The sequence below is a fragment of the Ursus americanus genome, chromosome 14 (assembly GCF_024610735.1).
Source record: "Ursus americanus isolate L20-20 chromosome 14, mUrsAme1.1.p, whole genome shotgun sequence".
Classification (NCBI taxonomy): Eukaryota; Metazoa; Chordata; class Mammalia; order Carnivora; family Ursidae; genus Ursus; species Ursus americanus.
Window position 1 is genome coordinate 37,123,741 of NC_142140.1, and position 134,766 is coordinate 37,258,506.

General features: G+C 52.2%; 12 protein-coding genes, 2 long non-coding RNA genes, 1 other non-coding gene and 1 pseudogene across 24 annotated transcripts; 7 read left to right on the forward strand and 9 right to left on the reverse strand.

Annotated features, from left to right (window-relative positions):
* Positions 1–3,390: 3,390 nt before the first annotated feature.
* Positions 3,391–7,576, reverse strand: LOC148108938 (uncharacterized). Its single transcript, XR_015726676.1, has 3 exons — positions 6,950–7,576; positions 6,508–6,634; positions 3,391–4,051 (listed from the first exon to the last, which is right to left on the reverse strand). It is a non-coding gene; the product is annotated as an uncharacterized LOC148108938 (long non-coding RNA).
* On the forward strand, positions 6,652–17,505 carry LOC148108939 (uncharacterized). The gene is made up of 3 exons (XR_015726675.1): positions 6,652–7,056; positions 14,345–14,800; positions 15,151–17,505. It is a non-coding gene; the product is annotated as an uncharacterized LOC148108939 (long non-coding RNA).
* Positions 17,506–26,132: 8,627 nt separating this feature from the next.
* RPL29 (ribosomal protein L29) lies at positions 26,133–28,424 on the forward strand. Its single transcript, XM_045807267.2, has 4 exons — positions 26,133–26,228; positions 26,607–26,651; positions 26,964–27,028; positions 27,928–28,424. The coding sequence occupies exons 2-4, from the start codon at positions 26,615–26,617 to the stop codon at positions 28,303–28,305; spliced, it is 480 nt and encodes a 159-aa protein (XP_045663223.1). The 5' UTR covers positions 26,133–26,228; positions 26,607–26,614; the 3' UTR covers positions 28,306–28,424.
* A 2,307-nt stretch (positions 28,425–30,731) lies between these two features.
* On the reverse strand, positions 30,732–43,647 carry ACY1 (aminoacylase 1). Of its 2 annotated transcripts, none has more exons than XM_045807257.2 (15): positions 43,514–43,647; positions 35,024–35,135; positions 34,280–34,344; positions 34,105–34,209; positions 33,657–33,751; positions 33,286–33,362; positions 33,103–33,192; positions 32,950–33,006; positions 32,565–32,638; positions 32,430–32,479; positions 32,182–32,326; positions 32,012–32,080; positions 31,281–31,360; positions 31,080–31,140; positions 30,732–30,998 (listed from the first exon to the last, which is right to left on the reverse strand). In XM_045807257.2, exons 2-15 carry the CDS (start codon positions 35,115–35,117, stop codon positions 30,834–30,836), a joined length of 1,227 nt encoding a protein of 408 aa, XP_045663213.1. In that variant the 5' UTR covers positions 35,118–35,135; positions 43,514–43,647; the 3' UTR covers positions 30,732–30,833. The 2 variants fall into 2 exon arrangements, with proteins under 2 accessions (XP_045663213.1, XP_045663212.1); XM_045807256.2 differs by lacking the exon at positions 43,514–43,647 and adding an exon at positions 35,531–35,808.
* ABHD14A (abhydrolase domain containing 14A) lies at positions 37,297–43,647 on the reverse strand. 3 transcript variants are annotated; one of them, XM_087867008.1, is made up of 6 exons: positions 42,210–42,685; positions 41,869–41,916; positions 39,509–39,752; positions 39,216–39,331; positions 37,856–38,091; positions 37,297–37,650 (listed from the first exon to the last, which is right to left on the reverse strand). In XM_087867008.1, the coding sequence occupies exons 1-6, from the start codon at positions 42,532–42,534 to the stop codon at positions 37,468–37,470; spliced, it is 1,152 nt and encodes a 383-aa protein (XP_087723134.1). In that variant the 5' UTR covers positions 42,535–42,685; the 3' UTR covers positions 37,297–37,467. The 3 variants fall into 3 exon arrangements, with proteins under 3 accessions (XP_087723134.1, XP_087723133.1, XP_045663222.2); XM_087867007.1 differs by lacking the exons at positions 41,869–41,916; positions 42,210–42,685 and adding an exon at positions 43,514–43,647 and having other exon boundaries at positions 39,509–39,720; XM_045807266.2 differs by lacking the exon at positions 41,869–41,916 and having other exon boundaries at positions 39,509–39,720; positions 42,216–42,385.
* On the forward strand, positions 42,920–47,533 carry ABHD14B (abhydrolase domain containing 14B). 4 transcript variants are annotated; one of them, XR_015726677.1, is made up of 5 exons: positions 42,920–43,390; positions 44,413–44,557; positions 45,809–46,050; positions 46,419–47,079; positions 47,311–47,533. XR_015726677.1 is itself a non-coding variant. In XM_087867006.1 (4 exons), the coding sequence occupies exons 1-4, from the start codon at positions 43,082–43,084 to the stop codon at positions 46,596–46,598; spliced, it is 792 nt and encodes a 263-aa protein (XP_087723132.1). In that variant the 5' UTR covers positions 42,920–43,081; the 3' UTR covers positions 46,599–47,533. The 4 variants fall into 4 exon arrangements, 3 of the variants coding, with proteins under 3 accessions (XP_087723132.1, XP_045663219.1, XP_045663221.1); XM_087867006.1 differs by lacking the exon at positions 44,413–44,557 and adding an exon at positions 44,322–44,382 and having other exon boundaries at positions 46,419–47,533; XM_045807263.2 differs by having other exon boundaries at positions 46,419–47,533.
* A 1,080-nt stretch (positions 47,534–48,613) lies between these two features.
* PCBP4 (poly(rC) binding protein 4) lies at positions 48,614–58,693 on the forward strand. Its single transcript, XM_045807258.2, has 13 exons — positions 48,614–48,728; positions 54,796–54,936; positions 55,081–55,104; positions 55,213–55,245; positions 55,473–55,589; positions 55,828–55,959; positions 56,123–56,251; positions 56,500–56,574; positions 56,738–56,782; positions 56,859–56,922; positions 57,048–57,100; positions 57,189–57,358; positions 57,805–58,693. The coding sequence occupies exons 2-13, from the start codon at positions 54,856–54,858 to the stop codon at positions 58,091–58,093; spliced, it is 1,212 nt and encodes a 403-aa protein (XP_045663214.1). The 5' UTR covers positions 48,614–48,728; positions 54,796–54,855; the 3' UTR covers positions 58,094–58,693.
* Positions 58,694–59,274: 581 nt separating this feature from the next.
* On the reverse strand, positions 59,275–60,493 carry GPR62 (G protein-coupled receptor 62). The gene has a single exon (XM_045807262.2). It carries the CDS (start codon positions 60,482–60,484, stop codon positions 59,393–59,395), a length of 1,092 nt encoding a protein of 363 aa, XP_045663218.1. The 5' UTR covers positions 60,485–60,493; the 3' UTR covers positions 59,275–59,392.
* Positions 60,494–66,258: 5,765 nt separating this feature from the next.
* Positions 66,259–72,846, reverse strand: PARP3 (poly(ADP-ribose) polymerase family member 3). 4 transcript variants are annotated; one of them, XM_045807251.2, is made up of 11 exons: positions 72,686–72,846; positions 71,850–72,036; positions 71,076–71,201; positions 70,658–70,846; positions 70,316–70,448; positions 69,997–70,223; positions 69,593–69,739; positions 69,300–69,476; positions 68,875–69,052; positions 67,269–67,424; positions 66,259–66,824 (listed from the first exon to the last, which is right to left on the reverse strand). In XM_045807251.2, the coding sequence occupies exons 2-11, from the start codon at positions 72,030–72,032 to the stop codon at positions 66,655–66,657; spliced, it is 1,686 nt and encodes a 561-aa protein (XP_045663207.2). In that variant the 5' UTR covers positions 72,033–72,036; positions 72,686–72,846; the 3' UTR covers positions 66,259–66,654. The 4 variants fall into 4 exon arrangements, with proteins under 4 accessions (XP_045663207.2, XP_045663206.2, XP_045663209.2 ...); XM_045807250.2 differs by having other exon boundaries at positions 71,850–72,039; positions 72,686–72,845; XM_045807253.2 differs by having other exon boundaries at positions 69,300–69,386; positions 71,850–72,039; positions 72,686–72,843.
* A 631-nt stretch (positions 72,847–73,477) lies between these two features.
* Positions 73,478–80,914, forward strand: RRP9 (ribosomal RNA processing 9, U3 small nucleolar RNA binding protein). Its single transcript, XM_045807249.2, has 15 exons — positions 73,478–73,647; positions 73,936–74,018; positions 76,602–76,711; positions 77,102–77,169; positions 77,253–77,294; positions 77,580–77,706; positions 78,316–78,440; positions 78,532–78,624; positions 78,926–79,026; positions 79,111–79,245; positions 79,334–79,396; positions 79,538–79,683; positions 79,758–79,837; positions 80,566–80,639; positions 80,750–80,914. Exons 1-15 carry the CDS (start codon positions 73,561–73,563, stop codon positions 80,838–80,840), a joined length of 1,425 nt encoding a protein of 474 aa, XP_045663205.2. The 5' UTR covers positions 73,478–73,560; the 3' UTR covers positions 80,841–80,914.
* Positions 80,915–81,826: 912 nt separating this feature from the next.
* IQCF1 (IQ motif containing F1) lies at positions 81,827–85,827 on the forward strand. Its single transcript, XM_087867009.1, has 4 exons — positions 81,827–84,138; positions 84,324–84,434; positions 84,572–84,634; positions 85,381–85,827. The coding sequence occupies exons 1-4, from the start codon at positions 84,136–84,138 to the stop codon at positions 85,825–85,827; spliced, it is 624 nt and encodes a 207-aa protein (XP_087723135.1). The 5' UTR covers positions 81,827–84,135.
* Positions 82,131–82,237, reverse strand: LOC123798846 (U6 spliceosomal RNA). The gene has a single exon (XR_006781420.2). It is a non-coding gene; the product is annotated as a U6 spliceosomal RNA (small nuclear RNA).
* Positions 85,828–97,635: 11,808 nt separating the features above from the next.
* On the forward strand, positions 97,636–100,806 carry IQCF5 (IQ motif containing F5). Its single transcript, XM_045807139.1, has 2 exons — positions 97,636–97,681; positions 100,367–100,806. The coding sequence occupies exons 1-2, from the start codon at positions 97,636–97,638 to the stop codon at positions 100,804–100,806; spliced, it is 486 nt and encodes a 161-aa protein (XP_045663095.1).
* A 13,867-nt stretch (positions 100,807–114,673) lies between these two features.
* IQCF2 (IQ motif containing F2) lies at positions 114,674–116,129 on the reverse strand. Its single transcript, XM_045807132.2, has 3 exons — positions 116,112–116,129; positions 115,857–115,937; positions 114,674–115,057 (listed from the first exon to the last, which is right to left on the reverse strand). The coding sequence occupies exons 1-3, from the start codon at positions 116,127–116,129 to the stop codon at positions 114,674–114,676; spliced, it is 483 nt and encodes a 160-aa protein (XP_045663088.2).
* Positions 116,130–126,835: 10,706 nt separating this feature from the next.
* LOC123798655 (IQ domain-containing protein F5 pseudogene) lies at positions 126,836–128,645 on the reverse strand (annotated as a pseudogene).
* Positions 128,646–132,702: 4,057 nt separating this feature from the next.
* Positions 132,703–134,182, reverse strand: IQCF3 (IQ motif containing F3). The gene is made up of 3 exons (XM_045807129.2): positions 134,068–134,182; positions 133,857–133,901; positions 132,703–133,098 (listed from the first exon to the last, which is right to left on the reverse strand). The coding sequence occupies exons 1-3, from the start codon at positions 134,083–134,085 to the stop codon at positions 132,703–132,705; spliced, it is 459 nt and encodes a 152-aa protein (XP_045663085.1). The 5' UTR covers positions 134,086–134,182.
* Positions 134,183–134,766: the final 584 nt, after the last annotated feature.

Below are 134,766 nucleotides of genomic sequence, written 5' to 3' on the forward strand. Positions count from 1 at the left end.
AGGGCCTGCCAGATGAATTCCAAGGCTCCCTAGCACGCCCCCTTCAACCCTTCATGTAGAAAATACTTTCCAGAAAAGCCTCTGCAGCTCTGGATCAAATCACTGCCCAGAACACTGGGGCCGAGAGAGGAGAGCCAGGGTACGTTCCCAGACCAGCCCGGTCCCTCCAACATGCTGAAAACCCCAGCCCGTAGAGCCCCCGCTGGCGAGGGCTGCAGGGCTGCCGAGGTGCCCACACGGGGCGTAATGATGGTTGCAACCCCCAGCCCAGGAGAAGGGTCTGCTCCTCCTTCCTCCTCTTCCTCCTCCTCCCCATCTCTGCAATCCAAGGCCTGGGCTCGTCTTGGTTCCTAAGGGTGACCCCATCTTTTCTGATCCAGCAGGTGATGGGCAGGCATGTCCCAGGCGGGGACATATCAGGACCAGTGTGTACAGCCCCCGGTATGGGCCTGCCCAACCGCAGGAGTTCACGAAGGGGGGAAACGTCGCTATTGGTCCTCCTGCAGCAGCTAGTTTTTGACTTACTAGTTTCAGAAATATTTACTGAGCCCTACTGAGCGCCAAGGTAGGGAGTTGGGGTAAGAAGAGCAGCCTCGGAAAATTCTGACAGTTTCGGGGTGTCAGATTTTAGCTGGGCAGAGGGATCCCAGAGCTGATCTCTACGCAGAGGGTCGGTGCTGGCCTCTGCCCAGGCCCCCAAGGCCCCTCCGGGCAGCCGTGCTGTTCAAGGCCAGCTCAGGCTCTGGAAGCGGCTCTGAGAGCCCCAGGTTTGGCCCTAATTGAGTCATTTCCAGTGGTTCAGCCTTGGGTTGGTGACCTCACTCTCTGGTCATTGCTTCCATCTGGACAAGGCGGATGAGGCAATGCCTGGTCCCCAGGGGACAGGAGACAGGACAGAGGCCACGCACAAAGGCACCCGGGACATGGTAAGTGCTCGCTCACACAATGCCGTGTGAATTTCCCCTCCCACCCTGTGCAGGAGGGCCGAGGGCAGGGGCGGGACAGGAGCAGCCCAAAGCCCCAGCCCCGCCTCAGTTTCCCCGCCTGAAATCAGGTGAGGCAGAATCATAGGGGCCCTGCCGTGGTTCAGAATAGGAAGAGGAGACGTACTCCATGCCTGACTGAAGCACGAGCTCTTGTTCTTGGAGGACAGCGGGTTTTTCCATGAGGCAAGACAGTCAGATGTCCCAGGCCAGCAGGTTTAGGGTCAGGTGTCTGAGCAGGGTCTGGGGCAGGGCCTGGCTGGCCCGACGTTGGGGACAGAAGCCCTCCCGTGCCCTCTGAGTGACCGCAGGTTATCTCCCCCAGACAGCTCCTTCCGCCAACTCTGCCCTCTGGCTACTGCTTATCTCCCTGATAAATGGCCCCACTGTCCTGACGGAGGAAGAGCTGTCTGTGTCCTTCAGAGCCCTCCCTGCTTGGGCAGGGCACAGCTGGGTGAGGACTGGAGCCGCAGCACGTCAGCACGGCGGCGGAAGATTCCAGGCCACTGACCCCAGAGTCTTGGCAGGTAGGGAATGGGGGCTCTGGTCTCGTTTGGAGTCATCTTCCTGGTTAAGGCCCTTGGGACCTCTGGCCTGAAGCAGAAGACAAGGCCCTGTCTTGGGAGCGGGGAGGGGAAGGCAAGGCCTTATTCTTCCAGAGCCCTCTCTGTCCCCTGCGCGTCCCCTACCCGGATACACACATATACAGCAAGACCCACTGAGCCATGACCCGGCAGCAGGGAGGGGCTGCTTGGAGCCGTGACCTGTTCATGCCCCTTATGTGACCCTTGGCAGAAGCCGATGGGGGGCTGGATCCCGCGCACAGGCCGTGAAGTGGTGTCCTGGGGAAGGGGAAGGTGGTGAGCCTGCCTCTGTGGGGTCCACTGGCCCATTCCAGCTCTCGCTGCTGCTTGAACACTGGCCCGAGATTGTGAGGCCAACTGCCCCAGGCCTCCAGCGAAAGGACTGGAGTCTCCAGGGTTCCAGGCTGGCCTGGGCCTTTCAGGGCCCCGCAGGACAGGGTCAGTCTGTGCTGCTTTGCAGACAGCAGCTATGCTCAGAGATGGCACATCCCGTGGGAGGAACTGTCTTCCCTTCCCTTGGTCAGAGGGCCAGAGGTGAGGTCCGCCGATCCCGCTTTTGCTCCTGGCTTCAGGCTGAGGCAAAAGCAGGTCTGTCTGTCCACCGCCAAATCCTCAGTGCTCAGCCAACCCTTGGCACGTAGTGGGTGCTGAAGAAATATGTTGATGAATGAATCTTGGCTTCGCATGAGTCTTCGATACCCTAGGTTCTTGCATCCAAATATAATGTTTCATTGAAAAAACATTCTGTACTTACTTGGTGCTGAGGTCGCTCCCAGCACGCGGCCGGCGTCATAGCTGCTGCTGTTAACTTCAAGGCTGCTGGGAACCAGCCACAGGCAGGCGGCGGTCCCGGGCGGGCCAGGGGTTGGTTACATTTCAGAAGCCAGTGTAACCATCTTTGCAAAGTCCAGCATATGCATTTTCAATCTTACCAGCCCCTGTGTGCCTGAACTTAAATGGCTATTACTAGAAACACTGGTTTTGACATCCATTTATTCACCGCTCGGCATGTATGGATTAAGCATGGCGTCTGGGCTCATCTGGGGATGAGGCAATGGGATACAGCAGTGACCAAGAGAAACCAGCCCCTCTTGCTCTCCACGATGGGGGCAGATGCCAACCGAATAAGCACACGATTAAAGATCTGATGGAAGGTTCCATGAGTGCTCCAAGAGCAGTGCAGGGGGCTGCAGGGACAGGCACCGGAGGTCTGTCATGGTCTGGAAGCCGGGAAAGCTGCCCAGGGAAGAGGGCTGAGAAGCTGACTCTGGAGAGTGAGTAGGAGTTAGCAAGTGAATGGGAGAAGACAATTTCCGGGCAGACAGAACAACCTGGGCAAAGGTCAGAGGGTCAGGGAGACCCTTAAAACCTGAGAGTGTTCAGTGCTTTGGGTGGGGTTGAGCTCCAGGCGAGTCTGGAGGGTGGAGGGAGCAGAGAGCACACAGGGCCTCGGGGCCAGCGACTGGGAGCCATGGCAGCTCAAGCACAGGGAGCAGGAGGCCAGAGGTGACTTAGAGGTCCCTCTCTGGCCGCTGGGTGGAAGTTGGATTATGTAGGATTTTGCTCCCCAAAGTCTAGAGCTGATTTTGCTGGTAGGGCCGGCAATGCGGGCTTTTTATTGTGGTCTGTTTTCACCCCCTTGCCTGTCCAGACCGTGGGCTTCTGAGGGCAGGGCTCAGGTGTGTGACTAATTCCGTTCTGAGGGCCCAGCAGCCATCCCGGGACGAGACGCAGAAGTCTGCCGAGTGAGGGAGTGCACCGATCTGGCGCACGGCTCATCCGTCCCTCCGTGCCCCTGGAACGGTCTGTCGGGGCCTTCCTCTACCCACTGGCCCACATCCTCAGCCAGGCCAGGTTGGGCCATTCAGAATGTGCTGGATAACAGGCCAGGCATCCAGGAAGCCGACCGTGTGCCTCTCTCCATGTTCCCATGCCGGCTGGCAGCTAGGGAGGCTCTAGGCTGGAAACCCTCCTCGCCACCAGGCCCAGAATCGCAGGTGCCACCCGCTCAGGACAGACCAGATCCAGCGCCACGCAGCCTACAGAAGCCCGGGGCCCTGCCCATGGAGTCCCCCCTGGCCCCGGCCTCACCTCAGGCAGGGGTGAAGACGAGAGGGTGAGGGCCGGGCAGAGGTTAGGATGCAGAGAACTTTGAGTGGGAGCTGGAAGCTACTCGGGAGAACCGCCAAGGAGCTGCAGCTGGCCGAATTCACCAGAGGCAGCCGCGAAGCAGTGAGCTCTCTGTCCCAAGCGGTGTGCAAGCAAGTCCAGAAGCTGAGGGAACTCCCAGGTCGTCTCCTCCTCTCCTGCTGTGAGAAAACCCCTCCAAGGGGCACCTGGGTGGCACAGCGGTTAAACGTCTGCCTTCGGCTCAGGGCGTGATCCTGGCGTTGTGGGATCGAGCCCCACATCAGGCTCCTCTGCTATGAGCCTGCTTCTTCCTCTCCCTGCTTGTGTTCCCTCTCTCGCTGGCTGTCTCTATCTCTGTCGAATAAATAAATAAAATCTCAAAAAAAAAAAAGAAAAGAAAAGAAAAGAAAACCCCGCCAAGCGTCCTCTGCTCCACCGAACCCTCGAAGCTACCCCACCCCCTCCTTCTCCTGGGGAACAAGAGCTGAGGTGGGGCAGCTGTGTGGCCTGGTCCTGCCGTCCCTCCGTGTCCCTGGCTCACTTGCCTCTTCTGTGACCCAAAAGTGGGCGAGCTCAGGGCGGTGTTCTCACTCTGTTCGCTCAGCACCACACAATAATTGCATTTATTCTCAGCATCTACAATAATTTTCTTCTAAAGCAAAAACATGAAAAATCCCAAACCAATTAGGAAAAACATAGAAAGTCACCTAATTTTAGGACACAAAGAAATATGGTCATGCTCCTGTGTTTTCCTTGTAGCAAACTGGATTCTTTCTCCAAAGGCCTGAGGCCGTCTGGAAGGGGTCTGAGGGAGGCCAGTGTGGGAGGTCCCAGAGACCCCCCAGTCCCCTTTCTACCTACCAGGAGCGCTCAGGCTGGGACTAGGGGTCCAGCTCTGCTTCTGCACACACGCCCCCATCCTCCTCCTCACTCCTGCTCCCAGACTTCCTCTTCCCTTGCACAGCTGATGAAATCCACTCGCCCAACATGGCCGACAAGACCCTGGAGTCGGAAGAGCCCAGGGCCCCCACGCACTTCTCGAGGCCAACCCCTCGCTCTATTCCAGGCCTTTGCATTTACTTGATGTTCTTCCTTCTGGAACTGTCCCCCATCTTTTCCCCAGGCTAAGGAGAGATCCAGCTTACATACCCCTTTCCTCTAGGAAGCTCTCCCTGACCCCATCAGGGGTTCCCACAGCCACTGCGCACCCCCCCCCCCCCCACAAGCCTGTTCATTCTGTCCCACGACTACCTGGTCACATGTCTGTCAGCCCCATGCCACTCAGCGTCTTAGGGCCCAGCACTATGCCTGGCACAGGGAATGTTTCCAGAAAGTGTTGAATGAATGAATGAGTAACCCCCCAAATATCCTCAGAACTCTGACCTGGCCTTGACTAGATGTCCTGCTTCTAAGCTCATTGTCAACCCCCAGGAGAACACAGGCTTGTCCTGAGCCTGGATGTTGGTCCAGGGCCTGGAACCTAGGGATTCCTGCACCCTGGGGTGGGAGAGTGTGTGCGTCCAGAATTGTTTCCTAACGTGGTCCTGTTATTTGTGGATGGACCAACTGAGAGCCCTCGGTGAGCAGGAAGTGGGAAGGAGAGCTGGGCCTCTGTTCTCCCACCCAATCCTCAATTTGGAGGATATGCAGCCTGTAATTTGGAAGGCTAATTTGGTCTGGGGTTAGGAGGGAGCTCTCTGTGTGCTGGATGATGCCATACTCTCCCAGGGGAGGAAGTGTCCTCTCACTGGAGACTGGGGCCCCTGCTCTCAGGCGCAGGCCACGCTGCTCTAGTGTACCCCCTGAGGCCTGGTCCAGGGACCCTAGAGAACTGGGTAGCCAGCCCTCAGCCAGGGAGAGGGAGAGAGAGACCTGGGTGCCGTCTCCTTGGCCACTGACTGCTCAGACACGGTTAACCTTGGGTCAGTGGGTCCCAGATACCACAAAGAGTTAGCAGAGGGCCCCCAAGGACCAGGGCCACGTGGTACACAGTGCCACAGGGGCACCCCGCAGGTCATACCCCTTTTTTGGCTGCTCAGAAGAAACATGGGGGATGGGCACCAGAATGACCTGGCTCAGAGGCCTCACCCCCAGCACCCCCTCACCACCTGCTGCTCCGAGCCCAGCCACAGAGTCACTTATGGCTCCTCCAGCCATGATGGGCCGTAGTGCCGTTTCTAGCCTTTGAAGACTTTTCACCTCCTCCCCCGTGAAGCCCTCTGTGACCACCAGCCTGGATCAAGAGCCACCTCCGGGCTCCCGCAGCCCCGTGCCTCCACTTTATGGCACTGGGCGTTTGCCTTGCAGGTGCCTGGTTGCCTCCCGTACTGGACTACTGGCCCCAGGAGAGTAGGCGTGGGCATGGCCCTGCCCAGGGTCTGGCTTGGCACAGTTGATGTGGCAGGACAGGCGGAGAGGCTGCTCCACGCACAGCTGTCACAGCTGTGTAGCTTGGGCCTCAGTTTGCTTGTCCGTAGGCCAGGCACAAGCAGTATTTCAGCATTTGATGAATGAATGAGAAGCTGGACTAGATGGATTCCAAACCCCGGGCAGCTCAGACCCTCTACGGTGTCTCCCTCCTCACCCGAGCGGCAGGGTCTCTGCCCAGGTCCGTGTCAGCAGGGACTGGCAGTGGCCTTGGGATGAGGGGGGCAGAAGCCCCAGGAGCTGCAGGGGAGCTGAGAAGCTGGGACTGGCGTAAGGCGATAGGTGACAAGTCTGGGGGGTAGAGCAGAAAGACTTTGGAGTGACAGGTGGACGTGCCTCGTGCCTGAGGACCCCAGCCTGCCTGCACCCCGTCCCCAGCTCACCCACACGCAGCGGCTTCTCCCGAAACTTCTGCTCAGCTCTAGCAGTCTGTCACTGGGGCTGGTGACTCACACGCGCCGCTCTTCTTTCCTTTTTCCAACTAATTATAGCTCCTGCGTGTTTCTCCCCCTGGAAAATGTCTTCTTAAAAAAGTATATCCCCAAGCCGGCAGTAATTAATTTGGTGAACACCATGGTGTGCAATTCAGACCGACTCTGAGGACAGGAAGATCCCAGGTGTGTGTGGGGGGATTTTTCTGTCCCCCCGAGGAAGGGACGGGTGGGGGACTCAGGATGGACACGGGACATTTCAAGCAGCAGAGGTTCAGCCCATCCCCCACTCCACCCGTCATGGCTCTGGGGACCCAGGGGACCCATTACAGTCACAGTAACAGTAATGAGGACTCTATCAGTACTACTACGTGCCGGGCACAGTGCCAAGTACCTGCCAAGTGCGCCGACATGTCATCGCATGGCACCTGCCGCAGCAGGCCCCGTTGGCCCTGGGAAAGAGGAAACTGAAGCTCGGAGCGCGCCCGGGGTCACACAGCCGTAAGTAGTGCAGGAAGTCGGGATCCTGGGCACAGATCACGGCCAGTGGCCTGAACAGAGGGGGGTCCTCCGAGGGACAGGCAAGCACACGGCCCTCTGGTCTCTCTTTCCCTGCTGCCTTCTGGGAATCACAGCCACTCCCCTGGAGCTGGGCCAGAGCCGAGACCACAAGTGCCGTCTGAGCTCTTCCTGGGGCCCAGCAAGTGGATGTAGGAGCAGATGTCTCAGCAGGCATCCCGGCCAGGTGGGGAGACAAGATGTTACCAGGACAGGGTCCCAGAGCAATGGTGGCAGGAAGGCTGAGCTACCTGAGACCGGATGGGAGAGATCCAGACAGGGAGAGAGAGCCAGAAATGGACACTGAGACGAAGTCATGTCTGAGTCAGCAAAGGACAAAGAGAAATGCAGACAGAAGGGACAGAGACACAGGGAGGAGACTGACCAAAGAGGGGGCCGCCGGAGCCCAGGCAGAGCAGCAGGGACAGCTGAGATGGGAGCAGCCCCCAGAGCTGGTGTGGCGGAGGGGCTGGTTTGGTCAGCAAACCAGAGGCCTGGGGTCTAGGACAGAGCCAGGAGGGAAGGAGCATTGAGAGGGAAATGGGAGAGGAGAAACGGAGGCCCAAAGCCTTTAGAAGGTCAGGCTCTGCTAGCTGGGGCTCTAAGGAGACAGGGAGGGCAGGGCAGGGACACTCCAGGCCTGGTGTGGGAGTCATCTCTATTAATCCAGGAAGACTGCCTGGGGAGGCAGTTCCAGGCGAGTAAGCACGTGGGCATTAGGAGAGCTGAGGGTGCATGGCGATGAGCGAGCAGTGGGGCCCATCCTGGGAAAGGCTCCCCCCCCCCCCAACCAGTTCTCTAAGGGCAGAGGTGGAGACCCTCCCTCGGGGCAGGAAAATCCAGGCAGGGCTAGTCCATCTCCTTTCTTGCGTGGGTGGTGAAGGGAAGCCCTGGGGCTGTTGGTGTGGTCAGCCCGAGGCCAGAGGGCCCCTGCCTTGTCCTGCAGAGCCATGTCTTTTCATCGGCTTAGGAGAAACACTGGGGAAATGCAGAGCCACCTGCCTGCCGGCTGACTGGGGACAGGGGGAGGCAGGTCCAGAGCTCCCCCCGCCAGCCCAGATGGCAGGCAGCCTTCCCTCCTGTGAGACTGGGACAACCCCCCATACCCCAATCCCCACCAGCCGCTAGGAAATATATATCCCCTCTACTAGACCCCAAGACTAGAGGTCTCTCTCCCTCCTCAGATTTCTCAGGCAACGCCAGGTCTCTCTCAGCCTAGGATAGGACTGTGCTTCCTTTCCCAAACCCTCAGTATGGGACCTGACTCCTCCCTCAGACCCTCAGGAACAGGGCCCGCCTCCACCCTCAGACAGAGGCCATCTCTCCTCAAACCCTCCAGGCCAGGGCAGGACCCCTCCCCCCACCCCTGGCCCCTGTCTGCCTTGGCAGCCCAGGAGGTGTCAACAGCACCCATAACCACGGGCGGACTGCCCCTGGCTCTAGCCATCACCTCCCCCAACTCCTCTGGACACCTGACACGGCCACGGCCAGCCTGGGGTCAGGGCCCAGTGCCCAGGACCTGCGAGCCAGGCAGCTGTTGGGATTTCCGGTGGGGGGCCTCTGGGGCTGACACCTCTCAGCCACTTTCTCATGTGGACTCTCCCGGCCAAGTGTGTACTCCGCTGGGGTCTGCACCTGGATCCTGGAGCATCTGCCATGGGAAAGGAGGGGGGCACAGCAGAGAGCAGGTGGCCTTGGGTGGCCTTGAGCCCAGAAAACCAGCACAGGACCCAGGATGTGCCCTTGAGCCCCAGGAATGAAGGAGCAACTGTCGCTCCTGGAAGGGGTCTTACCAGTGCAGGAGAAAGGCACCCGCACAGACCCCTGGGCTTGGTCCAGCCACCCCAGTGGGCCTGGAACCCTGTGGCAACTGGAGCATTTTGAAGGAAACAGCTGTTTCATGGATCCCCAAAACAAACCAGAAACCTCCTTTTATAATGACGTAAGAGGAGGCAACAGAGGGTAGGGTTTGGAGTCTGACAAACCAGGTCTATCCAGCTCAGGCTCCAGGGAAATGACTGAGCCCCAGTTTCTTCATCTACAAAATGGGGCTGCCAGTAATTCCTTGCTCAGAGAACGCTCTGAATAACTGAGACTTCACACACGAAGTTGAAACATGAATGGCTATGCTTTAGGGGGCCCCGTTCCCCACCAGAGGCTCCAGACTTCCCCCCAGAGTCCCCTTTCCCCTCCAGGCCCCTCCTGGCAGGGGCAGACCAAGCTGAGGTTTGAGGGGAAGGAGGAGGCCTGGGTGGGGGTGAGGAGCCAGGAGATTTAGGTGGTGGTCGCCTCCCAGGTGGGACCACTGGCAAGCCCCTGCCCTAGGTCTCTGAGCAAGGTCTCCAGGGGACTGGCCCGGCCAAGCACTTTCCTGCTCCGAGCTGGAATCCTCAGGCCACCCCCAGGGCTCTGTCACCCTCTGCATCCCCACCCTGGCTCCACCCCCCCTTCCAGGCCAGCCTGGCCTTTGGCCCCATCTCCTCCAACAAGAAGAGAGGGAGAAGGCCTGGCTCACCCCCATCGCAGACCGTTTTTAGCCCCCGAGGAACTCGGCGTCCTCCCAACAAGGGTGCGTAGGTCGTAGTTGGGTATTAATAGCTCAGCTGGAGGAGGTGACCTGGGCTTTCACAGCCAAACCCTGAAGGCCTTGCATCCTGGGTGGGCAGGGCAGCCCTCTAGTTGTCCGTCTGGTCTTTGTGGGCTCTCCACCGCTCCTGTCTCCCAGGGTTTCTCTCACCTCCCTTCGGCCCCCGCCCCCCCTTGGTTGAATCTCCCTGTGGTGCCCTGGGGAGGGGGGGACCTCCGGGGTCAGGGCCCCAGTGCCGGGTGACCAGCCTGAGACGGGTCCGTGCCCAGGCCCCGTGGGAGATGAGAACAGAGAGGCCTGTGATAAGGCTTCCTCCTTGGCACCCTTGTCTGCCCGCTGGCCTCTCATTCCTGCCTGCCTGCTCCACCCCCAGATTCCCCACTGGCTGCTGTGTGGGCTTGTCCCCAGATCTCTGTCCATGCTGGGCCCAGAACAGGCAAGAGGCGGGAAAACCCAGCTGGCAGAATGGAGGCCTGGAGAAACTGCCTGGACATGGCTCGGGCGGGCAGCTGGGGAAGCCACTGGCCCCGGGCGGTGACCCGGGACCCAGAGCCCTGGCGCACTTCTGCCCGGGAGGGCCTCCCGTGCCATGGAGTCAGAAAGGGACATACATCCACAGCCGCATGTCACATGGCTGCCTCCACGAAGCATCCTCAAGGACAGCTCCCTACACGCCGCTGGGGCTGGAGTCGCGCGGGTAGAAACAGGCAGTAACAACCACTGGGCATGAGCACCATGATGGCGGGTGACTCAATTGTGCGAGTGTCAGAGATGGACAGCTGAGGCTCCCATCCCGGGAGCAGGGACGGCCCTGCTCTAGTGGCTTGGGACACCAGATCTGCTCCCAGTCCTGTTCACGGTCTCGTTCCATCCCTGGAGCACCCCCCACCCCACCCCCTCCTACGAGTCTTGCTCATTCTAGGCATCCCTCTGTCACCGATCCTGTCCAACTCATTTCCGGGAGATAGGAAGGCTTCTGGGTCTTTGGGGACCTCCTCCTCAGTCAGCTGTGGCCCTCGGCACCAGGCTGACCCTCCGACCTCTGAATTTCCATCAGCGCATAGTCCTGACCCTGACCTCAGACTGTGCTTGGCTCTCCAGCCTCATCAAGTTCTGAGTGATGGCTCCTGCCCTCTGACCCCCGACTCCAGGCTAAGTCTGGACCTTTGACTGCTGGGCAAGACTGAGGCCCAACCCTCTGATCTCTGACCTCAGCTCCAGTGTGTCCGAGCCCTTAGGCCCAGGTGGAATCTGGCCCACCAGCCCCTGACTCCCACCCCAGGCTGAGCCCCACGCCAGCACCAGGCCTGGCGAGGACTGGCCCCCCATGTCCCTTCCTGAGTCTCCGTCCTGGGCTCACCCCGGCTCCCAGCTTTGTCTCTCAGCATGCTCCTTACACTCGCTCAGCCACCCCCACCCTGAGTTTTGCAGCAAGCTGACACAAGGAGCACACCATACCAGGCGATTTATGACTTGGATGAGCAGAGGCTGGAAACATATGCTATTTCGGGGCTGGATCCTATTGGTTTGGGCTGTAGAGAAAGCAGAGCCCACAGCAGAGGGAAGGGAGGCATCCAGGCAGATGGACCCTCACGCACACAGATGCCACGTGGCAGGGGTGCAGGGGCCCTTGGAAACCTGGGGCTGGGACCATCCTGCCTGGGGGCAGAGAGCCAGGCGTGCCTGCACGCTCTGACCTGGAGGAAACCAATTATGCTAAATGTGAACCCCCGCCCCTCCAGCTCCTACACCTCGTTTTCTTTCCAGCTGTGGAACCCATATCGCTGGTGGCTTACATGAGAAACTGGGTCCGAGTCCTTCGCACAAGCTGTGAGACCTAGGGCATGCTGTTCAGCCTCCAACAGTCTCAGCGTCCTCGTCTGTAAAATGGGGATGTGATGCTACCTTCTTCACAGGCCTTCGTGGAGACGAAATGGCATCATGGAGGCAGAGTCCCCCATATGCCCGGCACGTGGCAGGAGCAGCTACTAATAGTCTATCAGAGCAAAGCCCAGCTGCTCCCGTTGGAGGCTGGGTAGCAGCTCCCTCTGCTCCCACCTAAGGGCCCCTGGGGGACACAGTTTGGAAACCCTTGACCTAGATTCTAGGCTGGCAGTAGGACCAAAAGTAGCATTAGCTGATGATTACAGGAACCGGAACAGCATGGAATTTGTCAGCATGGAATTAGGTCACAGAATTCTTAAAAACAGAGGAGCCACAGCAGCCAAAAACTCCACATCTGAGGGCACAGTGCTCTCCAAGTTCAAGAATGGGGAGCACCAACCAGGAAAGGATGGCTTCGCCTTGAATGGCAGGTTGGGGCACGGGCACGCGCCTGTCAGGTTTTCCCTGGGTGCCCTGCGGCATCCAGGGACTGGTGGGGGGGGGGGCTTCATCTCCTCCAGGATCTTCAAATCCCCCCATTTCCTTAGCATTTGGGGGAATTTCCTTCTTTCCCACTTCTACTCGGCTCAGGTGCCTGGGAAGGTCCAGCCCCTCCTAGGCCTCCCTTCTCCACCTGACCGCCTCTACCGACCCCTCCCAGGACTGCCTGCCTAGATGCTGAGTCCCTTGGGGTGAATCCCAGGGGGCCATCCCTGCCGCCTCCGGGAACCCTGTAGAGTGGGCTCTGGACACATCTGTGACCTCAGGCCCAACCCACTCTGGATTCCCTTTCCTCGAGAGTGAAGTAAGGGAGTTGACACCATTGGAAGCAGGTGGGCGCCCATGCACTGGGCGCCTGCTATGCATTCATCGTTGACTCGGGAAACAGAGTCAGATGGGGGGTGACACGCCTAAGGCCATATTGCTGGGAAGCAGCGGGCAGGAGGATTTGACCGGAAGCTGCTGTCCGGAGAGGAGGGGCACAAGTGAGGTCCCGGGTGTGGGACGGGCAGCAGCAGAGATCTACGGCCAGCGCGTCCTCAGCTCGATCTCCAGGGGTGGCCCAGCCTCCGCCACGGCTGGCTGAGCCCCCCCCCCCCAGTGCCATTCCACATGACCTTTCCAGGTGGCTAATGAGGGCCCGGGCGCCACTCAGTAATTGGCCTCATTAGGCGGCTGGGGCTGCCCAGGGGATGGGGTGGCGGATGCTGGGCCCTGTGGGGACAGGCCAGACAGCCTCCCGTTAATTACCTGAAAAATCAGACAATTAGGCCTCCTGCCACCCGCCTGCCCACGTCCTGCTGGCCCCTAATTACCGACGGCTGCTGAGCAGGCCGGGAGTGACCTGGATTCGGACCAAGGAGCAGTCATTGCCATGTCGCCCTTCCCCCACCCCACGTCCATCACAGGCCCTGGACATGGGAGGGGGGTGGGAGGCAGGGGAGTTGTCTGTCAGGGATCCTCCGGCAGCCCCCTTGCCCAGCCCTGGACTCTTCCCACCCACAATCTCTCCCGACAAGGGTGGTCCTAGAAGGAAAGGGATGGATGCCTATACAGCCCTGGGGGTCCTCAGGGAAGATGGGTGGGCCTCTGGGGCAGGGCAAAGATTCAGAAAGGGGGGTCCTAGAGGTGGGGGGAGGTGATGACGTGATTGACCTCCCCCTTCGGCCCGGCTCCTCGGGGGAAAATATACTGGACTGTGCTCAGAATTAGAATGGCCAAGTAGACAAAGCTGAGAGCCCTCCTGGGAGCCCTGGCCCAGGCCGGGGGAGGCTGGGGGCCCAAAACTGCCCTTGGGGAGTCCCCCTCCTCAGAGGGGGAGATAGCCCTGGACAAAGCACAAGCAGAGGAAAGCCTGTGATGTTGGGGGAGGGTGGAGAAAGGGGCCTGGCTTGGCTGGGGTAGTCCTGGAGAGCCTCCCGGAGGCAATGACCTTTAGGCTGAGCCAGGAGAGGGGTGCACTATTCCCAGCAGAGGGAATGAGTGTGGGAGCCTGGGGTGGATCTTCCCCCACCGAAAGCCCTGGCACGCACCGGGCAGCGACACTAGCCTGGCCCCGGGGGCCTGAGCCGGGGAGCCGGATGGACACAATGGGGTTGTCTAAGGCAACTGTGGTTGCACGGTCCCTCCACCCGAGCATGCTGGGAGCCACCACCTTTGCAGCCAGGGCCTGGGAGTGTGGGCCCTCGTGTTCTTTGGTAGCACTAAGGCCCTTGTAGGAAGGCTGCCCCCTGACGTATTTCCTTTCCTGGTTTCTGCGCTGGGATTGAAAGTCCCCTCCCTTGTTTCCCTAGGGGCCTTGGAGGCCCAAAGGTGCCCACTGCACAGAGAAACAGTTTCAGTCCAGAGAGGTCAAGAGACTAAGCTGAGGTCACCCAGTCAGCCGTCTGGAGTGGGCCTCAGAGGTGGCCACCCTGGTCTTCCAGGAGAGATCCGGGCCCAGCCGGGGAGGCTGGACCCTGCCTTTGGAAGCTCATTTCCCTGGCTGCCAAAAGTTATGCCAAACCCATCTCCCCGCCTAGCTCCACCTCCAGACTTTTCTTTCCCCAAAACCTTCCCTGAGAAGAAATGGGGAGGAGGGTAGTGAGACCAGAACCCTAAAGAGACCCTGACCCTGTGTGTGTCCAGGAAGTGGGATGGCCCAGGGGCCCATCTCCTGTGGCAGTTATGAGCTGGGAAGGGGTCCATGGGGACATGCTTGGAAAGGCCCGAAGGCAGACAGTCGGAGAAGGTTCAGAACATCCCAGCATTCCTCTGCAGGCAGAAATCATCTGGAAGTCCCTGCTGTTGCTACTTTTGTAAAGTACAGACTCATTGGGCGTTTTCAAGTGACTCCCTCACTTATCAGCGATGTGAGCTTCACCTCTGAGACCCTGCGTTTCCTCATCTATGAAAGCGGGATATGGAGAGAGCCTCCCTTGCAAGTTGCTATGGGAATAAAATGAGACAAAATGTGAGTCATTGGAGGTAAGCTGTGCGTACCTGCTCTCCCCCGTCTGTGAAACGGGCCCCACACCCCGAAAGTCAAGGGCAAGCCTGATTCCCCACGTTTTGTCTTTCTGTCCTTGAGCATCACTGAGACGTGCCAGAAGTTCCAGATTCTGGGCTTCTGGATGGCCCCTCGCAGGCAGCATGACATCCAGAGTGCAGCGGAAAGGCTCCGGGGGGGCCTGGAGCGTCGAGGATCTCTGGTTCACGCAGAGCCTGATTGTGGTGGTAACGAGGGGAGCAGAGTGGACTGGGGTAGGGAGGGGCACAGCGTGCCTGTGTGTGCATGTGCGTGTGTGCACGCGCGTGCGCGTGTGTCGTGGGGGGACTGACTTGGGGTGAGGGTCAGTGGCAGCCAGGAAAGAAGGAGGCAGGGAGGGAGTCCTCGTGGAAAGCAAAAGGCAAAACAGACTTTGGACGAGCAGAGGGACAGAGGAAGGACGTGTCCTGACGGCGGGAACGTGGGTGGCTGTGGTGGAAAAGGTGGCTCGGAGATTTGGGAAGAGAAGAGAGAACAGGTGTCCGAGTGGAGGAGCAGAATATTCCTTCTTCTTCCTCTTTTTTTTTTTTTTTTTAAGATTCTTATTTTTAAAGTACTCTCTACACCCAACGTGGGGCTCAAATTCACAAACCCGAGATCAAGAGTCACACATTCCACTGACCGAGCCGGGCAGAGTATCTCCTGTCATCACAACAGCAGCACAGACCAGGTGTGGCACGCGCCGGGGGCTTTCCACACATGCCGGGTCCTCCTGAGAACCGATGTGATCATCCCCCTTTACAGAAGCAGTAACTGAGGCCCAGCCAGCCGCCTCCCTGAGGCCCCACAGGACGAAGCAGCAGAGCTGGGCATTCAAGGAACCGTGTATCCGTCCAGCAGGTGCTGTGCTGAGAGCACCAGCATGGCCCTCAGGGAGCCACCCAGGACCAGGTCAGACGTCTGGTCCTAGGTGAAGCCCTGGCCTGGGGTGGGCTTAACCTGGACTTGCCACCTTCTCCTCGGCTTTGGAGCCAGGTCTCCTGACCCCCTGAGCCGTGTTTCCTCACCGGCCCCATTCTGAGTCTTGTGGGAAAGCATCTTTCAAGCCAGGAAAACGGGGACCCACTCACTCTGCAGAGGACACCTGCAGCCACACGTGGGTGGGGACCCAGCATGTGCCCTAGACCGCCCTCCCCTGAGCCTCAGTTTCCCCATCTGTCCCATGAGGCTGAGATGGGAGCCACGGAGAAGCGGCCTGGAAGGCCTTGTGAGCTTCCTCTGCCGGGAGACTCAGTGTGGCTGGAGGTCAGAAGCGGCAGCACAGTCTAGAAGCAGAGTGGCGCAAGCCCCTTCCTCTCCATCCCTTCCCACGGGTCTGGGCTTGCTTACAACCTCTGGTGTGACTGCCCTGTGCTCCACAACACTAATTACCATGGCTACCCAGGCATTTCCTGCTGAGCACATTCACTCGCTGGGTGGCAACTGCTGTGGGGATGTGGGGCCTCTGGGCTCCTGCCGGAGTCCGAGCGCCATGACGCACACACTCACATGTGCGCACACAGACATGCACCTGCCCCATCGATTCACGGTTATCTTGCTGTGCTTCCTGTCCTGTTCCTGCTACCAAGAGCCATCAGGCCACAAGTCCTCCAGTGCTTGTGCTGCGCAATGCCTGGTGTTCCACCGAGGGCCCTGGATCGTCACCCTGTGTCTGTCTCCCTCAGTGGACGGGGAGCTCCCGGGAGGTGACCACCGTCCTCTTTCACAGTCTGACAGCTGCCACAGAGGAGACACTCCTTTAACGTGAATAGTTGTTAAAGGAATGGAGGGTTGGTTGGGTGGACAGACAGATGGACAAATGGGTGGATAGATGGTTGCCTGATGGATTGGATCATTGGATGACGCATCCGTTTCCTCTGGCTGCTCTAATTCCCACAAACTTAGCGGCAGAAATCGACACAAATCTATTCTCTTACAGTTCTGGAGGTTAGAAGTCTGAAATGGCTCTCGCTAGGCTAAAATCAAGGCGTTGACAGGGCTGGGTTCCTTCTGAAGGTTCACTCCACTTTTTTGCTTTTCCGGTTTCTAGAGGCTGTTCACTCCCCTTGTCTTATGACTCCATTCCTTTATCTCAGAGCCAGCAATGTTGGCATGCGCCTTTCTCATGCTGCCATCAAGTTCTCTCTTCTGATTCCCTTTTCCCCTCTTAAGGGACCCTTGTAATTTCATTGGGTCCACCCAGAGAATCTAGGATCATCTGCCTATTTTAAGGTCAGCTGATTAACCACCTTAATTCCGTCCATAACCTTAATTCCTCTTTGCCATGTTAAGTGACATATTCGCAGGGTCTGAGGATTAGAACGTAGGCATCTTTTGAGGGCCATTGTTCTGCCTACCATAGATGGGCAGGTGTTGGTTGGATGGATGTATGATGTACGGGTGGGTGGGTGGACAGCAGACAGAGCCCTCCAAGTGGAGGTGAAGAGCTTGAGATAGAGCAGACATGTTCACCTCCCATCTTCTGCATCCTCTGCTTCCAGTAATGTATTGCAAGAGCCCTGGGCCAAGGAAGAGGTCTTTCCCAAGCTCTGCATTCCTCTCTATTGATTTTATCTTCCCACTGGCTCTGGCCCTCCCAGAGGTCGGGTATCCTGTCCCACCTACCAGTCTGGGACTCCAAGCCAAATTTGACCCTTGCCTGCCAATGAGTGAGAGAATGACCTCGTGGGACATTCTACTGGGATCGGAGGTTGGAGGGGTGATGGGTGCAAGGGCTGGGACTCCTACTGGATGAATGTGATGGAATATCAGGGAGAGGAGGCAGAGAGAGGAGCCCAGCCTCCGGAGCTCACTCACTTTGGGATTTTTTTTTTTTTTTTTGAGGGAGAAATCAATGAAATTCGTGTTTACTCCTTATCTATCTGCTTAAATATAATATTTGCTTAATGTAAAATAAAAGAAGTGACAATGTATAATAATATAATGACCACTGGTGACCAACCCCACAACACAAGCATAGGGATGAGACTGGCCTTGCGACACCAAAGCTCCCTGCGGCCTGGGACTCCTGTCTGGCTCGCTCTGGCCACATCCCCTCCAGCAGCAATAGTGCCTGGTATCCTGTGGGCTCTTGAGAAATGTTCCTGGGCGGAATTTTCCCGTGTGTCCCACTCCTACCTGACTCCCGTCTACCCGAGGGTATCAAGAATCTTGCCTCCCGGACCCTGACACAGTCCCCACCTGCTCGGAGGATAGTCCCTCTCAGCTCTACACCGAGGGGGTGACGGGATGGAGGAGGTGGGATCGGGAGAGGTCTCCGCAGGCCCAGGAATCAAGGGCTTCATTTTCCATTTGCACCCAGTTTTCAAATGAGGCACGGTGTCACAGGGAAGGGAGAAATAGGGGACAGGAGCCCAGACCCAAGCCCCTGCCTAGGCCAGAGTGAGCGGACGGGGCTCCTGCCCTGAAAGTAGGTGGGGGGTCTCCTCCAACACAGACTCTGTGCTGGAGGGAGCCACGGCCACCACCTCAGCCAGGATGGTCCCCCTCCACGATGCAAGTCCAGGGCTCAGTCCAGCCCCGGCCCCTTGCTCGGCTCCCTAAACACTGTGCTCTGGGAGCAGGCCTCGGGGAAGATGTGAGAAAGGGCCACGTTCTCCGCAACATCCTGAACCCCTTCCCACCTACCAGCACGGCTTTTCTCCATCTCCTCTCAGGGAACCCCCTCTCCAGGCTCCTGCCACATTCCCACCCCCGCGGCCCCAAGGCCCCTCCTCCCGCTAGGGTGGGAGCACAGCAATTCAAGTTATTTTTAGCCAAGCCTCATCCTCCAGGAGACGCAAGTCAAGGGGAAGCCGCCCCCGCACCTCCAGGAGCTTCTTGTGGAAAACGATTAAAACCAGAGCCGCCAGGCCCGTGCCAGGCGGGCCGCCTTGCAGAGACAGGCCCGTTCAGGACCACCAGGCTCTCGGCCGCTGGCTCCCAGAGCTGCAGCCTGGTTGCTAGGAGTGGCGGGGGTCTCCACACGCACCTCACCGCTCAGCAGCTGCTCCTCAGCCCCCCATCTCCCTGCCCTGGCCCTGCCATCCCCGCCTCTAGTGCGGAGGGCGTCCCGGGGCAGCCCCGCTCTCCGGCTCTCTCCCTCCGGGCAGGGCGCCTTGGCGGTGGGCAGCTTCCCTGTGTCCAGGGAAGATTTGGGGGGCGGGGCGAATCCCAGGCTGCCTGCCTGGCCTTCTGGTTGCTTCACGTCTGGTTCCAGGAGGGCTACTGAGTTGGACAGAGACTGTGGGCCGGGCCCTGGTAAGTGCTTGGCTGGCACGGTCCCCGAAGCCTCACCACAACCTGGTATTTAAGCAGTGTCCTCATCCTCGACTTACAGGAGGGGACACTGAGCCGCAGGGGGTTCAGTACTTGTTCCAGCCCACCCAGCTGCTAAGAGCCAGGCAGGATCTGGGTTGTGCTCTCCAATTTTCCCCAGTGGATGGGCTGGGGAGGACCCAGAAAGGAAGGACTCACCAATGTTGTCCTGGGGGCATGAGGTAGGCCCCCCACTCTCGGCCATTTGCTGTGGGGTCCAGAGCACACTGTACCATGGGGTCATCCCTCAGGGAGGCATCGCCCTCCTTTCCCCAAGCTGTCACCAGTGTGAGAGTCTCAGGCAGGGTCCAAGCCCAGAAGAGCTTCCAGAAGTGGCTTTGACTGAGGAGAAGAAGCTGGTGACCCTGGGCAAGTCACTTCACCTTTCTCAGCCTCGGCTTCCCCATCTGCCCCTTGGGAGGAGTGAGAGAAGCCACTCTGAGGGTATGGCGAGGACTGGCGAGGACCAGGGATGAGCGAGGCAAAGCTCCCGGCTTCAGGCGCTGGCAGGGGGCTCCCTTTCCCTGCTGGAGCCCTGGACTTAGAGCTGTGTGCTGGGAAGGTAGGGATACCCACTGTGGGCCAGGCCTCGGGGTTTTGGGGGTAGAGCTCAGGGAGGCCCCAATCCGCTGGGGTCCGGTGCCAGAGAGCTCCTTGTCCCCTCCCCACCTCTGCCTGATTTTCCTGCCTTCGAGCCTAACATCATGCCTCCTCTGCCAGGAAGACTTCCAGGTTCCTCTTTCAACCTCCAGAGGCTCCTGGCCTGGATGGACCCCTCTCTGTTCCACATCTTGGTTGCTATGCCTACAGCTTCCTCTCCTCCCAGCTCCAGGCTCTGTGTACAGTAGGCACTCCTGGTGATTGTGGCCACAGTTCTGGCCCAGCAGACATAAGGGGTTTCAAGCTCAGACCTCACAGGGTCCATCCACAGATCTCCTGGGTGGAGGCCGAGGTCATCCTTTCTCTTTGCTGCATGGCAAGCAACTCCCCCAACCATGGAGGAGGGGTAGAAGGGGAGTGAGGGGCAGCCCCTGGGCAGTTGGGGGATTTACCCAATGACACAGCTTGGAAAGGGCAGTGTCTGGGCCAAAGCTCACTGCCTATGGCCACAAGCCCTTCTTGCCCTTTTAGGGTCCCCAGCCCTCCTGAGTGTGCCCCTCCTCAGATCCCCAGCTCCTCTCTGTTCTTCCTGGTGTCCCTTGTGCCTCCCAAAGCAAGGCTGGGGCTCCTTCTCCCTCATTCCATCCATGATGTGCTAGGGCCTTGGAGGGGGTTTTACTGAAGCACTAAATGGGGATCAGACAAGGGCAAGCACAGAGCCTTCCCTAGACCTCCCCCGCCCCACCCCCATGGGGTACAACCCTCCTGTGGCCTTCATGGCCCACTGTCCTTCAGCCTGACGGTAAGATGCCCCCCCACCCCTGGCCTCTCTTTAGCCTGGGCCGGGCTGGTGGGCATCCAGGCAGGACAGGGGTAAGGGGAGGTGTAGGGGCTGCAGTTGCCATGGCAATGACACTGGTGGCTCCCTGGAGGCTGCTGGGGAGGGAAAGGGAAGGGTCCCTCCCAGCCCCCCCTCTTCATTCTTCCTTTTCAGACCCTCTTCGTTAAAAAGGAGTCCCCTAGGCTGTTTTGTGTTTTCCACCTGAGAGGCGGGGCGGGAGTGGGGGGAGGCACTCAGGGGTGCAGTCCTGTCCTGTCCAGCCCTCTCACGAGCACCTACTCCGCCACCCCCGCCCACCCCCACCCTAAGAGTCAGTTCTCCGAGCCAGAGCCACTGAGCCTCTCATACAACCTGCCAGCCCCTGCCTGCCTGACCCCTCCTCCCAGGGTCATGGCCACCACCACCACACCCCCTCCTTTCTAGGCCTGTTCTGGGTGAGTGAGTCTGAGTGGAGGCAGGGACTAGCCCAGAGGAGGCCCCACTTGGGGCATCTGTTGACCATAGAGTCCATGGGCTCGTCCCAGGTCCCGGGGGCGGGGGGGGGGGGGGGGGCGTCAGTGTCACAGGGCTCCCTCTGGCCTCACTGGGCATATAGCATCCCATGTTCCTCCGGGTCCCAGTGAGCACCGGGACCACAGCGGGTCTCCATTTGGTGGTGGGTCCTCTAGCAAGCCATGCCCAAGGACTCTGGTCTCTGCGTCTGTGACCTACAGTAACGAGAACCCCATCACCCCCAGCGGCTGCTGTGAGGTCTCTCCGATGCACAGCCAGGCTCTGGGAGGCTTCCCGCCTGCTCGGCCCTGGGGCTGCTCTCCCTTGCAGGTGAGGAGACTGAGGCTCAGACCTGTGAAGTCGCTCTGCTGGGGAGGGGCAGGCAGATTTGCACCCAAGCCCATCTGATGTCAGAACCGTGGCCTTCAGTCACTCTGAGGTGGACCAGAGGGGGCAGTACCCACAGGCTCTGCTTTCTCTGCCTTGAGCTCTCTTTGGGGAAAACACCCCACCCCCACCCCCATCACCACCAGGCACTTGGAGCCAGGGGGACCCAAACTACCCCAGAGCACCTGCCAAGAATGGGCAGAGAAGCTTGATCCATGGGTGGGGGTGGGGGGTGGAGAAGCAGGTGTGTGTGTGTGTGTGTGTGTGTGTGTGTGAGAGAGAGAGAGAGAGAGAGAGAGAGAGGGAGAGGAGAGAGAGCGAGAGAGAGAGAGAGAGAGAGAGAGAGAGAGAGAGAGAGAGAGAGATCGGGAAGCTCAGAGGGTTCCCAGGAGAGGGGAGCTCCAGCCTGCCTGCCGCCGCGTCATTCCATCCGCAGGCCTGTGCTGCCCCCGTGTGGACAACAGGCTCATATTCCCGAGCCGCTCCTGGGCCAGAGCTCCCCAGAGGCAAAATCAGTGGCCTGGGGCTGTTGAAGGCATACCCGGTGACCTGAGGGATGGGCTGCACCTCCAAGCCTCCACCTGAACTGTCTTCTCTTCCTGCCAGGTCCTGAGCCCCAGCCTGGGTCACACACTGCCCACCGCCTTTCCTTCTCCAGGAGACTTGAATCCCAGGCTCCCAGAGGTAAGAGCACTTAGAAGTTATATTCCCCATCCTTCTATCCCATGCTTCACCCTCCATCCCCAGTAATTAAACCACGGCTTGCACCCCTCTTGTGTCAGGGAACTCACTGCTTCTGGGCACTCACTGCTCTGTGGTTTGGGGGAGATTCTGATTGCAGAAATGGTCCTCATCCGTGGAGCTGGTATTTGCCTCCCGCAGTCACAGCTCGGCCTTTGAGGCCACCCAGTGCCAGGTGACCACTCACTTGGGCATTTCTAACCCAGTGCTTAGGGGGCTCCTCTTCTCTGTCCCCCAGTCTTTTACAGAGAAAACATCTGGTTCTGATAATCTACTCACAGTCCCTCTTATTTGGACACACTGGGGGTCCCTGTCTCTCTGGAACTGTAGGACTGGGGGACCCAGGACCCCTGAGGACTGTCACTTCCCCCCATCCTGGTCCTCCTTTGGATCCTGTCCTCATTTCTAACACTCACTTGCCACTGACATTCTTTCCTTAAGCCTTGTCCCCCTCTCCAGAGGCCCTGTGGGGAAAAAGCATGGATGGGACTGACAATGATTGAGCACCTAATGTGTACTCAGCTCGGTGCCCAGTGCTTTGACCAAAGTATCCAGTGTCACCCCGTGAGGCAATTATTGTGTTTGTCCCGAGGTTATGCTCAGACTGAGGCTTAGAGAGCAGAGACCTGACCTGGTAGAAGAGCGGACTCCTATCCCTGTGAAATCCCTCCAGGCTGACTGGCTTCCTGCCTCCTGATTCTGCCATCTGCCTGGATTTGTGAAATGTGTACATTTAATTCCTCAAATATTTATCAGGTCCCTGCATGTACCCAGGACCGTGCTAGGCATGGCAAAAATAACCCCGAATGTCTCCGACCCTGTTACTTTGCTGAGCGGGCCCCACTGGATCCTACTGGGGCTGAGGTGGGGCTGTGGCTGTGGACAAGGCCTGGGCAAGGCACTGCCACGGCAGGCCACATGGCGCAGGTGGGTCACATCCTGCCCAGTGGAAGGCTTGTCTAGATCCTGGGCCTCACCTCTCCATCTTGTGCCCAAGGCACTGGCATGGGGCCTGGTGCGTAGACACTTTGCCGAGTCCAGCGAGGGGCTCTGCCCAAGGCTAGGCCACAGGGGATGGCAAGTGGACCCAGGCCTCCACGTGGACCTGAGATGGGGCAAGAGCTGCTCGCTCACAGAGGGTAGAAGTGCGTGGACCCTGGAGGAAGGGTTAAGTTTTTCACCTTTTTTGTGTCAGAGACTCCTTTGACATCTGGTGCTGTTTACTGATCTCTTTCAGAAAAATGTGTGTGTGTGTGCGTGGAGGCGGGGGGGGGGTGGTTGTTTGTTTAAAGTAATCTCTACACCCAACGTGGGGCTCGAACTCACAACCCCAAGATCAAGAGTCTCATGCTTTTCCAACTGAGCCAGCCAGGCATCCCCAGAATAATGTTTTTAAATGTGTAAAATAAAACAGGATTACAAAGGATTTTCATGAACAGGGGAAGGGTGTCCACGAATTATGACTGAATGAATAAAATCAGGTTACAAAAGAGCTTCTTTTTTTAAAAGATTTTATTTATTTGAGAGAGAGAGTTTGAGAGAGAAAGAGCACAAATGGGGGGGGGGCGTGGGCAGAGGGAGAAGCAGACCCCGCTGAGCAGAGAGCCCAATGGAGGGTGGGTTCAATCTCAGGATCCCAAGATTGTGACCTGAGCTGAAGGCAGACGCTTAACCTTAACCGACTGAGCCACCCAGGTGCCCCAAAAGAGCTTTGAAGGTTGGGAGGGAGGGAGGGAGGGAGGGAGGGAGAGAGGGAGGAAGGAAGGAAGGAAGGAAGGAAGGAAGGAGGAAGGAAGGAAGGAAGGAAAGAGGAGGAAAGGGGAGGGGAGGAGGGAGGAAGGGGAGGAAGGAGGGAGGGAAGGAGTGAGGAAGTGTGGAAGGAAAGGAGCAAGGGAGGAAAGAGAGAGGAAACAACCCCTGTACACAGGGCAGGCCCTACCATCTTTCCTACCTTGAAAAGCATGGCAGGCCAGTGGCTCCAAGGTCATGTTCCCCTTTGGCCCCTGAACAAGTCCCCTCAGATCACTGTCAAAGCTCCTGGCTCTTGTCATTGCTACCCCTTTGCCTGGCAGCCAGGATTTCACCCTGGGCCAATCCCTCTAGCAGCTCCAATGTCAATGTGTGGCCATCACCTGTCTCTGAATCTGCCTCTCCCGTCAGACTATGGCTCTCTACTCACTGCTTGCTCTGCCTCTGTCACAACAGGCTGGCAAAACTGAGTTCCGAGTAGGTGTCACTGCTCAATTTTCAGGAGCTCCCTGTGGGAGCTACCGCTCAGCTGGAAGGCCAGGCAGTGGAGCAACCTGGTTCCTTTAAAGTCATTCCAGCCCCTCCGCTGGCCCCTACCCTGCCTGCTCCTCTTTCTCAAGGGTGCGGCAGTCAAACCTTCTTCTCCCTGTCCCACCCTCCGGGCCCACCTTGCCCACTCCCTGGGCTGAGGCCCTGACTCTTGCTGGCAGACGTTGTGTCACCCCTACTTCCCACAGTCCCCACCTCTGCCCACTGGCTCCCCCACCTGTTCTCAGCAGCCCTCAGGACTGCTCCTCCAGACACCCTCCCTCTGGCCTCAACCGTTTCTTGGCACTAGGTCCCCCTGCCAGCGTCTCGGCCTGCTCTTCATTCTCCTGACTCACACCTGCCAGATTTCTCTCCCCCTTCTCAGGAATGCTTTGGTAAGGAGTCACTGCCATGTCCTGCCTCCACATCCTCCTTTCTCCCTTCACTCCCCAACTCTGCAATATGGTCCTGTCACTCCATGAATCCACCTTGCCAAAGAATGTCCATCCAGCTGGTGTTTACTAAGTTCCTGTTCTGCATCAAGTGCAAAGTCAAGCAATGGGAAAGGAAAAGTGACCAAATCAGTCCTGAACTTGTGGCGCTTGTGCCAATGGACACATACACAAGTAAATAAAGAACAGAATTAGAGTCTGGAAAGTTCTATGAAGGAAGCAAAGAGAATGAGAGGACAAAAAACACCTGGGGAGATGGAGTGGAGTGTATCTATTTTAGATAGGGCATCCTAGGGAGGCCTCTCCAAGAAAACACGCCATCCGAAGAGCAGGGAGAAGTAGTCCAGGGGGAGGGGATGGCAAGTGCAAAGGCCCTGAAGTCTGAACGAGCATTCATGGGCACCTGGGTGGCTCAGCTGGTTAAGTAAAGCATCTGCCTTCTACTCAGGTCGTGATCCCTGGGTCCTGGGATTGAGCCCGCATCACATCACATCAGGCTCCCTGCTGAGCCTGCTTTCCCCTCTCCCCCTCCCCTGTGCTTGTGATCTCTCTCTCAAATAAATAAATACAATCTTAAAAGAAAAAAAAAGCATTCATGCTTAGCAGGAAAGAAAAAAGCCCATGGATTAGGAGAGAAGTGAATGATGAGGAGAGAGTTGCCAGGGTTAGGGGAGGTGAAGAGTTTATTTCCAAAGCAAGGGGAGGCCTTTGAAGACTTCCAGTGACAAGATCTGCTTTGTGTCTTTAACGAGGCCATCAGCCCCCACTGCTGTGTGGAGACTGAACTGTGGGGAGAAGAGGGAAGAGCTGTCAGGAGGCAAAGCCTAACTCATTGTGGATGTCCAATAGGCGTATCACATTTGATGCATCTAAACAGAAACATCTGGATCACGGGCCTCCTCCAAACAAAGCAATAAAAGCCCCGTCCCTCCCAACCTTCCCCATTTCTGTGAACAGGACCAGCATTCACCCAGATGTTCAAGCCCAAACTCGGAAGCCACTCTGGCCTCCTTCCTCTCCCTCATGGTCTGCATCCCAAGTCCAGTGTTCTCATCCACCCTTCTGCACACTCGCTGCCCCGGCTCGGTTCCAGGTTCCCCCACTCTCTGGGGGAGTTGAACACCAGCCTCCTCACAGCTCCCCCGCCTCACCTCTGCCCCCTACAGCCCATTCTCCGCAGAGGAGCCAGGGATACTTTTAAAGAATACAAGTCTGTCACTCCTTGCCTAGCAGCCATCCCTCAAGATCTCCCTTCGCCTCCGGGACCTTTCATGAGAACTGGGCCCCAAAAGCTTGGTCCAGGAGGAATAAACGTAGGTAAAACCTGAAGAGAGCAGGGCCGGGCGCATAGCGCCCCCTTCGCGTCTGGCTTGAATCCTTCCGAGCTGCGGAACCTTTCTTCCCGGCGCTGGGGGAAGCTTTTTCCCAAGTACCTTCCGGCCCCGACGACCCTATTTCCCGTGCTGCACAGCGGCTTTCCTCTTTCTCTTTCTCTTCCGGTCCGAGGCGCTTCGGGAGCCGCGGGCTTCGGTGAGACTTGGCCGCGCGGTATCTGGAGCCATCCGCGGCTCCCAGCCGGCGGCCAGACGCAAAACCGGGAAGGACAGAGAGGCCGGCTGCGCGGCTGTGGGGAGGGGGGGGTGCGGGAAGTGCTTGTAGGTTCTCAAGGAGTGGAGGGGAGAGGGAGAACTCGGATATGGGGTAGAGCGCCGTCTGTTGAGGGCGGGTTGGTTTCAGGGCCCTCTGAGCCGAGTTCGGGAGGCCAGACCGGCCTCGGGTCGTGCTGAGTAAGTGGAGGCCGCAGATGCAAGGCTCCCGTGCTGCAGCTTCATTCCGGCCTCCCGTCCTTCCAGATCAGGGCGGCAGTGATAGGCCCAGCCAGCCCTGATCTCCACCCTCCTCCCCCAGGTGCAGACATGGCCAAGTCCAAGAACCACACCACGCACAACCAGTGTAAGTTCCCCGGGCCCCGCCTCCGCCTCCCTTCAGACCCTAGCGAGGATCAGGGGTGCTGGAGCAGAGCAGGGGGACACTGTGGTCCTGGGGCTGGTTTTGTTTTAGGCCAGGATGACCTTTGGGCTGTAGTTAAAGAAGCCAGGGGTCCTCTTGAGATGCCCGCAGAGCTTTGCATTCAGGGACAAGGACTATTCCAGATCTGGAGAAGACTTGCTCTGGGAAGTCCTGGTTTTCCCAGGCTGGCCAGCCGTGATGTGTGGTCTTATTAGAGCAAATCTCATTTGGTCTAATTTCTTTGCTTCCCCACAGCACGAAAATGGCACAGAAATGGCATCAAGAAACCCCGGTCACAAAGATACGAATCTCTTAAGGGGGTGAGTGAGAAGGGTGTCCCTTTGGCTCCGGTTACACAGCCTGAGCAGCGACATGAATAACTGTCCCTCATCTTGCCTGGACTTCATGTTCTGCCAAAGCCGTAATAAACCTTTACTTGGCTTTTCGCAGCCCAGGTTGTAACTCCCTAGTCAGATGTAACCTGCCTCCGAGGGTAGTTTGACCATCCCCCTTGCTTAGCCAGAGCACTTCAAGGGGAAGAAATGGCCTTATCTTTGTGTACCCGGTACCCTGTGAGAGCCTTCCATTCTACTAGCCTGTGGCCTTGATCTGGCCCCATGCTGGGCTTGGGGGCAGCTTTCCTTCTGTGCCAGGGAGTTCTCAGGATTGTCTGAGAAGGCTGAGGCTGGAGGGTCTGAGCAAGAGAATGGGATCCTGTCTCTCCCCTGTGCCCGTGGTCTCTGGAATGAACCGTTATATCTCTGAACCTTGGTTTCCTCATCTTGGTCTCTTTTTCAGCCTCATGCGCTGTGTATCTGTTGGACCACGCTTGGTGCTTAACTGATACCTTCCTTTAAAAAGGTGGGGATGGCCCTGAAGGGTTTCAGAAAAAACTGAACCCTGCAAGTGTGGCAGAGGGCAGTGTTCATTTGTACTTTCCTTTTGCGCTTGCATTTGAGCTCCACTGGGCTCTGGGCATGTGGCCCTAAAAATATCATCTGTATGTAGCATTGGCAGGGTTGTACTACACATTTCCTGCAGGTAGTTTGTAAGGGATGTATATTTTAGCATTTAAGTTTGACTTAATGCTGTCTACACGCCCACTAGGCCTTGGCTGGAGCCCAGTAGTCTCCTGGGTATAGCTGTGGAGAGGGCCACCAGCGGTGGCTTGGGGCCCCAGGTGCTGCACTCACAACCTGTACCTTTCCTTGCCTTCCAGGTAGACCCCAAGTTCCTGAGGAACATGCGCTTTGCCAAGAAGCACAACAAGAAGGGCCTGAAAAAGATGCAGGCCAATAATGCCAAGGCCATGAGTGCGCGTGCCGAGGCTATCAAGGCCCTCGTCAAGCCCAAGGAAGTCAAGCCCAAGATCCCAAAGGGCGGCAGTCGCAAGCTCAATCGACTTGCCTACATCGCTCACCCCAAGCTTGGGAAACGTGCTCGTGCCCGCATTGCCAAGGGTCTCAGGCTCTGCCGGCCGAAGTCCAAGGCCAAGGCTCAAACCAAGGCCCAGGCTGCAGCTGCGACTCCGGCTCTGGCTCCTGCTGCCGCTCAGGCTCCCAAAGGTGCCCAGGCCCCCACAAAGGCTCCAGCGTAGATGCTTCTGTCTGCCGGCTTGAGGACGGAAGGACTGGTGTGACCCCTGGGCTTCTATCTGCATGGGGCTGGTGTCCTCCTGTGCTGTTTGTACAAATAAACCTGCGGCAGGATCTGTCAGTTGGCCTCTGTCTGTGGTCCAGGGACTGGGGTTTGGGTGGGAGTCGGGGGAAATGGGGCCCTGGAATACAAGAAAGGGACCTAGTGAAAGACATGGTGGAGGGCCTTAGGAAGGCTGGGGCACGTAGCCTGCTGGATTGGGCAGTCTGGTGAGGAAAGAGAGTTCCCAAATATCCTGACGAGTCTTGAAGTTTACCCCGGGGATAAAGAGAAGGACCCTGATGAGTTCTGCACGCTGGCCTGAGGCGGTCCAGACTTAGGCTGTTCCTGGTGTACGCGGCCAGCACCCACCACTCTGGGTTGTGCTGGGGGCCCCGGATGCAGGGCAGTGGTGGCACTGGCTTATTAGCACCACTGGGCCGGATCCTGCTGTGCCCCCTGGAGCGGCTGCTTCATCTCCAGGGTCTTAGATCTTAGAGCAGTTAGTGAAGCAAGTGGTGTAGTGGTCATGGGCATGTGTGGGTGCTTCCTGTAGGAGGTGCTGAGCATATCACCATTCCTGGTCGTGCAATCCTCAAAACTAGCCTTTGAGTATGGTGGTCGTGTAATCTGTGGACCAGCCTTGGGTGCGCGGGAGGTTCCAAAAGGGATGTACTTCCTGGAGCTACCTGGGTGGCTCAGTTGGTTAAGCATCCGGACTCCGCATTTTTGAATCTTGATTTCAGGCTCAGGTCATGATCTCAGGGTTCTGGGATCAAGCCCCGAGTTGGCCTCCCTGCTCAGGAGGGAGTCTGCTACTCTCTCCCTCTGCTCCCCACCTCCTGGTCATGCACACTTTCTCAAATAAATCTTTAAAAAAAATGGCAACAAGTACAGCCCATGATAAATGGTCCCTCTTCCTCTGAAGTAGGTATTCTCTTTGTTTCACAGGGAAGGAAACCTTTGAGATCACGGAGCTCTGGGATGGAGGTAGCATTGGGACCCAGGCAGCCCATGCAGGATCCCAGGAAATTTGCCCAACCAGGGCTGGGCTGCTCTCATGACTGTCATCCTGGCATGCTCTGGGTGGCCCACTGCCCATCACCAGGGGGTACTAGATAGGTGGGGTCTTGAAACGGGCCAGGAGCAGGTTATATGTGTCCTAAAGGTAGTCTGGCCCAGCCTGAGGTCATCAGGTCAGGTGGCTTCCCAGTGAGGCCTGTGTTCTAATCCCCAGGACGGGGCATGAAGACTTCTTTCCATCACCTGCTGCAATCCAAAGGGGGAGGCCAGACGCCAGGTCAGGGGCTTCCACTAGGCTTACTTGAGGTCACAACCAGCTTGCTATCAGCCTCCAGCTCCCACGTGGAGCCTCCCTTGCGTAGAAAGCACGAGTCCCTAGTTCTTGAGTCTCAAATCTTCACTCCCATTACCTAGAAGCTATGTGGTCTTGGGCAAGCGATTCCAGCAGAGCTTCTAAAGGGGCTCAGTGAAACCTCCATCCAGGGGCTGCTGGGAGGGCTCAAAGCAGATGGAGCTGGCCCAAGTCCTGGCTCCTTGGCAGAACTGCACGAGCAGGCCTTAGTACTATCAGGACTAAGCCTGCAGGCCACCGAACCAGGCTGTGGACTTCCCTCTGACCACAGCTAGAACTTCAAACCCCAGCCCTCCCTGTCCCTCACTCCACGCCCGTGGAGGTCTGAACAGGATCAGCTCAGATCAGCTACGGGAGCAAGCTCAGCGATCAGGGCCATAGTGACTCTTGGTCCTGCCTGGAGCCCTACCTAGCAGGACTGACAGACTGAAGCCTCACTCGTGGGCTACTCTGCACACACTGATCCCTGCCCAGGGTGTAGGGACCCTCAGATGAACTGGTCCACCAAGGTTCCTGCCCCTCTGTGACTCGTGCTCCCAACACCAGAGCAGGACCACACCCCCTTCCTGTCATCCTGAGGGTCTGACAAATGCTAGCAGTCAGAGCCAGCTCTCCCTCTACCTGCCCTACATCTGGCAGGGCCCAGCTGGCCTTCAGCTCGAGTCCTGTCTCAGGATCCTGAGTGTATTCTCAGAAAGCCAGCAGTGTTTCCCTGAGATCTTTGCTTTGGTTTCCTCCTCAGAATGGTGTCCCCGACCTTACAAGTCAGATAAAGGCACAGTGGCCACTGAGAAGAGGAACTATGGTCCCTTGACGTTGGGCACAGACATGGCTGGGTGGTACTGGGTGAGTGGGCTGTGTCGGGCACGGAGCAGCATGGGGTCGTAGGGAGGTACCCAGAGCCAGGCTCAGTTTTCTCATCTGTGAAATGGGGATGGGAATCGCATGTCCCCAGAGAAATGACAGAATCCCTGCACCATGAACGTCCTTGCTCTTAGTACTGCAGAACTGGCCTCTGTTCACACACAGACTTTATTGCTGGGCAGGGGGCAGAGGGGTCCTTGACACTGGTCCGGTGGACACCCCTGGGGTAGAGAGGCTGGGGAGCCTGGGACTCAGCCATCACTGGGCAGGGCAGGCATGCTGGCCAGAGCAGGCAGCAGCCGTGTGTATATGTCAACCCCGCGGAGGAACACGGCTTCATGCAAGCGCTCGTCATGGTCATGCAGCAGCACAGGTGTGCGGTTCATGGGCGAGAAGCCCAGCGCTGGGATCCCCATCTGCAGGGGGCAAGGAGAAGCCATTAGGAGGAAGGCCAGCACCCAGGACCACCTCCTGCCCACCCACCGCGAGCAGCTCACCACACGGAGATAGCGGCTATCCGTGGCAGCGGGGAAGATCTCTGGCTCCAGACTGAGGTTCCTGCAGAGGGAAGAGCCTGGTGAATGAGGAGGGAGAGAGGGGAGAGGGCCAGGGAAGGACTGAAGGGGCGAAGGAAGGTGGAACAGAGGTAGGACAAGGAGAGAGGAAAGGGGAAGAGAAAGGCTGGCCAGTGTGCTCACATGTCCTTGCAGACCCCACTAAATGCTGCCCACCAGGGGTCTGAGTCATCAATAGATGTCACTCGGGGCTCTGTCCACTTCTGGAAGGAGGGGAAGGATAGCAGGGTCAAGGCGGCCGGACATCTTGCCCTATTCTTCACAGGCTAGTCTGTGTCTGGCAGAGGCACACACCCCATTCCCCCCTACCCCCCCACCCCGGCTTCCACCCCCTACCCAGACAGCTAGCTGGCCAGTCCAGCCACAGGCCCTCTTTCAGTCCCTTAAAGGCCACACTGGGACCTTGCCCTGCCCTCCATCTACTTACTTCCTGTCCAGCTTTCATATTCTAGGCCTCTTCCTCAAAGTGACTCTCCCAGACCTCTCAGACTGGCCAACTCTTTGTTACAGGTTCTCAGAGTGCAGGGTCCCACCCTTTCCTAAGCCAAGTGTGTTCATACTTACATAAAAGCAACATTATATAAATGTTTAATTCAGGTCTATTCGTCTCTTCATGCTGTAAGGACTACGGGGCCATGAACTGTGTCTAATTTTACTGGGGATAATGGTATCCCCAGCATCCAACAGGGACCTCCACAACGAATGCTTATTGGTGAATGAGGCGTGTCCCTCATAGCTAAAGAAACACCCGGACGTAGGCAGGCACGCCAAGCACCCACTGCCACCGTGACACATGCCCGGCAAGCCCAGCCTCCCTGCTCCCTCAGCTCCCAACCACAGGTCCGAGCTGATACCTGCAAAAACTCCAAGGTGACCCCCTCACCAGCGGCCCGGCACCAGCCCTGCAGCTGCTCCTCGAAAGCCTATGAGAAGGGAGATGAGCTGACCCCTCAGGTTCTCCCCGAGCCTCCAGCACAGGATGGAGGACCCGGCTCCCTCCTCCAAACCCAGGTGGAGGCGGCACCTTCAGGTCCACATCCGGTGCCACACGGAAGTCAAAGATGGCGCTTATAGTAGCAGGTACCACGTTATAGGCCACGCCGCCCTCTAGCTTGGTCAGGTTCACGGAGGTCACAGCCCCTGCCTTCAGGTGGGGGTTTGACTGCAGCCTGCGGTGGGGGGGGGGGCAGCAGGGGGAACAACAGATAAAGAGCCTCCCTTCTCTCTTGCACGGCCGCCTAGCCCCCCATCCTCTTTCCTAGGCTGCCTCACCTCTGCCTCTCCTTCTCCCGGAAAGCCAGGATTGAGCTCATGACCTTGTGCTAGGAGAGTGCAAGGTCAGATGTGAGAGCGGCCCCAGGATAGAGCCTCGGGAATTCCCAAACTCCCTCCCTGTGTGCCACGCACCAGCTTCTCTACCGCTGTGTCCTCGACGAAGCGTGAGCCGTGGCCGGGCTTCCCGGTGCTCAAGACCCGCACCCCTGGGAGATGAGGGAGAAGGGGGTGTCTTCAGCATGGGAGGGGCTGGAAAAGTGAGCAGCCTGGGGGTGGGCCCCGGTCTCCCCCTTATGCCAAGCTTCTCCGGCAGGGCTGTTCCCCTTAGAACACATGGTGTAGAGCTGGTTTCTGCCCACAGGTGGCTACCCTCAGAAGCTCAGGAAGGAGAAGCCCGGGTAGGAAGGGGCTGGGAGGCAGAGGCCCTGACTTGCTACATGACTCTTGGCAGGCCCCCGCCCCTTCTGGCCTATCTCCCCACTGCACAACAACGCCCTCCCCCCAAGCCCATACTCACACCAGGTGCTCCGCTCACTGTAAAAGACGGTGAAGGCATCGGAGGGGTTGGCCAGGCCTGGGGAGGGAAAGGGGGTTCAGAGGGTGGAGTGGCCCAGCCACTAGCAGCCTCCATATCCCCTGCTGGCCGCTCAGGGGCCTGCCACCTGCTTACCTTCATCCAGGGCGAAGCCAGCCCTCAGGGCCTGGAACTCGGGCCGCTCCACAAACAGCGCCATGCCTTGGTGACCCCCAACCTCCTCATCTATAAAAGTAGCAGGGACATGAGATGAAGGAGCCGCCCCTGCCACCACATCCTCCTGCTTCCTGAAAGTGTCTCTCCCCAAGCCACTCCTACCTGGCACAAAGGTCAGGTGGATGGTTCTGGGGAAATGGTGGCCCTCAGCCTTCAGCCTCCTCACAGCCTCCAGGTACCTGAGGGACAATGACAGGGTGTAAGCCGGATGCTGGGGGAGCCACCAGATGCTTGGGCAGGCAGGCTGGAGCCCTGGGCCCTGCAGCCTGCTCTGTCACAGCCTGGCAGGGGACTCTGGGAAGTCCCTGTCCTTCAGTCTTCCTATCCATGTAATGGTGATAATTCCTGTCCAAGATAAGGGGTCAAGATATTCCTTGGCCTTGAGGTTCTCCAATCACACCCAGCCCAGGCCCTGGGTCAATTCAATGGGCCAGCAGGGACATTGTGGGGGACAGGAAATGGAGGATACTCACTGGATGCTGACACACTTCATGTCCTGGGTGCCCCTGGCATAGATGTAGCCCTCAGCATCCTTGAAGGCCTCAAAGGGGTCATGACTCCAGTGTTCCTTTGGAAGAGATGAGAAGAGGGTCCCAAGCCCCAATTTAGTCATTAATCTATTCTGCTCAACTGTGGTCCTGCTCTAGAAGCCTACCCGAGGGGTGGGGTGACAAGTGGGGTGGTGAAGGGGACAGAAGAGGGCTGAAGAGGGCAGCTGATGCGATCCCTCATCTCTGCTTCTACCTCCACCGCCACCCTGGGCACAGAATGGGCCACTGGGCAAAGGCTGCTTGCATAGGGCAGTGTCCTATGAGATTGGGAGTATCAGGACAAGCCCCCAAGGCTTCCTGGGGTCCAGTGGGGGGTCTGCATCATCTTTGTGTACCCTAAGGCCTGCACTGCTCCCCCTGCCCCACCCACCTTGAAGACAGGCACCACATCCGTGTGAGAGTTGAGTAAGATGGAGGAGAGTCTGGGGTTGGTGCCTGGCCATGTCAGAATGGTCACCACACGGCCGGGTGCCACCTGGAGAGGACGAGGAGGTGAGGAGGTGCCCAGGGCCACCTCCCGTTCCCGTGCCGGGCCCCAGGCTCACCTCCACTTTCTGACAGCCCAGGCCCAGCTGGCGGCCTCTCTCCTCAAGGAAGGCCACGGCAGCCCCTGGGGACACAGAGAGTCTTGGGGCTGCTTCTGCTTACCCACACCTTCCACCAGCCCAGGCAGAGCTGGGGGTACATCCAGAGAGGGGTGCCGCTCCTGACACGGCGGCTGCCTCTTCAGTGCAATTCCACATCCCTCGGGGACACCTGCATTTCTGTCTCCAAGGAATAAGATATCTTTGGCCAGCCAGTGACCCTTTGTGGAAGGCCAGGTGGGAAGTCCATAGTTGGAAACAGGAGTGACTGGGGATGGGAAAACTGGTGCAGAGGCAGGAGATTGACCTAATGTCTCCCAGCTGGTAAATACAGAGCAGGGGTTTGGACCCATGCCCACAATTCCCAGCCACCAAGCTTGATTCCCCAAGGGCTGTACTCTTTGTCCTGCCCCAGTAGGCTTCTGGAGCTTCTTCCCTGTGGCTCTCGGGTCTCCCCTGTCCCTCCTCAAACCCCAGGCAGTGAGGCGAAGTTGTTCCTTAACCAGCCACCAGGAGTCACTTCAGGGGCAATACGGCCTGGAGGGGCTGCTGGGCAGTCCGCCGACCCGGGGAACGGCTAGAGGTGTGGAGGTGCCAGTTGGGGCAGCAGAGTGGGGCGAAGCTGGGTGACAGTGCTGGGAGTCTGGTACAGAGCAGTCCCCGCCCGGGGCCCCACCGCGGGCCCTAGAACCGCCGCGTTCTCACCGTAGTCGGGCTCGGGTTGGACGGTGCGGATACGCAGGTACCGGCGGAAGAGCGTCACCGACGGGTGTTCGCCCTCGCGACCCTCGCTGGCCATGGCGTTGCGCGTGGTGAGCTAGGGGCAAAGCGAGCGGCTACCGACCCCTCCCAGCCGCTGGGGCTCCGTGGCCTGCACCTGCACACCGCCCTTCCCCAAGGCGCTTCCCCGTCGTCCCACGGGAGAACACACCCGGTTTCGGAGCCCCCATTCTGTTTCAGGAGCTGTGCTGGCACTTTCAACACATTTCCGTATTGAAGCCGCCAAAGAGCCCCTGGAAGTTCGTGCCTCTGAATGCCTACTTCACAGAGGAGAAAGCTGAGGCCGAGAGGTTCAGCGACAGCTGGAGAGTAGCCGTGCCCGGTCTGCACCCAAGCATTGACTCTCCCTACCCGCCTCAAAAAAATTCTCCCAATTGCCCGGATTTTATGCCATGTAACCCCGGATCCCTTTACCCCTCTCCGGGGTCCCACCTCGCTCTCTAGCGGTCTTGGGCCCGCGCTTGCCTCTCAGCGGCCGCCCGGGGCTGTGGCCAGGGCTCAGGGTCCTGCGAGGTCTAGGGCTCAGCACCGCCCCGGTCCGCCCACCACGTGGCCGGACGGGATCGCGCGGCGGGGCCGAAGACGGCGAATACCGGCCACCCACGCCTCCGCCCAGCCCCAGGTTCCGGCTTCCTCTCGGATTACAGGATCCTTCTCGCGGGCAGCCACCGCCGCCGCCTGCTTCGCCCCGGCGGCAGTCCGTGAGCCCCGGCCGGCTCCGCACCGCAGGCCCCGCCCCCGCAGGCCCCGCCCCGCATACCGAGGCTGCGAGCTCCGGGTGGTCCCGCCCCCGGAGGGCTCTACCCGCTGCAACCGCCAGATTGGGAGGGAAGAGAGGAGAGCAGACACAGACAGGAGAGGTTGCGTCTGCCCCCTCGGGCGCCCCTCCCTCTTGGGGTACAGCGCTGCAAAGTCCTGCCAGAGCTGGCCCCTGCCTGCTCCCCCACCCCCTCCCGCGAGTGTCTGACTTCTCCCCTTTCCGTGTCTCAGCTCCTCAGGGAGGTCCTCCCGGACTGCCTCAGCCCCCTGTGTGGAGAGGTGATTGGTCAATATCTGTCCCCTCAGACTGTACGTTCTACACCAGGAGGTCCATGTACCCGCAGGATTCTGTTGCTGGCGGGGCACAGAGCCGTGTCAGAGTGGATGCCCGGACACCGTGCCAGGAGCGGAGAATAGAGGGGCAGAGGGGCACATGTGTGACTTGGTGTGAGATCGTGCCAATGGGCGGCTGTGGGAGCTAATCCAACAGAGTGTATCAGCGTGTATGGCCATGTGTGTGACAGTACAAGTGTGAGATGGTGGCTGGGTGTGGCAGCATCTGTGTGACAGAGGATGTCACGGTGAGAAAGTGTAACCGTGAGGCTGTATGACCGTGTGAGGGGGGAACAGCACAAAAGCATACACGTGGCATACTCTTGGCCGACCCTGTGCCAGGCTCCCTGGCTCTCCCACAGCCACCAGAGAGGGAGGACAAAGAGGCACAGGTGTCCCACTGGCCACCCCCAGGCTGCACACAGCTGCAGCTGCCCACTCGTGTGCCTGGGTGCCCTTTGTACTCTCAGCCAGGTCTGTCCCCTGCTGAACTCACCCCTATGGGCCGAGTCAGTGTGGGGAGGAGCAGGGCTGAAAACTTCAACCTCTGTGCCCAGAGAGGCAGGCTGGGAGGGGAGAGTAGGGGTTCTGTCCCAACCCTCCTGGGGTTTAAGTCTGATCTGCTTGCTCACCCATATATACCTGGGGGCAAGCAGGCTTGGCAGTGCTATATTAATTGTTAAACCACAGTCGCCACTTCCATCCCTACACATCCTGTTCCCTTTGGCCATAGGTCCTGCATTCCTGACTCGCTCAACTGCCAGACCCAGGATTTTCCACCAACCCCAGTGGTCACGCAGCAGTAGTAACACCCATTTGCCCTGACCCCCTCAAGCCCCGTGTGGACAAGTGCTCCATTTACCCAGACTGAGTCAATTTGAAAACCAAATTTTGAGCCAGGTATTACCATCATGCCCATTTTACAGGTGAGGAAACTGAGTCACAGAGTGGTTCGGGCAGCTGGCTAGAACGCAGCCCATGTTCTTAGCCTTCCCAGGTTGCTGAAGCCTCCTTCCAGCTCCCAGCCCCAAAGCAGCCCTGGATTTGCCTCCCACTCCCACCCCACCCGCCACAACGCCAGGAAACAGGACCTGTCACTCCTCAGGCATGACAAAAAAGTGCATTTTTTATTGTGCCTGTGAGATGAAATAAGAGGTCTCAACTGGGCCTGGCCCTCTGGCCTCCATCCTCCAATCCCAGGGGCTGCCTCCCTGGTGGGGCCCTGGTCCAGACTCTCCAAGCTCAGGCCAGGCCTGGGCCCTGGTCAGTGGGGGAACTCAAGGCAGGCGGTCAAGGAAGGCAAGGAGGACAAGGTGGAAGTCTTGCGGCTTGTGGAGGTAGCAGGCATGGCCTGCGTCACGCAGCTTCACCACGGAGTGGTTGGGCAGGTGGCGGAGCTGCCGCAGTGACTCCCGAGCCAGGATACGGTCCAGCTCCCCATACAGGATGAGAGTCGGGGTCTGCAGGGCAAGGCAAGGGGCTGTGATCCTGGGGCCTGATGGGGACGGACCCTCTAGCCGCCTCCTTAGGAAATCTTTCCCAAACACCCCATCTCTTTCTATCCAGATGAGGCCATGTGTCCTCCAAGTGAGACCTGAGTCCTTTCCCCCCTTGACTCGAGCCAGGGATAGGAAGCCTGACCTTTGGAAACCGTCCCTCCAGTACCTTCACGGCCCAGAACTGTTCCTGGGTGTAGTTCTGGGTGGAGGCGGGTGCAATGGGCACAAATCCACGCAGCTGGTGGTGGCCTCGGATCAAGAAAGGCAGGGCGTAGCGGCCACTCAGAGAGGGGCTCACCAATACGGCATTGCGCACCTCCAGGTCCCGCAGCGCTCGCTCCAGCAGCTCCGCCCGCCCTGCCTCTGTGCTGGCCTCCTTGGAAGGTGCCGAGTTCCCAAATCCTGGGAACAGCAGGAGACACCGGCTGAGGGAGGCTGGAAAGGAACTCACGACTTCCTGCCCACCACAGTGGGGGAAAGAGCCGAAGCACATGGCAGTGTTACCCCAAACTTCCCAGAAGCTACTCGTTGTAATGGGATAGGTCTGCTAGAAAAGCATCTCTCATTCATTAGAGTGGCAAAACTAAAAAGACTGACAATCTGCAGTGCTGGGGAAAGATGCGGGGAAATGGGCACTTTCATCCATGACTGACAGGAGGATAAATCATGTAGCATATTTAGGGGGTAAGGTAGTATTTGTCATTGTTTTAAAAATGTGCATCCTTTGACCCATCAATTGTCCTTGGTAGTTACCTTACAGAAATTAGTACCTCCATGCTCAAAGAAACATGTCCAAAGTTGCTTCATCTTCGTGCCTCCGGCATTTCCACTGACCCTGAAAACTCTAAGTCAACTTACATAACCACCAGTGGAGGAGTGGGCAGATCAAACCTGTCCCTCCTGATGGCACACAGTACAGACAGGGGGTTCACGGTGACTGGCCTGCTCTTTGAGATGTGGTGTAGGGGGAGAGAACCAAGCTGCGGGGAGATGTGCTAAGCAGACAGGACACCAGTCATGTGTCTAACCTCACCACACAATCCTGCGTATTGTCTGTTTCTCTATATATGGAAATGCCCAGACGGGGTTGGGTACCCCCAAACTGCTGGGAGAGAAATGTGGCATGGGTCTCTGAGGGTGTCACTCTTGCTTGATTTTTAAAGACAAGAATGATAGCATAAATCATTTGCAAAGCTAAAAAAACGAAAAGCTACCTAGTTTGTCATTAAAAGTCCAGTGAGATCTCTCCATGCAAGTGCTTGTGAAGTGAGTCACCTTTCTATTTGCTCTGCGACATGCAACAGTCCAAATTCTAGTTCTCAAGGTAGAAAATAAAGACGCAGACCTTTTAGTATTGCCATCTCGTGTTGCGACCTGCCACTGCTTGTCCAGACATTGGGGTCTAAATCCCCCCGCCCCAGCCATACCTTAAGGCTTTTCTACCCCTCCAAGTCCTCCCTCTGGGAAGCTGCCCCCTTGTACCTGCTGGATGTTGCCTCCCTAGACCCTGGAGTGGGGGCTCTCACCTGGGAGGTCAAGGGCCACGGCCCGGTAGCCCCTCCGCGCCAGCAGCTGCAGTGTGCCCAGCTGCTCCCATGTGTGGGAGTTAAAGGCCTTTCCGTGGAGTAGCACCACGTCCACCCTGTGGGCACACAGGGGAGTGTGTGTCCCAGGGGGCTGGGAGTGGCCCGCCATTCTTTCTTTCTAGGCTTCTCCCACTGCCCTCCCAGGCCCCGAGCACCCTGACTTGAGCTGGGGTCCCACAGGGGGACTCCCCTTGGACCTAGTCCTTCCACTACACCCTGAGGTCAGCACCCACCTGCGTGCCCGGTGGAGTGGCAGCACCTCGCGGTAAAAGATGGGGGAGTTGCCAGGGGTGAGACCAGCCAGGATTGTGACATTGGGGCCTCCCCAGAGCCAGGAGGTCTGCTCAGGGGGGCCTGGCAGCCCCACGTACAGTAGCAGCATGAGCAGCAGGCCCAGGCCCAGCAGGGCTACCTGGGACCGGCTCATGGAGGTCTGTACCACAGTCTGGAGGAGAGGAGAGGAAGAAGAGGCTGGGGCTGTGTCCCCACCAGGTCCCCTGGACCCCATCCCCAAACCCCACCCAAAAGCCCCCAGCAGAGGACCAGCTCAGCCCTTGCCCTTTCTCCTGCTCTGGGCAGGGGTCTGAGGGTTCATATCCAATTACTCCACATGCCAGGGCCGGGGCTCAGATACCCTGCAGCCTGGGAAGGAGCATCGGAGATGTCCCTGGAGACACAGCACGCTCAATGACTGCCATCATCACTGTGCTAGCTAAAACCACTTCTATTCATCAGGTGCTTATGACAGCCAGACCCTGTGCTTGGCCCTTCACGTACGAGGGCTCATGAATCCACACGAGAACACTGGGAGCAGATATGATTCTAGTTCTCTTGCAGATGAGGAAACAGGCGCAGAGAGGTAAATTCTTTTGCCCAAAATGCAGAGTAGCAAGTAGAGGAACTGGGATTTGAACACAGAGCTGGGCTGCTAACCACCAGGTTACACTCAGCTTGCCAAGGAAGAAACCATGGGCCAGGGAGGTGAGGGATGAGCTGGAGCCTTGCTGGTGGACAGAGTAGTGAGAGTCATCAAAAGTGAAAGACTAAGGATGCCTGGGTGGCTCAGTCGGTTAAGCATCTGCCTTCAGCTCAGGTCATGATCCCAGGGTCCTGGATCGAGTCCCACATCAGGCTCCTTGCTCAGCAAGAAGCCTGCTTCTCCCACTGCCTGCTGCTCTCCCTGCTTGTGCTCCCTCTCTCTCTCTCATAAACAAATAAAATCTTAAAAAAAAAAAAAAGTGAAAGACTATGTGTAAAGCCCCCTCCCACTGGTATGTTTGGAAATGGTTCTTCTTTTTTTAAAATCACATTTCCTGTAATACTGCTTAAATCAGAATGTGTTTTCCAATTGATGGAAATATTCAATGCTCTATCTCAGCTGATATTAAGTGGGAGGAAGGTCATGGAGAATATCTGAGATGGAGAAACGCTGAGGCATGAGGGGAATGAATGGGGCCAGGGAGGGGCATGGTATACGTAGAAATGGAGGTTGGAGAGATGAATGCTCCCCTCAACCCCAGCTTCATGACCTGCTTCACGGACTCCTGCAGTCTGGGTCCTTCGCCTGTCCAGAGGACAGACATCAGGACCCAGGACCCAAACAGAAGGGTTAGCCCTGGCTTTGAGACTGCTTTGCCACTTCCTGGCTGTGTGTCTTCAGCTTGTCAGTAAAATGGGGAAAAGGCTCACCTTGCATCAGCCCTCTCAAGTTTCCTGTGATATTTCGGGAATACAGTGGACTTGACCCAGGGCTGACCTGTCATCATTTCTCCGGCCTAGGATGAGTACACCTGCCTTATTCCCAGATTCCAGTAAACACATCTTTATTGGGTGCTAACTGGGTGCTGGCCCAGCTGGAAACCCATATTGGGCACCACCCCCCTCTCCTGGGAGATTTGAGGGTGTTTCCCAAGCCCCCACCCCCAGGGTCCCAGTCGGGGGGATGGGTGGGCAGTGGCAGCCCCTCTGGCGCTGATGGAGAGCCAGGAGGTGAAGGGAGAAAGAGGCCGCTCTTCTCCTCCTTCAGACCACGAACAGCAACGTCCCACTCGGCTTTAGCATAGGTTCCCACCCGTGAGAACCCATGCTGCCCTCTTCTTGCGGCTAGCCTGCCGCCAGGCAGAGGCGGGGCTTTGGCCGTTGCCTTGGCAACCGAGGCAGCTAGCGCACTAGACTATGATGGTGGTGGGCAGCTAGCCCGCAAGCCAGCATTCGCTACCGATACCAGATAAGGCGTGGGGTCGGGTTAGCTGTACCCAACTTAGTTCCTTGGCATACGTGTGGACAGTGACACACGTACACACGTGCACACAAACATCGAGTCTTGTCCCCATATGCTTTTCTTTGGCACAAGCTATTCCTGGCGCGACAGGGACAGGCAGACACGCTTGGCCTGTGAGCAATCGATCGATCTCTGGAAATACATACCCTCAAAATCAGGCGCACAGCCGTCAGGAAAGCAGATGGACAGGCACATACAATGCTTTCAAAATCATGCAGACCCTCAAATTTCCAGCACACAGTCATATACACAATCCTAAAACTACGCATGCATACAAGAAGCGTGTACACATGTACAGGCAAACAGACACACAGACAGACACACATAGCCTCAGAAGTACACACACAGGTGATACACACCCTCAAAATCACATGTGCACAGAAATGCACACAGCAGACAAACACAGACACGAGCGTCCAGACCGACGCCCACCCCCAACATAGGCACGTGGAAACAGACACACACCACATCGACACACATCCAGACCCCCCAGAAGGCACGCAGACGAACGCCTGCACGCACACACAACACACCAACATAGGCACACTCGCGCCTGCCACTCCCACAGGACTCTGCCCCAGGGCTCCCGGGGCAAGGGGCGGAGCCAGGATGGCCCGCCCCCGGGCACCCTGCAGTTTTCACTCCCCGGGGACACTCACCGGGCCGATCGGGATGACCGGGCCGGACATCCCAGGGCGGGCCCCGCCCACGCGGAACCAGCAGCCAAACAGCGCCGCGACCATTGCGCTGCGCTCCGCCGCTCTGCAGGCTGCTGCCGGGACTCGGCGGCGGAGCGCCCGGCCCAGGAGGCGCGCTTGCGCAGTGCGCAGTCGCAGGCCCAGCACCTCCTAAACCCACGCAGGGGGAACTCCAGGCGGCGCCCGAAAGCGCGTAGGCCCGGCCCACTGTCCAGATTTTCCGGATTGTTCTCAGCCCGAGGGCGAGGGGACAGCCACCGGCTTCTTCCCACCAGTCCATCTCTATCGTCGGTCAGTCCCTCGTCCGTACAGTGGGGTTAAGGATAAGGATTGTCTTAAGCACCACAAAAGATGGGTGAAGCCTTAGCAGTGTCTGGAGAGGAGGCCTCGCTGTTCAGTGTCAGATATTATTTTTATTTGGCAGCTCCAGGTCTCGGTCCAACCGCTGCCCCAACCCCTACAAATACACAGGCGCACGCACTCGGTCACAGCCCAGGGTGGCCTGTGCCTCTTTCACTGCTCTTTATGGCACCTGTCCTGGTGGGCGATGTGTGGCCAACGCCAGGCCGGGTACAGGGAGGCAGCTCAGGGCACGCAGGACTCACTCCGTTATAGACCCCCTGCCAAACAGGCAACATCACACCCATTCTACAGGCCGGGAAATAGGCTCGGAGACGCTGTGAAATCGGTCGAGGTCATCTGGCTGGACTTTGGTAGAGTCTCGCACTCAAAGCTGTCTGGCTTCACTGCGTGCCTGCGCACAACTCTGGGCCTGGGCGGTCAAGGCCAGGGATGAGCAGGGTGGGGAAGAGGAGGGAGCAGCAGGGATGAGACCCCACGAACCCTTCTCCGCACGCCGCATCATGTGCATCTGGGGCAGGTTGCTGGGGCCGCACCCAATCGGGTGCTCGGAGCAGATGCGGCCGAGGGGCTCGGGGAAACCGAGGCCGCTGGGACAAGAAAGATCTAGCGGCCGCTACCGGCTCTGCGACGGCTTGTGGCCACTAGAGGGCACCACGCAGCACGGCCTGGTCCCCGCCCTCGGCCGGGCCACTTCCCCGCTTCCCTGCCCCGAGCCCCAGTCGCCGCCAGCACTCGCCTGCCTCTTATCTTCGCGAGCCTACGCAGCTCCCCAGGTACCGGCCCTGCGCCCCCCGACCCTCTCTTTCTTCTGTCCAGCCCAAGTTCCTCCCCTTCCCATCTCGGCTCCCCCGGTCCCCTCCTCGGGTCTGCCCCCACCCTTTCCGCGTGCGCCTTACCGGGCCCAGCGAGCCAGAACCGAAGTCCGCGGAGGGGACCGAGCGAGCCGCCGCGGCGCCGATGACGGTGCCCCTGACCACGGCGTCAGAGCGTTGGGCCCCAGCGCGCAGCGCGCTGGGTACTCCGCATTCCTTGCGGGCCGGAACTCCAAAGCCTTTCCCAGCGCTGCGTTCCAGCTTCCGCCTCCGGAAAATGGGTTTTTAACTCCAACCCCAACCCCCTCCGGCCTGCAGTGCCAACTTACAAACTGTAACAGTGCCTTGAAGAGGAAGAGGTCAATGAGCAAAATAGCTATTCACTGTTGATTGAGCATTTATTATGCTCACTGTGTGCTAGGAACGGTGTCCAGCGTTTTACGTGTTGAGCTCAGTTAATCCCACCCACCACCTATGAGCTGAGTACTATTGTATTATCCCCATTTGTAGAAAAGGAGAGTAACAGTGAGGACAGTAATCATAATGGGAGCTCCGAGCTCCATGTATTGAGTTCTAAGGGTGGGCACCCTCACTTGTCAATTCTCTCTCTCTCTCTCTCTCTCTCTCTCTCTCTCTCTCTTTTATTAACTCCTTAGTTCTTGAGGTAGGTTTTATTGCTTCTTATTTCAGAAGGGGAAACCGAAGCCCAATGCCACACCATTGAGTGGCAGAAGCATAAATGACACTCTGGCTTCCTCATCTGAAAGCACATGGAGGGTTCTGGTCCCTCCTTGCTGCTCCCGGAGGGACGCCTGCCCTCTCCTGGCAGCCTCTCTGTCCCATGTGGGCAGGGTGTTCTGTGGCTCCTTCTCAGTCTGGCCTTGAACCACAGGTGCTTCACCGGTACAGCGGCAGGGATGGCGGGTGTGGAGCTTCACGAGGGCACCGTCCAGGTACAGGGCCAGAGCCTCTTCTTCCGACAGGCTCGGCCAGGCGCTGGGCAGGCTGCCCGCTTCTCGGTCCTGCTGTTGCATGGCATCCGCTTCTCCTCCGAGACCTGGCAGAACCTGGGCACGCTGCACCGGCTGGCTCAGGCTGGCTACCGGGCTGTGGCCCTGGACCTGCCAGGTACTTCCGGGGCAAGCTTCCGGACCGGGGTTGTGGGGGCCTCACCGGGGGACTGGGCGCTGGGGCATTGGGAGGACCTAGCCAGGCTAGGGCCCACCCCCCGCCCCCAACCCTGGGCTTCACAGGGTGCCGTGCCCTCGACAAGGGCCTTCCAGTTTCTCCTGTCTCTATCCGGATGTGGTCTGGACACTGTCCAGCTGCTTCTAACCAGGTTGCCTGGGGCAGTATCTCAGTGCCTCTGTTTCCTCATCTGTAATGGGAGATATAGATTTTGGGGGTTGGCTCTAATGAGAATGGACTGAGATTACGTGCATATGTGGCCAGTACCCAGCATCTAAGAATCGGTGCTCAGCCAAGTGGAATTAAAATCTTTTGACAGAGCCGTAAAGATAGGCTCTGTTGGAAGCCCTAAGGAGTGAGACTGAGTCTCCTGACACATGTGAGGGCGGGGCTGGGCCTGGCGAGTGGCTAAGCCCGCAGTCAGGATCCCAGGTACAAGTCCTGAACTGGGTTCTGGAGTAAGGCAGGGGTAGCCCCAGATTGGCCGTCATAACCTGGACTGGTAGGCCCCAGCCCATGGAGCAAAGTATGACCCCATAGTTGACCTGTTTCCCTCACGGGCCATGGCTGGCATGGTTTCAGTGCCCAAGTGTGGGCCTTCAGGCCCAGATGGGATTGGTTCGGATGGTGGGTTGGACTGACCTTCCAGGTGAAGGTCTTGAGCTAATCTATTTGAGGAAGGTGGGGCCTGACTGATTGGAGGGGAGGTACACGGGTAGAGAGCCAGGTCCTCAGCCACTGTCCACCCTGCCAACCCTGGGACAGGTGCCTCTTAAGCAGTTAACTCACTTAATTTTCAATGCAATCTGGAATGGTAGATATTTTTGTTGTCTCCTTTAACAGACGGGGAAACTGAGCAGCCGAGAGAGGGGTGAGGAGACTTTCCTAAGGTCACATAGATAGTTAAGTGGAAAATCGAGACTTGGCCCCAGCTGCGTTGCACTTCAGAGCCTGGTCCTTTCCAGGACCCTCTACCACTGGCAGAGATGGGCAAAGATGTAGAGGGAAATGCCTCATGCTTGCCACAGAAATGACAGATCTAGGCTGCTGTAGGAATAAACTTGGGCACTCTGTGTGCTGCTAGAACCTGGCACAGAGATATTGACCTAGGAGGGCTTCCTGGAGGAAGGGACTGTCTCTTCCATTTTCCCACTCAATGCCCTTGTCTTTCTCACACCCGAATCCCTGCAGGCCTGGGGCGCTCCAAGGAAGCAGCAGCCCCTGCCCCTATTGGGGAGCTGGTCCCCAGCAGCTTCCTGGCAGCTGTGGTGGACGCCTTGGACCTGGGTTCTCCTGTTGTGATCAGCCCATCGTTGAGTGGCATGTACTCCCTGCCCTTCCTCACGGCCCCTGGCTCCCAGCTCCGGGGCTATGTGCCAGTGGCCCCCATCTGCACTGACAAAATCAATGCTTCGGACTATGCCAGTGTGAAGGTATCCCTGTGTGGGAGGCTGAGATGCCCCTGCCACAAGCAAGAAAGGGTCCATTCTGGGGCCTTTCCTTACCTGGCGGCAGGGTAACCAAGGGGTGGCTTCTGGGGGGAGCTAGACTACCAAACTCTGCCCTTTTGGTTTACTTAGCAGCAGATTACTGTGCTTTGGTCTGTGCTAAACTATGTGCCGGGGCAGACAAAAATCCATGCCTCTGTCCCCCAGGAGCTGGGGCCTCTTATACCACCCACTGGGCCAGCTTGTCTCTCCCCCTCATTCGGGGTGACCCCACGGACAGACTGAAGTGACCTCTAGGAGGTTGGGGCTGGTGTGGCAGATCGCTGTTTACTGTTTCCCTTTCGTTTCTCTAGACCTCAACTCTTATAGTATATGGAGACCAGGACCCCATGGGTCTGACCAGCTTTGAGCACCTGAAGCAGCTGCCCAACCACCGGGTGTTGGTCATGGAGGGGGCAGGGCACCCCTGCTACCTTGACAAACCTGAGGAGTGGCACACAGGGCTGCTGGATTTCCTGCAGGGGCTAGCATGAGACCCAGCCCTGCTGGGGGGGGGGGGCAGGGCTGCTGGCCTGCCTTGGCCTCTCTCTGTCTCCTTCCTCTCTCCATGGGTTTCTGCTCATCACCCACATGCAACAGGTGTGTCTCTGTCTATCTGGGTTCTTGTCTCTAGGGTCTGTCTTTTCTTCTTCCTCTTTCTCTTGCAGTGACAGACTAAGGAGGTGAAATCCAGAGGAAAAACCTCAGGAATCAAGAGACGTAATCTGGTGGAGGGTAATCCATTAGATGGGCTTCTCCTATAGGCTTTCCTGTTCGGTTGCACCCCTTCCTCTGCCGGTTCAGCCTCCCCATGCTGGCTCCAGCCTCTTCCTCCAGCTGCTCTACTACGGGGCACTCACACCTCCTACTCCTGCCTCCGAGACCACAGATACATCCATGCCCACGTGCCTGCTTACACATTCAGAGCCATCCATGTTCCCAGAGATGACCCTTCACTTGGGAGCAACCGCATAGGTACGGGCAACTCTGGACTGACATCACACTGTCACCTACAGCTTTGCATTCCATGCATCCACAAACATGCATTCTTGTGCTTTCACACAAGCGTTCACATGGGCACATGCACCCTCCCAACCATGCCGAACCCCGCTGTCCAGGAAGGTGGAGATGCTGGGGGCCAGCCCTTTGCATGAGGCCATCTGCCAGGCTTAAGGGTAGCTAGCCCTGAACTCCATTCACCCACAGGTTGCAGCTGGCCCCAGACCAGAATCGCCGCCCAATAGGTGAGGGCCACCCCTTGGAACCTCAGATCTCCCTGCTTTTTCCCCCTCTTTCTGGGTGCTCTACACCTCCCCAGGTTATGAGGCCTGGATCTGCTCAGCCAAGCTTGTTTCCTGCTCTGAGGTTTGGGGGTTGGGGAGACGAGAGTGGAGAGTGGAGGTCGGTGAAATAAAGTGATGCAATTAGACCCCGCAGGCTCTCGCTGTCTCCGGAGCGCCGCCCCTCCCCCGCCCCTGGGGACCGCCGCTGTGGGCCCCTCCCCCACCCTGGCAGGACCAGATGGTCCCCCTGCCCTTTGTCCACCGGGCCAGATGGAGGGGAAGGGAGATTGGATTCCCCTCCCCACCCACACACAAACACCCAGGTGCCAAGAGACTCAGCTGTGGGGGGAGGTGGAGGTCAGTGGGACCAGCCTGAGCCGATTACGGAGGAGAGGGGGAGGTAGATCTGCTCCCTGGGGGGTACGGTGGGGGAAGGAGAGGGCTTGGGGACAGTCCAACTCCTCCCATTCCCTAGCAGAGTACACGACTGTGCCGCGGCCCTTGCGACCCTAGCCCCAAAAAGGCATTCTGGGGGTAGCTTTGGGGGAATGGCGGGGCGGGGTGCACGGGATCACACCGCTCTCAGGCCCCTCCTCCAGCCGGTCTGGTAACCTGTCCGGGCCGGACTAGGGCCAGGCCTCGCGGAAGCTGTGGGTGGCTGAGGGGCGCGAGTCTTGGTGGGCGAGAGCCCCGCGCGGGGATGGATGGCGCAGAAGCGAGGAGAGCCGGGAACAGGGCCGGGCGGAGGGTCGAAGCCCGGGCTCCGAGGGATCCGAGTCGGAGCCGGGCAGCGCGGGGCCTGGCGGCGGGCCCGAGGCCGAGATGGTGGAGCGGGGGGCTCGGCGGAGGCGCCGGGCGGGCTGCCCTCGCGGGCAGAGAGCGCAGGGGCTCGGGGCCCGGCGCGGCGCGGGGGGCCCGCGGCTGGGCGGGCGCTCGCGGCGGGACCCCCCCCCCCCTCCGGCCCCCAGCTCTCGGCGCCGGGACGAGCTGCCGGGGGAGGGTCGCCCCAGCCCTCCCGGAAGCGGCCGCCGCTCGGGGCGCACCGCGGCGCGCGGGGCGGGGCGGCCGGCTGCGGCACTGGGGCGGCTGGGGCGGGCCCGCCGCGCTGTAATCGGATCCGGGGAGGGGGCGGGGAGGGGCCGGGCCGGGCGGGCCGGGGGGTGGGGGGGGGCGCGGAGCCGGGCTCCGGGCCGGCCGGGCTCCGCGCCTGTCAAACCCCTCATTGTTCGCAGCTGATGTCACTCGCAGTTGTGAGCGGCCGCCTCTCCCGGGGACAATGTGGGACTGAGCGGCCCAGCCGCCGCGCCGCCGCCGCCGCCGCCGCAGGACAGCCCCAGCGAGGTAGGGCGCGGGCCGGGCGGGGCACCGCGGGACGCGAAGTTTGGGGGTTCGGCCGGGGGGCGGGGAGCCTGCGCCGGAGTCTACTGGCCGGGGTCCGGGTTTGGGAGACTGGGAGACTGAGAGGAACGCGCTTCCCTGTCCCACGCGGGCCCAGGCCTGCACAGGTGGGGGGCGCTACTCTGCCAAAGGAGCCCCCAGCACCAGGGAGGGCCTTCCTGGACCTGAGACCCCAGATTTGAGGCCCACATCCCACCTGCTGTGTCTGTTCTTTGGACCTGCTCTTCTCTCTACCTCCTGCCTTGGATTCTGGTTCTGCTCCATCTTTATCCCCATCTGCCATTCCCCTGCAGTTCCTGGCTCAGCACACACCCCTTCCCATTCTCTGCAGTCCTTGCTTGCGGGGGGGGGGGGCAGACAGGCACCTCCAGACCAGGGGTGTGTGGAGATGACAGTTGGGGGCTCAGAGTGGTCCCTTATGCTCTGTGGTTCTTCAGCCCCTCAGCTCTGACCTAGCATCTAGCTGGCGTCCTGGGGGGCAGGGGGTGTCTCTGGATACTCACTTCAGCCTGGCCCCCATTCCTGCCTGGCCAGGAGAGGGAGGTGCCCACCTCCTCACTCCCCTATCCCAGGCCCGCCATCTTGAGACCTGTGGCACCCAGTGCTCCGCCCGGCTCCAGCACCCTGGGGAGTGGTCTTCAAGGGGATGCACCCAGGGCCAGCTGCATTCCCTCCTCCCAGAATGTGGGCTCTTGGTCCCCACCAAGCCCACAATGTTTACCTTCATGCTGGACCAACAGGGCATGTGTCCCTAGGGGCCCTCCTTCTCCTACAAAGAGCTCTTAGACCCCAGGGACTCTCCAGGAGCTTAAACCTTAGCTCCAGCCCCCACTCCTTCCTGAGGTTACCCTCATAGCTTCAGGGCCAGCACCTGGAACCCTATCCTTTTCCCATCTGAAGGTCCCCTACTCCCTCTGGGCCCTGAAGCACCCCCATCCCAGCCCCCACCCCCCAGCCTTCATCAGCATGCAGGCTCAGGCTGCCCAAACACAAGGGGATTGTTCTTCTTGCATGCTCAGGGTGGGGGGCTGGGAGCAGGCGGCCCACACACCCTGGCAGGCCCAGGCCACAGGGAGGCCGGCTTTGCCCCGCCCTGTGTCCCCAGACGGGCTCTGTCCACCCTCCCTACTCCCATCCCTGCCCCCCTGCAGCCTCCATCACCATTGCCCAGTGGCGTTGACCTCTTGAGGAAAGAGCTCTGAGCCGCACAGGTGGACCCCTGGTTCTCCCAGCTCTGCCAGTTGCCGTTCTTGTAGCCTTACAAACAAGCGCCTTCCTCTCTGGGCCTCAGGTTCTGACTTGGTGAAACCCATGCCACTCCCCAGCTCTTCTTCCAGCCTCGCTTCCACATGGGAAAACCCATTCTGGGCCCCTAGGAATCTCAAAGCACAGCGCAAATCCCCCACCCCAGTGACATGCCCTGGGAGCCCCTAGACCCAAAGAAACAGCAGGAGCAGGGGCTGAGGGTGCTGAGGAATGGAAACTGGGAATTCTGTCCGAGCGGGTCCTGGCTCTCCCATGGGGCTGGTCCCCCGGGCCCTGGATCTTCTCACCCCATCCTCACTGCTACTCTGAGACCCTCAGCCCCATCTCTGGTCCCTAATGCCTCCAGGCCCTTCTCCCTTCACTCCGAGTGTGGTCCTGGCTCCTGACCTCCTGCAGGACCTCCTACCCTCCTGGACAGTAGAAAGATAGGCTTGAAAATGCCCGTTTGGGCTCCTTTGAGCTGAGTTGGGGCACAGAGGCCTCAGGGATTATATCTGACTCGGAAGGTTGGGGAGGACTTCACAGAGGAGGTGGCATTTGAGAAGGATTTTGACAGAGAGTGAGGAGGATGGGCGTTTCAAGCTGGGCTCAGCCCGGGCAAAGGCCCAGAGGCTGGAGGTACTAGGCGTGTTTTGCAGCCTGGTGTGTCGGGGGGAAGGGGTGGAGATGAGACAAGAGAAGCTGACAGGGGCAGATCATGAAGGGCCTCGAGTGCCTATCCCTGGTGATCAAGCTTTATTCCCTGGGTACTGGGGAGCCAAAGATGGCTGTGGAGCAGCGGAATGATCCAGTCTCCAGCATGGAAAATGGAAGCTAGAGACCTTTCTCAATTTGAGTGAGGCAGTGAGGGGATGGGTACCAGTCAGCGGGTGGGGCTGTACCAAGAAGTTGTGTCCTTTCTCTTGGATCCCAGTCTGTCCTGGGCCTGCCTCAGTTTCCACGTGAGAACTCTTAAGGGGTTGCCGAATGATGCTTTAAGGAGGCTGTAGCATTTCTGGCACCAGCCAACTTGTCAGAGCTTCCCCTTGCCGCTTAGCACTGAGTCTACAGGGCAGCCTTGGGTCAGGAAGCCAGAGGGTGGAACTCATTGGACCCCATGCTGTTCCCCTGAAGGCCTCTCCTCCCCTGACTCTCCCAAGAGGTGGTATGAGTAGCCATCCTGGGAGGCTGTAAGGCTGAGAGGCTGGGTGCATGGGTCGGAGGATACTTGTGGTATCCTTGTGGAGGCCTGGGTAATCACGAAGGGCGAGCTTACCCAGAGAAGGGAACAGGCAAGGGAGTCAGGATCCCTCAATGCTGATCTCCCCATGCCCAGTGTCCACCTCCTGCCACACCCTGCCTCGTCTGATGTCCTGAGCCATTCCCCAGCATCACTGGGTGTGGCCAGCATGGCTGCTTTGGGATTAGGAGTAGGAGGCTGCTAGGTTGGAGCCTGATGGTGCTGAGGGGGATGTCAGGGGATATGAGGTGGGGGATGAACTTGGAGACTGGCCCCCCCTTCTCCCTAGCCCAGGTGGGTCTATAAGCCCTGGTTGGTCCAGACACTGGCTAGCAGAGCCAAGGGAATCCCCCAAGGGGCGGGCCAGTCCACTTGAGTTGCCTGGCCCCAGGAGCCCTCCCCTCCCCCGGATTGTTCTTGCTCCAGAACAAAGCCAGGGTGGACACTTGATCCCTGCATGTGGGGGGAGCTGGCTAAGCCCCCGGCCCTTTGATTGGGCAGCTGTCATGAGAGAGAGACAGCTGGGGGGGAGGGGCAGGAAGGGGCAGCCGCCATCGCTTACACAGCTGTCACCCCCCCCGCCCCCTCCAGCCTGAGTGGCAGGAAGCCAGGGACAGAAGGAGTGGGCACTGGGTCTGGGGAGGGGGCCTGGGGAGCAGAAGGGAACACCCGAGGTCAGAGGCAGAGGCCTGGTCTGAGCTTGATATATTCTGCCAGGGAGCCCTGCTGACCAGAGGGGGCTGGGCACCCCCAGAGGTGAGCTGGAGGTCAGTGTGGCATGACAGTGTGGCTGCCGTGTGGGTGGCCCAGCGGGGACCCAGGGCCCATCAGCAAATGATTCCCTGAGAACTCTGGTGAGGGTAGAAGGGGAGCCAGCATGCCTAATAGGGCTGCTTGCTCTTAGGGCCCCTAGGAGAATAATTTGGGGGATCTGTGTCAGGAACTCCTATTCTCTCCTAAAAACAGGAAAGATCTTGAGGGTCCCTCAGAACAGGAAGGACACAGAGAGACTAGCACCAGCACCGCCCCCCTCCCAGTCCCACACGAACACATACAGCACAGGTGGGTAAACTGAGGTTCAGGTCAGGTGAAGGCCTGGCCAAGGTCATGCATGGAATTTGGGGCAGGGGGCTCTGCTGCAGACCCAGGTATCTTTTTCATGGCAGGAACTCTAGTTTTTGTCACATTCTAGCCCCTTTGCCCTTTTTTCCTCAAGCCTTATGATCCCAAAGGTGATATGGCCGTGGTATGGGGACAGTGTCAGATCTCCCAGTGGTTACCACTCCAGAGGAGTCCCTGAGCCTCAGAACATTCTGGAGCTTAAGACTGTGGCTTCGGACAAGTTGTCAGTCCTTTCCAAACATGACCCACATATACGAGCCAGGCAGGGGTCTCAGGAACTACTAAAGCCTGCTCCCCACCTTTGAAGAACCTCCCTCCAGGAAGAGGACTGACAGACCCAGCCGGGACAGCCAGAAAGAGGAAGCAGATGGGGCCTGTGATAGAGAGCCCCATGCTAGCAGGTAGGACCATGCTGGTCCCACCATTCCCCACCTCTCTATGACCTTGGGCAGGTTATAGACCCTCTGTTGGCATCAGGTTCCCTTCTGCTTGGTGAATTCATCTGTTCAGCTAGCCATTATGTTCTGAACACCTTCTCCAGTCTGGCTCTGGCCTGAGCTCTGGGGACACAAGGAGAAGGTGGCCGCCTTGGCTCCTGCTCTAAGGGGCTCCCGAGCTTGGCTGTCCAGGGAGACAGAAACTAAGCACGTCATCGCAAGTGCTTTGCTGGAGGAAGTGCGCGCAGCTGGGGGAATGTTAGCAAGGGCAGCCAGCGTGAGGCTGGCCAGGATGCTCAGAGAGCACAGTCCCTGGATCCACTGTTGACCTCTGACCGCTGGAGAGCCTATGGCAGAACTCAGGCAGAGGGAGGAGCAGGTGCTGGGGAGACGAGTTACCGAGGGCTTGAGGGGACAGCGTTGTCACCCAACGGTACAGACAAAGGAACAGGCCTCATGCCATAGAGTGGCTCCTTGGGCTCCCTGAGAAAGCCAGGCTGGGAGCACCCCCTTCCTACTCCATGCCCAAGCTCTGGGGGTTCCAAAGAGGGGACTGGACAGTGCTTCACGCCCTTGACCTTCATTTCGGGATAGGGCAGGGGGCTGAGGAAGAAGGTGTCCAGAGGTCTCCAGAGTGCTCTAGGCAGACACACGCATCCTTGGCTCCCACACCCTCCTGGGCAGAAGGAATTTGCTGGATTAGGTCTTGGCCTTGGCTGAGCTGTGGCACCAGTTGGTTCCACGCCATTTTCCTCCTTGGGTTCTGGTCCCCCAGTTAGCTCCCCATCAAAGCTGAGCCTTGGTGGGAGACAGCCGCTGGAAGGCTGGAGGAGAGGGATTTCCAAGCAGGATTAAGGTTCAGGATTAAGTTGGGGCATGAAAAGGGGTCGGGTAGGGAGGGCTGGCGGCTGGGCTAATCCCAGAAGCTAATCTCTGGCTCCTCCTTCCTCTGTCAGTTTCCGGCCTTGACATTTCCCAGCCCCCAAACCCCTTTCTTACCCATCGCCCAGTCCCTCGGGGAAGCATTCTCTCCATTTTATAGGTGAGGAAATTGAGACCTGGAGCCCAGTGACTTGTTTCTGGTACATTAGAAAGGGTTCCAGGAGGGGAATGTGGCCCCTTCTTACCTCCGCAGGCACAGGAGAGCAGCGCACAAGACAGCAGCGCCGTGCAGACTGCTGGTCTCCTGACACCACTCCCCTCGCCCCACATGCCGAATGAGCCCTGCTCCGAGCTGTCTGCGGGGAGCCTCTGCTTTAGGGACCTCTGGACGTGGGGCTCCCAGCCCATGTGCCCCCATCCCCGCAAGGCTTTGCCAGGCAGGAGGAAGGCTGGGGCAAGAAAACCCTCCTAGAACCTTGCTATTTTCACTTCTACCCTCCTTTCAAGGCCTCCCCATGGCTCCCCATGGCTGCCCCAGCCTCCGCTCCGGCTGCAGCCCCACACTCTTGTCAGCAGGGTGGGGGAGGCTCTGGTCCCTGGATGCAAGTGCTTCTTATTGGAAGTAACTTTTCAACCTTAACCACGTTTTCAAGGCCCAATCCCTAGGGGTCCACTCTTCCAAGAGGTCCGAGAGGAGGCTCCCCCCTCTGGACTCCCATAGGCCTCCTGGTTAATTCTTTCTTCTAATGTACACGGGAAGGGGACAGATGCCCATGGAGGCTGGCTGCCTACCACACACGTGCTCAGCTCATTGGAATTCTCCTAACTCTTTGGGGGTAGGACTTGGTAGTTTCTTCTTACGGATGGGGAAGTGGAGGCTCGGATGGGCTCAATGAGCCGTCCAGGGTTACACAGCAGTAACACACAAGGGTACCGGCCAGCGCGACACTTGAAACTGGGGGTCTACGCTGTCTCTCTTCTGTGGGAATTTGGTCAGTCTGACTCTGAGGTCCCCACGTAAGGGCAGGGGGACCCAAAAGAGATGCGAGCTGCTCTCTAACCCCTCTTCCGCTGCCCCCACCAGAGCCGCCAGGCACCGTGGACGCACTCCTAGGCCGCTGCGGCCCCAGCCCCGCTTGACAGGATGAGCGGCTCAGACGCGGGGCTGGGGGAGGAGCCGGAGCTCAGCATCACCCTCACACTGCGGATGCTGATGCATGGGAAGGTGAGTGGGTACGGCCCATGGGCAGGTGTGGCCGGCCAGGAGCGTGAGCTCCTGTGTCCTGTCTCTGCTAGGTCGCCTGTCCTGGTGGAGGGGCCGGGCCTGGGGCCTTGGTCCCCCCTGACTCCACTCTTGTCTTGTTTGCAGGAGGTTGGCAGCATAATTGGGAAGGTAGGTGCCCAGTTCTGTTCTCTGTGGACCTCAACCTGAGGCCTCAGGCCAGGTCAGAAGGTAGTGACCGCTCAGGCTAAGAGCCATTCCATATTTTTTCTTCTGCAGAAAGGAGAGACTGTAAAGCGAATCCGGGAGCAGGTGAGGATGGAGTTTGGGAGAGCTGCCCAGGGCATCTGGCTTGGAGGGGAGGGGAGATCCCTGCCCCCCCTTTTCCCTGAACCCCACCATTTGGGATGACCAATGAGTGCCCTTGGATGGTAGCTGTTTCCAGCGGTGGGCTGGGGCTTGGTGGGAGGGCAGCACACAGGTTCCTGGCAAGGAAGTGGAGAAGGAGCCCCACTGCCCGGCCTTGTCTGTCCCCGCAGAGCAGTGCCCGGATCACCATCTCTGAGGGCTCCTGCCCCGAGCGCATCACCACCATCACCGGGTCTACAGCCGCCGTCTTCCATGCGGTCTCCATGATCGCCTTCAAGCTGGATGAGGTCCATGGCTGGCTGGGCTGGGAGGCGGGGGGTGGTTCCCCGGGCCAGGGGAGCAGGGCTCTGACTCCACACAGTGCCTGTAGGTGGCAGGGAAGGCCAAGCCAAGGGTGGGCAGGGTTCTTTCATTAGGGTAGGACCTGGGGAGGGATTCTCTCCTTTAAACCCCAGCAGGAAGGTGCTCCCGGGGGTGGGGGAGCAGTAGGAGCATGCACAGCCAAACCACAGTCTTCCTGCCCAGGACCTTTGCGCCGCTCCTGCAAATGGTGGAAATGTCTCCAGGCCTCCGGTGACCCTGCGCCTAGTCATCCCTGCAAGCCAGTGTGGCTCACTGATCGGGAAGGCTGGCACCAAGATCAAGGAGATCCGGGAGGTGAGGAGGAGGAGGGGGATGCTACCCTCAGGGAGTCCTGCCCTTCACTTTAGAGAGGGGACCTGAGCTTATGGCTTCCTGTCCCCCGGGGAGCTCGGAGCCTGGGCAGCCCTAGTCTGGATTATGAGGGCAGCCAGAAGTGGTCCCTGTTCTCTGCTTGCAGACCACGGGGGCCCAGGTGCAGGTGGCAGGAGACCTGCTGCCCAACTCTACAGAGCGTGCTGTCACCGTGTCCGGGGTGCCTGATGCCATCATCCTGTGTGTGCGCCAGATCTGCGCTGTTATCCTGGAGGTGCTACCCTGGTGCAGGGAGAGGGGACAGGGGATGGGCCCTGGGCCTGCCTTATCAGGCCCCCAGATCCTATGCGTGTGGCACCAGGTGGAGGCAGGGCAGGGCTGCAGGGATGGACTGAGAGCTCCAGGATGTCGGGATGCATTTACCTGGGCGCCGTAGGGAGGGCCTTGGGAATACAGGGCCCTTGGGGAGATCCGGGGGGCCTGGACGGGCCTGATCGAGCCTCCCCCATTTGTGCCTTCCAGTCCCCACCCAAAGGAGCTACTATCCCATATCATCCGAGCCTCTCCTTAGGTACCGTCCTTCTCTCTGCCAACCAGGTGAGGGGGAACAGTGGGAGGGGTGGGAAGCATTCCGGAGAAGGGGGATTGAGATGGGGGAGGGATGGAAGAAGGACTTGGGGGCTGGCAGGGGGGAGGAGCAACTGGCCAAATTGCTCTGACTTGTCACAGTAATCCCCTTTCCCCCACTTTGTCCCCACAGGGCTTTTCCGTCCAGGGTCAGTATGGGGCTGTGACCCCCGCTGAGGTGAGTGACCGTAGCCCCAGGGACCCCTTCCGAAACCAGGCCTCCTCTGACTTCTGACCCCTCTTCTTTGGCATAGGTTACGAAGCTCCAGCAGCTTTCGGGCCACGCGGTCCCCTTCGCCTCCCCCAGCATGGTGCCAGGTGAGTGGCCCTGCAGGAGGAGGCAGGGGCGACACCCCCGGGGCCAGGCAGCACCCCCTGGAATGTAAATGGGGAGGCAGGGAAGGCCCAGAACCACGTCCAATCCCTCTTCTCCTCCCTCCCAGGACTGGATCCCGGCGCGCAGACCAGCTCACAGGAGTTCTTGGTTCCCAATGACGTGAGCAGAGGATGGGGTGGTTTGAGGGTGGATCGGGGGCTTCTGGGGTCTGGGCCCGGCCCAGGGTTGAATTCTACTCTCCCCACAGCTGATTGGCTGCGTGATTGGGCGCCAGGGCAGCAAGATCAGTGAGATCCGGCAGATGTCAGGGGCACATATCAAGATCGGGAACCAAGCGGAAGGTGCTGGCGAGAGGCACGTGACCATCACTGGTTCCCCTGTCTCCATCGCCCTGGCCCAGTACCTCATCACTGCCTGGTGAGTGTGGGGTGGGGGTGGCCCAGGTCACGAGGCTTACGTGTCTGTGAAAGGCACACTTGGGGTGGGAAGAGCCGATCTCCCTTCTCTGTCTCTGTCTGGGTGCGTCCTCTGCCTCCCCGAACCCTGCCTTACCCACTCCATGTGGCCCCATCTTCCCCTCTACATCCATCCCTCGTGTCCTCTTTTCCCTTATCCCATCCCCCTCTCTTTCGCCTGGGTTTCGGCCTCCCTGTATCTCCCCTCACCGAGTACCATACCTGCTTATCCTTTCTTCCCTGTTTATCCCCACTCTTCTGCCATCCCATCCTCTCGCCAATATCCACCCCATATGTCATTATTCTTGATTCCTCTGTCTTTCTTCTAACCCCCCCCATATTTACCTTCACTGCTCCTCTCTTACCCCCCACTGTTCCCTTCATCTTCCCTCATATCCCTCTCTCCAGTCTAGAAACGGCCAAGTCTACCTCTGGGGGGACGCCCGGCTCGGCCCCCACAGACCTGCCTGCCCCCTTCTCGCCGCCCCTGACGGCCCTGCCCACAGCTCCCCCAGGCCTGCTGGGCACACCCTATGCCATCTCCCTCTCCAACTTCATCGGCCTCAAGCCTGTGCCCTTCTTGGCTCTACCACCTGCCTCCCCAGGGCCGCCGCCGGGCTTGGCGGCCTACACTGCCAAGATGGCAGCAGCCAATGGGAGCAAGAAAGCTGAGCGGCAGAAATTCTCCCCCTACTGAGGCCGGCTGAGGCACTGGCGCAGGGGCAGGCAGGACCACCGGTAGGGGGCTGCCTCTGCACCCTTCCTGCCCAAGGAGACTCCGCCCTGGGGTCCCAAATGCCACTAATGCCCAGACGCATGGATGCACCCCCCACCCAGCCTGGGTCTGTGGGAGTTCCTCCTCTCAGAGTGGGAGCAGTTTCTGGCCCAGGGTCTGGGAGCCACAGCTGCCCCAGGGTAGGGGGCTCCACCCCCTCTAGCTCTATGCTTGGATGCAGGGAGCATCCTTAGTGCCCCCACTTCAGAGGGTCACTCATGCACTCCCCATCCCTTAGGGCTTCCCAGCCGACTGCCCCCCTGTGGGGATCAGGGAGGAGGGCTGGGGGGTGGCTGGGGGCCATGCTTCTCTCCCCACCTCCCCGCAGATTCCTGCTGCTTCCACTGATACCCTTTTGACTGGAATGGACTGGCTGGGCTTGGCAGAGGGCAACTCAAAGAGGGGACCCTGCTGGGCAGCTGGGGGAGTGGCATGGAGGCAGGGGCCGAATTCTCAGCAGCAGACACTCTGTACAGTTTTTTCAATCCCTGTTTTTGAATAAATATTCTCAGAGACCAGGAAGCTGTGAAATATTGTGGGTGTTGGCAAAACCTCCAGAGAGTGGGTGTGGCCGAGGCCCCGGAGGACCCCATCTGTGACTCCACCAGTCCCCATTGGGTCTTGGCCCCTTCCACATGCCAGTTCTGGGGCTTTGGGGTCCTTTGGGGTCATGTTGTCCAACCTCCTGCCTCTGGCACCGCACTGATCCAGTTGCTTTCTGGGCATTTTAGAAGCTGGCAGAGGAGTTCCTGTAGCTTTGTCCCACCTCTTCTCCGTGCAGATGTCAGGGAAGTCCTTCTGAGTGTCTCTCCACTGGTTCCTCCTGCTGTGGCTGTTACCTATACCTTGCCCTGCTTGGTCCATCCCTTTGGCTGTAAGCCCTTAGGGCCCTCTTCTTGGTGATCCGGCCCACCTCCTCTCCTTCTTTGGCCTGGAGACTATCCATGAATGTCCAAACCACCTAAGCTGAGATGGTCCAGGATACAGATGGGAAAACGGGCCTAGGGAAGGGTAGGTCTGTATACAAGACTGCAGGGTAGGGCCCAGAACCCAGGATTCCTAGCTCCCAGAAGCCTATTAGGCTGCAGGCCCCCTTTCTCCTGTTCCAGAGCCAGAGATGCAGGCAGGGCACCTGCCCGGAACTGTGTAGGAGGCTGGATGGGCTCCTGATACCACCATCCTTCCTCCAGTCTCATCTCAGCTTGGGAGACAGATCTCCTCTCAGGTGGCCCCTGGCATACTGAAGCTCTCCCTTCTTGGCAAATCTGGGGCTTGTTCTGGTGCCTCAGAAGGGCCTAGGGCAGGGCTCTCTGAACGTCCCTGGAGGTGCTGCAGAAGTGCCGGCAGGTGCCAGGCCCGCGGAGCACAGGCCCTCGGGGGCCGGGGCAGCGCCTTGCGGGCGAGGCGACCCAGTGCCCGGCGCACGGGGCGCTGCAGCAGGCCATACAGGAAGGGGTGAGCCGCGAAGGCCGAGTAGGCCACCCAGGTGACCGGCGCCTCGGCCACTGCAGCCTGCGCGGCGGGCGCCAGGCAAGCACAGCCGTAGGGCAGCCAGCAGGCTGCGAACTGGCCCACGGCCAGCGCTGGGGCCAGGGCCGCTTTGCCCCCGGGCAGGCGAGGCCGGAGGGGCGGCAAGATGGAGAGGCGGCTATCCAGAGAGTCGGAGCGCGGCCGGGAGCCGCGCGCGGGCCGCGGGGGCCGCAGGGCGGCGCGGCGAGCCACGAGGAAGATGCCGCTGTAGGCGCCGAGCAGCAGGAGGGCGGGCAGAGCGAAGGCCAGCAGCGCCCAGAGCGGCCGGAAGGGCCCGAGGCCGCCGGCCAGGACCGAGCAGCGCGCCGGGGCCGGGGGCGGCGCTGGCGGCGGCCCGAGCAGGGAGAGCGCGCCCAGCAGCCCCGCGGCGGCCCACACGGCCGTGAGCACCAGGCCGGGCGGAGGCCGCGCGCCGGGCCGCAGCGGGTGCACGATGAGGCGGTAGCGCGCCAGGCCGAGCGCGGCCACCCCGAGCGTGCAGGCGGGCAGCAGCGCCGCCGAGAGGAAGCGCGCGGCGCGGCACGGTGCGGGGCCCAGGCGCACGCGGCCGAGGCCCGGCGGCGGCGCGGCCAGCAGGCCCAGCGGCATGATGGAGGCGGCCGCCAGCAGGTCCACGACGCACAGGTGCCCCAGATAGAGCGCGTCGCGCAGTCCCGGCGTGCGCAGCACCACGACCAGCAGCGCGCCGTTGCCCAGCAGGGCTGCGGCCTCCACGACGGCTGCCAGGATCAACCCCACCGAGCCCGCGACTTCGGAGGTGTTCAGCCCTGTGGCGTTGGCCATTGGAGCGCTCAGGCTTCACCCTGTGCGGGGCTGCGGAGAGCGAAACGGGGCATCTCCCCTCCCCCCTTCCCATCACCTGTCCCTTGCTCCTCAGGCCCTTCGCCGCAGAGGCTGCCCCGGCGGCGCTGCCATCCTCTCACAGGGGCTGAGCGGCCGGCCCCATGGAGAGGTAGGTGCAAGGCTGGGACTTCGGCTCTCTCCTCTGCCCCTGGCAACTCAGCCTCTGCTGGAGATGGTACTGGCTGACACTCTGATGTTGCCCTTTAGAGACACACAGAGCTGGCAAGGGAGGAGCAGGGCCTGGCACCAGCCCCCTGGGTCCTAGCAGCTGCCAGCTGCGGGCTGGAGGCTGTGCTGTGGAAGTGCTGGGGGTGTCTCTGGAGGGGGGCCCGGAGCAGGCACAGGCTGGAGTCTGGACTGAGGACACCGGAATGTGGGCTTTGGAGTCAGCCGAACCCGGCTCTGCCTTTCCCTGGGGTGGGACGTAGCCCCCCACATGCTCTCCCCTCTCATCACCATCAGTGGGGGGTCATCAGATCATTCAGCCTTAGTCTTGAGGGGAAACTGAGGTACCAGAGGGACAAGAGCTGGAGCAGGGAGGGCTCCAGGAGGGCTAGTTCTCTCAGACGAGGCTAGATCTTGGCACATAGTAGGCTCTCAACTGGGCATAGCTTGGCTCAGAATAGGGGCTTCATGATAATGTGTAGAATTAATGAGAGGAGGCCTTGGGGAAGCTGCTGCTTTTGTTTTGTTTTGTTAAAGATTTTATTGATTTATTTGAGAGAGAGAGATTGAACACGAGCGGGGGTGGGGGACAGAGGCAGATGGAGAAGCAGACTCCCCGTTGAGCAGGGAGCCCCACGTGACTTGGGGCTCCAAGCCAGGACCCTGGTATCATGGCCTGAGCCAAAGGCAGATGCTTAACTGACTAAGACACCCAGGCACCCCACTGTTTTTGCTTTAATTGGAGTATAGTTGACATACAATATTACAGATAACTTCAGGTGGACAACATAGTGATTCGACAGTTCTGTGTGTTATGAAATGCTCACCACGCTAAGTGTAGTTACCATCTCAACTGCTGTTTTTTTTTTTAATGTCTTGCCGAATACTATTTATTTATTTGTTTATTTATTTAAAGTGGGCTCTGTACCAAACATGGGGCTTGAACTCACAATCCCGAGGACAAGAGTCACATGGTCCACCTACTGAACCAGCCAGGCGCCACTCAACTGGTGTTTTTTGTTTGTTTGTTTGTTTTTGCTGTTAGCAAACAAGTCCCCTTCTGCTAGGAGCACCTTGAGTTTTCTTTAGGAAACCACCCGTCCCCAGCTCTCGGGGCTTATGGTTTGGGTGAGCAAGGTCCTCACCCTCCGTTTTCCTGATAAGGCACAAAACCCAGTCCTGCCAGTCAGCGTATGGCATCCTCCACACCCAACGTGGCCGGCTCGGGGAAAGCCATGTGCCCCCAGGTGAAGTCGCCCAGTCCCCTATCAAAACCCCACCTATACCCTGATGGCTTGACTTGTATCTGAAGCTGCTTCTTCTCCTCAGCCTCTCCAGCATCTCCCCTAATATTTTCACTCTTGGACGCCTTAAATGTCCTATGTCCAAAACAGAACCATGACTCTTGAGCCCTCCCCAATGTGCTCCTGGCAGAGTCTTCCCCAGCTCAGTAAACTCCATCTCAGAAGTTTTTACAGATGCCTCCCTTCCCCCAGGCCCCGCATCCAACCCATCAATATCTGTGAATCCAGCCATTTCTCACCACCACCACTCCCATGGTCCCAGCCTCCACCACCTCACACCTGCACCATCGTCCCAACTGGTCTCCTGGCTTCTGCTCCTGCACCTTGTGCTGGTCATTTGCCTGTTTGTCCCCAGATCCATTCCCCAGTCTTCCCCAGTGCTCCACCTTCCAGGGAGCTGTACTTCCCAGGCTCCTTTGCCAGTTGGTTTTTGGGTATATTCAGGTAATAGAAGCTAGCACTGGAAGCCTGGAGGGTGGAAGCCCAGGTATTTTCCCTGTCATGCTCAGCCTGGGGCTCTGGGTCTACCTCTGTGGAGGACAGCCTCTCTCTCCTTCAGGCAGCCCCCTCTGTGGTTGGGTGCCTGCAGGGAGACCCTGGCCTCTACATACCGTTTCCTTCCATTATCCCTTCGGCCCAAGGGTGGTAGCAGCTTCCTGCTGTTGCTAGTCTTTGGATTGTCTCACCATCCCCTTTGATAGTTCAGTTTCTCTCCTCTATCACATTCGCCTTGTCTGGAATCCCGAGGGTGATTTCAGCTTTGCTGACTGTTCTTTAAACATTTATTTTATTTAAATTCAATTAGTTAACATATAGTATATTATTAGTTTTAGAGGTAGAGTTCAATGATTCATCAGTTGTATATAACACCCAGTGCTCATTACATCACGTGCCCATCCCCCAGTTAGCCCATCCCCCACCCACCTCCCCGCTGCCTGGATCTTGACTGACACACCCTCCAGTCCACTCTACACAGCAGCCGAAGTGGATCCTTCTAAAAACAAATCCGATCATGTCATGACCCTGCTGTCGTCCCTCTAAGAGCTTCCCATCATCAGTTAGACTTTCAGCTCCTCGGTGCCCAGCTGGCCTTCTCTCCGCCTCTCTGACCTCACACTCCTTGCTCACCATACTGCCAGCCATAGCAGTCATCTTGCTGGTCCTCCAACCCGTCAGACTGGTTTCCACTTCAGGATCTTCCCCTGTGTTGTTTCCTCTGTCAGAACACACTTCCCTCAGATCTGTCCAGGACTTGGTCCCTCACCCAATTCAGCTCCTTGAGAGAGGCCCTTGGTGACCAGCTTTCCTAAAATCCCCCCACCTTCCCATCACTAAGTCTTTACCCTGCCTTATTTTTCTTCCTGGCACTTTTCCTACTCGGTAAATTTCAGAGCTCTGCACGTACTTGTCTACAGCCTGTTGTCCTAGCCTGTGAGCTCCACGAGAGTCGGGATTTCGTCTTTGTCTGGGCCCCTAGAACTCGCCGCAGGCACATGATCAGCATTGTACGGAGCCAGGTGGTAGCCACCAGGGCATGAGCCTCACCAGATTTGACTCATTTCCTGCTGGAATTTGAAGGGCCTGGTCCAATTCTCTATTATGCAGATGAGAAAACTGGTACCCAGAGAGGTAAGGAACGTGTCCCAGGTCACACAGCCGAGCTGTATCTGGAGCCCGGGTCACCGGGGCTTGTCTACACAGGCACTCCTTTCTGTGCTTGGCTGCAACTTAAACGTGGGCCTTTGCCTCTAGGAGGTGAGGCTGGATTTTTGAGGTCTTGGTTCAGAATAAGGGGAAGTCCAATGCCTTCCTTTTTCCTCTTCTCTCTGCCCAGCTGCGTCTGCGGGCCTGGGCCAGTACCTCGAGCCACCTGAGCCTGGGGAGGGCTCAGCGGGGCCAACTGGAAATAGCAAATGAGAAAAGTAGACTGGGGGAAGGTGATAGGGAAGGGTGGGGACGATGGTGGGGTGCAGAGTACAAGCTCCCTCCCAAATAGTCCAACTAAATTGAAAATGGAGGGATAATGGAACACTTTGTAGTTTGTGTTTTGGGTTTTTGTTTTGTTGTGTTGTGTTTTGTTCTAATCTGCACAAAGAAATGCAGGAAGGCTAAACCAGAAACGACAGCAAGTGTGTGGGAATGGAATGAAAGTCTAGAGAAGGACACTCTTCTGAGCACACGTTTCTGTCCAAAAGATTGGACTTTCTGGAACTATGTCAATGTTCTATGTATTGAAAAAACCAATCAATGAAGATGAGGAGAAGTTAATTATAAACAGAAACAAATGAACCTCCCTATACTTCAAATGTATAACAACCATAGTGAAGAGAAATAAATAGCTCATCCAAGTAATGTTTGAACCTGAGCCCAACTGCTCCTTTGACCATTGACCCTCAGCCTTAAAGATAAGTCTGGAAAAAGATTCCGTACAACTTGAGCTCAACTTACAAAGTTGAGTTCTCACAATGGTGTGGGTGTAGCAATTCTGAAACTCCTTTTGTGTGGGATTAAGAAGTAGTAACTATAGGGGCGCCTGGGTGGTTCAGTCGTTAAGCGTCTGCCTTTGGCTAAGGGCCTGATCCCAGGGTCCTGGGATCGAGCCCCACATCAGGCTCCCTGCTCTGCTGTAGCCTGCTTCCTCTCCCACTCCCCTGCTTGTGTTCCCTCTCTCACTGGCTGTCTCTCTTTCTGTCAAATAAATAAATCAAATCTTAAAAAAAAAAAAGAAGTAAATATATTAAGGTTGATGGAAACCAAAGTTCTTCCCGTAAGAGAAAGGAGGCATTTTAATTATACATTTGGGGGAGAATGGAAGAACCCTGTGGTGTTGGATAGGAATTGGAGAAATAGACATGGATAGATGTGTTCATTTATTTACATATACATATTTCCTGGCTCTCTTTGCTACAAGGACTTAAAACCAATGACCCCCAGTACCAAGGAGCATACCTACTGCCCCAATCTTGGATGTTAAATACCATTTCCTGCTCTAGGGAACCAGGGCTCCTTGGAGAAATGGCTGATTCCAGGTTTGCACGAGATGAACCTGGAACATCTTGTGATGCCAGAAAGTAAGGAAGTGCTCGAAAAATGATGTAGATCTGGAAGTCAGCTCAAAAGACCGTCCCCTGGCAGAATCCAGGACATTTTGAAGATCAGAGTAATCACAGTAATGGATTATAACCTATTGCATAAGAATCCACAAGTCCATACAGATAAAAGAAAGAAAGGTGACTAGTGATGAATAAATATAAAAGAAATGAGGGAATTAGGTAGCTATCGTTCGCAACCATCTTAGCAAAAATTGATTTAAGTCGTCAATTTCAGGTGAAAATCATCAATGGATAGTAAAGCTAGCGGGCGAAAGTCCAGGAAGGATGGGACGCTTACACCTCAAAATATTTCCCCGTGATTTACTGATTCATTACAAACAAGAAAAGTGGTGACTTTCGGGTGGAGACACCTGGTGGACGCCTCAAGAGATGGAAATTAACATCACCCAGCATGGGACATGTCCCTGTGGATATAACGCTTCGAGGACACATCCCGTAGGTCACACTGCTGTCCAAACTGCACTGCCCAAAACTGATCATGACAAAACATCGGACAAACTCACATCTTGAGATATTCTGTACAACTGGCCTGTCTCCTTCCGTATCGAGAATGTCAAAGTTATGAAGGGAAAAGAAGGGACAAGGAATGGTTCCCGGCTGAAGGACGCACACGAGGCATGACAATTAAATGCGATGTGTGACCCGGACTGGACCCAGACCTGCTCTCTAGCACCCGCACCCCCATTTGGGGACAGGGTTGCCTGGGAGGGGGTGGCTGGCGTGCCTGTCATGATTGTAGAGCCGTACCCCTTGGCTATGTGCTGAACTTGTTAATATCGGTCACATATAAGATACGGAGACGTGAGGAATGCTTGCTTTGCCGGGCCGCGTCTGGGCTAAAAGGCAGAATCACCAGGTGGGTCCCCAAATACCCAATAGTTCTGAATTGGCGAGAGTCCCCTCAATGACCAGGAGGCCAGGTGCTGCAGACAGGGATGTAGATCGACGTGTGTGTGTGTGTGTGTGTGTGTGTGTGTGTGTGTATGTGTGTGTGTGTGTGTATCCCACATCAACCTCGGGAGTGCTCGCTCCCTAGAGCGGGGCTGGGGCTGCCGTGCGGTGCGGTGGGTCCCCGACCAGAGAGAAGGAGGTCCCCGCCTAGTCAGGTACAGCACGACAAGCAGAGCGCAGGGAGGGAGCGGATACAATCTTTAATAGACTTGCTATCATATGCTTGAAGTTCAGCCTCGCCTGGCGCTCACACCTCTCGGACAGAGCGTCTCGGTCAGGGTGGACAGCCCGGAGAGATGTGGGATTCCACCCACCCTTAGCCTGTGCTCTTCTAACTTGAACGGGCTGCTGTATCTGTGCCCAGGAATCACGGCGGTCCATCACGCCCATCCCCTTAAGAGGTGAGACTCCGGGGCCCTGGCAGTGCCAGGGCTGGCAGGGATTGGAGGGAGGCGGGATCACTGTCTGTGACACAAGAGGGAGATTTGGGGGCACCAGAGGTGGGCGGGAAGGGCGGGAAGGTTAAGACTGATGGTCTAGCCGCCAGCAGGCCCCGGGGCAGGGGTAGGCAGACAGCTCAGAGGTGAACCTCCAGCAGGTAGCGCAGGCGACACTGGCTCTCCTGGTAGATGAGATACTCGCTCTGGGAGAACTGGGAGCTGCTGAACTCCTCACAGAGCACAGGCCGGCCCTGGGGCACCGCCACTCGCTGGCCATCCAGCTCCAGCTCAGTGTCCTGGGTTGGATCTGCAGGACACAGCAAGGGCCATGGGTGACTCAAGGGTCACTGATCCTTGGCTTTACCAGTAAGTTCTGCCCCCTGTGCTCTCCACTTCTGCCGCGGGGAACACCTGCTCATTCCCATCTTGCAATCTACAAACCACCGCACAGGCTGGGCCTTCTGCCTGGAACATCCGCTCCGTTTCTCTGCCTGGAAATGCTTAGCTTTTAATGCTCAGTCATTGACACCTTTGCTTTGAAGCCCTCCTGGATGCCCAGGAGCGATATGTTGAACGAGCAAACCAGCAAACATTCGTTGAAGGACAAAATGAATGACTAGTAAGGAAGGCTGCTTCTTTCCTTCCCTCCCCACAGCCCTGTCCCTGCCCACGTCCTCCCTGAAATCGTCCTGGTCCCCTAGCTCAGCCCCAGGCCTTTATCCTCAGGCCTGTTCAGCTTTGTGGGACTCACCAGGCTCTGTGTGGCCTCGGGCAATGACACTGTCGAAGCCAGGGGGTGGCTGCTTCAAGCTGGGCTCGTCGATGGTGATGTGGTGCTCTCTGCCCAGTGCCACCTCGCCCAGGAACATGTAGCCAATTTGGTGGGCTCCGCAGGACATGCCAGTAACTGGGGGACCCAGGGAAGCTCAGCGTGGGCAGCTTGGCCCTCTTACCTGACTCCCTGGCCCCTGCTCTGTGGCATTATTATCTCCTCTGGCTTTGTTGACCCAGCCCAGAAAAGTGCCCACTCTTCCTGCATCCTTAAAAACACCCCCTTGGGGTGCCTGGGTGGCTCAGTCAGTTAAGCGACTGCCTTTGGCTCAGGTCACTGTCTCAGGGTCCTGGGATTGAGCCCCGCATTGGGCTCCCTGCTTGGCGGGGAGCCTGCTTCTCCCTCTCCCTCTGCTGCTCCCCCTACTTGTGCTCTCTCACTCTCTCTCTGTCAAATAAATAAAATCTTAAAACAAAACAAAACAGAACACCCCTTTGTCTTGGCTGTGCTCCTTCCCAACCCCTCCTCCATTCCTCGGATCCCGGAGAACAGGCTTCTGCAGCCCCTGCCCCCCACACCAAGGTCAGCAATGGGCTCCCAGTGACCAAATTCAGGGTAGACGCCTTTTCTCTCTGGCCTGCTCTGCTCATTTTGCCACTGGCATCCTCCACCCCCTACCCTGGGACCCCCCCCTTACACTGGCTCTCCTGAGGCCACCCTCTACTCCTTCTTCGGCTCCTCTGCCTTCCTGGTGGACCCCTTGGCCTCGGGCGACCTCAGATATCCTAGAACATCAGCCCCATCCAGCCTTGCTCTCTTGGCTTGGTGGGTGGTGGGGGTCTCCAATGATGGGCTGGCTGAGGAGCCAATCTGGGGAGGTCTCCTCAGTGAGGACACCTCTGGACAGAAACTTGGGGGTCATCAGAGATACCTCTGACCCTGTCACACAGGCTGCCCATCCCACCTCCCATACATCCCTCTCACGGATTCTCTTCTCCCACCTCCACTGCCTGGGCTGGGTGCCCATCATATCTGGCCTGGATGAGAGCATGGCTTCCCTGTGCCTCTGGCCTCAGCTGTCCTCCCATGGCTGCAGCCACAGAGATGCTGCTGGATACAGTCTGGTTAGGGTCCCCATCACTCTCTGGATAAACCCCCTTGATGCTCCGGGCCCCAGCCTCCCACCCAGACCGGGCATTTGCTCAGATCTTTATCATCAGGCTGTGCGCAGAGGTCCTGACCCGCTGCAGGCTCCCAGGCTTTGTGCCACCTTCCAGCTTCTTCACCTCCAAGCCTCCTCTTTCACCACCCCTCCTCCCCCCCACCTCTGGCTGGCATGCTCATTGTATCCGCATCACCTTCTCCAGGAAGGGAAGCTGCGTGGGGCTTCTGACCTGTCCCTGACCACCGGTGCTTCCTCTGAGCCCTCCCACCCCCCAGTCCCCAGGATGCCCCGTCGGGCACTCGGGTCAGTAGCGACTCAAGGATTCCTCTCCTGGATCCGCCACGAGGTGGGCAGGCGCTAGGCCCAGTCCCCCCTTGTGTCCCATGCCGGCCCCGGGCTCGGCCCCGCGGGGTTCCTCACCATAGCCAGCTGACTTGCTGTTCTCCGAGGCGAAGTAGATGCCCTTGCCAACGCGGCCGCCGGAATGCGGCATGATGCGGAGCCCGCTGGTAAGGATGGCGGCCACCACCGCCACGTTGGTGCCGTGCCACAGCAGCCTCCGATTGCCCAGCTTGGAGTGGGCCTGGAACCTGTCTCCCTGGGGGGAAGGATGGGGGAACGGGGAGGGTAGCCAAGCTCAGGGGCTTCTCCCTGCTGTTCAGAGGGTGCGACCAAGGCCAAAGGCCCCTCTGGCCAGGCACACACACTCAGGCACACGTGCACGGGACCTGGGCCTGGGGGAAGCCGATGAGTCGCTAAACTGACTCGCTGATGGGCCATAAGCCAAGGTCATCTCCGTAAGGGACAGGTAATGAGGGGGATGGGTTGGGGGGACTCTCCCTCACCTCCCCTTCCCGGTTCACTCTCCAAACATGCTGAAGAGCCGGGCACCGGTAGCTGTTGCCAGTCTGCTCTAGGTAGGTACGGATCACCTGCAGGAAAAGCAGAAGCTGGGTGCCGAGGCGGAGAGATGTGTGGACAAGCCCCACTGCCGCCTGCAGTCCCAGAGCTCTCCTCAGGCCCTAGGGACACAGGGAGAGAAGGCCAAGGGCAGGCGATGCCTCTGCACACCAGGAGGGCCGATGGGCGAGGGACAGTGCCCACTGTCGGCCTGGCCCCTCTGTGGGACTCAGCGCACCTTGTACTCGGCTGCCTCTGGGTCCAGCAGCTGGAGCTGGCACTTAAGGAGCTGGTAGTCCCGGTCCAGTGGGTGTGGCGCCTCCTCCACCTTCTCCTCCTCGGGGGACGCCTGCAGGGTCTGGGCCAGCTCGATGTCTGCCAGCACCTAAAGTGATGGGCACGGGCAGCTTGTCTGTCCGCTCGACTCCCAGCCTCCTCCGTCCCGCACGACTGGGACCATGGCCACCCACCTGTCTGTCCGCCCGTGCACCCCCACCCCAGCCATCTGCCTGGCCTTCCCCTCCCCGTCCTTCCGGCTACCCATTCTGTCCACCTCTCTGGGCCTTCATGGCCACATGTCCCCCGTCTCCCTTGCCCCGTCTGTCCGTCTGCCCCATTGCCTGCCCCCCTGCTGAACGTCACCAGCAGCATGTCCTTCTTGGCCTGCAGAAGCTCAGGGGAGTTGATGGGCGGGGGCCGGTTGCGGCCGAAGTTGTGCGGAATGACGGTGTAGAAGCGGGAGGACAGCTCCTCCAGGCTGAGGCCGCCATCCGCGGGGGCTCTCAGCACCACCTCCAGGGCCTCCAAAGCCTCGAAGCCCCGTGCAATCTGCTGCTTGCTCAGCTTCCCTAGGGGCATCTTCTTCACATCTGGGGGGCAGGCGGGGAGAGTGGGGGAGACTCAGCCCTCAGCCCTGCCCCCCCGGGGCCCCTGCCCCCTTGCCTGGCCCCTCTCCCCTCACCCAGGTTCATGAGGGTCATGGCATTCTTGAACATGTCCTTGCTGAAGATGTTGGTGATGAGCTTCTGTGTGGCTGTGTCTAGGGAGCAGGGCCGCACGCGCTGCACCTTGGTCCTCACTGGGCCTCCGTCCACCTAGGGGTAGAGGGCTCGGATGGGCGGGAGCAGCTGGGCACAGCCAGAGCAGAGCCTGGCATTAGACAAAGATTGGCCAGATTGAAGCCAGAGAGGGGAGGTCTGAGACTGAGGCCACATAGCTGGGTAGTGGCAGAAGCCAAGTGGCTGGGTCTCTCCTTCCAGTCCCCTTCTCATCCCAGGCCCCACCACCCTCCTGGCCACGTCACCTGCACCACAGCTTCCTGGGCCTCTTCGCCTCCCTGCACTTCGATGAGCGTGTACTTGCCCGGGTGGGCCACAAAGTGGTCCCGCTCCACCCAGCTGTTCTTGGTCTTGTCCCGAAATTTCTTCTCAAAGTCCTTCTTTGCATCCTCCAGTAACTTGAAGTAGCTGAGCTTTGACTGGCCCACCTCTCCCTGCAACCAACAGCCTTCAGGGGTGTGCCTGCCACCGGCCCGCTGTCAGCATTTGCTGGCCTCTGCTCTGCCAGGCCCCGCGCCAAGAGCCCCTGGGCAGTCAGAGGTGGAGACGAGGTGCAGTCGGCAGCCGGGTAAGCTGGGGGGACCCTGGGGAGCAGGGCGCATGTGTCGAGCAGGGAGAGGTGGGGAGGAGGTGGGTACAGGGTGGGAAGGTGGTGGCACTTACCACACGGCCCCAGCGGTTCCAGCAGGCGAAGCGGTCACCCTCTTCCAGCAGCTGGATGATGTAGAATTTGTTGTTGTTGCTTCCGATGTTGGTCTGGTTCAGGGTGCAGGCGTAGTCTTCATGCACCTAGGCCCAGAGGGGGCGTGGGGAGGGCAGGCCCGCTTGGGCTGCCCTTGGGTAGGACAGGGTACCCGTCCGCACATGGACAGGGGTCTGATGGGGACAGGAGTCAGGCTGCACTGGGGGCATCAGAGGAGGCTCTGTCAGGGGAGGCTTGAGGAGGTCATGGTTCTGCCGTGGGGGGACACAATCTGAGGAGATGTGACTAAACTCAGGCAGTTGGGGGGAAGTTCTGGAAGGACATGGCTGTGCCCTCTGTCAGGGAATCAGAGGGAGACACTGGTTCTGCCCTATGTCTCACAGGGACACAACCCTGCCATGCAAGGGATCTCAGGGGGATATGGCCCTGTGCGGCTGCTTTAGGGGATATACGTGAGCCCTGGGGAGACTGAAGGGGTCGAAGTCCTGCCTTAAATGTGGCAGGGGGAGGCCTGAGAAGCTCAGGGGCTTGCCCTGGGGTTTGAAGAGCAGACATGACCTGCCTGGATCTGATGGGTTATAAGACCTGACCTTTGGGGTCTTGGGGGACATAGCTTACTTGGGACCCTGAGCTACCTGGCCAGAGCCAAGCCACAGTGAGGAGGGGAGCAGGTCTGAGTGCATTTGTACGTAGGAAGGAGTACGCTCCAAGTCTGGGTAGGGACTACAGCTTACCTGGGTCCCAGGGGTGTGGCTGAGCGGGCATGCTGGGTCCACTCGGACTATGTGCTTCTCTGTGGGTGCAGCTCTGAGGGCCTCGGCAGTGGAGCGGAAGCTGTCCTCTTCCTCTGCCCCCTGCCGCCCCTTCTTTTTTGCAGGGCCCTCACGTTGCACCTGGGGCTTGCGCTTTGGAGCCATGGCTCTTCTGGGGCACAGAGGGGGCCCTCAGTCTTCAGAGCCTCTGTAACCCACCTGACTGGCACAGCACCAACTTGCCCCACTCTGGGTTTGCCCTTTGGTGACACCCTCACCCCACTGCCTCCCTCTGCCTCTATTTCCTCATTACCTAACCCAGACCAAAACCAGCTCTCTGCACCAGTCCTCTCTCCCTTTCCCCATTCACAGGGGCCAGGCCAGGACCCTGTCCAATCTGCCCTTGGGGCAAGGAAGAATGGTTCCCTATCCTCTCTAGCTATCCAGTGTCCTGATGAGGCAGGGAAAGTGAAAAGACACTCTCTTTCTGCTTTGGGCTCCTCCTCCCTCTGGGTACTGCCTGCTCCTCCCCTGTCTCAGCTGACTCGGATGGACCTGGCATGGTTGCTGGGCTGAGTCACCCCAACTATGGAGGAGAGTGGGCAGCAGCTCCCAAGGGCCACACTCCTGGGGCTAGATCTGTCCCTCTAGAACTTAGGACCCAGCGGCCCAGAAACCCTTCCCAAGGGGTTCAAATTTCTGGGGTGCCAGTCAGGGTCTGAGACCAGTGGCCTTGAACTGCCAGAGGGCAAGCGCCAGTCACACCCGGTCCTGCCCTGCCCTGCATAGGGCTGTGGGCAGGGCCATAGGGCACTCACCTAAGAGAAGCAGGGACCTGGGAGAGATGGCAGCCACGGGTCTAGTATCAGGACCCCCACAGCAGTTCCAGCTCTAGGACCTTCTCTAGAAACCCTCTGTAACTTTAGGCGTGACTTGGGGAGTGATTTCCCTACAAATGCCAGAGATGGGAGCAGGGGCGGCGCGGGATGGGGGTGTGGTTTTCCAGCTATCTGGTCACCAGTCAAGTGAGTCAGAGGCTGGACAGGCGGAGGCCAACGGCCTGTCCCATGGACCGGAGGACACTTGATCGAGATACAGCCAGAGCAGCCCAGGGGACTGACGCGTCCTTAGCGCCACTTGTCTGGCCTGAGGCGCGCAATACGTGTCTGCCGGCTGCCCAGTGACCTTGGGCGCAGGTGCAGACTCTGCCTCCCTTCCTCGGGACTGCCTAGATTCCTCCCGGTTATCTCCTGCCAGGATGGTTTACCCTGGCTCCCGCCCCCGATGGGGAGGAGTCACGCTCGGAGAAACGGAACCCTGCATCTCTGACGCCTCCCAGCGTCCAAGGACCGCAAACACAGCAGGCCCTTCTGGTTCGACCCGCCCTTGGAACGTCAACCCGCAGCAGGGCGCATGCGCCATAGCCTTGGGCCGGAAGCGCCGGGAGAGGCTTGCTTCCTACTGGAACTAGCAGCGGGAGCCCGTAGAAACTCTCGGAGGCGTGGCCACGAGTGTTTATCCTATGGGCGCTTGGGGGGCGTGACAGAGCTTAGAGAAAGACCCAATGGAATTGTGGGAGGCGGGACCCGCGGGGCAGTGGGAGCCTATCCCGGCGCGGAGTCTTGCCAGACCTCCGGGGGTTTAGCAGCCACGTGAGTTCTCGGTGGTGGCTGTTACACTCACGGTGGGCAGCATGTCGGCGGCAGCGGCGGCTCGAAAGCGGGGAAGGTCGGCCTCGGGGGCCGGGGCCGGTGGAGGGACTGGAAAGCGGCGGCGAAAGGTGAGCCTGGAGCTTCTGCGGCCCAGAGTCAGTCCCGCTACTGGGTCCACCGTCATCCCATACCGGACACCCGGGCCCCGGGCCCCTTCGCGGCCCTTTTTTTCGGGACCCTAGCTGGAGTCAGCTTTGTCCCTGTCTCCGTGGGCCAAATCCTGAAAGACCTTGCACTTGAGCCGGGGGCCCACCGCCTTTCCTAGTCCCGCGGCCCTCGAGAGATTGGAAGGGGCGCTTGGTCAGTGCCAGGATTGTTGGGACCCCTGACCAACGACAGAATTATTTAATTCTCAGGCCGACTCTGCCGGGGACCGGGGCAAGTCCAAGGGAGGCGGCAAGATGAATGAAGAGATCTCCAGCGACTCTGAGAGTGAGAGGTGAGCTCTCTTTCATCTAGGGGAAGGGAACAGTGAGGCCCAGTGAGCTGGGACTAGAACCCAGGTCTCTGGCGTTTTTGGCTTTTAGATCTTGGCTCTTTCCTTCAGTTCTGACCCTGATGAGTAGGATTCGTCTTGAGGAGATTGAGAAATCTCATCTCCTTCTCTGCGGGGTCTCTTTGTGGGGAGAACCCCCAGTCCCAGTGGGAGACCAGTGAGAGCTCCCTGGTTCTTCGCAGGGACCTGAGCACAGGCTGGACCGGCTGGTAAGGGGAGAGGGATGCAAGACGTGCTTGCTAGTTCTTCATCTCTTTTCCCACACTTTCACAATTGCTGCTCTCAACATATGCCAGCCACTGGCTTTACTGTTGAGAATACAGAGATGAGCAGGCAGGCGAAGAGAAAATGTGTTGTAACGGGATGTGTATTCTACAGCTCTGTGCTCTGGAGACAGGGGAGGGGACGTTTGAATAGGGCTTGGAGAGATGAGAAGGAATCCCTCAGGTAGAGGCAGGGAGGACCTTCAGGGAGCAGAGAAAAGTCTAGGGCTTTACATGTGCAGGAGTGGGAGATGGAGAAGATGCAAAGGCAGGTGTTGGCTGCATCCGGGTTGGGGAGGGCTTTGAATACCTCCCTGGCTCTGCAGGTGCCAGGGTGGGGCATGGTGCAGGGTTTCAGGGGAGGCTAACTAGGTGTCAGGCCTGAGCCTGTGGAATGGAGGTTGTCATACCAGGAAATCCTGGGGCCTTCCCTAAGAGTTGGCTTTAGAAATTCAGCTTCTAACACTGAGCACATGCTGGCCTTGGCCTGCTCACAGAAAGACTTAATATACTTACTTTTAAGGTCACTATGGGTGGGTGTGTGCCTGGCCCTGTGCCGAATACTTTTAAATGTTTCAAAAAATGTGTTGTGAATGTGTGAGATGCAGAAGGAGTCAATGAAATGTATCTGGACTATAGGGAGCAGTGGTGAAATGCCGAAGCTCTGTGCCCCACCACCTAGGTTAGGAACTAGACCTTTTGCAGAAGCTTAGAAGCCCCAGCTCTGCATTCTGACTTGAGTTAATCATTTCTCTGGTTCCCTTCCTTCCTTCTTCCTTCCTCCATTCCTCCCTCCCTCCCTCCCTCCTTTCTTTCCTTTCTCCTCCTCTTCCTCCTTCTTTTCATTTTCTCATTCAGGTATAATTTCCATACAGTAATACTCACTTTTTTTTAGCTTACAGTTTGTGAGTTTTGACAAACACATGCAGTTGTGTAACTACCACCGCTGAGAAGGTGTAGAAGGGTTTCATCACGCTCCAGAATCCCCCCTGCTCCTTTGTAGTCAGTTCCTCCCCCTCTTCAGCCCCTGCTAACTACTGTCCCTAGAGTTTTGCTTTTTCCAGAACATCATATGACTGGAATCATACAGCATATGCTTCCTCTGCTTTTCTTTAAAGTTCCCTCTTACGTGTGACCCCCTCAACAATGGATTGATTAGGTAAACTGAGGAGGAGTCCTAACCTTAGCTGGATAGAGGAAGGGCAGCACCAACCCTGTTGGCTGAGGGCTTGCTGGGCACTGGGTGCTAAGTGGTCTCTGGGGCCTGGTTTAGCCTTGGCTTCCTTGAGTTTCCAGCATCTCTTCTGGGGACATTGTGGGCAAAGTCATAAATGAGTCTTGGGAAACAATTGGGGCATTTGACAGGGACTGGGTATCTTCAGGCCCATGATCAGGGGACGGTTCCGGTGACCTACCTCTAGCTCCCAAGAGCAAGTCCCAGTAGGTTGTGTCTTGAGTGAAGTGAGTGCTCCCCGCCGCTCCAGGGATGGGGCATGGAAGGGAAGCCACACCTTTCAGCAGCACAGGGTCAAGCCAAGACCAGTTAAGTTTCACCTGGAATCCCGTCCTCAAGGTAGAGGCTCCTGCCGTGGGAGTGAGGTGAGGCGGCGATGTCTCTTGGGTCCTTCTCTGAGATCTGGGCCAGCTGCTGCTCCCGTGTCTGGGGGGGGCGGGTGGTGGTGGTTCTGGGATCTGCCTTCTCAGCTTTCCATGTTGGGTCTCCTATTCTCTGTCTCCCGTGCCTTTCTCATTTTTAGCTTACCCTCTCGTGTGGGGAGCACATCCTCCATCCTTTAGTGAGGTTTAGAAAAGACCGGTCCTGTGGCACCTTGTACATCTGACCGTATCTTCGCGGGTCACCGATGGTTTAACTGGCGTGGCCTTCCCGGGGTTCACACTGCCCCTGAAGATTGGGTGTGTGTGGCTCCTTTGTCGGCCTGCTTTCAGTGCTGCTGTCGATTCCAGACCCTGTGTATGTGACCTTTCCTTAGTCTGTAGCACGCGCTCTTTCCCTCTAGAGTTGAGAGATTTCTCAGTGATCTTTCTGGGTTTTGGGTCCCTTTTCACCCTCATGTCGGGCACTGGGTGGGTCCTTTCAGTTTGGTAAGTCATGGCTTTCAGTTTTCTGCATGTGTAGTCCTTGGCCCCGTGGGCCGGCAGGGATGGGGGCGGTGAGTGGCAAGGGAAGCAGCGAGGAGCCATGGTCCCAGTGGCCAGAAGAGCGGGGTGAGCCCTCTCAGAGCCAGCCCCTTCGCGCCCACAGCCTGCCTCCCAGGAGGACTGAGGAGGAGGACGAGGAGGAGCTGGAGGAGACAGCCCAGGAGAAGAAGCTGCGCTTGGCCAAGCTCTACCTGGAGCAGCTCAGGCAGCAAGGTGAGCCCGTGCACTGGGCAGGTGAGGGGCAGGGCCTGCGCCCACGACTGCCTGCCGCGGCCCCAGCCGCCTGCTGGGTGACCTATTCAGGGCCCTGCCGGGCTGCCAGAGTTGCTGGTGCTGGCTGCCCTGGGGGAGGGTGGCTAGGAGACGAACGGGCCTCCCGAGGGGGGTGGCGGGCCGACCTTCAGGGGGCTTTAGCCTGATCTCTAAGTAAAGGCAGGGGTTAGGCAGGCGGAGGCCTCTCCTTTGCCCGAGGCAGCCTGAACTTCCCGTGGGACGCAGCCCGAGTGTTTGGGATCCAGGACTGTGGTGCTGGTGGGGTGCGGATGGGAAGGGAGAGGTGGAATCTTGGGCTGGGTTGACCTGGTCTGGTCTGTCCTTGCGCAGAGGAGGAGAAGGCTGAGGCTCGGGCGTTTGAGGAGGACCAGGTGGCCGGGCGCCTGAAGGAGGACGTGGTGAGTTGTGGAGGGAAGGTGGTGGGAGAGAAGGGTCGGGCTGGTCCTGCTCCTGGGAGCTCACCCCTCTCCTCTCTGTGCAGCTGGAGCAGCGGGGCAGGCTGCAGAAGTCCGTGGCAAAGGAGGTTGGTGTAAGACTGGAGTGAATCATGGGTCCCATGTGGGTTGGTGAGCAGATGGTCTAACTGGGGACTCAGGCTGTGGGGTTTTTGCTCTGGAACGTGGGGGGCACTTGGGCAGACAGGGTCAGGTAAGGGTCTGATCCTTGCAGCCCTGGTCAAGGTGGTGGGAAAGGATGGCGTGTGCGTGTGTGCATGCGTGCATGCGTGTGTGTGTGTGTGTTTGTGTATGTGTGTGTGTCTAGGGGCCTTCTTGCCGGCTGTGGCAGTGACCCACCCCTGCCTGCCCAGATTCAGGCCCCAGCCCCGGCCGACATCCGAGTCTTACGGGGACACCAGCTCTCCATCACGTGCGTGGTCATTACCCCCGATGACTCGGCCATCTTCTCTGCTGCCAAAGACTGCACCATTATCAAGTGTGAGCACCTGGGTGGGGGTGCAGCCCCGGGGGTCTTTCGGGAGGGCTGGTCTGTGGGGGAGGGAGTCATCAGGGCAGACTGAGGCCCGATGGGGGAAGCTTCTGGAGGAAAGTTTGCTCTTAAGGAGGTGTTTTCTGGGTGCCAGTGGAAGCCTAGGAGTGGGGCTGTGAGCTCCCTGTCGCTGTCATTGGAGGGGATTGAACAGAGGCAGGGTAATGATCGAGCGGGGATTGGCGCTGCAGGTGGGCAGCTGGCGGACGCCTGAGGCTTCGTGCAGCCCCAGGATTGCATTCCTGGTCTTCCTGGGTCCTCCCTTCGACAGCTGAGTGCTGTCTTCATCCACCCTTAGGAGAAACTGGAAGAACTCGTAGCCTTGGTCCTAAAGCACCTTCCTGCCCTTCTCCCAGGGCTTCGCGGCTGTCCTTTGGGCTTACTGTCACCGTGTAACAGACGAGGAGCCCGAGGGGGTCGTGCAGGGGCTCACCGTGGCTGAGCCTGATCTCAGGCCCTGAGGCCACCACTTTTTCCACAGCCCCGTGCTGTCCTTGGGGGGGCGGCCAGCCAGTCCTAGCCTCTATCTCTGTAGCCTCTCTCTTTCCCGGTGTCAGGGAGTGTGGAGAGTGGACGGAAGCTTCATGTGATCCCACGAGCCAAGAAGGGGGCCGAGGGGCAGCCCCCCGGCCACAGCAGCCACATTCTCTGCATGGCCATCTCCTCTGACGGCAAGTACCTTGTAAGGCGGGGTTGGCCCCAGGGGGGTGGGGGAGAGAGGTCGGGACACACGCTGGGTGCCCGTGGCCATTGTCCTCATCCTGTCGCCGCAGGCCTCGGGTGACCGCAGCAAGCTCATTCTCATCTGGGAGGCCCAGAGCTGCCGGCACTTGTACACTTTCACGGGACACCGGGACGCCGTGTCGGTAGGAGCTGTGGACGTTTATCAGGCGACTAAGTGGGCCGGGCTGGGACGATGGGATGCCCGAGGCAGAGGGTCGCCGTGCTGGGGGAACCTGTGCTTTGGTGCAGTGAGGGGCACTGTAAAGGACATAAAGGGGGTGAAGGGATGGGGAGAGCTGGGAGGGACAGAGCTTGCCTGGGGAGCGGGGGCCGCTCAGAAGTCTGCAGCTGTGACCTGCTTTTCAGCAAGTCCTCCCGGGCCTGACTTCTGTCTCGCCTGCTGTAGTCCAGGGCCCCTTTTGCTCCCTCTCCCTGCACCCTTAGGGGCTGGCGTTCCGCAGAGGCACCCACCAGCTCTACAGCACGTCCCACGACCGCTCGGTGAAGGTGTGGAACGTGGCGGAGAACTCCTACGTGGAGACGCTGTGAGTGTGCGCGGGGAGAGGGTATGCGGATGTGTGCGCCAGTGCACGCGTGTGTGACACCGGCCTCCCTCCGCCCCCCTCCAGCTTCGGGCACCAGGATGCCGTGGCTGCGCTGGACGCCCTGAGCAGGGAGTGCTGCGTGACGGCCGGCGGCCGGGACGGCACGGTGCGTGTGTGGAAGATCCCCGAGGAGTCCCAGCTTGTCTTCTACGGCCACCAGTAAGGCTATCTGCTGGGCCCCGTGGGGGGAGGGGCTGGGGGAGGGGGTTGGGGGAGGGGCCGTGCCTCTCACTGCTCCTTTCGCCAGGGGCTCCATCGACAGCATCCAGCTTATCAACGAGGAGCACATGGTGTCGGGCGCGGATGATGGGTAAGGGCTGCCTCTTGGATGCCTCCTACCACTGCCAGCCTCGCCTCCTGGAACCTCCCCGTGCGGCGGTGTGGTTCCTTTTCGCCGAGTGGCCGTTCTGCCCTGCGCCGGCCCCTCGCCGATGATCTTCTCTGTCCACAGCTCCGTGGCCTTGTGGGGCCTCTCCAAGAAGCGGCCACTCGCCCTGCAGCGTGAGGCCCACGGGCTGCGGGGGGAGCCGGGCCTGGAGCAGCCCTTCTGGGTGTCGTCAGTGGCAGCCCTGCTCAACACGGACCTCGTGGCCACAGGTGGGTGCCCTTTGAGGAGGGGGTTGCAGGGCGGGCTGGGGTGGGGGTGCTCACTATCTCCCTGTCCCCCCCAGGCTCCCACAGCTCCTGCGTGCGGCTCTGGCAGTGTGGGGAGGGCTTCCGGCGGCTTGACCCTCTCTGCGACATTCCCCTGGTAAGTGGGGCTTGAACGTGCAGCCTGTCTTTGCCACACTCCCGAGGCCCTGGAGCTCGTGGCCCCTGGAATCAGCCCCTTACCGTTTTTTCCTGCCAGAAGAGAGGCTCCTCGGGGCAGGACCAGCTAGGACTTCTCTTTTTCATAGTCCCAGCTCCTAGCAGAGGGCCTTCCTCCTTCTTCCTCTTCCTTCTTCCCCCACCTCCCCTTTCCTCTCCTGCACTCCCTGCCTTGTCCTAGGTGCAGGGGAGCAAAGCCGGGACGAGGCAGGGAACAGCGTGTGCCGAGGTGTGGAGGGCCTGGGGCTGTGATGGGTTCTGCATGGCTGGTGCCTGACTGACCACAGGCAAGGGCATGTGGATGTGGGGCACCCCAAGGAGAGTGGCAGGATGGTCAGCGACACCTGGTGAGTGCAGGGCTCGGTGAGAGTCATGGGGTCTCCAGGACCCCGCAGCCAGAAGCTAGGCCCTGGGCCACCCCTGATACGGGACGTACTTGGCGTACACTGTCTCCTTAAATCCCCACAAACTCACTGTGAGGCTGGTACTCTGTTTCCCTCCATCTCACAGGGGTCAGGGCCTGATCCAGGCGGCAGGAGGCAAGAGCAGAGACTTAAGCTAGGCGTGCCGAGGCCAAGGCCTTGGCTGTGAGGCTGGGACTGTGGTGTGTGTGTGGGGGATCTGTTCTCACGTCTTCTCTTGTCTTCCCACATCTCTCCCTCTTCTCAGGTGGGCTTTATCAATAGCCTGAAGTTCTCCAGTTCCGGGGATTTCCTGGTGGCCGGGGTGGGGCAGGAGCACAGGTATGAGGCACCGTTGGAGTGGGGAGGTGGACGGTGGCGCTGGCTGGGCCAGCGGGTGGGTGGTGGGGGCTGGGCCTGGCCTCAGCGTCCTTTGGTTCCGTCCCCTGCAGGCTTGGCCGCTGGTGGCGCATCAGAGAGGCTCGGAACTCCATCTGCATCATCCCGCTCCACAGGGCCCCCAGGCCCCCCGCCGGCTCCTGACTCTTCTCCCCTTTATTTAAGTCCTTCCCAGGCCAGGCCCTGCCCTGTTTGTATTAAAAGCCTCCTCTTTTGGGCCTTGTCTCTTGCAGCTTCTTGGGTGGGGAAGGAGGGTGATGGCACAACTGGGTTGGAAAGGGCCAGGGAGGGACAGGGCTCCCAAAGTCCTGATCACTGAGGGCTTTTTTTTTTTTTTTTTAAGATTTTATTTATTTATTCGTCAGAGAGTGGGCAAGAGAGAGCACAAGCAGGGGGAGTGGCAGGCAGAGGGAGAAGCAGGCTCCCTGCTGAGCAAGGAGCCCAATGCGGGACTCGATCCCAGGACCCTGGGATCATGACCTGAGCCCAAGACAGATGCTTAACAAACTGAGCCACCCAGGCATCCTGGCTGAGGGCTTTTTATCCTTTTCCATGGAACTCGAGGATGGAGACCTCAGCCAGCTCCTGGTCCCTGAGTATCCTCTAAGACCTTATCTGTCCCGCTCCCCGCCCACGGCTCTGGGCTGCTTGCTAGGGGTCAGAAGCTGCTGACCCCTGGACTAGGAAGCCGTGGCTGTCCAATGATGTGTCAGGGCTGGCTGCAGAGTCTGAGAACTGAAATGAAGACGGCGAGGCCTGCAAGTCAGGCTGACCTGCCCCATCCAGGCCAGGTCGGGAAGCTGGGGGTGGGTGGGGTGGGACACTGCACTGCCTACCGTGTGGGGACAAGTGTCTGAGTTGGGAATAGCTCTGCCCTTGGTCTGAATGACAGCCAGGCTGTCACAGGAATGTTCTTTCTGCTGGTTTACCCACTGGATAATTCACTCCTGCCACCGGTGAAGCCAGAGGCGGCAGACTGGAGGTGTTGCAGAGCAGCAAAGTCTCCTCTTACTGGGAAATGAGAAGGGAATGTTACGGATTCTGCTCTAACCTTTTTTCTTTTCTTTTCTTTTCTTTTCTTTTCTTTTCTTTTCTTTTCTTTTCTTTTCTTTCTTTCTTTCTTTCTTTCTTTCTCTTCTTTCTCTTCTTTCTCTTCTTTCTTTCTCTTCTTTCTTTCTGATTTTATTTATTTATTTGACAGAGAGTTAGCACAAGTAGGCAGAGCAGCAGGGAGAGGGAGAAGCAGGCTCCCCGCTCAGCAGGGAGCCTGACGCGGGGCTCAATCCCAGGACCCAGAGATCATGACCTGAGCCGGTCAGACGCTTATCTGACTGGGCCACCCAGAGGCCCCTTGTTAAGAGAACTTTTAAGATTTACTCTCTTAGCAACTTTCAAACACGCCGTACGGTATTGTGGACTATGGTCACCACGCTGGAAAATATGGAACATTTCACGTATTTGTGTGTCATGCTTGTAAAGGGGCCATGCTAATCTTTTCTGTATTGTTCCAATGTTAGTATATGAGCTGCTGAAGTGAGCAGCCCAGCTGACTTTTAAAAATGCTGTCTTTTGATGAACAGATGGTTTTAATTTGGATGAAGTCCATTCTATCAAACTTTAATACTTAGTGTTTTCTCTGTCCTAAGAAATCTTTGTTAACTCCAAGGTTACAAAATAATTCTCATGGGTTTTCTTCCACAAGCTTTACAGTTTTAGCTTTAGTTTTTGTTTAGGTCTGTGATCCGTCCTGTGTGGGTGTGTGTTATCTATAATTTTAGATAAGGGTCAAGATTCCTTTTTTTCCCCCATTGAAGATGTATTTCCTTTCTGTACTGAATTATCTCGATACATTAAAAAAATCAATACCTTGTGTAAATGTCTATTTCCGGCTTCTTTATTCTGTTTCATTGATCGATTTGTCTCTTCTTTCACTAAAACCACATTGTCTTGATTACTGTAACTTTATAGTCTTTCAAGATAGTAAGTCTTGGAATCAGATCATGTAAGTCTATTTTGTCTAAGTGTGTACCCCTGCTTTCTTTTGGTTCCCTTTTCATGGAATATCTTTTTCCATTCCTTCACTTTTAGCTTATGTGTATCCTTAAAGTTGAAGTGAGTTTCTTTTAAGCAGCATATACTTGGGCCATTTTTTTGGTCCATTTAGTCACTCTAAGTTTTTTGATTGGAGAATTTAATCCATTTACATTTAAAGTACTTACTGATAGGTAAGGATTTACTTATGCCATCTTACTGTTTTCTGGCTCTTTTGTAGTACTTTTGTTCCTTTCTTCTCTTGCTGTCTTTCTTTGATGTTTTGGATGTTTTTCCATAGCGATATGCTTTTTTTTTTAAAAGACTTTTTTAGGGATGCCTGGGTGGCTCAGTCAGTTAAGTGGCTGCCTTTGACTTGGGTCATGATCCCAAGGTCCTAGGATTGAGTCCTGCATCAGGCTCCTGCTTCTTCCTCTTACTGTTCTGCCTGCTGCTCTCCCTTCTTGTGTTCTCTCTGACAAATAAATAAGAAATTTTAAGAAAGATTTTTAAAAAAGTAATCTCTGTACCCAATGTGGGGCTCAAACTTACAACCCTGAGATTAAGAGTCCCACATTCTACTGACTCAGCCAGCCAAATGCCCCTATGGTGTTATGCTTTGATTTCCTTTTTTTTTTCTTTGTGTATTTACTGTAAGTTTGTCCTTTGTGCCTACCATGAGGCTTACATAAAACATCTTATAGTCTATTTTAAGTTGATAACTTAATTGCATACACAAACTAACCTTTTACTCTTCCCCCCAATTTTGTTTTTGATGTCATCATTTACATCTTATACTGTGTATCCATTGACAACTTATTGTAGCTATAGTGATTTAAAAAAAAGATTTATCTACTTATTTTAGAAAGACAGAAAGGATGTATACAAGTGGGGAGAGGGGCAGAGGGAGAGAATCTTCAAGCAGACTCCCTGCTGAGCACAGAGCCCAATGTGGGGCTTGATCTCATGACCTTGAGATCAAGAGTCACATGGTCTACTGACAGAGCCAGCCAGGTGTCCCTAAATTAATTATTTTTTAACAGTTATAACTTGTTAGTATTCTCTGAGTATTAATGGACTGTTAACCATTAAATCAATCCTCAATTTTACCAATTGGGGATATTACCAATGACTGGTTATCTTTATACACTTTTATATCAATGGGCCAGTATTTCTGGTGTCTTGCTTTTGTATTCAGGGCCTTGGCCATTTCCAGCAGAAGAGAATGGACAACACTTTTGTCTTTTCGTTGGAGGGAGCTCAACTATTGGGTGCCATCCTTGTGCCTAAGTCATAACTGCCCTTATGACATCATAGGTCTCCCTCTCCACTTATCTACCCATCCATGGCTACAGCAACACAGACCTGAGGGGATTTGAACCATCTACACCCAATCCATGTGGGGCCAATGGTGAGTAAGCAAGAGACAGACAAACCAGGCTTTTTAGGGATGTCCCATAGATCTCTTAGGATGAGGGCATCCCCTGGCATATGAATACTCTGGGAAGCCCCAGAAGCTGGGGATGTGTGGGATACTGAACGGACAGGGAGGGAGGGCAGCTTCACTCTTGCCTTTTCCCTAACTGCTGATTTCAGGAGGAGGACCAGCCTGAACAAATTAATGAACAAACTGAAGATGAGCCTCAGCAGAAAGAGGAACCGACTGGTTTATCCTCAGAATCACTGACCTCAGAGAAGAAGGTGGAGGTAGGAGGAACCTTGACTTGGATGCCTCTGGTCCTTGTGTCCAAGTGCTTGTGGCTAGTGTTTTTTGCATGATCCAGAGCTAAGAAGAGGAATAAACTCATTCTTGTTTGTTCTCTTTCCCCATTTTTTTTGTCCAGGCTGAAGATGTAGATACAGTCAAGACAGAGAAAGTGGATAGTGCTAAAAGTGGAGCTAGACAAGTATAAGCCCCTCCCCCAAGGCCACACAGGGGTGGGGCTGGGAACATAGGGGCTGTGTTTCTGGAACAGAATGGCCAACATATGGGAAGCTGGGCTTAATCAGTAGTGTGTGTGTGTGTGTGTGTGTGTGTGTATTTGAGCTTGTACGTGTATGTTTACTTGTTAATTAAGACTTAAAATATGAAACTCAAGAGAAATAAGGATGGGCAAGAGATAAAAGGTAGAACTTTATGGGGTGGGGGAAACTTAATACTATAACATGACAGAGGGAGAGAGCAGGTTGTGGTTTGGAGCTGGAGTCAAGGATGGAAGGACAAGATTAGCAAAGGATGCTACTTCTCTAGCAAGTGGGTGGGGTCTGAAGGGAAGGGTCATAGGTCCTGATTCGTTGGGCACATTCGGGTGGAATATGTAACTCTTTGACCCATAGATCTTGCCCTAGGCTGGCCCTTGATATGGCCAACTTGATCCATATACAACTGGGTAGTCAGGGCAGACGTACTCCCATTTTATATATGGGGACTTTGAGATTCAGAGGTCAACATGTGTCCATGTCCATTAACCAGAGAGTGGCAGAGACAGGACACTGACCTGGTCCTCTGGTTCCAGCCAGTGTGTGTTCAGTGCTCCTGAGCCCCAGCAGAAGGGCTGATTGTTGACAGGGAATCAGGGTCCCTTTCTGGCATGCCCCAAGACTCAAGTGGGTGGGGAACAGTCTCTGAAAGTCCTCTCTTTTTTCTTGCAAGACCCCAGGAAATCAACATAAGCCCTCTACCAGTAATCCAGAAGTCATAAAGATCCAGGCCTGGTGGCGGGGCACCCTGGTGCGCCGGACACTGCTGCACGCAGTAATCAGAGCACTGATCATTCAGCGCTGGTGGAAGCAGATCCTGACAAAGCTGATGGAGAAGAGGCGGCGTGCAGCACTGGAGACCTTTACACGGAAGGAGTGGGCAGCAGTCAAGCTGCAGTCCTGGGTCCGCATGTGGCGCATCCGTAGACGCTATTGCCGTTTGCTCAATGCTGCCCGCATTATCCAGGCCTACTGGAGGTGCCACACCTGTGCTTCCCGGGGTTTCATCAAGGGCCATTACAGAGTCACGGCCAACCAGCTGCATCTCGAGCTAGAGATCCTGCTGGGCTCAGGGCCTTGCATTGTGTCAGAGTGTATTCCCCTCCCAATAAAGCAGTGAAGTGGTCTTCCCCCAGCCTCTCTGTTTGACAAGTTCCAGAAGATCAGGACAAATGATGGCAGATACTTAGCGTCTCATATGCTAGCGCTGAGGAATGGGCAGGGGTTATCTGAGGATTCTGGGGCAGGATTCTGGGGCTTTGCCCAGACTGAGCAGATACCGTCATTAATTTGCAAGGTCTGCCATAAGTAGAAAAGTAGAAAAGTTGGTGGAACAGATCTGCCGTGTTGGCCACCTCAGGGAGCATCCTTCATGTAAATGGTGTCCCTCCCCAAGGTTGCATATAATGGAGGCCTGGAGGGTGGTGGTTAGTGCTGGCAATGGCAGCATATTTGTCAGGAATTCACCCACCTAGGTCTAGTTGCTCAGGGCTTGTTCTCTTACCCCCATGATTGAAAGGAGCCCACCTACTCCAAGCTCTGTGATGCTGGCTCCCATCGGTTCATAAACTGGCCCCCATACACAGAGGGCAAGGAGAGATGGAACAAGGAAACAGGCCATTCCAGATTGGCAGGTTTAATAAGCAAGTGAACTTGCATAAAAACTTGTCTTGGGCGGCTAAAGGTGAGTAGGTCTCACCTGCCAGAATCTTTTTTTTTTTTTAATATTCATTTATTTTAGAAAGAGAGTGGGCTGGGGGGCAGAGGGAGAGAATCTTCAAACAGACTCCCTGCTGAGCACGGAGCCCAGCTTGGGGCTGGATCCCACAACCCAAGAAATCATCATCTGAGCTGAAACCAAGAGCCAGATATTCAACCAACGGAGCCACCCAGGAGCCCATTGCCTGCCAGAACCCTAAAAATTCATATAGAGGCCTTAACAGGTTTCAGTCACGTATACTGTCCAGATGTTCTCAAAACCACATTGCTCTCTCAGGGTTGTGTCCTCGAAAATGGCTCCCACTGTCCAAGACTGCAAGCTCAGAAGCCCTATGTCTGGTTCTGCTCCATCTACTCTGCCCTGACAAACTAGTCCTTCAGCTCACAGAGGTTCTGAGACACCGCCTGGAGGTCTCAGGTTCCAGCTCTCTCTCTCGCACTGGAGCATGAGCTCTGTATTTCCTGCTCTGTCCCTCCATGTCCTACTCCTGTGTTTCATACAGATCCTGGTCTCTCACTCTCTGAAGGATTTCTGTCTCCTTTTTCCTTGCCTACCTTTCTCTCTTGTGTTCAGTGTCTCAGAGTAAAGAGCAAGGACTTTGGGGTCAAACTGGCCTAGGTCAGATCCCTTGCTGCATCCCTCACTGCGGTGTGGCTGTGGACATGTCATTTTACCTCTCTGAGCCCCAGTTTCCTCAGCTGTAAAGTGGGCTGATCCTCGTCTTTCAGTGCAAATGTCAAGTGCCATAAAAATTCAGCATCAGCAACAAAACAAGGAAAAGGGTCACACCGACCTTAAAAACTGGCAACTAGGGGAAAAGCAGCAAATTTGGGGTTGCAGTGGAGTGGCCCAGGAGAGCACAGCAAAGTATGCTCATCGTTATTGGGGTGCTGCTGGTCCCAGGCCTCCCAGTGGACAGAGATAGGGAATATACGTTTGTGCACACATACAGCACACATTGCTATCATCTATATCATTTATCATCTATCTATATTGAAACGACATACGATTTCACACTGATATCTCTAATCGCAATCTAAAATCAAAGAGTTCATTCTAGTTTTCTCCTTTCTGTGTTTCTACCTCCTGTTTCCAAGATTAAGACATCTGGCTCCCATTTTACTTAATTTATTTTATTTTATTTTTACTTTATTTTTTATTTTTAAAAATTTTAATTAAATTCAATTTAGTTAAGATATAGTATATTATTAGTTTTAGGGGTGGAATTTAGTGATTCATCAGTTTTATATAACACCCGGTGTTCATTATATCAAGTGCCCTCCTTAATGCCCACTACCGAATTACCCCATCCCCCACCCACCTCCCCTCCAACAACCCTGTTTGTTTCCTAGAGTTCAGCATCTCTTATAGTTTGCCTCCCTCTCTGTTTTCACCTCATTTTATTTTTCCTTCTCCTTCCCTATGTTCATCTGTTTTGTTTCTTAAATTCCACATGAGTGAAATCATATGGTATTTGTCTTTCTCTGATTTATTTCACTTAGCATAATACCTCTAGTTCCATCCACGTCATTGCAAATGACAAGATTTCATTCTTTTTGCTGAGTTATACATATATATATATATATATATATATATATATATATATATATATATATATATATCTTTATTCATCTGTCAATGGACATCTGGGCTCCTTCCATAGTTTGGCTATTGTGGACATTGTTGCTATAAACATTGGGGTGCAGGTGCCACTTCAAATCACTACGTTTGTATCCTTTGGGTAAATACCTAATAGTGCAGTTGCTGGGTCATAAGGTAGTTCTGTTTTTAACTTTTTGAAGAACCTCCATTCTGTTTTCCAGAGTGGCTGCTCCAGTTTGCATTCCCACCTAGAGTGCAAGAGGGTTCCCCTTTCTCTGCATCCTCGCCAGCATCTGTTGTTTCCTGACTTGTTAATTTTAGCCATTCTGACTGGTGTGAGGTGGTATCTCATTGTGGTTTTGATTTGTATGTCCCTGATGCCAAGGGATGTTGAGCATTTTTTCATGTGTCTGTTGGCCATTTGTATGTCTTCATTGGAGAAATGTCTGTTCATGTCTTCTGCCCATTTTTTGAAGGGATTTTTTGTTTTTTGGGTGTTGAGTTTGATAAGTTCTTTATATATTTTGCATACTGGCCCTTTATCTGATACGCCATTTGTCAATATCTTCTCCCATTCCATAGGTTGCCTTTTAGGTTTTTTTTTTTTTTAGATTTTATTTATTTATTTGAGAGAGAGAGAGCATGAGCAGCGGGGTGGGGGGTGGGGAAGGGTAGAGGGAGAGGGAGAAGCAGACTCCCCACTGAGCAGGGAGTCTGACATGGGCTCAATCCCAGGACCCTGAGATCATGACCTGAGCTGAAGGCAGACACTTAACCAACTGAGCCACCCAGGCACCCTGCCTTTTAGTTTTGTTGATTGTTTGCTGTGTGAGAGCTTTTAATCCTGATGAAGTCTAACAGTTCATTTTTGCTTTTGTTTCCCTTGCCTCTGGAATGTGTCTAGCCAGAAGCTGCTGTGGCCGAGGTGAGAGAGGTTGCTGCCTGTGTTCTCCTCTAGGATTTTGATGTGAGTCCACTCTCACATTTAGGTCTTTCATCCATTTTGCATTTATTTTTGTGTATGGTGTAAGGAAATGGTCCGGTTTCATTCTTCTGCATGTAGCTGTCCAGTTTTTCCAACACCGTTTTTTGAAGAGACTGTCTTTTTTCCATTGGATATTCTTTCCTACTTTGTTGAAGATTAGTTGACTATAGAGTTGAGGGTCCATTTCTGGGTTCTCTATTCTGTTCCATTGATTTATGTGTCTGTTTTTATACCGTACTTTGTAAATTTTCTTCTTTTTTTTCTTTAAAGACTTCATCTATTTGACAGAGAGAGAGCGAGCGCAAGTCGGGGGAGTGTCAAGTAGAGGGAGAGGGAGAAGGCTCGGCGGGGAGCCCGATGTGGGGCTCAATCCCAGGACCCTGGGATCATGACCTGAGCCAAAGGCAGACACCTAACGACGGAGCCACCCAGGTGCCCCAATAAATTTTTTTCAAAGATTCTGTCTATTTATTTGACACAGAGAGAGTGCACAAGCAGGGGGGGCGGCAGGCAGAGGGAGAGGGAGAAGTAAGCTCCCCACCGAGCAAGGAGCCTGATGCAAGGCTGAATCCCAAGACCCTGGGATCATGACCTGAGTTGAAGGCAGATGCCCAACCGACTGAGCCACCTAGGCGCCCCCTTAATAAATGTTCTTATCTCATCTCCCCTGTATGTAACCAATCTTCCAAGGCTGCTGATGGCTATGCAGACATTGTCCTCACCCTGCTTGAACTCTGACACCCTGCTAGGCCATTACCCTCTTCTTGTATCCCACATTAGTTGCTGTCCTGTGTGAATGCCTTTCTCACCCAACGTGGGCTGACATGAAATGTCAGGACACCCTCTGCCCAGATATCCTCATTGCTGTGCTCAAGTTATGGCTTCCTACACCGCTAAGCATGCCTCACCTGCCCATGGTATGATACCCACTCCTGCCATGACCTCGAGCATCCCATCACCTGCCCATGGTATGATACCCACTCCTGTCATGACCTTGAACACCCCCCCATGTTCAGAGCCCCCTCCACCTTGCCTGGGTTCCAAACTGAGAAGCCCTCTGATGCCAACACCTTCTTCACCCTCTTGGGATCCATGCCCTTTCCTATGTCACAGTATGTCTTGCCCTGGTATACCTACGGTGCAGTGCCCAGCCTAATGACTTTCAGACTATATTGCTCAGGAAGGGAAGAAAAGAAAATGAGGGAAAGGATGAGAGGAAACTAAAGTTTCCATCTAAAAATAGAGATGAACCATCAGCAGAAGAAAACCGTCAGTCACTTACTAAAATCTGCTTCAACATTTTTACCTCCAACCTCAAGGAAACATGACCATAAAGAAAACTGAAAAAAAAAAATGTCCATGAGAAAATGGATCAAAATGTTTGAACACAGGCTCAGATCTTCTTCTCTTGGTATAAACTCATAGGAATAATAGAAAAAGAATATATTTATTTAAAATATTTCTAATAATACCTAAAAATTTAGGAACGTCAATGGACAGAACTATGTGGATTACTTAAAGGACACAAGGTAGATGTGAAAACACTGAAAGAAAATATATCAAAGCTCTAAAAAAAGATCTCCTACAAAAGAAGAGAGTTGCCATGCAGTCCCTCCAAACTTGGAAACAGCTGGTTCGGGAGGCAGCAGGGGCTGTTGGCTACGACGGGGGCTAGTTGGGTTATAACCATAGGAGGAGTAGCCAACTCTAGCTGAGCCATGTGGTTGGCAAGAGAGGTCCTATCTCCAGGAATGAGCTGTGATTGGTCTGGGGAGGTGTGGCAGGGCCTTATGCCATGTGACACCTTGCACAGCAAGACTCCTGCCCAGGAGATGGTCTGCCATGAGACCCTACACCATACCTCCCTGAAATCCGTGGACATAGCAACCATCAATAGGCAAACAGGAAATTGCAAAACAAAGATGAACATCTGACCAAGAATCACCAAACTTAAGAGGAAACCAACTGCGCGAAAAAGCATCCTTACACTCCACAATGAGAAACACAATGGTTAAGGGAAAGACTAAGAAGGCAACTTAAAGAAGTGAAATTAATTTCTCAGTGGATGGGAGGAGACGTCTTAGCTATAAAAGAACAAACCATTATTAAAAGGAGCTATTTATGGATCTTAGAAAGGAACAGTGTTGAAATTCTAACTTGATAGATGGGATGAATAGAGAATGGACATAACCAAAGTTAATGAGTGGAAACTTTGACAAAAGGACTCCTCTTGAGGTGCAGCAGAAAAGGGAAAGATGCAGAGAAATGAAACGGTTAAAGAAAAGTAAATTTAAAAATGGAGCACTCATCCAGAAGTTCTAGATATGGTTGAATTATTTTTCCTGAGAAAGGAAGCACAGAGATGAAGAGTAGGAGCCTTTGGGGTGCCTGGGTGGCTCAGTTAGTTAAGCATATGTCTTCAGCTTGGGTCATGATCTCAGAGTCCTGGAATCAAGCCCTGCATAAGGCTCCTTGCTTGTGGAGAGTCTGCTTCTCCCTCTCTCTTTTCCCTTTCCCACAGCTCATGCTCTCTCTCTCTCAAATAAATAAAATCTTAAAAAAAAAAAAAGAGTAGGAAACTTAAAGGCATTAAACGGTTTCCCAGAAGTCATTAAAGAGATTCAATTACCCTAAAAAAGGTGAAGGAAAACAGATGGAGCCCCAAAGAGGTCACAGCACAATCTCATAACTAACGAAGATAATATATGTAAATATTTGAAGAGGAAAAAAAAATTCCACAAACTACCCACTAAGGAATAAGTTTCAGACTGACATCAGCCTTCTCAGCAGCAACCCTGGGTATGAAGAGAAAGAGGAGTGACATCCTCAATGTGCTGAAAGAAAAGAAATGTAATAAGCATTGAATGATATACCACCTACAACATCATTCAAGTGTCAGGGCAAAATGAAAGACATTTTTATTAATTCAGTTTATCAGGGGCCCCTGCATAGCTCAGTCAGTTAAGTGTCTGACTCCTGATCTCAGGCCTTGATCTCAGGATCATGAGTTCAAGTCCTGTGTTGGGCTCCATGATGTACATGGAGCCTACTTACAAAAAAGTCTACATCAATAGTCTCTGAAAGTACTTCTGGGAAATGAATTCCATGATAAAGAAAAATGAATCCAGGAGAATGACCTAAAAGGTAGTGATGAGTACAGATGTCAGTAAAATTTATTTATTTATTTACTTATTTATTTAGTATTTTATTTATTTGTCAGAGAGAGAGAACACAAGCAGAGGGAGCAGTAGGCAGAGGGAGAAGCAGGCTCCCCACTGAGCAAGGAGCCCAGGCCTGAGCTGAAGGCAGCTGCTTAACCAACTGAGCTACCCAGGTGACCCTGTTTTTTTTTTTTTAAGGATTTTATTTATTTATTTGAGAGACAGAGACCAGAAGAGCTGGGGGCGGGGGGGAGGGGGGCGCAGAGGGAGAGGGAGAATCAAACTCCCCATGGAGCAGGGAGGCTGATGGGGGGCTCAATCACAGGACCCTGAGATGATGACCTGAGCCAAAGGCAGCCACTTAACTGACGGAGCCACCCAGGCGCCCCAGTAAAATTTATTATTACAAACAAGATTTTTCTGTAAAAAATGTGTGTTCTATCTCAGTTGATACCGACATGAGAGGATGCTGGAGGCACTTGGTGAAGTAAAGAAAATTGGGCTGAAGCTCTTGCCTGCTTTGGGGTAGAAGCAATAGATACTGATTTGCTCGGAATAGTCCACAATGTAAACATCTTTAAGAACGATTTTATTTTTATATATTTGAGAGAGAGTCAGAGCAAGAGATATCACAGAGAGAAAGGGAGAGAGAGAAGCAGACTCCCTGCTGAGCAGAGAGCCCTACACGGGACTTGATCCTATGACCCCGAAATCATGACATAAGCCAAAAGCAGACCCTTAACCAACTGAGCCACCCCGGTGCCCCAAATGCAAAATTTAAAGTGTAAGTGTTAAAATGAATCTAAGTGTAAGTACTAGAAGAAAAGGAATAGGTGTATAACTTCTATATAAATTAGAAATTAAGTTCAGTAAAAACAAATCTCAAACGTGATGAGATAAACAAACTAGAGATTTGTTTTTGCATCACATAAATCTGAGCGTGGACAGTCTGGCCTGGTGTGGCAGTTCATGGAACAAAGCTACTATATTCTCATTTGCTCTTCCTCACTATCTTAGTGATGTGAGCCTTGTCCTCAGGCTCTCAAAATGGTTACCAGAGTGCTGGCTATCATATTTACTTTTCAGGGAAGAAGAGGGTGGAGGTAAAATGACAAAAAGGACCCATTTGCATTCTTAAAGAGCTTTCCCAAAAGAACCACCCTGAGACATCTCATTGGCCAGTGAGTATCATATGACTGCTCCTGCTGCAAGGGAGCCTGAGAAATGTCATTTACTTAAGTGAACATGTCACCGACCCCAATGAAATCACAGTTCTGTAGGGTGTGGATATGGTTGAGCAACTCATAATCTCTGCCACAATTTCTAAAACGGTAGAAGGGAAAAAACTCACCAACCTCAAAATTCACTGAAAACTCAATGTGACAAAAAAATAGGAAGCGAAAAACAGACCACAAGAAAAAAATGATAGATTTAAAGCACAAAATAAGATGGCAGGAAGTCCATAGATATTAGGAATCAATAAATGTGAATTAGTGATATCCACCTATAAAAATGCTCTCTTGGGATGGCTTGGTGGTGCAGTCAGTTAAGTGTCTGACTCTCAGTTTTGGCTCAGGTCGTGATCTCAGGGTTGTAGTGTCCAGCCCTGAGTTGGGCTCCATGCTCAGTGGGGAGTCTGCTTGAGACTCTCTCTCTCTGCCCCTACCCCCCACTCTCTCTCTTTAAAATAAATAAATACAACTTTAAAATTTTTTTCAAAAAATACTCTTCTACTGAGTTAAATAGATCTTGCTTTTGGTAGACATGGAGATGAACTACACAGACTCCCCTTTAAGGAAGAACCTATTACCTCGGCTCCTGGGAGTCTGATAGCAGCTGTCAGCCCCTTCAGGGACTGCTCCAGCTGCAAAGAGCCTACCTTGCCCAAAGTCAAGCCCTTCCGATACCACCCACAATGACTGATACCAGTGGCTGTCTAAAGACCTGGCCATTTGGACTCAATGTGGGGCCATTTTGCTGGGCCATTTCAGCAGCAGAACTTCCTGTGGTGCTTGCTCAGGCTTCCAGCTGAATTGCTGAATCTTCTCCCTCGACCCAATCCTGCTTTCTTCCCTTTCTTCCCATAAGTGTCAATCCCAAGGGCATTCCCTAAAAAACATCCTGAACACCAAACTCTATCCCCTTTCCTGGAGAACCCAAACTGCAACAGTAGACACCAGAGCTTGTCTGAGAAAGCAGATAATAAGATGGGGCTCTGAAGGGGGATCTTTCACTTCATCATCACCTGGCTGGCAACGAGGATCCCAAACACTAGTGGTAAGCACAGCACAGACAGCCCCTGCACAGGGTGGCGGTTTAAATGGTAACTCTTTCAAGGGTGAATGAGATTGTATATAAGAGGCAGGAAACGCACTAGCTGGTGTGACACAGAGGCATTTGGAAAGTATAGAGGAACTGGGGCTGCTGGCTGGCTCAGTCGGCAGAGCGTGGGACTCTCGATCTTGGTGTTGTGAGTTCGAGTCCCATGATGGGTGTAGAGATTATTTAAAAAAAATAAAATCTTTTTAAAAAGTATGAAAAAAATAAAAAAGAGAGAAGTATGGAGGAATTAACTATAAAAGATTGGGTGACTATTTCTAGGCTCTATGAAGCTCTAGAAAAAGACAACAAAAGGCTGAGAACAAGTAACAGGAAATTAAAAGGTAAGTGTACAAGCCAGAGGGCCTTCTCGATGGCATATAAAGACCCTCCCATCTGTAATGAAAGGGCTGAAAAGGCTGAGGGCCAGGCTCAGGACTTAATCATCAGAGTGGCCAACCTCTTAAGAAGATTAAATTCTCCATCAGGATAGTGTGATCTGCCAAGATCAGGGCAGGAGAAAGAATGGAACCCTGAAACAAGGGATGGGATCATTTGGGTTGACGGTCCCCCAAATCTTGAATTTTCAAATTCCCCGGAACCCTGTGAGTCTGAAGACATGTGACACTCCTCCTTAACCTCACAGATAGCAGTGATAACAGAAAGTGGGAAACTGAAGGAGCAAACTACATGGGCGGGTAGCCTCAACTCTTGGGGAACCCACCACCATCCTGCCACCATCCCCTCTCAGCGCATACTCATGTGGGATTATAGGGAACCCCTTGGGACCAGCTGACATAAGGAAAACACCTAAGCCTGATTTATAGCTTGTTAAGCTTAGTATGTATATGTCATCCCAAAATGACAGCTGAGCTACAGCCTCAATCAAGGGTAGCCTTGAAAGACACTGAGTGGTGAGGAAAAGTCCTCTCAACGGGCAGAGTTTCAGGCTGTACATCCACTTTGTGTGGCAAGAGAAGTGGCCTAAGACAAAATGTATATGGACTTTTCAGCAGTGCTGAATGGCTTCCTGGTCAGTTTCCTATCAACACAAAGACTGGAACATCAGAGAAGTCTGGGCTGGAAGCAGATAGCTGGACATATGGGAGTGTGAGCATAGTGAACATCTTTGTATTGCACCAGGAAACATCCATCACAGAAAACGCACTAAACAGTGCAGGAGATGAAATGACTGGGCTGGTTGATGTCAGCCAGCTCCTGTCACTCACTCTAGTACTGGAACCATGGGTTCTGGTCATGGAGGCAGAGAAAGCGGCAATATATGGACCCAACAGCGCAGGCTCCAAGTTAGCAAGGTTTATGTAGCTGCAGCTACTGCTGTGTTCAATCCATGAAGCTGCTGTGTGCTTGGTAAGTCAGAGTATGCAGCTTCTGTTTCTGACAAAAATTCACAGAACTGATGATCGTTAAGTCAACAATGGCAAGTGAAGCTTACCATTGACATTACTGCTTCACCGACACAATAGATGAGAGTATTTTCTGTAAAGTACCTATTGGTGAATAATATAATGAGTAACCAAAGGCTGCAAGCACTTTATATTTTTATAAACTTTGCAAATTTGTTCAACTAAAACTTTTTGTGGCTTTCTTCACACATGTTTTCACCAGGTCAGTTTTATCACATCCTAGCAGATTCCACTTCATGTGGTTTTGAATTACTGTTTTTTCAACTTCTTCAGCAAATATTCTCAACCGTATTTGTTTCATGTAGACTATTCATACAGCTGAAATCTTCAGGCCCTTTCAAACCTGGCAGTCACCCTTTCCATGAACAACAGCTGAGCTGTATTTGTAACATCTGCCAGCTCATCAAGAGCCAAGGAAAAACCACTTGATATCATTTGCCTTGTTTTAAATTGACGATTGGTTTTGTTCCCAGTGTCTTGAACTCTTGGAGCAGCTTTTCCCGTCAAAAGGCTAATAGTGTTAAGTTTATTTTTGTCACAATTTTTTTCCAGCTGCTGCAATTAAACATGATCTAATTAGCTCACCACTAATAAACACCTTTTCTTGCTTGGCTAACAAATGAGCAATCTGCAAACTAACGTTGCTTGCAGCTTCATTTTCGCTTTTTATTTTTGTAAAGAAATCCTGCTGTGATTAGATACTCCATTTGAAATTTCTAAATTTTATGATCATTGCTTTCTTGTGAGTTAGGAGTACTGTGGATTGCTTTGTCTGGTGATGTAGATATATCATACTGTATTGCTTTAGCACAGCTGTAATGCTTTGCTATTGTCTTAAAAATGTGATATTTAAAGTCTACTTTCCTTTTCCTTTCTTGTTTGACATGATGCATATGTATGTATTGGTGATTAAAAAAAAAGTCAGAGTGCAGCGATACATGGGGCACTAAACACTGTTTAGTTACAACAGGACCACTGCAATTTGTTGTGTGTTGAGCAGCAGTGGGAAGTGTGGGAAGGCCACATACTGTCCCTGTCACAACTACTCAAATCTGTCATTGCAGTGTCAATGTGGCTACAGGCAACATTTAAACAAATAAGTGTGCTTGTGTTCCAATATAATTTTATTTATGGATACAAATTCGCATTCATATAATTTTCATGTGTCATGAGATTTTTTTGTTTGTTTCTTTCAACCACTGAAAAATGTAAAAACCATTCTTTGCAGGATGTATAAAAACAGTCAGTGGGGGGCTCCTGGGTGGCTCTGTCGGTTAAGCACATGCCTTCGGCTCAGGTCATATTCCTGGAGTCCTGGGATTGAGTCCCACGCCATGCTCCCTGCTCAGTGGAGAGTCTGCTTCTCCCTCTGCCCTTCACCCCACTCATGCTCTCACTCTCTCTCTCAAATAAATAAATAAAATCTTAAAACAAAAAAACAGGCAGTGGGCTGGATTTAACCTGCCAACATAGTTTGCCAACCCAAGCTCCAAATCGATGCCCATTACATGGTGCTGTGTCCCTAATAAGTAGAATGTATGTGTCTCAGAATCCATGTGGCAGTGGTAATGCATCTGTGAGCACCCCTTCCAGTTATACATGTGGAAATTTGGGCTTTGTGTCCCTGCAGGCTCCATCTGACTGGAGGTTCTAGTTTCTAGGGAGGAAGGCAGTCATCAAAGGTCATAGTAAGAGTCTCATTAAACTTAAAGCTATGGCTGAGACTCAGTCACTTCAGAATCTTGCCAAGAGACAACCAGGTAATGAAAGGAGTCACCATACTGGCAGGGATAATTAACCCTGGTCATCAGGAGAAGGTGAGGGGGCTGCTGCCAAACTATGTAGGCAGGGAAGACTATGGGTACTGCTTGGGTGATTCACTGGAAGATCTGTTGGTGCTTTGCTGCCCAGGTGTGATGGTAGATGGACACAGTCATGGCGTGAGAAGTATGGTAACTAGAGAATCAAATACCTCAGGCATGAGGGGCTGGATAACTACTCCCCCTAGTCAAACTGCCTAGACCAGCAGAAATGCTAGTCAAAAGTGAGGGGAATCTAGAAAGGGTGGTAGAAGATGGGGGAAAGGAGTGTGTATCTTCTCTACATCCCTCTAGAGCCCCACACTGTCTCCCCATATTGCAAATGCACTCCTCAGTGACCTCTGGGCCTATGACCCTGAGAGAGAACCAGGTCCTCACAATAACCACATGGGTCATCAGAGGCCAGGAGCAGGCAGAAGTGGGGCCCTTCTTGTGTAGTGGTTGTCCCTCACCCATCTCCTGGCTATGACCTTGAGGCTCTCAGGGAAAGAGGAAGGCAGGAGAGTACTTGAGGCCTTTGAGACTGAGATGAAGTCCCTGGCTGGTCCTGGGGGATTCATGAATTTTCTGGTCTGTATGGGTTCTGCTTTCCCAAGGGCCTGATAACTAGATGACCTAAAGTTAGGCCACAGGAGGTTTAGCCACAATGAAGGAGTTTATCCTGTTCCCCCGATTCTGCTGTCTTCATCAGAGATGTTTATTGCTAATCTTTATGTATATCTTCCTAATCCTCACCCCTTTAAAAATAATGCTTTTACAACACATGTGTATAAATATATACTTAGAGTTCGTCTTGATTTGATGATTGCTAATCTCATACATCTTTCTATATCAGTATGTAGCACACTCATTCTGTTATTTGGAATATCATTGAATGAACTAAATGAACTAAAATCATTGAACTAAAATCAATGAACTAAAATCCATTTAATAAGTACCATCCAGGCTTTAATGAGCATTATGATACATTTTTTATCAATGGGTTGGTATTTGAGGTGTTCTTCTTTGTAGCCAGAACTCTGGCCATTCTGGTAGGAAAGAAAGGGCAGGTCTTCTAGGTTTTTCTTAGAAAGGGACTCAACTGCTGATAGCCATCCTGGTGCCTGAGTCATAGGTGCCCTTATGACATCATATCTCTCACCCTTCCTCCACTTCTGCTGCCAGTGTGTGGCTGGAGGAGTACAGACCTGAGAGTGATGGGACCATCTTGCCCCTAACCATGGGTAATTTAGTAAAGAGCAGACCTGAGGGGGATTTGACCATCCAGCACAAGTCACAGACATTTAATGTTTTGTAAGAGATAGTCATATCCATCCAAGCTTTCTGGGGAGGCAGTAAATTTCCCATAGATACCTCTGGATGGGACACCCCCCTCCCCTTGTCATGTCCGAGGTCCTGGGAAAGGCCAGGAAGCTATGTGGTTGACTTGGCACCTAGTGATGAGGAGAGCATGCTTATTTTCTCCAATGTTTTTCTCTCTCCACTCTGATTACAGGACAGCAAATTTTCCAAGTTATAGTCAAAGATGATGAAGTCACACTGGTAGAGCAGAGCAAAGGGGAGAAGGAGAAGTAACTCTTCCCCTGACGATCCCACCCATACCACTGCTACTACCCTCCCCACTCCTCCATGGGTAGATGGTTCCAGGCTCTACTATGTTGGGGAGAGCCTTGACTTGTGACCCTTGGGGTCTAGTAGAGTACTCCAAAAGTCTGTGACCATGTAATTTGTTGTCTAAAGAGAGATGCTTCAGTGAGTGAAAGGGGCACTTATCAACATTGCTCCAGGACAGCAGGCATAAACCCAGCATGCCAGGCAAATGGAGATGAATAGTCACCATACACAGAGCTAGAATGAACACGGATTGACTCCTCTTTGGCTATCCTTTCCCCCCATTTCCACCTTAGGCTGAGATGTGGGTCTGGCCAAGATGTGTGGATTGTGACAAGGAGGTGGGCAAAGAGTATGAACTCAGACTACACAAGGTTGGGAGCTACAAGGTGGGGACTGCGTTTAGGGAATGCAAAAGGTAGAGCTACAGGAAGATTGGATCTAGAAATGTGTGTGTACATGTGTATCTTTGTACTGATGAATGTGTTAATTGGTGTTTAAGCTCTTAATAAAGTGGATAAGGCAGAAGAATCTTTTAATACTTTGGTGAGGCAGAGGGGAGACAGTAGGTTGTGAGTGTAACCTGAACTCAGAGGTGAGAGGGCCGGGGGAGAACAGATGCCACTTCTCCAACAGAGGGGAGGAGTCTGAAGGATGAGCCATGGATCTTAGGTAAATGGTCAGGTCCAGGTGAAACTTGAATCTCTTTCACCTCTAGAGCATGGTGTTCTTGCTCTAGACTAGCCAACGAGGTCCACGCAAAACTGGGTGATACTGCCAAGTGCAGATGGAGACCCTGAGACTCAGAGGGCAAGATGGTGTGTCCATGCCCATTAATCAGAGAGTGGCAGATGCAGGACACTTACTTGGTCTCCTGGGTCCTGCTGTTGCCCAAAATGGCTCTGCTGAATGTCAGAGGAAGGGATGATTGTTGATAGAGATCAGGGCTTTATCCTGGCACACGTTAGGGCTGAAATGTGTGAGTTTCTTAAGTGTCCCATTTTTTCTTGCAAGGCCCCCAAATAAAGATCACCAGGAAACAGGAAGCGGCCATGTTCATCCAGGCGTGGTGGCGGGGCACCCTAGTACGCCGAACACTGTTGCACGCAGCACTCAGAGCATGTATCATTCAGCGCTGGTGGAAGCAGATGCTGGTGAAGCTGCTGGAGAGGAAGAGGAAACTGGCCCTAGATTTCTATGTTCATCAAGAATGGGCAGTGGTCAAGCTGCAATCGTGGGTCCGCATGTGGCGCATACGCCTTCGTTACTGCCGTTTGCTCCATGCTGTCCGCATTATTCAAATCTATTGGCGCTGGCATAATTGCCGCACCCGTGGCTTTATTCAGGGCCATTACATCTTCAAAGAAAGCCAACTGAATCTTCAACTTGAAATCTCTTTAGGCACACAAGCTTGTAGAGTGCAACAGTGCATACCCCTTCCAATAAAGGAATGATCAGGTCTGCTCTATGTGTCCCCCGCTCTCTCTGTAAGATTTCAAAGAGGTCATTGAGCTAATGATGGCATCTCATAAATCAGTTCTGGGGAAGTGGCAGGGTTTGTCTGAGGTCCAGAGTGGAGAAGGATTCTGAGAGTCCAGTGCTGGATGAATAGGACCTTTGAACAGATGGATTAGCAATGTCTGCCATGGGCAGGAGAGTTGGGGCTTCAGGGCCCCCAAGTTGCCCAACTCCAGGGAGCCTCCTTTACAGTGTGGCCCATGTAAACGGTGCCCTCTGTAGTTGTGCAACATGGAGGACTGTGTCATCTTTAAAAAATTGTGGTAAAATACACATAGCATAAAGCTAATCGTTTTAACAATGTTTAAGTAAACAGCTCAGTGGCATTAAGTATATTGATGTTGTTGTACAATTATCACCACCATCCATCTCCAGAACTTTATTCATCGTGCAAAATTAAAACTCAGTACCCATTAATCAATTATTCTCCATTCTCCCTTTCTCCCAGTCCCAGGTAACCATCATTCTACTTTCTGTCTCCATGAATTTGATCACTGTAAAAACCTAATTTGAGTGGAACTATACAGTATTATTATTATTATTATTATTATTATTATTATTGATGACTTTTTTCATTTAGCATGTGTACAAGATTCACCCATGTTGTAGCATGTGTTAGAATTTCCTTCTTTTCTAAGGCTGAATAATATTCCATTGGATGTATGTACCACATTTTGTTTATCTGTTCATCCATGGATGGACACTTTGGTTGCTTCTACCTTTTGGCTATTGTGAATAATACTGCTGTGAAAATGATTGTACAAAGATCTCTTTAAGATTCTGCTTCTGATTCTTTTGGGTATACAACCAAACGTAGAATGGCTTGATCATACAGTAATTTTATTTTAAATTTTTGAGCAATTGCTATGCTGTTTTCCATAGCGTCTATACCATTTTACATTCCCATCAGCAGTGCGCAAGGGTTCTAATTTCCCCACGTCCTTGACAACACTTGTTAATCTCTCTCCCTTTTCTTTCTTTTCTTTCTTTCTTTCTTTCTTTCTTTCTTTCTTTCTTTCTTTCTTTCTTTCTTTCTTTCTTTTTTTTTGTATAGTAGCCATCCTATGGATGTGGGGTGGTAGCTCATTGTAGTTTTAATTTGCATTTCCCTAATGATTAGTAATGTTGAATATCTTTTCATATGCTTATTAGTCATTTGTATATCTTCTTTGAAGAAATATTTATTAAATCCTTTTCCCATTTTTTAAAAAAGATTTTATTTATTTATTTGACAGAGATAGAGACAGCCAGCAAGAGAGGGAACACAAGCAGGGGGAGGGGGAGAGGAAGAAGCAGGCTTCCAGCGGAGGAACCTGACACGGGGCTCAATCCCAGAACTCCAGGATCACGCCCTGAGCCGAAAGCAGACACTTAATGGCTGAGCCACCCAGGCACCCCATGTAGTGAACCTTTTAACACACAATGTTCATTTTACATTTCTTATAACCTGTTTGATTTAAAGTCTATTTTGCCTGATATTAGTGTAGTTGTCCCTACTCTCTTTTGGTTACTATTTGCATGAAAGATCTTTTCCATCCTTTCACTCTCAACCTATTTCAGTCTTTTAAACTAAAGTGAATCTCTTGTAGGGGTACCTGGGTGGTTCAGTTGGTTAAGTCTAGGGGTACCTGGGTGGTTCAGTTGGTTAAGTGGCTGCCTTTGGCTCAGGTCATGATCCCAAGGTTCTGGGATGGAGTCCCGCATCAGGATTCCCTGCTCAGCAGGGAGTGTGCTTCTCCCTCTGCCCTCCCCCCACGTGTGTTCTCTCTCAAATAAATAAATAAAATCTTTTAAAAAATTATTAATCTAGAATTTAAGACACACAATTCATAAAGGTGTAATTTGTGACATCAGTAACTGAAAGGGGGAGGACAGAGCTATATAGGAGCAAATTTTGTATGTTCCTGAATTTATCCTGATACAATTTTAAAGTAGAGTATTACAACTTTAGGATGTTAAATGTAATCCCTGTGGTAGCCACAAATAAAATCACTCTAGAATATACATGAAGGAAACAAGAAAGAAAAGTAAAAGTTTCAATACAAAAAATCAAACACAAAAGAAGTCAGTAATGAAGGAAATAAACGACAAAGAAGCTTTAAGGCATATAGAAAACGGCAAAATGACAGAAGTAAGTCCCTCATTATCTATAACGACTTTGGCAGATTAAAGTCCCCAATCAAAAGACAGAGGTTGGCAAAATGGATTTTTAAATATATGACTCATTATATGTCAATTATATCTCAATAAAACACAAAAAAAATATGACCCAACTATATGCGGTTTACAAGAGATTCACTTTATTTTTTTTTAAGATTTTACTTATTTATTTGACAGACAGGACAGCGAGAGAGGGAACACAAGCAAGGGGAGTGTGAGAGGGAGAAGCAGGCTCCTAGCAGAGGAGCCTGATGTGGGGCTCGATCCCAGAATGCTGGGATCAAGCCCTGAGCCGAAGGCAGACGCTTAACGACTGCGCCACCAGGCACCCCTACAGTAACTTTTAAAATTAAAATATTTATTATTTATTTATTTTAAAAATTCCAGTATAGTTAACATAAAGTGTTATACTAGTTTCAGGTGTACAATATACTGATTCAACAATTCCACACATTACTTAATGCTTATCATGGTAAATATAGTCTTAATCCCCTTCATCTATTTCACCCATCCCCTGCCCCTCAACGCCCCCTCTGGTAACCATCAGTTTATTCTCTATAGATAAGAGTCCTGTTTTTTTGGTTTGTCTCTTTTTTTCTTTATTTGTTTTGTTTCTTAAATTCCACCTGAGTGAAATCATATGGTATTTGTCTTTCTCTGACATTTCTCTTAGCATTGTACTTTCTAGATCTATCCATGTTGCTGCAAACAGAAAGATTTCATGCTTTTTATGGCTAAATAATATTCCATGGTGTATATATACCACATCTTCTTTATCCATTCATCTGTTGATGGACACCTGGGCTGCTTCCATCATTTGGCTATTGTAAATAATGCTGCAGTAAACATAGTGGTGCATATATCCTTTAGAATCAGGATGTATTCTTTTTTTTTCTCCAGTTTTTCTATTCTTTGGGTAAATACCCAGTAGTGTAATTGCTGGATCATAAGGCACTTCTATTTTTAAAATTTTTGAGGAAACTCCATACTGTTTTCCACGGTGGCTGTACCGGTTTACATTCCCACCAATAGGCATGAGGGTTCCTTTTTCTCCACATCTTTGCCAACACTTGTTGTTGCTTGTGTTTTTATTTTATTTTATTTTAGTCCTTCTGACAGGTGTGAGGTGGTATCTCATTGTGGTTTTGATTTGCATTTCCCTGATGATGAGTGATGTTGAGCATCTCTTCATGTGTCTCTTGGCCATCTGTATGTCTTCTTTGAAGAAATGTCTGTTCATGTCTCCTGCCCATTTTAAAATTGGATTATTTGGTTTTGGGGTGTTGAGAAAAATAATAATTTGAATTAAATGTGGGAGATGGATTCCTGGTCCTTCCTTTCTGCCATGTTTTCTCTAGCTTTGACCTCATATAAAGGCTTTTGTGTAAATGTAAATTTCCATTTTTTTCTGGGAATAATACCCAAAAAGACAATTTCTGAATTGTATGAGAATTGCATGTTTGGTTATTTAGATAACTTCAAAACTGTTTTCCAGAGTTGCCATACCATTGTAACATTCATGCCAACAATGTATGAGAGATCCAGTTTCTCCATCTTTTCACCAGCATTTGGTCTTGTCACTATTTTTTGTTTTAGCCATTCTGATGGGTGTGTAGTGGCACTTCACTGTGGTTTTAATTTGCATTTACCTAGTGGTTAATTAAGTTGAATATCTTTTCAAGTGCTTATTTACCATCTATATACTCTCCAGTCAAATGTCTGTTAATATTTTTTGCTCATTTTCTAGCTGGGTTGTTTCTTTTTTACTGTTTTGCTTTGGGAGTTAAAAAAAATTATATATATATATATATATATATATATATATATATATATATATATACACACTAGCACAGTGCCATCAGCAAGATGGTGGAAAAGGATGTTCCCTGCTCATATTGCCCTTCAGCAGCAATAACTTGGCAGCCACTCATGGACAAAAGTACTTTGTGGGAGCTCTGAAATCCAAGTAAGAGATTGTGAAATCCCAGTGGAGTCAAGACCTAGGAGGTCCATTTTGAGAATGTTGGCCCATGCCCAGTGGCTGATTCATCCAACATGGTCTTATCTACACACCTGAAAACAGCTCTGTGCCCCCTTTGTTTGGCTTTGTTCTTACATCCAGCACCACACATCAAGGAATCTGGGAGGAGCCATGTGTGTTTATGTCTCAGGCAACAGGCCCACAGACCTTGGCCCTAGTTGTGACCCTGAAGTGGCCTGTGAACCAGCTCTAGCCCTTCTCAGCCACAGCCTGGGAGCCCCTGGAGGAAAGCCTGTTAAACTTGGTCTGACACAGAGCCCTCAGCCCAAGCTCCTCACCACAGCAGTCTGCGAGCAATCCTGACAGCCCAGGGGTCCAGGGGGAAACAGGCCCCTCTGTACCCCAGGACATCCTGAAATGGCCCTGTAGTTTGGCTCTAGTTCCTCCCAGCTTCAGTCCATAGTAAGTCTTGCCAGCCTGGGGACCCACTGGGAGAAATGCCCATCAGTGCCCCTGGAAGCAGGAGAGTCAACTTTGGTATGACAGCAGATTCATGAAATGGCTCTGTGACTTGGTTCTAGCCCATCTCAGTCACAATCCATGAACAGTCCTGCCCACCCAGAGACCAACTAGAAGACACATGCACTACCTCCAGAGTCAGGCTTGCAGAGCTCAATCTTGGCTATGAACACAGAGGCAGCCTTGGGAATCTGTTCCAGACCCTCTCAGCCATGATCTTGGCCCTGTTCTGCCTGCCCATGGCATACCCAATATCCTGGCAAGAGCTTTGTTAGGGACCTGGTGGGAGCCACACTCATCCATATACCTGGTAACAGGCCTGCTGTCTGCAGACCCAGCTGTGGACCTGAAGTGGACACTTGTCCCAGCACCAGCCCTACTGAACTAGGTCCCAAAGGCAGGCACGTTGATGCAGGGACCAGATAGGATCCATGCCTGTCCAGGTCCCTGACAACAAGCCCAACAGTGAACCCTGCTGTGGACCCAACAAAGGCCACATGACTCAGCTCCAACCCAGCTTGACTGTGATTCTGAAAGTAATCGCACCAGCCTGGGGAACTAACAGTCAAAGGTCTTTACTGGCCAAAACCAGTCTGTAAAGAGTAGAAGAGGTGTTTGCTCCTTTAAATGCACAGACACCAACACAAGGCTATACACACCATGAAGAATCAGGCAAACATGACACCAACAAAGGAAACTCATAATGTTCCAGTAAGTGAGCCTAAAGAAATGGAGATCTGCAAATTGGCTGACAAAGAATTCAAAGTAATCGCCTTGAAGAAGCTGAATGAAATGCAAGAGAACACAAACAACTAAGCAAAATCAGTAAAACAATGAATGAACAAAATAAGAAGTTCAGGAAATAGAAACCATAAAAAAGAAACAAACAGAAATCCTAGAGCTACACAATACAATGAAAGACTGAAAATCCAGAGAAAGCTTAAAAGGTAGACTTGATCACACAGAAGAAAGAATCAGGGAACTCAAAGACAGGTCATTTGGAGTTAGCAAGTTAGAGAAACAAAAAGGAAAAAAGAATGAAAAAGAATGAACACCTACGTGAAAAATGGAATTCCACTAACTTAACAAATATACACATCATAAAATTCCCAGAAGAAGAGAGAGGAAGGGGCAGGAAGTTTATTTAAAGAAATAATAGCAGAAAACTCCCTATATTTTGGGAGAGATATGGACATCAAGGTACCTGAAGCTCAAAAACCCCAAGAAAGATCAACCCAAAGAAGACTACTCTGAAATAATTAGAATCAAATTGTTAAAAGTGAAAGACAGGAGCGTCTGGGTGGCTCAGTTAGTTAAGCATCTGTCTTTGGCTCAGGTCATGATCTTGGGATCCTAGGACTGAGCCCCACATTGGGCTCCCTGCTTAGCGGGCAGTCTGCTTCTCCTTCCCCCTCTGCCTCTTTGCCCTGATTATGCTCTCTTGTGTGCTCTTCTCAAATAAATAGGTAAAATCTTAAAAAAAAAAAAAGTCAAGGGGCATCTAGGTGGCTCAGTCGGTTAAGCATCTGCCTTTGGCTCAGGTTGTGATCCCAGGGTCCTGGGATCAAGCCCCACATCAGGTTCCCTGCAAGCCTGCTTCTCCCTCTTTCTCTACCTGCTGCTCTGCCTTCTTGTGCTCTCTCTCTCTGTGTGTCAAATAAATAAATAAAAATCTTTTAAAAGAAAAAGTCAAAGACAAAGAGAAAAATTGGAAAGCAGCAGAAGAAAAGCAACTTGTCACATAGAAGGGGACCTCCCCCCCCAAAAAAAAACCACAGACAAAGGCTATCAGTGGATATCCCAGCAGAAACCTTGCAGGTCAGGAAGGAATGGGATGATATAGTCAAAATGCTGAAAGAAAAAACTGCCAACCAAAAATACTTTACCTAGCAATGATGCCCTTCAGATTGAAGGATAGATCAAGACCAGACAAAAAAAGCAGAAGGACTTCATCACCACTAGACCTGCCCTACAAGAAATGCTAAAGGGACTTCAAGTTGAATGAAAGAATGCTAAGAAACAACATGAAAACATGGGGTGCCAGGGTGGCTCAATTGTTTAAGCGTCTGACTCTTGATTTCAGCTCAGGTCATGATCTCAGGGCTGTGAGATTGAACCCTGTGTCAGGTTCCATCCTGCTTAAGATTCTCTCTCTTCCTCTCCCTCTCCCTACCCCCCACCCTTAAAAAGAAAGAAGCAACATGAGAACATATGAAAGTATGCAACTCATTGGTGAAGTTAAATATACAGTCAAATTCAGAATACTCTAATATTGTAGTCATAGTGCATAAATCACTTTTAACTCTAGTATAAAAGTTAAAAGGTGGTTGCCAGAGGGGAGGGTGTGGGGGTTAGAGGGATGGGCAAAATGGATGGAGGGGAGTGGGAGTACAGGCTTCTGGTTATGGAATGATTAAGTCATGGGAATTAAAGGTACAAAATAGGGAATATGGTCAATGGTGTTGTAATAGTGTTATATGGTGACAGATGGTAGCTACACTTGTGGGGAGCATAGCACAATGTAAGAGTTGTTGAATAACTGTTGTGCACCTGAAACTAATGTAACATTGCGTGTCAACTATACTCAATTTTTTTCAAAAACAAGGGACTGTGGAAAAAAGACAGTAGTAACATAGCTACAATAATTTGTTAATGGATGTGCAATATAAAAAGTTGTAAAGTGTGATATAAAATGTGGAGGAAAGAAAAGTAAAAATGAAGAGGTTTTGTACTCAATTGAAGGTAGTTGTCAATATCTTAAAATGGATTGCTCTAAGTATAAGATGTTTTATATAAGCCTCATGGTAACCACAGACACATACACAAATCCTCTAGTAGATACACAAAAGATAAAGATAAATGAATTAAAGTATACCATTACAAGAAATAAATCATAGAGACAGCAAGAAATGATTAAAGAAACCAGGAACTACAAAACAGTCAGAAAACAACATAATGGCAATAGTAAGTCCTTCTCTGTTGACAATTACTTTAAATGTAAATGGACTAAATTCTCCTTTCAAAGGCACACAGAAAGGATTTTTAAAAAGCAAGATCAACAATATGCTGCTTACAAGAGGCTCACTTAAGCTTTAAGAGCACATATCGGCTGAAAGTGAAGAGATGTAAAAAGATATTCCACGCAAATGATAACCCAAAGAAATCGAACATGGCTGTTTTTTTTTTTTCAGAGAAAATAGACTTTTATTCAAAATCAATCACAAGTGGGGTGCCTGGGTGGCTCAGTCAGTTAGGTGTCTGACTCTTGATCTCAGCTCAGGTCTTGATCTCAGTTGCGAGTTCAAGTCCTGCATTGGGTCTCCATGCCCCAGGTTGGGCTCCATGTCCAGCGTGGAGAGTACTTAAAAAAAATCAGTTGCAAAATAAAGACGGTCACTATATAGTGGTAAAGGAGTCAATTCATCAAGAGGATATAAAAATTGTAAATAGATATGTGCCAAAGCACCTAAATATTTAGAGCAAATATTTTTTAAAGATTTTATTTATTTATTTGAGAGAGAGACAGATAGTGACAGAGATAGTGAGAGAGCACAAGTGGGAAAGAGAGGGAGAAGCAGGCTCCTGCCAAGCAGGGAGCCTGATGCAGGGCTTGAACCCAGGACTCTGAGATCATGACCTGAGCCGAAGGTAGACGCCCAACCGACTGAGCCACCCAGGCACCCCTAAAGCAAATCTTAACAGAAGTGAACGGAGGATCAGATAGCAATACAATAAAAGTAATGGACTTCAAACCCTGCTTTCAACAATAGATAGATCATCTAGACAGAAAACCAATAAGGAAATAATGGACTCAAATAATACTATAGACTAAATGGACTTGACAGATATATCCACAGCATTCCATCCAATGGCACCAGAATAACATTCTTCTCAAGCACACATGGGACATTCTCTGGGATAGATCACATGTTAGGTCTCAAAAAAAGTCTTGGAAAATTTAAGAAGACTGAAATCATACCAAGTATCTTTTCTGACCATGATGGCATGAAACTAGAAATCAATAAAAAGAAGAAATTGAAAGATTCACAAGTATTGGAAATTAAACAACACACTCCTGAACAATCAATGGGTCAAAGAAATAAAAATGGAAATCAAAGTATCTTGAGACAAATAAAAATGAAAATACAACATACCAAAACTTATGGGATACAGCAAAACTGTTCTAAGAGGGAAGTTTATAGTGGAAAAGTCTACATTAAGAAAAAAAGAAAGATCTCAAATAAATAACCTAACTTTATACCTTAAGGAACTAGAAAAAGAAGAACAAAGGCCAAAGTGAGAAAAAATATTAGAGCAGAAATAAATGAAATAGAGAATAGTATGATAACAGAAAAAAAATCAATCAGCTTAGGGTTTGTTTTTTTTTAAGATAAATAATTTTGACACACATTACCTAGGGTAACCAGGAAAAAGAGAGGATTCAAATAAATAAAATTATAAAAGAAAGAGGTACTATTACAACCGATACCACGGAAAACCAGAGGATTGTAAGAAATTACTACCAACAGCCATACACAAAGTAATTGGATAATCTAGAAGAAATGGGTACGTTCCTATAAACATACAACCATGACTGAATCATGATGAACGAGAAAATCTGAACAGATCAATAATGAGTAAGGAGATTGAAGCAGTAATTTCTAAAAATCTCCCAAAAGAGAAAAGCCAAAACCATACACTTGATGAAACCATATACTTGACGGGTGAATTCTACCAACCATTTAAAGGCAATTCTTCTCAAATGTTTCCAATCATTGCCAATACAAATGTCAAGCAGTTTTTCTCTTATGCTTCCTTCTCAAAGTTTACATTTTCAGGTCTTATGTTTAGGTCTTTAATCTATTTTATTTTTGTATATGGTGTGATATAAAAGTCCAGTTTCTGGTTTTAAGAAAGAGCCATACTAAAAACAAATACATATGCTCCCTTATAATTACAGTCCTTTTTAAAGTACAGGCTTTTGGAATGTATGTATTAAATAATTTTGTGCATCTAGCATATAGTGAACATTCCATGCACTGTGACTACGTGAACATAAAATGCATCTTTTGTATCTCAGTTACTTAGAATAAATTTGGGAAATGTGAAAAAAAAAGTCCAGTTTCATTCTTTTGCATGTGGATATCCAGTTTTCCCAACATTTATTGAAGAGACAGTTCTTTACCCATTGTGTATTCCTGCTCCCTTGTCAAACATTGACCATACATGTGTGGGTTTATTGCTGGGCTCTCTATTCTGTCCCATCAGTCTATGTGTCTGTTTTTATGTCAGTACCATATTATTCTGATTACTACAGCTTTGTAATATGAGTTGAAACCAAGAAGTGTGATGCCTCCAGTTTTGTTCCTTTTTTTCCCCCTCAAGATTACATTGTTTATTCAGGATCGTTTGTAGCTAGATAGAAATTTTAGAATTGTTTTTTTCTATTTCTGTGGAAGATGCCATTGGAATTATGATAGGGATTGCATTGAATCTACATATCACTTTGTGTAGTATGGACATTTTAACAATATTAACTCTTCTTAACCATGGACATGGCATATGCTTCTATTTATGTGTCTCTTCTTCAGTTTCTTTCATCAGGAAAGTGAATCAGGCCTGCTTCCACCAGCAGATGAGAAATGTGGTGGGTTCTGATGCTACTGCTTCTGAGGACAACTTGGGAACTGCTGCTGGCTAATGTAGGTTGTGGAGAGGGTACATAAGCCCGGGTTTCACTGCCACTGCTATGGACAGATCGTGCCTGCTGCTACTAGTGGTATGGAGCATGGGATGGATTGACCCATCTGGGTACTAAGGTCACTTCTGCAGTCACTTTAGCCTGTCATTGCCATTAGATATGGGGCTCCCTCATAGTTTGTTCTGGACTACCCTTCCTTTGGCCATAGAGAGCAGGCTTTTCTTGTTTTTGTTTTGTTTTCCCTATACCTGTTAGTGGTTCTGGATTGCAGATATTTCTGGTGTCCTGTCTGAGATATATGATAGACAAAAAGATAACTGAGGGAATTCATCATGGTGTACATTTTAAAATCTTGAGGTTCCTAGCTTATCCACTTTCTTCTTTCCACATTTCAGAGTCCTTTCATGATTGTCTATTGACTCATTTTCAGGCTGTTTAGTTTGTAATTAGAGGGGAGAATAAGGGAAAAGTGAGTTGACACCATCTTGTGCCACAATAGAAAGCTCCTACATCTAGTTTTTTTTTTTAAGATTTTATTTATTTATTTATTTGACAGAGAGAGAGAGAGAGAGAGAGAGAGCCAGCGAGAGAGGGAACACAAGCAGGGGGAGTGGGAGAGGAAGAAGCAGGCTCCCAGTGGAGGAGCCTGATGTGGGGCTCGATTGCCGGACCCTGGGATCACGCCCTGAGCCGAAGGCAGACGCTTAATGACTGAGCCACCCAGGTGCCCCCTACATCTAGGTTTTTAACCAAATAAAGTGCAAAACTTAGATTCACACAAAAAAGTACACAAGTATATATAGCAGATTCATTTGTAATTACCAAAAACTGCAAACAACTCCAAGATCCTTCAACTGCCAACCAAGAACACTACACCTAGCAATTATGTCCTTTAAACATCCATACAGTGGATTACTACTCAGCAATAAAAAAAGGAATCCCTACAACTCCATATAGAATTCTCAAAGGCATTATGCTAAGTGAAAGAAACCAGATTCAAATGGCAACAAACTATTATTCATTCTATATGAAATTCTGGAAAAGGTAAAATAATAGAGACAGAGTACAGATCAGCGGTTGCTAGGGTCTGGTGGTGTAGTGGTTGACTACAAAGGGGCACAGTGGAATTATGCTTTATGTATTTAGAAGCTCAGTTATTGGGTGCGTATACATAGTCTAAAGTATTAAGGAATGATTGTGAATGTTGAAAGAAGTAATAATACTGAGGTTATATATTTTTTTACAAAGTTCTCATTTATTAAATATATATTTAAGAATTTATGGATTAAATGGTGGGATTTTTGTTGTTTGCCTTTTTACAAAATAATGTATTCCAATCAGGAGGAAGTAGTTAACTTTGTAGCCTGATGTAGAGAGGATGCATAAGGTAAAAACAGAGAAATAATCATTGGATTTGGCCAGCTGGAATATTGGTAATGTTGATCAGTGCAGTCTCTGTGGAGTGAGAGTGATAGAGCTGGACTGGAATGGGTTGAAAAGAAAATGGTAGGAAGAGAAGTGGAAACAGCAACAACATGTTTTGCTATGAAGAGAAGCAAAAATCTGGAACAGAAGTTGATCAAGTGCATATTTGTTAAAGATGGAAGAGGTAGACACTGATAATTTGGATAGTGGGGTTTGAATGGAGGATCAAAAACCTTGAGATGGTAGCAGTGTAGTGGAGGGGTTGGGCTTTGATGGGATCAAAGACCATTTAGTTCAACTGAAGGGAAGGCAGCAATTATGGTCCAGAGGGAGCTTGGATGGATAATGTGGTGGTAGGAAGATAAGGGTCCAGTCTGCCCCCATTTCTTCAGTTAAATGTGTGGTGACATCATCAAGTTCAAGGGGAGAAAAAATAGAATTGGACATTTGGAAAGGAGGTGATATGGATATTCAACTCAGAAAATGGAAATGCAAGCATATCAGAGAAATGTATTGGGAAATTTGTCCAGTAGAGATTTGTCCAGCAGATAAATTTGTCCAGTAGAGATCTGCAGTCACGAATATAAACTGAGACCATGCCTCCGGATTGTTTGTTTTGCTCCAGCCATGCTTGCTTTTCTGCAGGCACAAAGCAGGTAAATGGTTGAGTTGCCCCACATGTGTTTGCACAGACAGAGAGAGCTAAGAGAAGTCAAGTTGTGCAGGGCAGAGATTATAATGATTAACCATAGAATCTGAACTGGGTAAAGATGGATGCAAGGACATGACAGGGATGATGGCTGTAAAAAATAAAAAGGTAGGGTCAATAGATTAGAAGACCTTCTTATCTGAAGAAACATTCTATTGGGGGTATTTAAAAGGTGAACTGGAAGGAAAGAATAAAGTAATCAGAAAATGGAACACTAGAAAAAGCAATTTGGGCAAGAGAACAATTATTCTACTGGTGAGGTCTATAGCCACACTGTCCAATGGAATAGCCGTTATCCACGTGTGCCTATTTAGATTTACACTAAACTAAACTAAACTCAACTCAACTAAATTAAATTATTCAATTTTTTAAAGTTGTACCAGGCACATTTCAATTGCTTCACAACCACATGTGGCTAGTGACTACCACATTGGACTGCACAGATACAGCACATTTCTATCATCACAGAAAGTTCTATTGAATTGCATTGCTTTAGTATGACTACGGGAGCGAGTGGCTGAGGATGGGAGCAAAAATAGTTTATTAGAGGCAAGGAGATTGATAGGACCATCTGGCCAATGATAAATCACCAAAAATGGAGATAAGAGTAGGGATGGGATAATATCAGAGGGAGCCCTGTTTATATCGAAGCCCTTAGGGAGAAGGGTTCGGGTAAGGATATTGTGGAGACAGAGCTGTAGTACCATGAACTCCTGTTTCCCATTAGTTCCCAGGGTCATCACATGCTCATCAGCATGCCCAGCTGTACCTATCACTAAGACCAGCCTCTTGTCCTTCACCTGGAGCTGCACTGCGCTGCTTCCAGTAGAGTCAGGCAAATGTTGGCATTTTCTCTAGGGGCTTATCAAAGATACCTTGTCTGAGGTATCCCCACCAACCCCCAACCCCAGGCTGACAGAGAACAGTCTCAGCATCTCTTCTCACTTGCAGAGGTGCTCAGAGTCCTCAGAAAGAGGCAGCCCACCTATTTTCAGATCCCCAGGTGAAAAGAAAGGAATGGGGCTGGGAATGGGAACTGAGACTTCTGGCTCTGTCATATATCAGGATAGACTAAGACCTCAGTTTCTGTTTTGACAATTGAGTAAATAGCATATTGTCATTGTCAGTCCAGAATGGGGTCCACGGTCACAAGGGGAAAACCTCACTGAAGTTCTTTCCCAGGAAGAAGAGGAGGTAGCATGGCCTAAGACCCAACATTTCCATTAGCTAGGGGAGAACATAAGACATAGCAGACCAGGTTAGATCTTTACTGGGGACAGGAGACACAGTGCCCCTTCTTGCCAGCCCTTAGGGGTTGATGATCTCAATGTGGAACTGTAGGTGAGTGGCTGTGACTACACAGTGGCCCCGGAGGAGAGCACAGGTATAGCAGTTGTGGCATTCCCAGTGGCATTGGATGACACGGATGGCGTTGAGCACCTGACAGTATCGCCAGTGGATACGCCACATACGGACCAAAGACTGGATCTTGATCACTGCCCTCACTGTATTTGCATAGGTAACCAGGGCTTCCCTTCGCTTCTTCTGCAGCAGGTTCTCCAAGGTCTGCCTCCACCAGCGCTGAATGATCCAAGCCCTGAGGGCTGCGTGCAGCAATGTCCGGCGTACCAGGGTGCCACGCCACCAGGCCTGAATCTCTGTGGCTGCATTTGTTTTTTTTTTAAAACTTTTCTAGGTGAAGATAAGAGAAACCACTCAGGGAACTTCTTGCCATCGACTTCCAAGATCTTCCTGGAAGCGGCCCAGATTCTCTTAACCATTATCACTTCTTTGGAGAATTCAAGGGAGTTAGGACACTGCCTAGGAGCAAGAAGACCTGGGTGGTGAGCCCTCCTCTGTCACTATGGGCAGATAACCCTGCTCGCAGAGTCACAGCATCCTCCTGACTATCCCAAAGGTGTACGGATAAAGGGAAAACCATTAGTAGTTAGAAGGGTGCATTAGGGATGTGACGGACTTTGTTAGTCATGCTCTACCTCTTCAGTGCTTATTGGGTTTGGGAGGTTTGGCCTCGTAATGCCTTTGCCTGGTATTCTCTGCTAATGCTAGTCCCAACCATCGTTGGTTCATTTCTCTCTGCCATAACAATGTACTTCAATACTGTTGTGGGTTTTCAGCACCCTCATCCCATTTTCTACCCCAGCCCAAATTTTGAACAGCACCCTCACCCCATTTTCTACTCCAGCCTATATTTTGAACATTGTACTCTCTAATTCAGAGTCCTCACATTCTTACCTCCCAGCCCCATATGTTTCTTGATGGCTTTCATTCTCCATTCACTTTTCATGCCACAGTCTAACTGAGACCCAGAGAGCCCACATAGAGAAGGGAGTGGAGGAAAAATGAGCCAATATTGAGGTGACACCTGATTATTTTAGACTCTGGCTCCATAAAAAGCACAATTCCTCACCCTCATTAAACAGACATGAATGTTCTGGATATCTCTTAACTACATGGAGATTTTACCCACCTTGCTCTGCTTCTTCCTCTTCTTCAATTCAGTTATTTCATCAACATCTTCAATTACAATTAGAACTAAATTGCCCTGAGTCTGTCATCAGAATTAAATGGGAAAATGGATGAGTTAAGACTGCTGTTTTCTCTTTATGGCTCTGTACTCAGATACCCCCTGCTTCAGCATCCCTTCTTTTCCCAAGACCTGTGAAGTCCCAGGTGATTTCCACCCACTCCTAGCTTGCCTAATAACTCTGGCCACATCTCTTACACAAAATCGGATCCCCATGGCTTGTCTCTAGATGGTTCATTAGCCTTGATTTCTCTACTTCCCAAAGTCTGGCATGAGTAAAATGCGGGGGACAGCTGTGAGTTCACAACTGTATTATGACATAAGGATTAGGATATCTACCACAAAGTTGAGTCTTCCTCAGAAACAAGCTCCATGGGAATTTTTACTGCCTGTTTACTTCCCTCTTGTCAGAGACGTACCAGAGCTCAGAGTGGAAAGATAGGGCACTTGAGATTCCAGGGCTCTCCTCCAGTGAGGCCCATCCACATCTCTCCTCATTATCAGTCACTCAGGAGAGTAGGAGGGACCATGACAGTGTATCTCCGTACAGCTCTCTACTGTCTTCTCAGACTTAGCATTTCCTGTCTTCCCCTGACTCAGGTTTCAGTACCTGAATACACCCTAGGAAACTAGAAAGAGAGAGAACAGATGAATCTAGAAAGCAGTAAAATAAAGATAAAAATTTAAATTAAATAGAAAACAAATATGGGTGGTGGAAAGTAAATTTAAAAGGTGGTATTTTTGAAAAGACCAGTATTAAAGATAAATGCTCCACGAACCTGGGTGATGAAGAAAGAGAACAAAAATGAAATAAGGAGGGCAAGACAATCACAATGAGATATAAATAAATAAATACAAGAATATCATGATAACAAATTTGAAAACTAAGGGGAAATGATTTCCTAACAAAATGTAAATTACCAAAATTAATTGAAGAAATATGTAAAACTTGATAAATTGAGAAGGCTAGTAAAGATCCACCATAAATAAGGCACCAAGACCAGGTAGATTCACATCCAAGCTCTAAAAAAACTTTACAAATTCTGATATTTCCAATGTGACAAATATTCAAGCCTATTAGACAGCGATTTCCATCAAGCATTTCACAGTGTCAGTGTTAGTTCCCTGAAAAGTACTGCTAGGATTTATATTGTTAAGTACATTGATTTGGGGGAGAAAGGCTACCTTCTGATACTGATTTCCTTCTAAGACCATGGACTATTCCTCTCTATGTTTAAGAATTCTTTTATGTCTAAAAAAAAAAAGAATTCTTTTATGTCTTTCTATAAGGTTTTCAAATTTTTCTCTATAAAGGTCTTTTTCTTAAGATTTTGTTTTTGAGTAATCTCTACACCCAACGTGGAGTTCGAACTCACAACCTCAAAATTGAGAGTCCCACGCTTCACTGACTGAGCCAGCCAGGCACCCCTGTAAAGGTTGTTTTGTTTTGTTTTGTTTTTGAGATATAATTTACGTTCTATAAAGCTCACTATTTAAAACTGTACAATCCAGTAGTTTTTAATATATTCACAAAGTTGTGCAACTATCACTATTATCTGATTTGAGAACATTTTCATAAGCTCCAAAATAAGCCTCATACCCATTAGCAATCTCCGTTCTTCCCTAACCCAGTCTCTGAAAACCACTGATCTACTTTATGTCCTTACAGATTTGCCTATTTTGGATATTTCATGATTTGAATCACACAGTAAATGGCTTTCTGTGTCTGGCTTCTTTTGCTTAAGTCATGTTGTAGCATGTCAGTATTTCATTCCTTTCTATGGCCATATAATATTCCATTGCATGTATATACTATATTTTTTAATCCATTCATCAGTTAATGGACACTTGAGTTTTTTCTACTTTTTGACTATTTTGAATAATATAGTTATAAATATTGATGTACAAGCTTTTGTATGGGCATATGTTTTCAATTCTCTTGGGTATATACTTAAGAGTGGAATTGTTAGGTCATATGGTAAGTTATTTTTTCCCTAAAAACAAAACAAAACATATGCCTCTTGCAGCCATCAATCTGTTCTCTGTTTCTATGAGCTTATATTTTGTTGTTTTTGGTTTTTGTTTTTTTTTTTTAGATTCCATATAAGAGAAATCATATGGTATTTGCCTTTCTTTGTCTGACTTATTTCACTTAGTATGATGCCCTTGAGGTTCATCCAGGGTGTTGCAAATAGCACGATTTCATTATTTTTTATGGCTGAGTAACATTCCATTGTACATACCACAGTTTCTTTATCTATTCATCCACTGATGGACGCTTAGGTTTTTCCAGATCTTGGCTATTGCTGCCATGAATATGGGGGTGCACATATCTTTTCAAATTAGTGTTTTTGTTTTCTTCAGATAAATACCCAGAAGTGGAATTGCTAGATTGTATGACAGTTCTATTTTTAATGTTTTGAGGAAACTCCATACTGTTTTCCATAGTGGCTGCACCAATTTACATGCCACCAATAGTACACAAGGTTTCCCCTTTCTTCACATCCTCACCAACTTACTTCCTGTCTTTTTTTAAAATCAGCCATTCTAACAGGTGTGAGGTTATATCTCATTGTGTTTTTTTAAAGATTTTATTTATTTATTCCAGAGAGAGAGAGAGAGAGAGAGTGAGCAAGCCAGCTGGGGGACAGAGAGGGACAAGCAGACTCCGCATTGAGGACCCTGAGATCATGACTGAGCCGAAACCAAGAGTACGACACTTAACCAGCTGAGCCACCCAAGTGCCCCTCTTATTGTGGTTATGATTTGCATTTCCCTGATGACTAATGATATTGAACATCTTTTCATGTACCTATTTGCCATCTGTATTTGTTCTTTGGAAAAATAACTTAGATCTTCTGCCCATTTTTAAGTTGGATTGTTTGATTTTTTTTTTTTTTTTTGCTATTGAGTTGTATGTGTTCTTTATATATTTTGGATATTAACCCCTTATCAGATATATGATTTGCAGTTATTTTCTCCCATTCAGTAGATTGCCTTTTCATTTTATTGATGGTTTCCTTTGCTGTGTGAAAGACTTTCAGTTTTATGTGATCTCACTTGTTTATTTTTGCTTTTGTTGCTTTTGCTTTTGGTGTCAGATTAAAAAAATCATCACTAAGACCTATGTCAAGGAGCTTACCACCTGTATTTTCTTCTAGGAGCTTTATGATTTCAGGTTTTACATTCAAGTCTTTAATCCACTTTGAGTTAATTTTTGTACATGATATATAGATGATGGGCCAGTATCATTCTTTTTCAAGTGGCTATCTAATTTTCCCAACATCATTTATTGAAGAGACTATCCTTTCCACATTGTATATCCTTGACTCCTCTGTTGTAAATTAATTGAACACATGTATATGAATTTATTTCTGAGATTTTTATTCTGGTACTTTGACCTGTGGGTCTCTTTTTATGCCAGTACCATACTGTTTTAATTACCATAGATTTGTAATATAGTTTGAAATCAGGGAGTGTGATGTTTCTGGTTTTGTTCTTCTTTCTCATGACTACTTTGGCTTTTCAGGGTCTTCTGTGATTCTACACAAATTTTATGATGGTTATTTTCTACTTCTGTGAAAAATACCATTGGAGTTTTGACAAGGATTCCATTGAAATCTGTATATTGCTTTGGGTAGTATGGACATTTTAACAATGTTAATTCTTCTAATCCACGAGCATGAAATATATTTCCATTTATTTGTCTTCTTCAATTTCTTTCATTAATGTTATGTAGTTTTCAATTTATAGGTCTTTCATCTCTTTGGTTACATTTATTCCTAGGTATTTTATTCTTTTTGATGTAATTGTAAATTGGATTGTTTTCTTAATTTCCCTGGTAGTTCATTATAAGCATAAAGAAATGCAACAGATTTTTGTGTATTTATTTTGTATTCTGTAACTTTACTCTTTTTGTTTATTTTAACAGTTTTTTGATGGAATCCTTAGGGTTTCCTAATATAATATCATGCTATCTGCAAATAATGGTAGTTTTACTTTTTCCTTTCCACTTTGGATGCCCTTTATTTCTTTTTCTTGCCTAATTTCTCAGGCTAGGACTTCCAATATTATGATGAATAAAAGTGGCAAGATTGGACATCTTTCTCTTGTTCCTGACCTTAGAGGAAAGCTTTTAGCTTTTCACTTATTATGTATGATGCTAGCTGTGTGCTTGGCAAATATGGCCTTTATTATGTTGAGGTACATTCTCTCTATAACCCCTTTGTTGGGAGTTTTTATCACAAATGAACATTTAATTTTGTCAATTTTTTTCTGCATCTGTTGAGATGATATGATTTTTATCCTTCATTTTATTAATGTGGTATATCACATCAGCTGATTTGTGGATATTCAATCATCCTTGTATCCCTGGAATAAATCCTACTTGATCATGGTGAATGATTCTTTTAATGTATTGTTGAATTCAGCTTGCTAATATTTTGTTGACAACATCTGCATTTATGTTTATCAGGATACTGGCCTGTAATTTTCTTTTCTTATGGCATCCTTGTCTGGCTTTGGTATCAGGGTAATGCTGGCTTTGTAAAATGAGTTTGAAAGAGGTCCTTCCTCTTCTACTTTTTGGAAGAGTTTGAGAGGGATTGGAATTAGTCCTTCTTTGAATGTTTGGTAGAATTCACCAGGGAAGCTGTCTGGTCCTGAACTTCTGTTTGTTGAGAGGTGGGTTTTTTTTTTTTTTTAAAGATTTATTTATTTATTTGAGAGATAGAGAGTGGGCAAGCAGGGTGAAAGGCAGAGGGAGAGAGAAAGGGGAAGGAGACTCCCCGCTGAACGTGGAGCTGGACACGGAGCTTGATCTCCCAACCGGGAGCTCATGACCTGAGCTAAAACCAAGAGTTGGTTGTTCAACTGACAGAGCCACTCTGGCATCCAAATAGGTTTTTGATTACTAATTAAATCTCTGCTAATAATCAGTCTGTTCAGATTTTCTATTTCATCATGATCAGTCTTGGAAAGTTATATGTTTCCAGGAATTTATCAATTTTTTCTAGGTTGTATAACTGTTCAAAGTAGTTTCTTATGATCCTTTGTGTTTCTGTGCTATCAGTTGTGACATCTCTTTCATTTCTGATTTTGAGTCCTTCTTGCTTTTTTCTTCAGTGAGTCTAGGTAGGGCTTATCAATTTTGTTTATCTTTTCGAAGAACCATGTTTCATTGATATTTTTATTGTCTTCTTAGTCTCTATTTCATTATTTCTGCTCTGATCTTTATTTCCTTCCTTCTACTAATTTTGGCCTCTTTTGTTCTTCTTTTTCTAGTTCCTTGGGGTACAAAGTTAAGCTCTTTATTTCATTCATTTCTTGTTTCTTGAAGTAGGCATTTACCACTATGAACTTCCTTCTTAGAACTACCGTTGCTGTATCTCATAAATTTTGGTATGTTATATTTCATTTTTGTCCCAAGGCATTTTTAAATTTCTCTTTTGATTTCTTCTTTGGCCCATTGGTTATACAGTAGCATGTGGTTTAATATCCACATATTTGTGAATTTTCCAGTTTTCTTCATGTAATTAATTTCTACTAGAGTGAGAAAAGATGCTTGATATGATTTCAATCCTCTTAAATTTATTAAGACTTGTTTGTAGCCTAACATATGATCTATCCTGGAAAATATTCCATGTGCACTTGAAAAGAACATGTATTCTGTTGCTTTTGGATGGATGTTCTGTGTATTTGTTAATTCCATCTGGTCTAACATGTCATTTAAGGCCAATGTTTTCTCATTGATTTTCTGGCTGAATTATCTATCTATTGATGTAAGTGGGAGTGTTAAAAAGTCTCCTACTAGTATTTTAATGCTGTCTATTTTTCCTTTAGGTCTGTTAATATTTGCTTTATTTATTTAGGTGCCCCTATGTTTAGTGCAAAATATTTATAAATGTTATATTTTCTTGCTGGTTTGACCTTTTATCATTATGTAACACCCTTGTCTCTTATTACAGTTTTTATCTTAAAGTCTATTTTGTCTGATATGAGTATTGCTACTCCAGCTTTCTTTTGGTTTCCATTTGCACAGAATATCTTTTTCCATCCCTTCACTTCCAGTCTTTGTGTGTCTTTACATCTAAGTATATAGCTGGGTCTCCTTTTTTTTTTTTTTTTTTTTTTTTTTTTTTACCATTCAGCCATTCTGTGTTTTTTAATTGGAGAATTTAGTCCACTTACCTTTAAAGTAATTATTGAAAGGTATGTGCACATTGCTATTCTGTTAATTGTTTTATGGCTATTTTTGTAACTCCTCTCTGTTCTTTTCTTGCTCTCTTCCTTTGTGGTTTGAGGACTTTCTTTAGTGGTATGCTTATATTACTTTTTATCTTTTGGGTATTTACTACAGGTTTTTGCTTTGTGGTTACCATGAGACATATATGTAACAATGTAAATCCATTACAGTCTACTTTAAGTTGATAAAAACTTAAGTTTAATCCCATTCTAAAGGTCAGCATTTTATTCTAACATGTTTTGTTTTCGATATCACATTTTACACCTTTTACCTTATATCGTACATCTTTTTTTCTGTGTATCTCTTAACTAATTATGATAATCATAGTTAGTTTTACTACTTTTGTCTTTTAACCTTCATGCTAGCTTTATTTTATTTTATTTTATAATTTTTTAATTTAAGTATAGTTGACACATAATGTTACATTGGTTCCAGGTATACAACATAGTGATTTGACAACTCTATACATTATGCTATGCTCACCACCAGTAGCTCACCAGTGTAGCTATCATCTGTCACCATGCAATGCTATTACAATACCATTGACTATATTCCCTATGCTGTACCTTTTATTTCCTTGATTTACTCATTCTATAACTGGAAACCTATATCTCCCACTCCCCTTCATTGATTTTGTGTATCCCCCACCCCCTACCCCACCAGCAACCATCAGTTTAATCTCTGTATTTATAGGTCTGATTCTTCTTTTTGCTTGTTTCTTTATTCATTTGTTTTGTTTCTTATCCACATATAAGTAAAACCATACGGAATTTGTCTTTCTCTGTCTGACTTATTTCACTTTAGTCTAATGCCCTCTAGTCTGATATTCCTTCTTATGACTAAGTAGTATTCCATTGTGTATATATATAGACCACATATTTTTTTATCCATTCAACTATTGATGGACACTTGAGCTGCTACCAGATCTTGGCTATTGTAAATAATGCTCCAATAAACATACAAGTGCATATGTCTTTTTGTTATTTATTTATTTGTTTGTTTATTTATTTATTTATTTGACAGAGAGAGGGAGGCAGTGTGAGAGGGAACCCAAGCAGGGGGAGTGGGAGAGGGAGAAACCCAGGCTTCCTGCTGAGCAGGGAGCCTGATGCAGGGCTCCATCCCAGAGTGCTGGGATCATGACTAGAGCCAAAGGCAGATGCTTAATGACTGAGCCACCCAGTCACACCACCGCCTTTTTTTTTTTTTTTTTTTTTTGCATATGTGTTTTTGAATTAGAGTTTTTGTTTTCTTTTGATAAATACCCAGTAGTGAAATTACTGGATCATATGGTATTTCTATTTCTTTTTTGAGTAACCGCCATATTGTTTTCCACAATGGCTGTACCAATTTACATTCCTACAACCAATGCACAAGGGTTCCTTTTTCTTTGCATCCTTGCTAACATTTGTTATTTCTATCTTTTAGATTCTAGCCATTCTGACAGGTGATATCAAATTGTAGTTCTGACATACAAGGTTTATAAGCAATTAATCCACCACCTTTACTATATATTTACTCTTCCAGGGAGATTTATTCTTTCATATATATTCTTGTTACTAATTAGTACCTCAAATTTATTATACTATAAGTCCAAAAGAGGAGGTCACCACATGTCACACATGGTCACAGGGGAAGCAACAGAGGTTTTGCTCAGGTGGCAGAAGGCATGAGTAAGAAAAGAGCTTTCCCCATGGCCTTTTTGCAGTGGGAAAGGCAAGGCAGGATAGGGTAAACAGTTTAGGATTGGCAGTTTGAGTATTTTCTGTGGCCTGTAAACTATGTAGATGCCTAGTCCCTGGCTTGGGATGATTAAAGCAGAGGAATATGGCCTTCAGGGGTATACAGGACAAAGAGAGAGGAGGCATGGCCCTGAATTGGTTCGTTTGCAGATGAAAGGCATGCTCTGGGATGAGTCCTTTGCTATTTCTAAGAATGGGCTGGCCCTGGGAGGGGCAGTCTCTTCCAACCCAGAAAGGGATTTTTTTTTTAAAGATTTTATTTATTTATTTGACAGAGATAGAGACAGCCAGCGAGAGAGGGAACACAAGCAGGGGGAGTGGGAGAGGAAGAAGCAGGCTCATAGCGGAGGAGCCTGACCTGGGGCTCGATCCCATAACGCCGAGATCACGCCCTGAGCCGAAGGCAGACGCTCAACCGCTGTGCCACCCAGGCGCCCCAGAAAGGGATTTTTTTTTAAGATGACAAAATGGCCTTTTTTCATGTGTCTGTTAGCCATTTGTATGTCTTCATTGGAAAAGTGTCTGTTTATATCTTCTGCCCATTTTTTGATTTGATTATTTGTTTCTCATGTATTGAGTTTGAGAAGTTCTTTGTAGATCTTGGATACCAGTCTTTTATCTGTAGTGTCATCTGCAAATATCTTCTCCCATTCCGTGGGCTGCCTCTTAGTTTTTTTCACTGTTTCCTTGGCTGTGCAGAAGCTTTTGTTGAAAAGAAAAACAAAGCTGGGGGCATCACATTGCTGGATTTCAAGCTATACTACAAAGCTGTGATTACAAAGACAGAATGGTACTGGCACAAAAACAGACACATAGACCAATGGAACAGAATAGAGACCCCAGAAATAGACCTTCGGCTCTATGGTCAACTAATCTTTGACAAAGCAGGAAAAAACATCCAGTGGAAAAAAGACAGTCTCTTCAATAAATGGTGCTGGGAAAATTGGACAGCTATATGCAAAAGAATGAAACTTGACCACTCTCTCACACCATACGCAAAGATAAACTCCAAATGGATGAAAGACCTCGATGTGAGACAGGAATTCATCAAAATCCTAGAGGAGAACATAGGCTACAACCTCTTTGACATCGGCCACAGCAACTTTTTAATGATGCATCTCCAAAGGCAAGAGAAACAAAAGAAAAAAAGGAACTTGTGGGACTTCATCAAGATGAATGTTCAAAATCATTAGCCATCAGGGAAATTCAAATCAAAACTACATTGAGACACCACCTTACGCCAGTTAGAATGGCAAAAATTGACAAGGCAGAAAACAACAAACGTGGGACAGGATGTGGAGAAAGGGGAACCCTCTTACACTGTTGGTGGGAATGCAAGTTGGTACAGCCACTTTGGAAAACAGTGTGGAGGTCCCTTAAAAAGTTAAAAATAGAGCTACCCTATGACCCAGCAATTGCACTACTGGGTATTTACCCCAAAGATACAGACGTAGTGAAGAGAAAGGCCATATGCACCCCAATGTTCATAGCAGCATTGTCCACAATAACTAAACTGTGGAAGGAGCCGAGATGCCCTTCAACAGATGACTGGATTAAGAAGCTGTGGCCCATATATACAATGGAATATTACTCAGCCATCAGAAAGAACAATTACCCAACATTTGCAGCAACATGGACGGGACTGGAAGAGATTATGCTAAGTGAAATAAGTCAAGCAGAGAAAGACAATTATCATATGGTTTCACTCATTTATGGAACATAAGAAATAGCGGGAAGATCGGTAGGAGAAGGAAGGGAAGAATGAAGGAGGGGTAAACAGAAGGGGGAATGAACCATGAGAAACTATGGACTCTGGGAAACAAACTGAGGGCTTCAGAAGGGAGGGGGGTGGGTGACTGGGATAGGCCAGTGATGGGTGTTAAGGAGGGCGCATATTGCATGGTGCACTGGGTGTTATATGCAAATAATGAATCGTGGAACACTACATCAAAAACTAAGGATTTACTGTATGGTGACATAACATAATAAAAAATCATTATTAAAAAAAAAGACAAAATGGCCTAATATACAGAACCTAAATATATATATATATATATATATATATATATATATATATATATATATATATATATATATATAACGCAATAACATATTGGAAAGGGAGAGAGAGGGAGAAACAGAGAGAACCTACCGACCTAAGTTCTGGGAACAGCACTGAACCCAGAGCCCTTGCTCTCCTGGGGACAACAGAAAATAGAAAATGAAGTAAGATGAGCTTGAGTAGTGATGAGGACTTGGAAAACAGGAAAGCAGAGTCAGGTACTAGAACATACAGTAGAGGGTGGGGAAGCCATTTCAATAAAGTGGTCAAAGAAGGTCTCCCTGAGAAGGGAGCATGGAACAGAGACACACGACTGGAAGGAGAGCTCCATCTGGAAAGACTATCTAAGAGGAGGCAGCAAGTGCAAAGTGCTGAGATGGGAATGTGGAGGGGGTAGATTTGAAGAGCAGGGGGGCCAGGAGGGACATGGAGAGGCTGACATGGCCAAGGCCAGACCATTCAGGCTTCTGGAGACCACAGGAGGGCTTTTGGAATTGTTCTAAATTTAATGGGAAGACACTGAAGAATGAAGAGCATCAGATGACACAGCCTCCACGTGGCACGACCACAGGGGGCGCCATTTGCATGGACCACACTGTGAAGGCGTCTCCCTGGAGTTGGCTAAGTGGGCAGCCCTGCAACCCCAACTCTCCTACCCAGGGCAGACATCGCTAATCAATGACAGGCCCCACTCATCCAGCACGGGGTGCCCAGAATCCTCCTCCAGGAACCCCAGATAACCTCCGCCACTTCTCAGAGCTGACCATGCCAGGTCCAGCCTCTGCCATCATTTTCCCTGACCCTTTGCTAACACAAGGCCCTCCTGGGGCTGGTCTGAAAGAGACCCGGTGACACAGAGTTAGAGCAGACCTGATCAGTTCTTTATTGGGAAGGGGATGCAGTCGGCAATTCGACACATCTGTGACCCCAGAGAGATATCAAGTTCGAGACCTAGATGGGTGGCTGTGAGGTCGTAGGTGCCCTGGAAAAAGCCACGGGAATGGCTATTATGCCAGCGCCAATAGACCTGGATGATTCGGACAGCGTGGAGCAAATGGCAGTAACGAAGGCGGATGCGCCACATGCGGACCAAGGACTGCAGCTTGACCACCGCCCGTTCTTGCTGTGCATAAAACTCGAGGGCTGCTCGCCGTTTGTCTTCCAGCAGCTTTGTCATCGTCACCTTCCACCAGTGCTGAATGACACACGCTCTGAGCGCCGCGTGCAGCAAGGTCCTGCGCACCAGAGTGCCCCGCCACCACGCCTGGATCTGTATGGCTTTCTGCTCTTGGTCAGGGCGCTTCTTTTTCTTTGAGGGGAGAGGTTGCCAAGATAAAGAAGGGATTCTCAGGGAACATTCCCCACCCACCTCAGCTCCAAGGCATGCCAAGAGGGGCTTCCTCAGAAGTTCAGGAGCACTGGGCAGGGAGCCAGTAGACCAGAGAGGTGTCCTGTCTCTGCCCCTCTCTCTTAATGGACTGGGACACATCCCACTGCCCCCGAGGCTCAGGCTCCTCATCTGTAAAATGGAGCGTTCTGGCACGAGCCATCCCGCCATCACACAGACCTGGTTAGCCTGTCTGGAACAAGCATGCCATGTATCATGTTCCACCAGGGCCTGGCCCCCTACCTGGGCTGCATGTGCCTTCCCTTGCACCCCAGAGGCTGGAGAAGCGGCATCCTCGGTTTGCTTTCATGCCTGACTCAGCTCAACCCACAACCTGCTGTGTCCCTCCGTCAAGTCACAGCATTAGAAGTGTCCCTGCTCCACACAGTGTGGAGTCCTCCTCCTTTATCTCTCACTTTCACTTCTTTGGGTTCTCACATCTTACACTTCAGTTAGCACGCGGACATGCACACATGGGCACACACGCAACCCCCCCCCCCAGTTCTAGACTCAGCTTTCCCCGTACGTGGCAATGTTTTCCCCAAACACAGCCTCACTGCCCCACTGCCCAGCTTGGCATGGTCTGATTCCCACTTGTCAGGGGTTCCCCGCCCTCCAACCAAGTGTCTGTGCCTCAGTCACCCACTTTTCTCTGACCGAGAGGGAAGTAGGAGGAGACGATAACTGAGAATGAGTTGGAACAAGTAGGGATCCCTACTCATCCCAGCTCTGGATAGGGCGACTGTTCATCCTGATTGGCCTGGGACATTCTGGTTTATGCTTATTGTTCCTGAGGAATCATTCCTAGCACTATCTTTCACTCACAAATGGAACCCGTTCAGATGACAGATTCCAGGATCATGCCATGCTAGGGGGCACAGAGAAGACAACCCACCACTCCTTGCAAATAGGACTCATCCTCCATCTGAGGGCCTCCATTGACCTACTTTTGGTGGAGGGGGTGGAGTTGGAAGTAGAGGCTCTTCTTTCTTTTTCTTTTTCTCTTTCTCTTTCTTCTCTGTTTCTTTCGGCACTGTGGTTTCATCTGGACCCTTCTTAATGATTTCATCCTTCTGTAATTAGGGTTTAGAAGAGAAAGATATCAGTTAGTGTTCTCTGTACAACTGTGGGCCAACACTACTGCCTGCCCAGAGGTCCTAGATATAAGACCTGCATCCTGAGTTAACTGTGGAAATCCACCTTCCCTTTGCCTGCAACTTTGGGTGGCTCTCTCTTATACAACATTAAATTCCCATGGCTTGGATATAAATGGTTCAAATACCCTCAGGTCTACCATCCCCTAGATTCCCCATAGTTAGGAACTCAATTGTCCCATCGCTTTTGGGTCTGTGCTCTTCTTTGAGATACAAACAATTTGTTGCGTGTATCAGTAGTTTGTCCCTTTTTACTGCTGAGTAGTAGATGTACCACCGTTTGACTAACCATTCACCCATTTGGGTTATGTCCACTTTTTGGGCTATTATTCTACTATGAAATTTTTGTAGACGTTTTTGTTTATGTTTTCAGTTTTCTTGAATACATACTTAGGAGTGGAATTGCTGGGTCTTACGGTAACTCTATATTTAACTCTTGAGAGACCAACAAACTGTCTCCACCTCAGCCATCTCATTTTACATTCCCCAAAACAGTGTGCATTAAGATCCAGTTTCTCCAATCCTACTGTCTGCTACATTACAGATACTACCATATTGCAGAGAGGCAGCCAACTGCATTTGCTGATGTGAATGGGGATGGATAGAGAAAAGTAAAAGGGAGGGTTCAGAAAGGAATTTGAATCAAATAGATTTGGTGAATGGTCAAGGCACAAGGAGAAGCGATTTTTGGATAGAATCATGAAGTTGGGGAATGTGAATTCTGTTTCTGCCACATTATGTTTGAAAGCACTGGGTGTTATACCCAACTAACGAATCATTGAACACTACATCAAAAACTAATGATGTACTATATGTTGGCTAAGTGAATTTAAATTATAAAAACAAAAACAAAAACAAAAGAAAAAACCTATTAGACATCAAAGCAAGATGTCAAGTAGGAAGCCATACCTTGGGTATGGAATTCAAAGGAGGTATCAGGGATAATAATATAAATTTGAGTGTCATCAGAATATAGCAGATATTTAAGACCATGTGACTGGACGATGTTATATGGGAGTATACATTAAGAGGGACCAAAAGAAGTTTAAAGACTGAGCTTCTTGTGGGTTAGAGGCTCATCAATGAAGAAGCCATTGATAAGATTAAGAAAAAGCTGCCAGTGAAGAGAACCAGAAGAGCAAAGTGAGGGGGTGGCTTTGGCTGGGGCAAAGACAACTCATTTCAACTCAAGGAGAGTGTGATGTTCCTGAAGCCAAATAGAGAGTGTTTCAAGTAAGGTAGAGTGGTCAACCTGTAGTCTAATGCAGAGAGAAGGCAGAGGACAGAGAACTCACCATCGTTGTGTAAGCAAGTTAGTTGGTGATTTGAGATGGTGTAATTTTTGGTGTTTAACCAACCACCCAAAACATGAAGGCTTAAAACAATAACCATTTACAGAGCTCATAGTTCTGTGGAGTGACAATGGGCTAGGCTCATCTGGGTGATGCTTTTCTCAGCTGGGCCCACTCAAAAATATGTTGTCAGTTGGCAGGTGTGATGGAAGCTGGTAGTGTAAGATGGCCTCATCAGAGATGGCTCATCTCTGTCCCATGTGGTGTCTCATGCTACAGCAGTAGTCTCCTTGTCCACATGGTGGATGGTTGTTCAAGACTTCTTAAAGTCTAGGCTTGCAACTGGCATAATATCACTTTCACTGCATACTACTGGCCAAAGAAAGTCACAGGGAAGCCTAGATACAAAAGGAGGCTAAATAACCTCTGTTTCTTAATTGATGAAGCTACAAAATCATATTGCAAAGGGGCATGGATACAAGGAGGGCAGTAACGTTGATCATTTTTGCAAACAATCTCTCTCAATCATACTTTTGAGCAGTGTAGTTTCTGTGGGGGTGGGGGGGGAAGGCAGCCCAATTGAAGTGAGTTTAGGAGAGAATGGGAGGAGTGAAAGGAGAGACAGTGACAACATGTTTTGCTATGAGGAGATGCAAAGAACTGGAATAGGAGGTAGTCAAGAATGGAGTTTTTAATGGTGGGGGGCAATGCATGCTGATGGAAATGATTTGGTGAAAAGGTAGAAACTGATTTACAGAAACAAATGAAATTAAGGAATGACATCAGTTGCAAAGGCAAGAGGTGATGGTGGGCAAAAGAAAAAGAAGAGCACCAGAAGAGCAAAGTGTTAAGGGTGGCTTTGGATGGGGCAAAGACAACTCGTTTCAACTCTAGGAAGGCAACAAGTCGTACGAATGGCACTGAGATGCAGGGTGAGATGGTAGGGAGATAGGCAGCCAGTCCACTGCCATTTTCTCAGTTAAGTGTGTAGTAACATCATCATTTGAGGTCAAAAGGAGAAGAGGAAGAACTGCCCATTTGAGGAGAGAAGAAAGAGTGTGAAATCTTCAGGTCAAAAAGCAAAATTAGGGGCACCTGGGTGGCTCAGTCGTTAAGTGTCTGCCTTCTGCTCAGGGCGTGATCCTGGCGTTATGGGATCGAGCCCCACATCAGGCTCCTCCGCTGGGAGCCTGCTTCTTCCTCTCCCACTTCCCCTGCTTGTGTTCCCTCTCTGTCAAATAAATAAATAAATAAGATCTAAAAACAAACAAACAAACAAAACCCCAAAAAACAAATTTACAGAGAAGTGTTCTGAGAAGTAAGTCTGTTCATCTGTGGTCCTGAATATGAACCAAAACCACGCAATATGGTGATCTGTTTTTCCTTCAAGGAAATTCAGCTCTTCTGGTGCAGGATGAAGTAGGTGAAGGGTTGGGTTCATACATAGATGGAGAGACGGCCAATGGTGGTAAAATCATAAGAGAATCCTCAACAGAGAATGGAATTCGACCGGGGCACAAGGGCAGTACAACGCTGGTAAGATCAGTCTTTGGGAAGTCCTCATCAGAACTGAAGAAACATTTGTATCGATGCATAAGAATCAGTGATTCTAACACAGAGGTTGACAAGCTTTTTCTGTAAGGGGCCAGATAGTATTTTAGGATTAATGCCAAAGCAGTCCCAGTCACAACCACTCAACTGCAGGTCCTAGTTTTCAGACCACTGCCCTAAAGCATAGAAAGCAAAAGTCAGAGACCAAGATGATTGAAATCACTATTACTGTTGCCATGGTCAGATATGGCGAGAACCAGGGCGATGCCACCCAAAGTACAGTGAGCATTTCTTATCACTGAGATTAAGTACAAAGATTGAGATGAAGCACTTAGAAATTTGTATATCAAATTGCAATAGCAGTTTTATGTGTGTTCAATCTCACCATTAAAAACAAGCCTTATACGCTGTATACCTTTTCTACTTCTTTTTCTCATAATTCATTTTTATTGTTTTACAGAAGAATTGGTCTATGATGGATTGGACATTTTTAAAATAATGCTACTTGCTTACAGGCAGTTTGAGAAGCCATTGTCTCTGGTGCAATTACAGGAGTGAGTGATCCAGGTAGGATGGAAGTGAAAATCACTGGAGGGGAGAGGCAAGGGGCTTGGGGCGTCATCTAGACAATGCTGAAGTCACTAAGAATGGTATCGCACATAGGGTGGCAGTGACATCAGTGGGAGCCCTAGGTGTGTTTCAGCACTGTGCAGAAGCTGGTCCTGAGGTTGGAGGCAGAGCTGAGGTTCCTTAAGATCATGATATATGCTATTTCCCAGAGAAAACAGCATCCAGATTAGCACCGAACTCACGCCTGGCCATCACTAAGGCCAGCCTCCTGGGCATTCTCTGGGCTCTGGGGCTCCCACGAGAGCCAACCAAATGTCTGACTTCTGTCTGGGGGCCCAGTAGAGAGCCAAAGGCTGCAAGCCCCAGCTGGCCCACAATGGTAGGCTGACAGAGAGTGGATTCAGAGGTAACTCTCCTAGGAGGAGGTGCCCAGAGTATTTGGGAATATAAAGCCACCTCCCCTGCAGCCTTCCCCGCCAATTCCAAGTTCAGGAGACCAGAATGGTGCCGGGGCTATGGAACCAGAGACTTGGCTCTGGATGTGTGACGACAGCCTCAGGGGGCAGCTTCTGATTTGGACAGTCAGTGGCATACAGCCACTGTCAGTCCAAATCAGGGGCCACAGGCACTAAAGGGTGGGAGTCGGGGGAGATATACCGGTTTCCCTGTGCAGAAGAGGGGCGGCAGGGCTCTTGGGGTCTTCACGGTATGGGAGTCACTGAGACACACAAAACCTGGTCAGACATTTATTGGGGCAGTGGAGCCAGTTCTCCACCCTATAGTAATTTTAGACTGATAGGATTTCAATGTGGAACTCGGGCTGGCTGGGAGTGACGTCATATTGTTCCTGCAGACTCTCACGGGTCTGGAAGGAGAAGCAGCCCTTTGGGACCTGGAGGATGCAGAGGGCGTTGCATACGTGCCAGTAACGTCGATGGCACTGCCACATGCGAACCCAGGACTGGAGCTTGACTGCCGCCTCCTCCCGGATGACGTAGATCTTCAGCAGGTCCTGCCGCCGCTTAAGAACCCGCCTCCACAGGAGTGTTCGCCACCAGCTCTGAATCATCCAGGCCCTGAGGGCAGCCACCAGCAGGGTGCGACGCACCAGGGTGCCCCGCCACCAGGCCTGGATCTTCCCAGCCGCCTTGGCTCTTGCTCGGCGGCGTTTTTCACGAAGCCGCTAACCAAGCAAAGCAGAGGACTCCCCGTGAGTTCATCGCAGACAACCGCCAGTCTGCCGTCTGCCACGAAGGAGCTCTGAGCTTCTCTCTTAACGATCAGGCTTCCCCCTGGTGGCTCTGGGGACCCAGGAGTCCTGGGTGGGGTTTTGCTCTACCGTCTTGTCTGTGGCCATAGACACACGGCTCAGCCTGGGAGTCATGGGGTCCTCAACCACAAAATGTGGGTACGCTTGCTCTCTGGTCTTCACGGGTTCGTGGAATCAGTGGGAACACGTTCCGATCCAGAAGCCCGGCGCGGGTGTGAGGGAGCCAACGGCCCTCTGAGGATGAACCTCTTCATTTACGGCCCGCATCTCAGCCCGGATCCCCGCCTGTGGGGTTGCCTCCTGATGCCACCACGCCAGGCCGTGACCCCTTGAGGTCTCGCCCTTCCCTCACTTCTTTTGATTTCCACCACTACCTCTCAGTCACCCCCATAACCTTCTAAACCCAGGCCGCTCCTTCTCCAGCTTTCCGGTTCCCACTGCGGTGCCCCAGCTTCCAGTGACTGGCCCACATCCTGATGCCTCGCCTCGCTGCCCTCTCTCCGTGCTTATGTCAGCTCCCTCAGAACAGGGAGGGCATTTATGGGGACAGGAGAGCAGCACCGAGCTGACCCCTCCATTGTGGGACCAGAGAAGGTTCCTCAACTATCAGGGACTCTGTGGCCAGACGATCAGTGATCTATGGTTCTCTCGTGCTCCTGGGCCCCACATACCTTCAGTTTCTCTTTCTCTAGTGCATCCTTATCGGGACCAGACTTCTGCAATCAGAATATAGGGAGAAAGCAAGAGTGAGGACCAGCTTCCGGGCAGAGTCCTCACAGCCCCACCTCCCCATTCTTCCTGAGGCCTTTGAAGTCATCTGGTGCTTCCTTCTGCCGTGGGCCAGCTCCCCTTCCCCAGGGAGGGGGTGTCTGCCTGTCTTACACAGCATTTACTGCCCATGGTCTGGGGCAGTGTTTCTGGTGTTCACACCCCTTCTGGCTGCTGCTCCATTGGTCCTGGCAGAGGCAGGAGGGGTGGGAGAGGAGGAGATAGCCATGATGTCACAAGAGCAACTATGACCCAGGGACCAGGTTGCCTTCTTCAGGCTCAAAGTTGTTGGATAAAGAGGAATCATCTGCCCATTTCCCTCCTGCCGGGGATGGACTGATGTCCTTGGTGAAACCACAGCCCCTGTGAGTCTGTCCTGTCCCAAGGGTCACTTCTATTCGGCCCACCCACTGGACCCTTCTGCCATCAACCACTGAGGAGAGCGGCTTACATGGTGCAGGGGAAGGCGTAAGGGTTCAGGCTGCTCCCTGTATCCGGCCCTCTCTGCCACTGTGACCTTCCTCAGTGTGCGGGCAAGGCCTTTCAATGAGGATCACTGTGAGTATGGAGGGTGAGCAGAAGGGGCCAAGGAAGGGTCAGGATGGAGGTACCCTGGTCAATTTCTACACCCTCTAGCTGCTGTAACCCCTGTCCTTCTGCAGCTGATTGGTGCCTAGCAAGCCAATATATGTTTCTTTCTTTTTTTTTTTTATGAGACTTTTTTTTAAAGATTTTATTTATTTATTTGACAGAGAGAGACAAACAGCCAGTGAGAGAGGGAACACAAGCAAGGGGAGTGGGAGAGGGAGAAGC

Coding starts and splice junctions, on each gene's coding strand:
- RPL29 (XM_045807267.2), top strand. CDS start 26,615: ATGGCCAAGTCCAAGAACCACACCACGCACAACCAGT. Junction 26,652..26,963: donor CCACACCACGCACAACCAGT/GTAAGTTCCCCG, acceptor GCTTCCCCACAG/CACGAAAATGGCACAGAAAT. Junction 27,029..27,927: donor GATACGAATCTCTTAAGGGG/GTGAGTGAGAAG, acceptor CTTGCCTTCCAG/GTAGACCCCAAGTTCCTGAG.
- ACY1 (XM_045807257.2), bottom strand. CDS start 35,117: ATGGCCAGCGAGGGTCGCGAGGGCGAACACCCGTCGGTGACGCTCTTC. Junction 33,752..34,104: donor ATGTGGTGCCTGTCTTCAAG/GTGGGTGGGGCA, acceptor TCTCTTCCAAAG/GAACACTGGAGTCATGACCC. Junction 32,081..32,181: donor CACCGGATGTGGACCTGAAG/GTGCCGCCTCCA, acceptor CCCTTCTCATAG/GCTTTCGAGGAGCAGCTGCA.
- ABHD14A (XM_087867008.1), bottom strand. CDS start 42,534: ATGGACTGGTGGGAAGAAGCCGGTGGCTGTCCCCTCGCCCTCGGGCTG. Junction 41,917..42,209: donor TCCCGATCGGCCCGGTGAGT/GTCCCCGGGGAG, acceptor TGTGATTTTGAG/GGTGTGTATCACCTGTGTGT. Junction 38,092..39,215: donor CGTGGCCCTTGACCTCCCAG/GTGAGAGCCCCC, acceptor TGCTGTTCCCAG/GATTTGGGAACTCGGCACCT.
- ABHD14B (XM_045807263.2), top strand. CDS start 43,082: ATGAGACCCCACGAACCCTTCTCCGCACGCCGCATCATGTGCATCTGG. Junction 43,391..44,412: donor GAGCCTACGCAGCTCCCCAG/GTACCGGCCCTG, acceptor TTCTTCCGACAG/GCTCGGCCAGGCGCTGGGCA. Junction 44,558..45,808: donor TGTGGCCCTGGACCTGCCAG/GTACTTCCGGGG, acceptor GAATCCCTGCAG/GCCTGGGGCGCTCCAAGGAA.
- PCBP4 (XM_045807258.2), top strand. CDS start 54,856: ATGAGCGGCTCAGACGCGGGGCTGGGGGAGGAGCCGGAGCTCAGCATC. Junction 54,937..55,080: donor GGATGCTGATGCATGGGAAG/GTGAGTGGGTAC, acceptor TCTTGTTTGCAG/GAGGTTGGCAGCATAATTGG. Junction 57,101..57,188: donor AGTTCTTGGTTCCCAATGAC/GTGAGCAGAGGA, acceptor CTCTCCCCACAG/CTGATTGGCTGCGTGATTGG.
- GPR62 (XM_045807262.2), bottom strand. CDS start 60,484: ATGGCCAACGCCACAGGGCTGAACACCTCCGAAGTCGCGGGCTCGGTG.
- PARP3 (XM_045807251.2), bottom strand. CDS start 72,032: ATGGCTCCAAAGCGCAAGCCCCAGGTGCAACGTGAGGGCCCTGCAAAA. Junction 70,449..70,657: donor CCCAGGAAGCTGTGGTGCAG/GTGACGTGGCCA, acceptor CTCTACCCCTAG/GTGGACGGAGGCCCAGTGAG. Junction 69,477..69,592: donor CAGAGGCAGCCGAGTACAAG/GTGCGCTGAGTC, acceptor CTGTGTCCCTAG/GGCCTGAGGAGAGCTCTGGG.
- RRP9 (XM_045807249.2), top strand. CDS start 73,561: ATGTCGGCGGCAGCGGCGGCTCGAAAGCGGGGAAGGTCGGCCTCGGGG. Junction 77,295..77,579: donor AGAAGTCCGTGGCAAAGGAG/GTTGGTGTAAGA, acceptor CTGCCTGCCCAG/ATTCAGGCCCCAGCCCCGGC. Junction 79,246..79,333: donor CTTGTCTTCTACGGCCACCA/GTAAGGCTATCT, acceptor TCCTTTCGCCAG/GGGCTCCATCGACAGCATCC.
- IQCF1 (XM_087867009.1), top strand. Junction 84,435..84,571: donor CCTCAGAGAAGAAGGTGGAG/GTAGGAGGAACC, acceptor TTTTTTGTCCAG/GCTGAAGATGTAGATACAGT. Junction 84,635..85,380: donor CTAAAAGTGGAGCTAGACAA/GTATAAGCCCCT, acceptor TTTTCTTGCAAG/ACCCCAGGAAATCAACATAA.
- IQCF5 (XM_045807139.1), top strand. CDS start 97,636: ATGGCTGAGACTCAGTCACTTCAGAATCTTGCCAAGAGACAACCAG. Junction 97,682..100,366: donor TCTTGCCAAGAGACAACCAG/GTAATGAAAGGA, acceptor TTTTCTTGCAAG/GCCCCCAAATAAAGATCACC.
- IQCF2 (XM_045807132.2), bottom strand. Junction 115,058..115,856: donor AGAGGAAGAAGCAGAGCAAG/GTGGGTAAAATC, acceptor ATCTTCACCTAG/AAAAGTTTTAAAAAAAAAAC.
- IQCF3 (XM_045807129.2), bottom strand. Junction 133,099..133,856: donor TAGAGAAAGAGAAACTGAAG/GTATGTGGGGCC, acceptor TTGCTTGGTTAG/CGGCTTCGTGAAAAACGCCG.